This window comes from Bicyclus anynana, chromosome 25, assembly GCF_947172395.1.
Source record: "Bicyclus anynana chromosome 25, ilBicAnyn1.1, whole genome shotgun sequence".
In the NCBI taxonomy this organism is placed as follows: Eukaryota; Metazoa; Arthropoda; class Insecta; order Lepidoptera; family Nymphalidae; genus Bicyclus; species Bicyclus anynana.
The window spans coordinates 10805246-10936427 of NC_069107.1; the positions used below are offsets into that span (position 1 = coordinate 10805246).

The window sequence follows — 131182 nt, forward strand, 5'->3', positions numbered from 1 at the left end:
AAGCGATATTACAACAAAAAACACACTTTTGGAACATTTTACCTTCTAAATTAAGTAATTCTTTGAAAGATTGAATGATTGTGATAATTATATTGAATTAATATATATATGGGGGTTCATTATAAGTTTTAAATTCTGATTTATATGAAATAAATAAATATAGATACCGTAAATATCTGTATTCATTAGGTACTTATTTAGAGGATTAGGATCAGTAAATACAGTTTAAAATCAGGTGACATAATATTTTGCGTGTTCGAGGCGTCGAGACTTGCAATGTGTTCGTCGTAATGATGAATATGCATTAAGCACGACTGTAACCATTACACATTTGTTGAGTTAGAATTCATTAAACAAGGTAAAACATATGGGCTTGTTGCTTACCTACCTACTCTTAAATAAATTAAAACAATAGGTATTCTTAATTTAAACATTTAAATATTAATTAAAGAATTCTAAACATCAAAGTCAAGTTTACAATGTTTTGAATATTTGCAATTTAACTGGAGTAAGTTAACTTTACAAACGTTGTGTTCATTAATCAAAAGTTTGGCGCAGACCTGTCGCGCCTGCCTTCTCCACCCACTCTCTAGTCTGGTAATATTGCTATGTATGTCTATATTTAGGAAATAATATTCACTAAACTTTGGGTCTCTCATAATTCTCACATTTTCAGAAAATATCTGGCAACATTGACTTGCCACAGACAAATTAAAAATACATTATTATTCTTTGACAAATGGCCGACCTGTCACTTTTCATGGACAGACAGAGAATAAACATCGTGGATGGGTTTATTTAAAAACATAAATTTAATTTTATTCTTGTGATATTTTTTAGAAAATGGACGATATTTGTCGTCTCTGCTGTTCCACAAAGTTCGTTAATAACTATATATTTGACGATGAGAACGCTCTGTTTATAAAAATGTCTCTGTACTTGCCAATTAAGGTAAGAAGAGTTTCGTATTCAAAACATTAATTAACGTGTGATATTTCGTTTAATGGTTGGTTTTCGGCAGGTATTCAAGAACGACCAGCTTCCCCAGAAGATTTGCGACCGGTGCAGCTGCAAAGTGAATGATTTTTACCAGTTCTGTAACGAAACTATTGAAGTTCAAAACAGGTACCGCTTCGCGCGTGATTTATTGCATTAAACATGATAATATATTTCATACATTCATAGAAACAACAAACTGATACATACACAGCTTTGTTGGCAGTGTTATCTTCAACAGAATTAGTTTTTTATTTGCTGTAATAACATTACTTGTGTATGGTTAATGGTTAGATACAAATGTATTCTTAGTATAACATTATGAAAAGTATCTCCACTACATGAAGATAATTATATGATAATACAGGTTTAATATTAATGAGGTATAATTATGCAGCCAAATATTGAAATTGAATGCAATCATGTATTCATATGGAAATGTATGCTGAATTAGTACAATAAATGTATAAGGTAAACTAAAGTCAAGGTAAAATTGTAAACTTTGATCATATTTTTTTACTTTGATAATATTGATTTATTCATTCATTTAAGTAAAATTTCTGTTACATGAAAAATACATGTCATAAATTTAATACTGATTTGAACAGTTATTATATAATTATTACAATAGAACCCAGTTTTTAATTAATTTGTGCTAACTTTAAGTGGCTATTGCTTTTGATTTAATTTCTTTTTAACTGTAACTGATTTTGTATAGATAAATTCTTAAGCTAAAGATAAAGACAAGCAAGACTTTTGAAAGGGTTGTTGTCAACTGAAATTGAGAGTTAATTGGCAGTAACATCAGTTCTCACAGTATCAGCTTTTTACTATTATCATATAATACGTTGGTTATACAGTTACATCCATTTTACTTGTCAAAATCTTTCATTGTCTGGGTGTTTTAATAGGGAGAGAATCTTATTGTTTTTCTTCTAGGAATTTGTTTGGAGTATGTTTGCTTTTTCCTATTAGAAACTTTTGAATGGTGTAACAAATACATTTAAATTACTTGTTTCTGTGATATGTTTGGGTATGCATCGTCATCATTATTGTCATCATTATCAGGTTTCCAAAGCTACTGTAGGATCTTTCCAAATTTGCTTGGCAGGGTGTCAAGGAATTCTTTAAACCTACATCTGTCCATTGGTCACAAGGTCCAGGGCTCTGGTCGGTGACTCCATGGAATGCTTAGATAATAATTTATTATGAAGCACGCTAATATCACGTGAGTTTTAGCTGTGTTTCATAATCAATTAATATTATGAAGCACAGCTAAGACTCACGTAATGCAATGTCGGAGTATGCCCAACTAGTTTGGCAGACTATAAACCCTTAGTCATGAGCTGGTTCTTGCAACATGGCACAATCCAAACTGACTAAGGCTAATACTAAGTTGTAGCACGTAAGTTTTAGCTGTATTTCATAAAAAATTAATATGAATAACACTCAAAATAGTTTAAATTCTTAAAATAATAAATATTCATCTCTCTCTTATACTATGGTTGAACAATCAGTTATGGTAATGACTAGGAGCTATGGCTTAACATGTTTTCGGAGGCCCAACACCACCAACTTGTGACTCTATCCTTTTAATTATAAATAACTTCCTGATTCCTGCAGTTTCACTGCAAGCTTCCCATTTCCCTGAAAATATGGGGATAAAATGTATAGCTTTCTAGTGGCAAAAGATTTTTCAAAATCAGTGTAGTAGATCCAAAGACTACAATTATTTAAAACTTTACCTCTTTATAATATTTTACGTCCTTTGTGGCGCAGTGGTGTGTGCGGTAGATTTACAAGCTATGGAGGTCCTGAGTTCGATTGTACACCCTGCGGAATCGGAGGCAGAGGTCATATCCACTGGGCTACTATGGCTCTCTAATAGATAAAGTACTGTTGATAATTTAGTTCTATTTGTTTCTGTTTCAGATTAAAGACGCTATTATTAGGAAACATTCCTGTCAACAACTCAGTAGATCTGACAGTCATTAAGCAAGACACGGACTCAGAGTTGCTGACACCACACTACTTACAGCAGGAGAAGAGTACACAGACAGACAGCACAGCGAGAGAGATCAAACACGAACCGGAGAGTTTTCCCGTACACAGTGTGATAAAGAAAGAGGATTACGATTCTGATGATTTTGCTTCACAAGATTTGCCTTCAGGTTATTGATTTATATATTTACTAGCTCTATTCAACCGACTTAAAAAAAAAAGAGGAGGTTCTCAATTTGACGCGTGTTTTTTTTAATGTTTGTTCATTTCGTCATTTTTTAACCAAATTAAAAAATTTGTTTTTGTTTGATTTAAATTTTAAATTATTTAATTTTCATGAAAATCGGTTCAGTAATTTTGTGTTAAAATGAGAATAACGTAATTGCCCGTACTGTGGCGCTTTCGTTACTTATGCTAGAACATCAAAAACAGAAAAATATAATTTAGAGCACAAAACCAAAATTCAACCAACTTCAAAAACTCAAGCCGTTTGAATCATGAATATTTAGGATTTTCAAACAGTTATTTCCGGTTCTTTCAGAAACGGCTTTAATTATTACGCCATTGGCTTGGCACCGCCTTCAAAGTGATAAGAAGGTAGCATATTATTTTTCATGAACATGACATTGAGTGGTATTTACTATTGCTACTATGGAACAACAATTTTCCATCCTACCAACATTGGGCAACCTAGTAAATTGCCGAATTATGCTTAACTGTATTCCTTGGCCTAGGGTCATAATATTTATTAATGACATGAATTAACTGTTTAGGACTGGTGGCAGGTAAGAGACCTAGAGCAATGGATCAAGATCACTGCACTGTCACTTGTCGTTACCCAGTGAGGTCCCAGGTCTTTGTTTGAACTAATTAGTAGGTAGTTTATGTGATGTTTGCACAAAATCGGTCAAGCGGTTCGTCATTTATCACATTTTTTGTAACAAATGAATTCAGGGCTAGGTAGGGGTAGGGTAGAAGTAGGGTAGTGTAAAGTAAGGATAGGGAAGAAGTGCACAGAAGTCAAGGCGAAGTCCTTGGGTCCTTGAGTGTTGTTATAGAACCAAAAACATTTGACCTATGTTTTACTGTTGAAAATTATCTTCCACAAAAGAACGCCTATGTGGTTTCTGATGAAAAATGTTTCACTTTTCAGAAAACAGTGAAGATGAGTTGCTCATCGAATTAAAAAAAAAGAAAAGAACAAAAAAGCCTGATGCAAGGAATGGGGACGTCAAACAGAAGAAGAGCAGGAAGAAGAAAGAACAGCATGTCAACTGGGACCTGGGAGCTGATGTATGTATTACTAGCAAACGCCTCCGACTTTGTGTACAAACCCTTGGTTACCATAAAAAATAAAAAAGTGTGTGTCAGCTCCGACGCACGGATGAAGTTTACTCTTTCAGATCGACTGTCTAAGTAGGTGTATGTTGCTCCGCAGCATACACTATGTACGTCTCAATACCTACGCGTACTCAGTGAAAGGTGCGCAACCGAGGAGCAGCAGGCCGCGACGTACGCAGCGCACGGTGAAAGGCGCGCAGAATAGGTTGCGCACAAAAAACGTAACGTTGTCATTCATTCAACGAATTTTACTGCCCATATTTTTTTCTCGATTCTTATGGATTAAACTCCAAAAAGATAATAATGAGTCAATCCTAAAAGATAATCGTATTCTCTTGCTAAACTCTTAAAGAGGAATAGGTCATACAAAATTTTTGTGTAACTTCAACCATTTAAAATTAAAATAAAATAAATGCATTGGAGATGAGAGTGTTGAAGAGTATGAATGGACTAAGATTGTTTTAAATCAAAGATAAAACTTAAAAAAAAAACTTATTCTAGTATTTGCGATTTGCTTATTTTCTGTTGATCTCTTTGCCAATCGGCATTTTCGGAAATTAATATTTTTTCTTTCAATCGGAAAATAATATTGTTTCTTTCCAAAAATAAAGATAACACTTTAAGATTTCGCTAAAGAATAGAAACTCGGCGGCATAAATAATAATGCGGTAGTATTTGACAAAGAACTCTTCTGTTATTGACTGACTGGTGGACTCTCTTTAGGTTGACTTTAATAGTTTTGGAAATTATTAGCTTGCACTAAAAAAAGAATGTTTTCAAAACGCCTTCACCTGAGTGAATCCACTTGTGAGCGCCTAATGAAGGCTGTGGTGGTGATCACGTGAAAGAAGCGATGGTAAAGTGCGAGGGAGAGTCGGAGTTCTTCCCCCCTGGACTGATTCCCCCCTGGCTGCAGCGGCGGGCGCGGCGAGCGTAGTGTGCGCGCGGCTGGAGGCGGCGCGCGCGGCCGATAGGTGTTTATTCAGTAAACAGTGCCCTGTCATTAGGTCTGTTATGATTGCAGGACATCAAGAACGTGCTGGCCAGCAACGGCTTCAAGGAAGTGCTGGTGAAGCAGGAGGCGGAGGAGCTGGACGCGCGGCGCCTGGCGCAGGACTACTGCTGCTGCATGTGCTTCGAGGAGTGCGACTCGCGCGCCGCGCTGCTGCTGCACTACCAGTACGTGCACTGTGTACTGAAGACAAACTATGTTTATCAACAAACATATTAAAATAAAAACTAACTATATCCCAAAAATAAACTAAAACGCAAAAAATAACACCATATGTGCTTCTGATCACTTTGAAGGCGGTGCCAAGCCAGTGGCGCATTAATTAAAGCCGTTTTTGAAAGAATCACGGAAAAGAACTGTCTGAAAATCCTAAAACTTAATGATTTAAACGGTTTGTTAGGTCATATGTTTATTAATTTTTATACTGTGGTCCTTCGGAATGATAGTCTCCCACGGCACAGTAAGCTCTACTATACGCTTAGTTTGTTTGAAAATAATTTATGTGGGACAATTGGGTTTAATCGACGGTTTATTAAAGCTGAATACTAAGAAGTAGTGTAAAAGCTCGCTCGCCCGTCGTGCAGTCAATCCCCAACGTGTTGCAGGACGCACGCGCGCAAGGCGGAGGCGGCCGAGCTGGCGCCGCCGCCCGCGCTCGGGGAGCCGCCGCGCTGTCTGCGCTGCCAGAAGGTATACACTAGTTGACACTTTTTTTTAGATGGTCTTAAATAATTCATTCATCAGCGTTTAGCAGAAAGTTGGTATGTTTAAAGCAGGTATGTATATCCTTTATGTAAAGTACAAAGAGTAGGGGACCTAGAGCCCTGTGGCACGCCAGATGTTACGTATACACAGTTAGACTTAAACCCATTCGCAACATTCGTTGCCTTCTGCATGTGACATATGATGCAAACCACCGTAGGCGATTTCCCCAAATTCCGTTATAGGGGATCTTTTGCATTAGGAGTACGTGATCTACATTGTCGAAGGCTTTACAAAAGTCAGTGTATATGGCACCCACTTGTATACTCCTGTCGAGGGTAGTGAAAAGCAGTAGGTTAACTATGAGCCTTATAAGAAGGCTCAGAGTTACATAGCGGGTGATATAACGAGCTATGCTCCGAGTATCTGCGTGATCGAATCGGATATGAAGAGATCTGCAGTAAATCCAAAGTCACCCACATAGCTCAACGAGTCGCCGCTGGATGCGGCTTAAGATCGTGATGTTTGGAAATGTCTACAAAAGGCCTATGTCCTGCAGTGGACGTCCATCGGCTGATATGATGATGAATAGTCTTGATACTTCTTTGCTGGGAATTCTGCTGCTTTAAAGTGGGTTAGGGTTTAGGTGTCGCTCAATTATGATGAGGTGTGTGACGCAGGTGGTGCCCGCGTCGCAGTGGGCGGAGCACTGGCGGCGGCATTTCGCGCGCGACGTGCGCCCCTACCACTGCGCCGTGTGCTTCCGCGCCTTCCGCGACCACCACCAGATCCTCAAGCACGGTCAGTGTAGTGTGATGTAGTGTCACACTAAATCTCATGTCATACTTCATTCTATTTAGCTAGTGGGCTGCTGTTTAAATTGGGGTGTGCCTAGAGGACGTCTATCTGCTCTTGCTTTAAAGACGCCGGTACGTAGCAGAAAATTAGCTTGACGCTATACTTGGGTTTCTCTCTTTTGTGTACATCGTAATTTAGCCATTGCAATGAAACATTATAAGCAAATGACGTCTTGATAAGGATGTGTTTGCCATAAATTGCCCATTCACTCACTTCTTTGAAAGCAAGACATCCTTGACGCTTGTAGACATCTCAGCTCAGTGGTGCCGGTGTTGCAGGGCTGACGCACTCGGCGGAGGAGCTGCGCGCGGAGGCGGAGGGCGCGGAGGAGGCGGGATCGGGCGCGGGCGCAGACGCGCAGAAGCGCTTCGCCTGCGACGTGTGCCCCGAGGGATTCGTGTACATGCGGTGAGTGAGAGTACCGACTTATTTAGTACAGGGGCCAAACCCAAACGTGCTTTTTTTAATATTGATTTGTGCAAATGCTTTACTCAAATCACGCTGGTAAGCAATAATGTCACCATCATTAATAGGCGATGGACGTCCATTGCTGGACAAAGACCTCTTGCATGGACTTTCAAACAAAACCATCTCGAGCCTCCAGCAAGCAATGATGTAGCCTATGGTGAATCAATGGTGGCACTTGCCTAGAAAATATTCTGTTGTCTTGAAAGTAATCATGTTGTAGGTGGAAGGGAAACCCTAATCCCATTTCCAACGACATTCCATATCTGTGCAAAACGAAATCGCTTAGTGCGCGTCTAACGGTTATCTACAACGTAACGGTATAGATTACTGCGATGCCTGGCAGTTCTATTATAGAAAGGTGAAAAAGGAATTAGATCAAATGATTCTTTCTTCATGGAGAAGGCAGGCGTCTTTATTATGAAACAATTATGGTGCCAATGATCTTTGGTATTGTCATTGTTAATTGAGCCAAATGTCTCGTCACTTACTGTTGACTCGCACTACAAATTGTTCTCGAGATTCATCAAGAATAGTCTTGCTTATACTTTTACTTAACTTATAGTTTCATTTTCAATTTATCAGCCTCCCTAGCAAGTCTAACGCTGTAAAAGCTCTGTATGGTACCATATAGACAAAGAGGTTGAGCTCTGAGTCTGAAGGTGTTAATAGACTTGAGCATTCATTTGTAATAGAACATCAAGCATTCGTCGTTTTTATATTTGTCGAACTAAACAACGAGGCGAGCCAAGTATTGTTTCGAACATCTTGATAATTCTAGCGAACGATGTCAGGCAGTGCTGAAAATCTACTCGCTAGAATGCTCGACAGAATGGTTACTAAAATGTTCTCGTATTTTTCTGTGATGTAACATTCGCACGACTGCTCATCACAAGCGAACGCTCAAGTGTGTCAGCACGTTCAGAGGCCGTTTGTTGTGCAGCTGCCTGCTGTCGCACCGCACGCGCGCGCACCCCGAGGCGGCGGCGCGCGCGCTGCGGCTGCGCTGCGCGCTGTGCCAGCGCTCGTTCGCGCACGCCAACTCGCTGCGGCGCCACCTGCGCGTGCACTCGGGCGAGCGCAACTTCCTGTGCAGCGTGTGCGGCAAGGTGCACCCTTATCACACCCTTATAGAGTTCATTTTCATATACGAGTATTGCAATTAGTGTTCCTAAAGACTTGAGCCCTTTGCCTTGATGTTTAGGACTCGGATTTTTTTTTAGAGCTCGGCGAATGGAATGGCCTTTTAAAAAGACTCGGGTCGTAAAAAAGTCTCGAGCCCTTTTTTAGACTCGAGTTGGGGCTTAATGATTTGTAGGCGTAGTTAATTAAGACTAGCCTTTTATTTCTATTGAAACGAAGTTCTTGCAGTTTACATTGAATTAGCAAAATTCGCCATTAACGCACGTGTTTGACATGCGGGTAAGTTGTTGTTAAACAAAGGCCATTTTGAAATATCTTATTCCTGCACAGATTTCGTTCAAAATTGATATTTGGACATGGCATGAATGGCGATTCTAAAGTAAGAATTAAACAAAGACCGCCATTTTGAAATTTCCTATTCCTGCACCGATTTCTTTAAAATCGATTTCTAAGCATTGCATGAATGGCGAACAGTAACCATACATCGTCAACGATGATGTCCGCAGGCGCTGTCGTCGCGCGAGCACCTGAAGTTCCACCTGCGCATCCACTCGGGCTACAAGCCGCACGAGTGCCGCACGTGCGGGAAGGGCTTCGTGAAGAAGTGCAACCTCACGCTGCACGAGCGCGTGCACTCGGGCGAGAAGCCGCACGTGTGCTCGCACTGCGGCAAGGCCTTCTCGCAGCGCTCCACGCTCGTCATCCACGAGAGGTGACCAACTCGCACAGCTCCCAGGACTTGGGACTTGGGTGTAGGCTTAAGGCAAACTTTATTAACTGTGAGCCGGTAAATTTCATACTCCTCCTTCGTGACCCCTTCGTTTTTGGACCCATAATATCTACAATTCGCCCGTTGAGCGATTATTATTGTAAACGTAAATAAAATCGACCATCTTCTAGTACTTTTTTTAAGTCTCCTCTAGCATTGCCTCCATAATGTTGCGATCCGGTATTTTTTTTTGGTAATGGGAAACACTGGTTTAAGGGATTTCTTTAGAATGTATTGGAGAACATGTCGGGCAGGGGAGGTCAGTGTTACACCTGCCCTGCCCCACATGTTCTCTGTACCCACATTAAACAATTTATGATCATTAATTACAACACAAAACATTATTACACGCGACTAGCAGCGTGACGGTGTTTACACTGTTTTCCATGAGGACTACACCATTCCACACACGACTTAGTGACTCGGCAAATGCTTTGTGAGCTTGGTGGGAAAGTTTTGATGCATTTATCATATAGATTACCACCTTTTTCTTGCATTGCAGAAATTTCTTAGTGAAAAAAGAATTTGCATCGAAAGCAGACTAAGAAAATCCACCATTAGAGTCTTTTGCCAGTAGGGACCAAGACTTATGAAAGAGACATTGTAAAGCTACCCTTAAAACGCCAACAGATTAAGGAACCATGTTAAAGAAAGTCTTAAAAATGGATTATTTTTTTCCCAACCTATTATTTATTTTGAAGACATTGGTTTTCGCATATATTTTTGGTCCTTCGAGCCGGATGTTGATGTTGTGTGTGCGGCAGGTACCACAGCGGCGCGCGGCCCTACTCGTGCGGGCTGTGCGGGCGCGGGTTCGTGGCCAAGGGGCTGCTGTCCATGCACCTCAAGACGGCGTGCGTGTCGCTGCCGCCGCCGCCGCCGCCGCCGCCGCCGCTCGTGCGCGCACACAGGTGCACTACACATATTATATTTGTACTAGCTGACGCCGCGCGGTTTCGCCTGCGTGATTCCTGTTCCTGTAGGAATACTGGTATAATATATAGCCTATAGCCTTCCTCGATAAATGTGCCATCTAACACTGAAATGATTTTTCAAATCGGACCAGTAGTTCCTGATATTAGCGCGTACAAGCAAACAAACAAACTCTTCAGCTTTATAATATTAGTATAGATTGCTCAGTCGTGGGTTGAAAATAACAACAGCCATGTGGACAAAATTATAATTCACAACTATTATCAGGACAATTTATTAACAAATTCATCAAAATGAAACCAAAATTAAACAAGCTCTAAAATAAACACTGAATTTAAATCACGAGAAATAGCACTGAACACTGACGGTTAGGTAACGAATGTTCTAGCTTGTACCGCGATCGCAGTTTTATTATTTTTTAAATGACATAAATAATACAATTATAAATATTATTCATTGGTTGACAGTAAATAATCTAATTATAAATCTTGACAAGACTAAAATAATGACATTTGGAAATAAATATAATAAATTGACATTGAATATAAATTACTTGGGGGAAAATATAGCAGAGACTACAAGCACAAAGTTTTTAGGTCTTTATATAGATGACTGCCTGAATTGGAGTACCCATATTGAAGACTTGTGTACAAAATTGAATAGATTTTCATTTGCTCTGTATATGCTCTCAAAAGTAGTGAATCAGTCAGCTGTGTTAATTGTTTTTAATGCATATGTTACAGCAAATATACGCTACGGTATCATATTCTGGGGAAATTCATTTGACCGTGATAAAGTTTTCAAGGCACAAAAGAAGTGTATTAGATCCATTTGTCATTTAAGTCCTACAGTTTCATGTAAACCATATTTTGAAAAATTTAAAATTATGACTTGCCCATGCCTATATATTATTGAGGTACTAGTTTTTATGAAAACGAATAGTCAATTGTTTCAATATTCAGATAGTGAACGTAGGAAAAATAAAATCTGTTATACATGGCATAAAACATCATTATATAATAATAGCATATTTCACATGGCACCTAAATTGTACAATAAACTGCCTCCAGCGTTAGCCGACAGAAACTTGAGTGCTGCCGTATTTAAGAATAAAATCAAAGAATTACTGCTCAAGAAATGTTACTATTCTATAAAAGATTATTTAATTGACATTTTTTAATAACTTTGACATAATTCATTGACACTTTAGAGAATAAGACATTTGGAATTATATAAATACTGCGCATAAGATATTGTTAAAAACTAATTTAAATTTTATTATACTTATTTTGTCTGTAGTGTTTTTATTTTGTGTGTAGTGTTTTAAGAAATTTGCATGCCAGTATATGGCGAATTGTATAATGCATCTACTTCAACATTTATTGTATACCAGCTAATGTACCTAACTATACAATTGCAAATAAATAAATTGACTTGAATTGAATTGAATTATATAGAAGCCGAGAACATCTAACTGCACGAATTATGGAGAGTTATTTGTTCAAATACCCTCTAACCTAAGGATATAGTAACTAGCTGACGCCGCGTGGTTCCCTTTCCTGTAGGAGGAATACGGAGATAATATATAGCCTATAACCTTCCTTGATAAATGGGCTATCTAACACTGAAAGAATCATTTTCTTCCTGAATCCTAATCCTTGAATTCCTAATCGGAATAACTAGTTCCTGAGATTGGCGCGTTCAAACAAACTCTTTATTATAATATTAGTATAGATTACAAAACTATAACTAGCGGACTAAGGTAGCTAGCTGAGCTTTGACTTTGCGCACTGATTCCCTACTCCTACCCTACACTGCCCTGACGTCACTCAATAGGGTAGTTCACACTTTTTTTTTAAATGGTCTTAAATTGTTCATTAGCATTCTACTAGATTGTTCAATCGATATCGCAATTTTTTTTAGAATATTCCTTAAAGAACGAGGATGGTTTTTACGGAGAGAAACACGTTTAGACGTTTACAGAGCTTGAAAACGTCTAAAAATAATTTCTACACTACTATTATTACTAATTTTATATCATAGGTGCTTCGATAGACTACGTGTTTGTGGTTTATCACCATTTTAGTGGAATATTTTAGGGGATAGAGTATCTAGACAAAAAGATATGTTAATATTTTTGGAGATAAACATATGATTTTATGTAATTTCAGACTCAGTTCGCGGTAACAGCGCGTGACGTCACCGCACAGCCACGTCACAAGTGTCACACGTCACAACACGCCTGTCACACGTCACTTCTGGATGTCACACTGTCAACACGGGAACGACTTCGAGTAGACGTTAAGTGATTCACACTGTACTCGAATTTATTGCGCACGAAATGTTATATAAAAGTGATTATTTAAATAAAATTTAATAAAATAGGCTACTGAATTTCAGTCTTGTCGAGGTGTTTCCTCTACCGCAAAATGATGGTACAATCACTGTTTCTGCTACCCGTCACGTTAAAATACGCCTCGTGATCGTAGCAGACTCGAAACTTCGCATACTTTAAATCATGTGCTACCCAGGAGTGATCTAAACGTCATATTGTATTATATTCGCAGTAAGAAATCATGGCGAACTGCTGACGTTAGAGTACCCGACACCTGTCACGTAATACCATAAAGTAGCTGATAATTGAAGTGCCTCAACTTGTGATACATTTTGTTTGTATTTATTGTGTCGGCAAACGGAGCCGCGAGTAGCTCCATAGTGTTTGTGTATAAATCATTGAAGACTTGACGTACCACCACGATGCTACGGTTCATGCTATCGCGGTTATATTTACGATTACTTCTAACTGCTCCTTTAACTATTTAAGAAATTTAAATTATCGAAAGTTTATTCATATTATTTTATAAAACACAGCTAAAACTCACGTGTTGCAACGTCGGAGTATACCTGACTAGTTTCGAACCCTTCGTCATGAGCTGGTTCTTACAACGCAGCACGATCAGTTGTATCACGTGAGTTTTAGCCGTGTTTTACAATAAATTAATATAATCGTTAAACGTTTTCGTAGTAAAACGTGTGATTTGTTTAAAAAGAAAAATTAGGAAGCGCTCGATAGAACTCCATAATTATTAGCTCGGACTAATTACATATGGACCTCGCTAGACGTTATTTTTCTGTCAAAGTATATGATCAACGATCTAATGCGATTATAAAAACTGTCTCTATAGTATCGAAGTTTCATAGTTGTTATCGTGTTCGTCGGTTAAAGAGTTCCGTAAAACGTAAAAATTCCTTTTTGTGTAGTGTAAAAAATGGTTAAAGCGAAGCTCGTTTTCTTTTAAAAATGTCAATTTTTGTTCGTGAATTTGGGTGCGAGACTGGTCCATATGTAATTAGTCTGAGCTCTTTTATGATTTATACATCAAACGCAAAATGTAATGCAAATAATAAAATATATTATGTTTTATCGATAATTGTAAATATATTAAAATAATTGAATAATAATTTTACTTTGTGGAAGAATGAATTATTATAACTTATTTAAGTAAATATCTGGTTTTGAAGTGAAACGCAGGTGTTTTGTCGTGTCGGTTTATACTCAAAATAAATGAATGATTCTTTGTTCATATCAAAGTAAACACTGTTCCCGACGACTTCAAGAGTCTTGTGCTACACCTGAACAAACTAAATAGTAATTTATTCAATAATATGATTTAAGGTATACATGTTGCAACCATCGGGTTGAAATCACCAGCTAATAGATCGCCTAGGCCGTTTATTAAACCCCGGCATAGAATGAAAGTGTAGGCCGAAAGTAAATTGAACTAGAATCGTTTAACGACCTGGCTTATCGAAAGTCAACCTTTTGAAGATGACAGATCAGAGCTAAGGTCTAACAATCCTATTTTCTTGTGTGTCATTTATAAACTCATGGTAACCCTCATTAAACGTCAAAATTCATAAATAACCACATATAATTAACCGACTTCAAAAATGAGGAGGTTTTCAATTTGATCGGTATTTTTTTATGCATGTACACATGATTACTCGAAGACGCCGAGTTGTAGTTATGTTAATTTAAGTCGTTTTTGACGAGACCACATGAAACAGCACTGTCTGCAAAATCTAAAACTTTGTGATATTCACTGCTTGGCACCACCTTCAAACTGATCAGCAGGTAGAACATAATAATATTATCATGTTAATTTTCACTTTCGTTTAGTGGGTACGTTTGTAGGCTTTGAGATCGGTTGTATTTTTTTTATTAAAATTTTATTTTTCATATACCATGGGTATAGTGACAGTCGCCAGTATGACGTTCATAATAAGCACTAATAACGTGAATCGCGGCCAACTTTCAAGAGTGAAAGGAACTGTCACCCGCACCATCCTACACGAAACGAACTGTAGTGATATTCAGCCATGTTGTTAAACGGTACGATTGGTGTTTTAACTTGTATTTTTGCAATATTATTGAATTACGGCGTTTAATAAACGGCCCGGGCGCCATGTTGGCTGGCCAATACAACCCGATATGCGACATACACACACTTTACAGTGACAAGCACACAACAATGTAGCAAATGTGTTGAGCGATGGGGCAGTGTATGCGGGACTTGTGTTAAATTGTTAAATAAACCAATTTTGAAAGTGTCGGTGCAGTTTCTCTTCATTATCCCTCAATATATCTACTATATAAGAATAAGTCGGGTTTTCCTTCCTAACTCCAGAACGCACGAACCGATTTTCACGGTTTTGCATTCATTGGAAAGGTCTCGGGCTCCGTGAGGTTTATAGCAAAAAAAAATCAGGAAAAATTTCAACGTAGGGTAGGGGTAGGGTAGGGGTAGTTGAAAGTTTACATCGAGTTTCACGCAAAAGAAGTCGCGAGCGTCTGCTAGTAATTATATAATAATATAATTACTAACAAACCTCGTGGTTTCACCCGCGTAGTTCCCATTCCTGGGGGAATACGGGGATAAACATTAAATATAGCCTAAATGTTACTCCTTCGTCACACAACTCGACATTGTAAACAATATTTATGTATTATTTGTTTAAATAAGTTTCGTAGTTTAATAAGCGACTAAATGAAATTAAGACAATAAATCATGTACATTGGTTCGGCTCAGTTTTAGTGTCCTATCTTTAGTATAAAATATCGTTGACTTTGATACTAAAAGTGCAGAGTAATTGTATCGCCATGTGTAGTGATGTGACCCTGTGTAGTGTGTACTTATGTAGTTGTACTCCGTACTTGCATACGATAGATAGCTTTGATTCGCGACGTAATCACAACACTTTTCTTTAGTAATAACATTCGAACATAACAAAGTTTATCTTTTGTTTATCTTTCTAGTAAAATGAAAACATGATTTATTGAAATTCTCAGAATTAATTATACAAAACCCTAGATATATCTTAAACAACACTAGCAGACCTCGCGGTTTCATCCACGTATTTAGTTTCCATTCCCGTGGTAATACGGAGTCAAAACGTGGTATATGTTACTCGCTGATATATAGCAATTCATTGATGTAATTATAAAAGCGGTTCAGTATTTTCGGAAGTTATTCATAACATACTAACAAATAAAATGTTTTTAACAAAAACACTTAACTTCAAAATGACAAAACTATAAAAAGCGACAAATAACATCATATGTGCTACATAACTTAGAAGGCGGTGCCAAGCCAGTAATGTATTAATGAAAGCCGAAAGAACCACAGGAAAAAACTGTCTTTGGATCTTTATGATTTAATCGGCTTAACTTGCACCACTGTAGACCACTGTGTAGGCACCGCCTTCAAAGTGATCAGAATATAGCGATAACGATGTTATTTTTCGCTTTTTAGTTTTGTGATTTTGAAGTCGGATTAATGTTTTTGTTAAAAAGATTTTATTTTTCTGTTTTTAGTGTGTCCTAGCATAGTGAACGATAGTGCCACCGAACGGCTTGACAGTCAATAAAACTGATCGTGTGTTGGTCGCGATCATGTGATGTGCATGACATCATGCCGATCGCGACCAACACACGATCAGTTTTATCAGACGTCAAACTGCTGCAAGCTTGTAGTTGTAGGCTTGTCGGATGGTGAGTAGCTAAGAATAACTTTAAACATTACCCCAGAGGTTATACCCCAGTGGATATAACCTCTGCCTCCAATTCCAGAGGGCGTGGGTTCGAAAAGTTGAAGGCTCAAACTTTTCAGTTGTGTGCATTTTAATTCAAATTCAAATTCAAAATTCATTTATTTCAAGTAGGCTCAGTTTACAAGCACTTTTGACACGTCAGTTGACTATTTGTAAAGATTCTACCACCGGTTCGGGAGGCAGGTTCTGCTGAGAAGATACCGGCAAGAAACTCAACAGTTGCTCTTTTGAAAAAAGTCATACAGTATTACAATTTACATTTGATAACAATTAAATTACAATTTCTTATAGTTTTATTTCCTGTGTGAAGGTGGAAGCTGATCCAATGGCCTCCAAGCACCTTTGTCGTTAAGGAACTCATCAATAGTGTAGTAACCTCGACTAAGTAAATGTTTTTTAACACATTGCTTAAAGTTGTGCATTGGCAAGTCCATCACAGTCTTGGGGATCTTGTTATAGAAGAGTACACCCAAACCCACAAAAGATTTTTTAACTCTTTGGAGACGATATGCAGAAATAACTAACTTATGCCCGTGTCTAGTAAGACGTGGGTTTAGATCTCCTTTTCGTTTGTACAAATTAATATTTTGTCTTACATAAACTATACTGTTATATATATACTGACAGGCTACTGTTAAAATGCCTATTTCTTTAAACTTTTGACGAAGGGACTCGCGTGATTTTAGTTGATATATTGCTCGAATTGCTCTTTTTTGAAGTACAAATATAGAATGTATATCAGCAGCCTTGCCCCACAACAAAATACCGTAAGACATTACGCTGTGAAAGTACGCAAAATAAACAAGTCTAGCTGTATCAACATCAGTAAACTGTCTTATTTTTCTCACTGCAAAAGCAGCTGAGCTGAGTTTACCTGACAGTTTTTCTATATGAGCACCCCACTGAAGTTTAGAATCCAAGGTCACTCCCAGGAAAACTGTGGAATTCTCTATTTCTAGTGTTTCACCATTGATCATTATAGACTTATCTAATTTTATAACATTTGGTAATGAAAACTCAATACATTTAGTTTTCTTTGCATTTAAAAGTAAGTTGTTAACAGTGAACCAATGCGATATGGCACGGTTTACATCGTCGGAATTATCTTTACTTCTGTCACTCTTAAAAATTAAATATCACGTGTCTCAAACGGTGAAGGAAAACATCGTGAGGAAACCTGCAAATCCGAGAATTTTCTTAATTCTCTGCGTGTGTGAAGTTTGCCAATCCGCACTGGGCCAGCGTGGTGGAATATTGGCCTAATCCCTCTCATTTTATGAGGAGACTCGAGCTCAGCAGTGAGCCAAATATGGATTGATAACTTGATAATGATGATGATGGCTTACGAATTACTATTTGTAATAGTATTTAATTAGTGTAGGTACATATTTAACCATATGTGGAGCGACCCCGTGTGTGACGTCAATGAACTCGCCAGTCGCCTCGTGACGTCACAGTGATTTCGGCTCCGGTAACATCACGAGACACATCTCGTGATGATGATAAACGGTTTATATTGCTGATTGCCAGTTAATATAACAGTAGCGAAGGCTAATATTTTCTATTAGGTAACCAGTTCATGTGTTTTTAAATCTGATTCGTCAGGCGAGTATACGTTTATGTTCATAGAGCTATTCATATGTATTGCTTTTTAGTTGCGCGAAGGCGTTTATTGTACAGATTGTAGAAATGATGTTGGAATATTAAATATCTATTTCGTATTCCGTATAAAATACATTATAATAATGAATAAGTATGTATGGATTTTTATAAGGTAACCCGGTAGGAATCGTGTTGTTAGAACCCATCGCCCCTAGAACATAATACTTCTAACATGTTACTATATACATACATATCTCGTGAAGAGTTTTTTTACGTTAACCATTACCCGTCTCCAAAAAATCGACCATAATATAAATATCACGCACCAGCAGATATAGTTTAATACCTGAGTAATTCCCGTTCCGTATTGTAATACTGGTTTAAAATATAGTCTATGCTTCTCGAATTCGAAGAGTCGAATTAGTTCGAGTTATCGAGTATGTAGAGTGAAAGAGTTTGTAAAGTTGGTCGAGTAGTCCTTGAGTTAACGTAACAAACATTTACCTAAACGAAAAATCATAAATATTAGTTATGATTGAGCAGCCTCACTCATCTTGATGATTGTTACTCGCTTGCAAGAGTGCTACTGTATATTTGGGCACCCGGCAGTGGCGGCTTGAATGACTGATTTAATCGCGGGTGTGGCGCCAGGCCTCCACTCAGCTGATTACCATTGGGCCAACCGTTGGTGGAACGCATTAGCTAGACGTTGGGCCAGTTGTTGGTGGAGCGATTTGGTTCAACATTGGCCCAACGTTTGTGTGTCAAGGGCTATCAATGGCGTACAGTCGACTCGCAGCGGCCGCCGGCTGTAGATACGCTTCGTATTTCAGACTTCAGTCTTAATACATAATAGTCTTCAGTCTTCAGTCACCAGATCAGTGTACGCGTAAACGTCGTCGAAGCAGCACGTGTTTGTTTCGCTCGTGTTCTGAAGTTTATGTTGATTTGTTGTGCGACTTTGTGCCACTTGAAACCATGTGAGTAGTTATTTAAATATTTGTTTTTAGGAAAACAGCAGATGAATATACAGAAATAGTCGTCGAACTGGAAAATGTAGCGTGGCCTGTATTTATGAGTAGCTGGAGAAAGTTTTATTGGAAAATTCTTACTTTTCACTTTAGTCAATGAAGAACAGTATAAACAAAGTAATTTTAATATTAATATTTTTATATTATGGTATATTTTTCAAGAAGCTGAAAGTTTTTTTTTCTCCTGCCGATAAGTATATGTATTTAATAACGAACATATAGATACTCGTAATAATATGTTGGCATTATATTAAGTATATTTTTTTTAAAAAGTATATAATTAGTAAGTATAATATAAGTGTCGTGATAGCCCAGTGGATATGACCTCTGCCTTCGATTTAGAGGGCGTAGATTCGAATCCGGTCCGGGGCATGCACCTCCAACTTTTCAGTTGTGTGCATTTAAAAAAATCAATATCACGTGTCTCTAAACGGTAAAGGAAAAACATCGCGAGGAAACTAGCAACCCAAAGAGCCCAAACCTTAAAATAAGGAACTGATTTTCACGCGTTTTTCAAAAATTCATAAACCAAATTCCACGCGAACAGAGTACCGGGTTTGTAAATACAAATAGTCTAGTAAATATTAGCGATGTTGACAAAAAATCTCAGAAACTACTGGTCCGATCTAAAAACAATTCTTTCAGTGTTAGATAGCCCATTTATCAAGGTAGGCTATAGGCTATATAGTATCATGCTAAGACTAATAGGAGCACCAATGAAGAATGTTTCAAAATCATGTATGACAGAATTGTTCCCCTTTAAAAGTTCTAAAAAAATTCACTACAGTTCCTGCGGGATTTGTGATAAACTGAAATCCACGCGGACGAAGTCGCGGGCGTCCGCTAGTAATAATATGAAGCAAGTTTAGAGTAAATTGACATGGAAATTGCGCGTTTAAAGAAGACACATGCACCATAGAGTGAGCTATACGTAGTCGACTTATACCTCGCGGACTACGTAACTAAACAGCCATTTAAAAAAGCAATAAATTAGCATCAACATGTAGTCGGCATTCCGACGCGGTCGCTTGTACGTTGTATCGGCCAATATTTGTAGAGGCGCGGCTGCGGGATGTACTGTGAGTGTAATAACATTCTGATCATTTGTCTGTGCGTATAATTAATATTTGAATTAATATTATAGCTTGGCAAATTCATACGTAAGACTACTGCGGGTTGCGGGAGGCGAGTAGCGATGACAGATAAACCCACAACTGATGCTTCCCGCTTCCAGCTTCTGCCCCGCGCGCACGATTTCACACTCGCGCTGTCATCATGGGAATGTCAACGAACTTGCTAAACTATACTAATAGAGGTTTTTGTGACAGAGCCAGGGAAATATAACCTAGCAATCAAGTAGTATTGCAGTTCCAGCCTGAAGCATGGTTATCGTTGAGATTATTTGTAGGTACTCAGACGAATTAGATCGGGACCTGTAAGATCAACGATCTTTATAAAAACTGTTTCTATAGAATCGATGTTTCATTGTTGTAATCGTTTTCGTCGTATAAAGAGATTTCCGTTCAATTCCATTCCTCTTCAATTAGTTGTGAAAACGACAATATTTAGCGTACGCACTTCGAACCCATGACCTCTCGGCGTGAATCCGACCCTTTACCGTTGAGCTACTGAGGGTTGAAGCTTCAGCTCTATGCGCTTTCTCCACTGACAGACAAATGAGATTAAGTTTCTATATATTTACGCGAATTGATAGACGTAATATCTAAAGTATTGGTAATAGTATCGTTGTCTGTTGTCAACAGTGTATGCTAATCGCTGTCGTAATGTCAGCTAAGATAATTTATACATAAAACCTGTTTTATATTTAGCTAAAATATGTACGAAGTTATGTTTACTACTTATATGTTACACAGAAATAACACATAGAACCGAGCTGAATGTGTGTGTGTGCTTGTCATTTATTATACATGCAACGACATTACATTGTATTGTATATACGAGTATGTACAAGAGAGTAAGAAAGAAAGAAAGAAAAGAAAGAAAGAAAATAAATTTATTCAAATTTAAAAGTTACAAACAGTATCCTTAACTAAAAACAGCATGTCTGTCTGTAACCCTTAAAAAAGAAAGGGTGTACAGCTCAGCATATGCCGTGTACTATATACAAGCATAACACACGGCGCTGATTTTCAGCTGAGACCCGTGTGACGCCACAGCTAACATAAGAAAATAAAAATGAGAACAAATTCAAGTGAATTAAATTCAATTAGAAGCAGCAAATATGTTTAAAAATAATAATTAAGTACCAATTAAACTACAGATGTAAAGATATATAGTGTGATTTATATATGAATTTATAATGTGAAGTGTATTTATTACTAAATGTATAAAATATATATGTACCTATAATAAATAAAAAATCAAGATAAAGAACTAAATTAATAACTATTGTATCAAAATTTCAAAGTATCACCTAATTATCGTGTTTTCCTCTATAAAATTGATATTTCAACCGCACAATCCTCAAATTCCTTTTGTCGATCCATTAAATATTTTTTTAATTTTCTACAAAAAGCAAATTTGCTTTTGGAATCACGAATAGGCGGAGGAATATTATTCCAGCAGCGAGTGGCGGCATATTTAAAACTACCCCTAAAAGCAGCTGAACAATGTCGAGGGACACTCAGAGGCTTACGAGCGAATCTAAATGACTCTCTGTCCGGGTACATCCTGTTAAGCTTCTGACTTATGTGTAATGGCTTACCATCCTTTATTACACCAAAAACTATACTAGCGAGATGTACTTTCCTCCTAGACCTCATCTTTAGCAAATTGTGCTTATTCAAAAACGGAGTGACATGAGCTCGAGGAGGAATGCTGAAACTGTATCGTGCACACGCATTTTGAACCCGCTGTATGAGCTTATTGGTTCTGGCCAAGATACGAGGCCCGTAAACTACATCTGCATAATTTAATTTGGATAGTATGAGGCTTTCCACCAGGTGAATACGTACTTCTTGACTGATGTAATTACGAATTTTGTACAAGATCTTTAACCGGTAAAAGCAATTACGTACTACCGCAGCTATATAGTTATCGTATCTTAGCCCAGAATCCATAAGCAGCCCTAAATTCCGAGCTTCAAATACACGATCCAATTTCACTCCCTTCAGAGTCACACTATCAGTTTCAAAATGAATCTTCTCTAACTGTGCTTTATTACCAAAAAATATAAGCTTCGATTTACAGGGATTGAGGACTAACGAATGTTTATTAGACCAATCTGCTATCCGTTGAAGATCCTCATTTACTCTCTGAACCGCCAATTTGTATTCATGTGGCTCAAAAGAATAATAGATCTGCAAATCGTCAGCATATATATGGTACTTACAATTCTTAATATTATCAGTAATATCTGCACAGTATAAGATAAATAAAAGTGGACCTAAAATAGACCCTTGAGGAACACCCCTACTAACATTTTTAGTTAGTAAAAACTCTGTTTTTCGCAAACAGCTTTATTTCGATTGGTTGGTTGCGTAACTATAAATCAAAGCTTGATTGGGTTTGTTAGTCACAACTTATATCATATTGGGCTCCCTCCCTAAATGTAGTTGAAAACTTGAAACCCACCACGTTGCCCCAATGCGGATTTGCGGGGTTAGGGTGACTATTCGAAAATTTAACGATCTAGCCTCCTTGCCTCGAAGAGCACGTTAAAACCCCTAAAGTGCTCACCAAGGCACGGAGGCAAACACCACCGATTTATTAAATAGGGGTTGAACATTGTGAAAACTTCTTATTAGAAAGAATAGCATATATTTACAGTATTTTTAACCCTTGACGCAAAAAGAGAGGTGTTAAAAGTTTAAAGTTGATGTCTGTCTGTGTGTCTCAGACTGCGGCATCGTAGCTCTCCAACGGATGGGCTGATTTCGATGCAATCTTTTCATTTGAAAGCCAGTAAGCGAACTTAAATCCAGCTTACATATAGCAACACTATTTAATTTTTTTTATTATGATGGTAATAATTTCTGGCATTAAAAATCGTTATTCTACTTTATATCATGACTTTCAGAGGTTTTAATTTTTTTAGTCGTGATAGCCCAGTGGATATGACCTCTGCCTCCAATACCTGAGAGTGTGGGTTCGAATCCGGTCCTGGATTTAGTTGTGTGCATCTTAAGAAATTAAATATCACGTGTCAAACGATGAAGAAAAAGATCGTGAGGAAATCTGCATACCAGAAAATTTTCTTAATTCTCTGCGTGTCTGCCAATCCACATTGGGCCAGCGTGGTGGACTATTGGTTTAACCCCTCTCATTCTGAGAGGAGACTCGAGCTCAGTAGTGAGCCGAATATGGGTTGATAGCGACACTTGTACATATTTTAGATTTATTTCTACTAGTCTAGTACAGACAATTAGTGAGCAGTTAATTGAGCAGATCTTGGTCGACGCGTGTCGTTGCAGCTATTTCATTAATTGACGCCACGTGACTACTTACTCGTACATGCTCGGTGGAGTATGTGTGTGTCTGTCGTTTGTATTGTACGATAGATAATAATATGTACTTTACTTATTAAAAGACAATTGAATAAACGAATAAACAAACTAGAAAAGATCGCATTGTAGAGAACATCAGCTATAATAATATATTTATGTTATAAATATTTAATAGTGTTTTTTAATATATTTTATATCAATAACAATGTTGAAATTTAAAAAAAAGGAAAAATAAATAAATGGAAGATAATAATATTTTTTCACATAATACTATTGTATAAGTATATTATATACTAGCGGACGCCCGCGACTTCGTCCGCGTGAAAGTCGTTGTAAACTTTCAACTACCCCTATCCTACCACTACCCTACCCCTACCCTACCCTACCCCTGCCCTACCCCTACCCTACCCCTACCCTACACTACCCCTACCCTACCCTACTCATTAAGGCTGCACTTCTTTATTTATCCCCCCCCCCCCCGCGAGTTGCGCGGCAACCTTTACACAAAAATAATCCATATAGCATGAATTAGTATTCACGCGCGATGGTTTAGCGTATTACTTGCATAACTTTGGTGTTTCTTTACCGATTTTTATGATTCTTTTTTTATTGAATAGGTAATAATGTTAATTTTTTTAGTTAGGGATGAGTGATGAGTATTATAAACATAAGAGTAGACAAATATAATTAGAAAGCTCCGGACTGCTAAGCTATCGGGAGTTACACGTGTTATTGTGAGTCAACCATAAAAGTTAGACATATATATGCTGTTGTGTTTTTATAGATAATTTTAAGGAGAACATTTCCGTCATACATGATTTCTATGTAGCTTTAACCATTAAGGCTGTACATGCGACGGAAGCTTAAAAAATTGAGTAACTTCTCCCGTTTTCTCAACATTTCTCTTCACTGCTCTGCTCCTATTGATTGTAGCGTAATGAAAAGTATACTATAACCTGCCCAGGAGTATGTTGAATAATTGTACCAAGTTTCGTTAAAATCCGTCCAGTAGTTTTTGTTTCTATAAAGAACATACAGACAGACAGACAGACAGACAGACAGACAGACAGACAGACAGACAAAAATTTTACTGATTGCATTTTTGGCATCAGTATCGATCACTAATCACCCCCTGATAGTTATTTTGGAAATATATTTCATGTACAGAATTGACCTCTCTACAGATTTATTATAAGTATAGATCATTAACACTGATTGTACTTTCTTCAGCTTGCCTTCGGGCATAGGCCTCCTCCAGACACTTCCATTCCATAGTTCCCTATCTCTTGCTTAGTTTCTCCATGTGTCTCCTGCTGTCTGTCTGAGGTCATCCTCTTCTCTTACAGAGTAACAAACATCCAACAAACATCCATACAAACTTTCGCGTTTATTATATTAGTAGGAAGTATGATAGCAAATTGAATTCATCGTGTTATGGCAGGCAAGGATATTTATTAGCCGATGTGCCACGAGTGCCCTGGTGTGCCCAGGTATGCTCTGGCTGACAGCGTATCATGGGCGCCGCAGAGGCACTCACTGGTGTCTCTGCTTGACAGAGACTTCTCGCTGTCGAGCGATGTCGACTCCATGCTCGACGGCGAAGAAGGTTGGTCTCACGTTGCCTCCTTTTATGACAGTCTTGTCGGCTTAAAGAAGGCATCGGAGCAGCAGAGAGACCCGCACCGCAGAATAAGGACTGGTGGTCGAAAGCGCCGATACGCGCACCTCCTCCCACCCTTAAAGACACCACTGAAACTGAACGACGACTACGTCAGGGTGTGAAAGTACCTGCTTTAGCGATCTTTTCACATCCCAAATAGGATGCAGGTGGCTCCGCTGCGTTTTAGTGGGTATTTTGGTGTCAGCGAGTGCCACGTTCCCGGCCGTAGACTGCGCAGTTCTGTCTGCTGTCTGTGCATTCTGCGGCCCAGATGCGTAAAAGCATTTCCCAGCGAAAAAGTGTATTGATATTGATGCATTGTCATTGGGGGCACTCCCGTCTGAGACTGCATCTCGCTTGACGCGGGAGGATGCTGTAAGTGGAGGCGGATGCGGACAATTCGTTGCGTCCTCAAACGCGCAAGTGATTTATACTTAGGTATCCCTCCTGATACGTTGCAAGTAGACGGTAGACCTGCCTTTGAGTAGGGAACTACGCAGTTTACAGAATGAGCAATACGCTACTTCCACTTGTTTGGAATACTTATACATGCCCTGCTTTGTGCTCATCAGTTCTCGGGTGTGGGTGTGGTTGCCGGTGTGATTACAGGCATATGAGTCTTAATATCTATACTGTGCCGTCTGCAGTCGATAGAAGCCTTTCAGCAAAAATAGCACGCTATGACGACGGACGCGGCTGATAGAAGCAGGACTGCATAAGTGTGACCACAACCGTTCAGCCAAACGCGAACAGAGCTGAATAAGCGTAATAAGTCCCGTATGCACAGAGTCATGACGCAGGAACATATAGCGACGCAGTCGGATGTTTTCGTGAAAAAAATGTAATATTTAATCTAATACCTAATTATTTATCTTTAGGCTTATTCTATGATAAGTGTACGATAATGGAGGAAAAATGTCGAAATTGGGTCTCCTTATTAAAATAATCATTACATTGCATACTGATATGTAGATATACGAGTAGGCATACGCAATTTCGTCTGCGAAAAATTGGTGTACCTACTTAAGTTTAGCCTCCTACATCTGGCCCATACTTCTGTAAGAATGTGAAGCCTGGACTATACAAGAGATCGTCAGGAAACGTAAAGAAGCGTTCGAGATCTGGACAATGGGCATGTAGACGCGTGTTGGCCATTATCTGGCCTCATGAAGTCACCAACGTGAAAGTTCTGCGTCGCGTGCCCCGGGTATGTGACCTGAGGAAGCCCGCATATCCAGGGTTTGTGAGATATGAGCTCATCTTAACGGGACATGTTGTCTGCAGCAGAGGCGTTGTTCGCAGAAAGAAGTCTTGGTTGAGGAATATCGGGAAGTGGGCCAGCATGAGTGCCGCATAAAGCGCGTCACTAAAAGATAATAAAGAAGAGTTTACGAAGCTATCTGCTATTTCGCTAGTCTCGGAGAAGAAAAAGCTAGCCGTAAAAATGTTCATTGAACTAGCAGTCAGAACGAGTTCCTCTTGTTTGGTTTTGGTCCTGATTGGTCTCTCCCTCTTCATTAGCTCATCCAGAGTTTGTCCAAGTTGTCAGGTTATCGATAAAACCTGACCTGCTGCATTATCTACTGAGCTAAACGCGAGGCGATAGTGTGGCGCCGTTTCACAAAAACAACTTTAATCCGATTCTAACCGATGTGAGTCGCTTATTGCATTGTATACACAAAAAACAAAAAACTGTTTTAAACAATCTACGTTATTTAAACGGTAGGTATAGGGGAACAGAGGGTAATGAGAGCCAGAGGGTAATTGGAGCGGTGCGACTAGAGACAAAACTAGGCATCGTATTCACTCGGTAGTCACTCGGGCACCTTCGGCATGCTGCGTTCGCGTTTCTCTACTGTTCTAGACTCGCCAGTGCCACGCGTTGTGTGACCACGGACGCTTGTCGATTTTTTGCTCCGCGCTTATAAAAAATACGAAATTTCACCGGCCAGGTAAGTGTGAAGTTATGCACTTGTTACAATCAAATCTATTTTATTTTAAAGATAATGATATTAATTTTGGGTATCTGGGCGTATAATTTCATTACAAGCTAGATCCAATAAATGATTTTATTTTATTTCGAAATGGTGGTAGTCGGGTAATCAGAGCTTATTAGGCTCTGATTACCCTTAGTAGCTCCAATTGCCCCATATACATTATAATATGTTTTTGCAGATGTCAAAAAAAACCCTGATATTGACCATGCTGTAAGTCCATCTATACTAAGTGAGCTACTAGTGGAAGCATCTACAACAAATAGTACACAAAACATGTCGCCAAACACAATCCCTTATAAAATCCCGTTTATGTCGAATGATAAAATACTCCTGGAGCTAGCTAATGTCAAATTTTCTATGACCTCGTCCACAATAAACGACGTTCAAGAACAATCACTTTACACAGAACCAATTTTATCAAATGATACACAACAACAGTCTAAAATTCTACAATCAGTTACTTTAATCTTTAATGTGAAAATTAGGTTTGAGAAAGTTCAGTTTCTTGGTGTGCTAGATAATATTATTATTCAGTAATATTATCTAGCACACCAATGAAAACAGCATTTGAAAACAAGGAGAAGAAACGTTTAGAGATATAAAACTAAAATCATTGCAAAGGAGAAGGGAGCAACCAGCAACAAAGAAAGAAAAAGGCCCGCAGCGAAAGGCGGATGGAACAAGCATGGCAGCCAACAAGAAAGAAAAAATAAAAAAGAGTAAAAATGAAACTTTTTGAGGATGAAACTGATATGTCAGATGAAGAAAACTTTGAGAATCTTTGCGACGATGAGGCAGAATATTCAGAAGAAGAGACATTGTGTGCTATTAGCTAGCGACATTGGAAAAAATAACGAAATGTGGTCCCGTTGTAGAGGTTGCGGAAAACGGGCTCATAAAGAATGTTCTGGTTCTGACAGTCCGGTTGATTACATTTGTGTTTTTTGTTTGGATCGTTAAACCTAATTGTTGTACGTTTACGTTTATATCAAAATGTATATGAATATGTGACATTTCAAAATAACATAAACATTTTTGAGACTGATTTAATAATTAAGTAGCTCCCATTACACTTATGGAAATTTATAGGCTCTTATTTCCCGCTAAGTCGGGTAATGGGAGCGATTCTCTTTTTTTGTTTAAAGTTTATTTGTGGCCAAATGTCTAATAATCTAACGTTAACGCTGTGATTAATAGATAGCCAAATAAGTAAGGATCTAGTTTCTAATAGAAAAATCCTAAAATATCCATAAATTTGCCTTTTATTCAACTTTTTCCTTAGTAGGCTCCAATTTCCCCCGTCTCCCCTACAAGTATTCTGGTAATATAATATGCATATTCCACACCGTAACAACTAAAATGGGAAACTTCTTTCATGCCTTTTGCAGTAGGTGGATTTTGTCTCTCAAACTAGGAGTAGAGTCAGAAAGATAAATTAAGATTTTATTTTTAAGACTATATTTTTGATCCAAAGAGCTTGTAAATTAGGTAAAATAGTGCCTAAGTACGTGAAATATACGATTTTGAATGTGAAATTGAATGTGAAATTTTGTTTTATAAATACTATGTAGAAGTAAATGTTATCGCTTTTAATAACGTAGGTATTATTTCGTTCCAATATTTTTGTTGTGGACATAGACACGGTTCCTAACTAAACTTTGTCCTATAAGAAGACCGGTCTTTTATATTATAGCAAATTATTATTTGTTCAATTGATCTGGTTTTCAAACGAATTCTCACTCATTGAGAATCAGTTATTAAGAAATAAAATAATAATTAAACGTTAAGTTTGTATGCCTGTAGTGACTCTATAATCAAACATTTGCTATTTTTAGAGAGGGTATTATTAGATTGGTACTTGAACTTCTTACTACAAAATTCATCCAGAATCTTTGTCATTAAGAACTTCGCGTGTGTGTGTGTGAAATAACATAGTTTAAAGTTGGATTGTCTAAAACTGCCTGAGGAGGCAAGCACACTTGAACCATTCTTGTGTAAACATTCTCTTGCATGTAAAAACCTACTAGAAAATAGGTACTTACATATAAATATATGACGCGGGCGGGTCAGGGGTCACGGGCGTAACGTGACGTCACAGTAAACAGACTGAATGTGCAGTTAGAAGTAATTTGCTGAGTGCATGGTGTGGCATGGCTGTTTGTGTGGGGAGGCAGGGGCGGCGTGGGATAGGTCGACTTGGTCGATAGGAAGTTGTTATTCAGCCCTGAATAGCACGGTAAGTGTATCTAAGAAGTCTTAATGATATTTGTGGTTACCTGATGTATTCTATTGTATTTTAATTAGCATCCGCTGTGTTTGGTAACCTTGAGATATGAAATCAGATTAGGTTTTGTTCCGAAAGGGAAATGAGTGCTACATTGGTTATCATTTCTTTCTTTTTGATTGCCGAAAAAGGAGATTATATTGAAAGATAGCATGTTAGTCGCCTGTATGACGTTTATAATACGTCATACTGTTATCGTGAATCGAAACTTTCACGAAAACGTAAAAAAGTGAAACGAACTGTTACCCGCACCATGCTACATGAAACGAACTGTAATTTTGATCGCGCTCTACAACATAACTCGTTAGACGTATCGCAAGGAAGGAGATAGTGGCAGGATAGCATCAGTTGGTTTATTTAGTACACTAACACTATAGAAAAGAGGAATTACAAAGAGACCGTGCTCACAGATTGAAAGTGACCTCCCATGGCCCCTCCAAAATCACAGTTATTCGGGTCATTGCGCGGCGAACCTGGTTGGTTCTTCCCCGAGCCACTTTCTTGACTCCTTACTAGCTATTTACCCGTCATCTTTGTCACATTCTGTATACTATATTCTCCCCCTTCTGAAAGTGACATGAGAACCAGGATGAGCGTAATGAGGAGTGGAGGATGTTTGTGTGTGTGTGTGTGTGTGTGGACACTGCGTTGTGTCCTTGACGGCTGATGCATTCGTCCGGTCACTAGTCACTGGTCACTGGACAGGCCGGCCCCTCGCCCGTCCGTCTTCAATCAACTGTTCTATAAAAGAATTCTATATGCGTTTTATTTTTTTCTTCATCGTCTATAAATAGGCCTGTTGAGTTTTCAAAAGCCTTTGACAGCTTAATTTCAGCCACGGTCAACTGTTGGACTAATCCGAAAGGCCATGGGTTGGATCCTCTTCGTTAAACTATTCATAGTCAATCCTGACACAATTAGAGGAGGCAAAGGTCATTCGGTCCTCTTTGAATTTGGAATCAAAAAAAGATTTTCGCAGAATGCCTTATCTTATTTTTAGCCTCGTTAAAAAGCTTCTTGCTTGATTAAACTTTTATGTTTATTGTCTGCACTTGCTCTTATTTAGTAAAATAAAAATAGTTTATTTCGGTAACATTAATCGGTAATAATTATTATTAAAGGCTGGAGCCTTTTTTCAAGAGTTGTAATACCTGTCATACCTTCGAACGCTCCTCCCAGAATATGATTTAGTTAGTACATTGAATAAGTACCTATAGGGTAGCACTCAGAAAACTTTATTTAAATAATGTGCTATTGTGAACATCGCAGGATATTTGCAATTCTTTGAATAGTCCGATTATAGATTTTCCAATTTTAGAAGGAGGTTTACAATATATTAGCCAAAAACTGATAAAAAAAACTAACAGAGTAAATTATACAAAGTATTTATTTACGCATGAACAACGTTTAGCAATTAACTAACGCCTATTGTTTTGTTCTAAAACTACTATCCAGCAGAGTATCTAATGAACGTACAGAATGGAGAAGCCATGTTCGTCTCTGATGTATGACTTCTGATTGAAGCGAGCGACGGCGGCGACGACCTCCTACAGACCTTAGTACAGTACCTACTCGTACTTTGTAGGCCTTAGTCTAAATTATTAGGTACAGTATTATAGAGGTAAGATTTCAGTTTCCATTTATTTGATACTAGCGGACGCCCGCGACTTCGTCCGCGTGAAGTTCAGTTTTTCACACACTCACATACACACACACACTTTCACACATTCACAAATTCCACGGGAACCATGGATTTTTTCGGGATGAAAAGTATGATGTGTGGATGTGTTAATCCAGAGTAAAATCTATTTCCATTTAAAATTTCAGCCAAATCGGTTCAGTAGCCGCAGCACAAAGACGATCCTCCATCATCCCTTATTTTGTACTTATTAGTACAGTACCTACTTAGTGAGAAGAAAACGAATGTAAAAACTGTAACAGTTTAGACTAATCTAAACTGTTACAGTGTTATAGATAGAGAGTAAGATTTCATTTTTCATTTGTTTGTTATGATTTAACTCAAAAAGCAATCGACCGATTTTAAAAATTTTTTCACCATTGTAAAACTATATCTTCACTTAGTACCTATTAAATGTATTATTTTATTCCCACATTCGCACTGCGGATCTCCTCATTTCTGATTCGATCACGCAGAAAAACTCCGAGCATAGCTCGTTCCATCGAATTCCAGGGATTCGCTGGATGCAGGCGGCTCAGTATCGTGATGTTTGGAAGTCCACACAAAAGGCCCATGTCCTGCAGTGGACGTCCATCGGCTGATATGATGATGATGATTCCCACTGGAGGTAAACGGGTGAACTACTGCGTGACATCGGGTAGTCCTTGGTTTGCTTCTTTTGCTGGATTTTTACTTATTATAATGTTTTAATGAAATCGATTTAGTCAAACGTGTTTCGATTATAAATTTTGAATACATAATTTATAACATTTCGAGGTTTGCCAGCTCTAAACATAATTATGTAAAGTATGTGGTAGAGCAAGTGTTTTACTAGGACCACTTTTAGGATCCGTTTTTTTCTGATTCATATATATTTTTTTTTCATACATGTACACAATAAGAGTAGATCGTTGATAAAACATTGGGAAGTCAGGGCTAAGCCTGTCACAATAGTCGAAGATGAAATAGTAGATTGTTAACCGAGGGTGGAAAGAAGCAATTCCCGAGGTATTTAGACGCACGAGCGTAGCGAGTGCGGCTATGGTCCGAGTAGGAATTGATTCTTTTACCCGTGTTAAACACTCTACTTTTCATTTCGAATATGAGGAAATTTCATTTCGATTACGAGGAAATTTTAATTATTGTCTATTTATTGGACCCGCTCTTGGAACGTTGGTAAAGCAGTCGTCAAATTGGACGACTGCTTTACCGACGTTGTGACTACTCCCCGCTAGGCGGCTCTCTCTAAGGAGAATGACTTACGTAAAAATCTCGTTACATCCTACTCGAAGAACCACTAATGTTATAGAATTCACTTTTCCTTTGGTGGAATACCTATATTGCTTATTGCAAGATAAAATTACTGGTTCACATTTATATGATTTTTAAAATAAGCCTTCAGATTGCATTATGCACCTTGAAAACGTCTTGTCTACTCCACCCCACCGTCTTGGGGAAAGAGAAAGAGAGAAAGCGCGAGAAGAAATGAGATGGCAAATAGCCGTTCGGAAATAAATATAACTTTAGACAAAATTCAGTTTAGATTTTTTAAATACTATATAATATTTAAAATTAATTGTCATTATATTTTTTCATCAGTATCTATTTTTTTTAAACTCCGTCACTGATAAATAACAGATTAGTATCCCGCCAATTTATGTCGACTTTTCAAATTTTATTTAGAGAACTCAACACGGTATAGTTGCGGCTTATTCCGATTAAGAAGTTTGCGCTAAATTTACACTGGCTGTTTAGAAACTCACATGGCCGTAGCATTTTTTTTATAATTACTTTACTTTTTACTTCATTGACGTCTGAACAGGCTGTATGTTCAACGATCTTTGCCTGTCCCCGAATTTAGTTGGGGACAAATTAAAAAAAAAAAACATAACACTCTTCACAGCTAATGACAGCAGTTCTATTTTTAAAGTTCATTCCGGCCCTTAGGTGGGAAGTAATTTGTATGAGTTATTCCCTCCCTGTGTAGGGAAGCAGCATTTTCCACCCAACACTCAGATCAAAACAACACTACTTTCCGAGTATGAGAAATGAAAATGTACTTTAAATGACATCAATACAAATATTATATTTTTTATTTTACAAAAATAATAATGAGCATGTGGTAATTAGGCGCCAGTAAGTTTAATGGTTACGTGGTCACCTCAACACTTTGCGGTTACAGGTTCGATTCCTTCTTCCTTCAAAAAATTGTGTTTTTTTTTTCTTAAACTTCCCTCTTTTCACCACTGTATACTGTACTGCATATACATATCTACACATGTATTTGCAATGATTGATTGATTGCCGAGGATTCCAAACTCGATACAATACTAACAAAGTGCTCAGTCATCGCAGACTGCTCGGTGTTTGTGTAGAACGCAATAATTCTGCCATAAAACAGCTCGGAGCCCTCTGACCTCCGAGGGCGAGGGTCCGTATCGCCTGTCACTCTATCAGGGAGCAAGCTGCATGTCAACAATTATGCAACTATCAACTCGACACTTAAGTACTTTACGACTGTAAATAAATCGTAAACGGTATTTATTGCAGTTACACGCGCAAGATATCACTTTATGTCACTAATTAATTATATTGCCGCCATTTTAAGCGATTTATAATAAAAATGTAATTATTATAAAGTAGGATAATTATGATAATATTCATTAATTATGTAATGCGAGGAATTGCCAAATAAGATCGTTTTGAGTCATGCAGACTATGCAATAACAAATCGGGAATGCACTTTAGTACCTCAATAAAAAGTCGGAAAGCTTTAACAGACTGTTCACTAAAAGTAGAAGGGAATGTAGGTAGGAATGTAGATTTTCTCATAACCTATATTTTGATAGTTGACGGAGCAAGCAGATGATTTACCTACCTACATAAAGTTACCTACTTAGCCTGAAATACAAGATCCTATACTACAATGTGAGTTGGTTTGGGCCTAAGTTGACGACACGTCAAGTCTATGGCGTGCACCTTATTTATGCAAAAAATAAACTTACTCGTATGCTAACCTGACCCGAGGATTCATTACGAACCTGTCGGAGGAATTTTACAATTTGATTGTACTTACCCTAGTCAAATACCTTGCTAATGGTATGCATTTAATATTTTAATATTTTTTTTAATGGTCAACAAGTACGCTCTCGAATGCGACATCTCACACCTGATGTTAAGTGACGATGTACTCCAATATGGAAGCAGGCTTATCTACCGATCCCTCTGACGGACGCGGTATTGGACCGGAATGCTAAATCACGCGGCGGTACGTAGCCGTAGGGTGGAAAGGGTGACCAGCCACAACCGACGCTTCAAATAAAATCCTATACGGACCCGAGCTGGGAATGGAAATTTAGGACTTCTCTGTTGAGAATCACACCACTACCAACTGCGTCACAGAGGTCGTCGTTGCATCAACGTTGAAGGCGCGGTTGTGTTTATTTTTCAATGGCGTCGGGCGCCGCGCTGTCGCTCGAAATAAAACGTTTGTATTTATATCTGTTGGTGTACTGTTACCGCGGTCGAAATATGTCACCGTAAAATCGTAAAGATTTATACCGGCAGATTATAATCTATCTCACGAGATTGTAAACTGGCGATAGATTGTGAACCGCGACATACTGCTTACAGTTTAACGTGTTATTCGGTAGATTGTAAGGAGGAACGTACTTCAAATAAAAAAATCATAACCTAACCTAACCATTGGTTTCTGAGCCACTCAATTAACGGTTCTTAGGAGTATGTATGGAGTCCACAATCTATCGACAGTTTTCAATCTGGCGATAGATTATAGTCTAACGGTGATTATAATTTTACGGTGACATACAAATCATTACGTGGACTATCTGAGCTGCGGACGGTTCGACTAGTCATTTGCTTTACTAACGGATGTGCGTTTCCTAAAAAAAGTTATTTTCATTTATTTATAGTTTCCGTTAGTTTTGGCTATGTATTGTATCGGAAAACTTTTCTTTAATTCTGCTGATCACTATTTTTGTTATTTCACCGGGATTGCGTCAACCTTTTCCCGTGGATCAAATAGGTATATTGTTACACAAATGATTTTGTTAGGTAGGTACAGGTAGGTACCTACCTACCTGTACCTACTTACTGTAATCCTGGGCTGAGAACTTTCACTGAACATTTCTTCGAAGAATGAATACTCAGTATCTCATAGTCCGACCCAGAATCGAACCCAGGACCTCGTGCTCCTGAACCACGTAATTGCTGCTCTTACGAGGCAGTCGATGCAACAACCGTCTTGCTCAGTAGCTACTTTATTACCTCCTTTGACATGACCCTACCAATGTACCTTACTAGTGGTGGTAACTAGCCACGGCCGGAGCCTCCCACTAGCCAGACCTAGACCAATTAAGAAAACCTCAATCGGCCCAGCCGGGGATCGAACCCAGGACCTCCGTCTTGTAAATCCACCGCGCTTACCACTGCGCCACGGAGGCCGTCCAAAAGTTTACTGATAGTAAACAGTGAGCCAGTGAAGCAACCGCGCGATTGCGACATTGACCGTCGCTGCAGATGTCGCCCCCGCGCACCCCGCACCCGCACCCCGCACCCGCCTTATCAGCGGAGGTCACTCGCTATCAGGAGGCGCGACCCGCCAGATAACAGCAAAGCCATACAAATACATCGTCATTAGTTTTGACAACCATGTCTTGCTGCGAGCGAAGACTGTTTGTTTTGTCTACGTATCGTCTTGTACGAGGCACAGGCGATTTACTAATTGATGTGACGTCACATTATTCTTCGCAGTGTTCGCAGTCCACCATAATTTAATGCTGCTTCGAAGACCTTGAAAATTTTCATTCATTTTGACAAACATCGTTGATCGCGAGTTTCTCTGTTTACAGTTTTTCTTTGATCATTTTACTCATATTGGGCTCACTGCTGAGCTGTCACTCTTAAAAAGAGAGCTTGGCTAATAGTCCACCATACTAGCCCAATTGGCAGACTTCAAACACGTAGAGAATTAAAAAAAATCTCTGGTATGCAGGTTTCCTCACGATGATTTTCCTTCACCGTCTGAGACACGTGATATTTTATTTCTTAAAATGCGCACGACTGAAAATTTGGAGGTGAATGCCGCGGACCGGATTCGAACCCACGCCCTCGAAATCGAAGATAGAGGTCTTATCTACACGGCTATCACTGCACGTTTTCTTTAAAACGTCGTATTGATTATCTGAGGCTGAGTTTGTTGTGGGCGCTTTGGAACCCTCGTAACTTTAACTTTAATTTTAAGTTTTTTATTATCTTAAGTTAAATATTATTACCTGACGTTTCGAAAGAGCTTGTAAACTCAGCCTATTTGAAATAAATGAATTCTGACTTTGACTTTGACTAACTTATTAAAAAATCAACGGTAACTTTGTTAAAGAAGTCTTTACCTAGTTTTTGTAATATACATTTCATTTTAAACAAACAAGCCGTTTCCTCATTTCGTGTCATATACTTGTTTCTATTATACATATTGCTTATCTATTATAGACGATGTATTTCCATTTGTCATAAAATAGGCCAACTTCCTCTTCCGATCTGAGTCAACCAGTAAAAGGATTTTCAGTCTAATTTATACTTACTTCAAGACCTTGTCAGGTGGTAACCGGATACTCCTCACATGTCAGTAGAGTATCTGATATATCGTAACCACAACACGCCGACAACTGCTCGGGTTGTCGTCAGCTGAACGAGTTACCTTCGCCTAATATCTACATACTTATCTACTGTTAATATGTTTTTTATACAGACTATTTGTCAAGTAAATTGAATTTTATTGTGTTAAAAGTATAAATATGTAATATTAGCGGACGACTGTGACTTCGTCTGCCCTTTTACCTCCTTAATCCGGACATATCGCAAAATCCGTTCTTATTACACATCTACTAATTATAAACTACCTCCCTGCCTTTCATATTTGTACGTCAAACGGTTTTAGAAATTTCGTGATGAATGTCCTTTCGCATATTTTATATATTAAAATTTGTACAATATAAAAAATGGCTTCCATTTCAAATTCTCAACATCATTCGGTTTAATTTATTGGTTTTTTATTCACGTGGACAAATTTAAAGTGGAAAAGTACACCCGATGATAATAATTTTGAAAAGACACCATAAATGTCCTAATAATGAGTATTCCTGTGAGTAAAAAGTATCAAAATAATTGGACCCCGCTCATGAGATTACCGCCATGTGGAATGTTGAGGCAACTATTATTGTTCCGATAGTCGTTTTAGTCAATGGTCTGATAGCGAAAAGCTTTGACCAACACCTTAAGAAGCTTTCAATTAACTGTTGGATCAAGAGTCGGATACAGAAGGCAGTGATTCTTGAGACGGCGCGTATTGTGAGGAGGTTCCTCGCTCTGAAACTCTGACCACCCTTTTGTGATTGGGCACTCTAATGTCAGACATTTTTTCAAATTATATTTCCAACAAATTTACTTTCGCTGTCAGCGGTTTCTTCAAAGGTAATAAGAAAATTTCCTTTTAACTATAAATATATTCAATGGTAGATTAGGTGATATACTCGAGTAAATAATTAGCATTGTATGAAGTTGATTGTTTTATTGTTTCTCCGCTAAGCCGTCGTAAAGTAGATGATAGTGCACGAGTGTGTAATTAGTATGCCGCACTGTTCCTGAGACTGTACTCACTTGTGTGTACTCACATCGCTGCGCATTAGTTTGCGCGATCTGCGTTGTCACGAATGCACTAAAACTAACGCAAATAGTCTCTCATAGAACCATAATAATCTTAGTTTATGTACTTGACACTTGCACATATTTGTGGTTATAGGACACGTGGGCATCATTTGTATAGTTATTAGGATAAGTTGTAGTATTTCTCAATAAAAAAAAAGCTTTACTCAGGATTTGTGAAGTCCTTATTGATACTGTTTTTTTTTGTTCGTTAGAATTATATTTTGTTATAAAGGTGCACTTAGCTATTACGCTGCAATTAGTTGCGCTTTCTAATCTACTTTCTCTAAGCCCCAATCTGATGTTTGACTAACAACTGCCAGTATACCCTGGACTCGCAAACCCGTATTGGAATAGAGAAGTCTTTCTTATAAGAATGGAGGTCCATTCAAATGAAATTTATAAGAATCGAACCCAGGTCCTCTGGAGGAATATTAGGAATATAAGATCTATCTTCCTCGATGTTCCACTGTAGGCCAACACACCAACCGATAACACAGCATATACGACCAAATCGTGGGAGAGCGAGCCGCTTGAATAGTAGAAGATCAAAATTAGAAACGACCTTTACCCATCTGTTTAATGAATGAAAAATGTTTGATATCAAAAAGGACGTAGATAAAGTAAATAAAATAGCCTAATAACCTTTTGGCCAAATTTTTTATTGATACTTTTTTCTTTTCGGCTTTAATCAGATTATCGTCATTTGGAATATCAACAATTATTGCACGACGCACTGACCGATCGACTAGCACTATAGCAGGTCTATTACCTGGCCACATTATTGTTATTATTAACCATTACTAACTATCTTTATTCTTAGTTTGTCCAGGAGTTCTTGAGGCAACCTACTCGCAACATATTTTTTAACATACTAATTATGAAAAATACTTGTAATTATGAAAAATACTTGTATCAACAAGTAAAATATTTTCATCCACTAAACAGATGGGTGAAAGTCGTTTCAAACTCGGATCTTGGATTAGTAGGCCAGTGTGCGCCACATCTCAGCCGGCGTGGAGGCGCGCCGCCCTACGTCACCGCCCGCCCACACTCGGCTGCTATTTATACGCGCCTCGTCGGAACATCGGGGACCAGTTCACTGCTCGTCGAAGTATAATAAAACAGAATATGCAGCGAGACTCACTCGCGGAATGTGTGTTCCTTACAACAATTAGTATTTTATGAGATTGGGAATAGAAAATTTTCGGGTAAATGGAAAATAAGTGATAAGTTTCGTTTATTAGCAAATATCAAGCTCAAAACCTTGTTATAAATGTTTACGTAAACTTCTCCGCCGATGATGAATTTAGCTCAGTTTTGCTTTATATTAACGACTTTTATGTCCGTCGTGACTACCAAAATTATGTAAATATCATAATTTGCAAATATTTACATTTCAAATGTTAGTTACATTAGTTAGTATATTTTGTTGAAACATGAATCTGAAATTAAAGGCCACCTCCATCTTCTTCCATAACTTCTTTGGACTTCCAACATTGTTTTCCTCTATTGCACCTTTCCATCGTTGGACAAAAAGATACCGCGAGTCTTCTTATGAGGCTCATTAGCACGTTTATATTTAGACAGCATGCTATATTGTCCGCAGAAGCAGCGGAGCGAGCGTCGCAGCATGTCAGCCGCGGTAGAGAACATCCCCTCGGTGGAGGTGCTGGCCAACGGCCACGCGTACCACAACGGCGCCAACGGCGTCGGCAACGGCGTCGGCGGTGACGTCAGCAACGGCGTCGGCAGCGTCGGCAGCGCGCGGGCGTGGGAGCAGCAGTTCCTGCCGCCGCCGCTGGTGCTGGAGGACAGGCCGCGCGCGCTCAAGGTAACTACAGTCTGACTTGGAAACATTGTAGTCATACCAGTATACGTCATATTTAACGGCCTAGAAAGCCAAGCCTTCTTCCGTGTAGAAGAGGGGATATTTAGCTTGGACCCATCACACTGCTCCGATGCGAGTTGGCGGGCTCAGGGTGATAATGCAGCTGATGTTAATATCGGACCGATGGCTTAACGTGCTCTTTGAGTTTTCCCAGGATTCGAACCCAAGACTTCATGACCAGAAAACACACCGGACTAACGAGGCAGATACCAGTGTCAATAATACTAAAGCAGAAAATCAACTCACGTGTTTATTGACGAAGTATTTTATGTCGTTGCAAGAACAAGGTCATGACTAAAATTAATTAATGAAGTTATATTGGATGGGATTCGTATGTGGAACTACCACAGATGATTTTCATTCATTGTAAATAATGAAAACATTTACATAGGTAATCAATGGCACTTACTGAAGGACTTTCCTAATTTTGATAAAACGATTATAATAATCATAGATTACACAACTACTTGCGCACATCAGTCGCACGCACACTCGCACACACGCACACGCAATTGTAATAAATTAATGTTGACTTTCTTGGAAGAGAAGTGTTAGCCCAGTGGACATGACCTCTGCCTCCAATTTCGGAGGGTGTGTTCGAATCCGGTCCGGAAAATGCACCTCCAACGATTCAGTTGTGTGAAATTTAAGAAATTAAATATCACGTGTCTCAAACGGTGAAGGAAAACATCGTGAGGAAACCTGCATACCTGAGAGTTTTCTTAGTTCTCTGCGTGTGTGAAGTCTGTCAATCCGCATTGGGCCAGCGTGGTGGACTAGTGGCCTAACCGCTCTCATTCTGAGAGGAGACTCGAGCTCAGCAGTGAGGGGTTATGGGTTGATAATGATAAGGAGGGTGGCCCAGACATGGGTTACTATATGCTGATAATGATGATTCAGATATCGCAGCACCCAAATTCATTTTAATATCACTGTAATCATATCACGATGTCGAAGTAGTGACCTCGAGTGACAGTCATGACAGTGTCGAGTGTAGCGGGTTCACTGACGGGTGACCCCGAGTAACCCCATCTTTTTATATTTGGATCATTATCACAGTCGGCGGCAGGTGAGGGGTCACGTGAGCTATGTGGAATGTTTGGGTATTTACTGATAACAGGTGCTTATCAGTTCGTAGGTGCAGTCGCGCTTATTAATTTTGCAATAATTATATTATAAGTGGCTAATTAATTATTTTATTAACTTCATAAAAAAAGCATAATTAAAGCAGAATATATGCCTACAATAGTTTGTACAACATAGTAAGTAATTACATACTTAATTGCCGCGAAACCGTATCGGTATAAATTACATAATTACAGGCAAAGCTCAAGTGCTTGGACGAGTACTTTTGGTCCTAACCGACAGTAGATTCGTTACTTATTGCTAGTTGACTGACTTGACTTTTTGCGAAGACAGCGTTGAAATACCTATTTGGCTAGGATATAATTTTAGGAACTATGTAGGAATATGATAGGTAATTAATGAAAAGGTTTAAGTAATATCTATTAAAAAAATTTCACATCTTTTCGAATTGATAGTAGCCAAAGTTAAATAAATTCTTTAAATATTTATTTAAAACTCTTTTTACTTGAAGCAGGAAAACTTGGACTTTAATTATTTTAACATTAAGACATTTTTTATGAATTTGTTAAAAGTAGTAAGGTCAAAGGCACGGTCCTCTTGTATATAAGGACCATAGAAAATGTTAATTAATACCGTGATTTATTACCCGACTAACAAGAAGGGTATTTAAAATTCATGTGAATTTCAAATAGGAAACATTTACTAAACGTAACAATTATATTCTTATTCACCATCTTTCTCGTAACTAAAAAGTGTACAAGAAATAAATAAATTAAAGAAAAAGAAAAAGAACAAAAAACTAGTTCTAACCAGTCGGGTGTTTTGTATTTTTTTTCATTATTCATACACTAGCGGACGACGACTTCGTCCGCGTGGAATTCAGTTTTTCAAAAATCCCGCGGGAACCATTGATTTTTCTGGTATGAAAAATTAGCCTATGCGTTAATACAGAGTAAAATCTATTTCTATTCTAAATTTCAATCAAATCGGTTTGCAAGCCGCATCGTAAAGGAGGAACAAACATAACACACATACACATACAACTTCGACTTTATAATATTAGTGTGATTTACGGACTCACAGACTCTCGGAAACATTAATATCTGTCTTAAAAATATATAAATCTTGTCTCTGATTGTCTCTGCCCTGCGCGTGCGGCTCCGGCGCAGTCAATTCGCTGCAATTGTGACAAATTGCAGTTTGATTGACGAGAACCGATGCAACTAATCAAACGGACCATTTTAAACATTATTTCTTATACCTCGAGTGTAAGGGGGAGGCCACACTTTGCGTTGCTCGTTTGGCGACCTGTGGCAGTCACAGGCCTAGAAAGAAAAGTAAAGACAGTCGACCGAAAGCGGCTGAACCGAAAATGTCGCTCTCTCTCTTTAGTTGCAGTGGGATGAGAGAGAGAGAGAGCTTTATTTTTGATCCGCCGCTATTGGTTGACAGTAAGTCATAGTCTTCACTTCATATGTCGTGCCCTGCACCGGCCTACAGGCTCATCCAGGCTTACTTTGATTAGGTGATATATGAATTATCTGTAAAACAATATTATTATCAATAATACTGTTTTTCTGCGCACAGCGATTCGTATTTGTATATCGGTGTATTTTCGGTCACTAACAAAACAACAATCAATAGTTTCAGGCAAAGTTACCGGATTTTAATGTATTGATATACCTATAACGCTTAGATTTATTAATCAAAATAAAAAATATATTATACATATACAATTAAACATTTTTATGCAATAAAAAAACAATAAAAAATATAGATATAAAATATTAAATAAAAAATAAAGAGTACAATAATTAATTAATGCGTCGACTCATTATAGAAACGAGATAATGCGATTCAATGTTTATAATTATTTATTGACTCTATTTAAAAAAAAAATCATAAATAAAAAATAAAACTTAATTATAAATACACACAAGTAAGTGTACCTACCTATAACTTGCGTTACATGTAACACGGTGTTACTTAGATAGTTAATTTGATCATATTGCACTGAAAGTACCTACATACATACTACATATAAATATTTATACTTATAGTATAACTAGCGGACGCCCGCGAATTCGTCCGCGTGCAAAAGAATGTAAGCTTTCAACCCCTATTTCACTCCCTTCTATTTTTATTTTAGGGTCAAAAAGTACCCTATATTTTGCTCCAAGGTTCCATTTATCATCATACCAAAATTCATCTTGAGCGGTTCAAGTGACTGTTGGTGACTATTTACTTCTCTGTGTACGCGAATAACCCTAAACAATGTACAGTCAGAGTTTTGCTTATCATTGTGAAGTGTTAAGTTCCTGTCGCAGTCGAGGGGTCAGTCGTTGCGTTCACCGAGTGGTCACAAATAGCCGCGACCACTGACAGGTCACACGGCTCCGTCAGAGTACATAAGTATACTGTGGCTCAGTCCTTCCGGCGATTGTGCTGTGGGCTGAGCTAGGGGCTTACAGCCAGTGGTGTGCACTTACAGATGTAAAAATGCACTGTCTATCCTAAGGACTCAATACAAACCTATGTTGGACCACAGAATACATAGTTAGACAAGGAATTTTCCAATTTTAACTTATAGTGCATCATCATCTCCTTACCCTTATCCCACTTAAGTGGGCTCGGAAAAATATGTCAATCTTTTCCATTCGTCTCTATTACTCGTCAACTCATCATCCACTCCTTTTACACACATGTCCTCCTTCACACAATGTAACCATTTCTTTTTTGGCCTTCCTCTCCTCTTATGACCTTCCACTTGCACATTCAACATTTTTCTAGTAATATGACTTTTAACTTATAGTGCATACTATAGTTAAAAATCTTGTGCACGCCACTGCTTACAACCAATATGGCACGACCGGTGGGACATCAGGTGCAGGACCGACAGCTTTACGTGCTCACCGCACCAACACTGCCAACTCCCCAACTCCAGAAGAGAAATCCCAATTACTTCTTTTTTTTTGGGGTTTTGAACTCATTGTCCGTTAACTGAACCAGATTTTTTAAGAAATTAAACATCACGTGTCTCAAACGGTGGAGGAAAAACATCGTAAGGAAATCTACATACCTGAGTTCTTTTTTTAATTCTCTTCTTATGTACAATCTGCCAATCCGCATTGAGCGAAATATTGGCTTAACCCCACACATTCTGAGATAAGACTCGTGCCAAAAATTGTGCCCAATATATGATTGATAATGATGATGGCTTGCTTGTCACTTCTCCTGCATATAAGAGAAGCTGCAAGAGCTTACCTAATATTAGAAATAGACGCTTTCCTCGATACTTATAAATGAGCCAAAATAGCCGTCCGTACTATCGTATCAACGTACGCAGCTCGCTAGCTGCGGTCAAGTGCACGGAGCTCCGAGAATACACGCAAACGATACAGACTCAATTATTAGCATTCGAATGAAATGGTGCGGTTTGAATTAGCTTATTTGTGCATGCAGTTAGTTCTCATTTCTCCTATTGGTGAATGAAGTGAAGTATAGATGCATTTGGAAAGCAATGGAGAAGGGTCCAATCCAAAGACAGGGCCTCTAATGTCGTCCAACTTTTAAATCACAAGTTACCATCATCATTAATAGGTATAGACCTTTTGTGAATACTTTCGGACAACCCATTTGATGTCGTGAACCTTAGTTAGGGGTCGACCAACAGTGCCTTCTTTAAGGGGTCACCACTTTAGCACCATGGGACCTAAGCAAACGAAATCCAGTCAATCTTGTATGCATTCTAATATGGTAATCACGAAAATTTTTTTCTGTCTAGAGAAGCCAAGGTCACGCGTTTAGGAGATTTTAAATTATTATCGTTCCGTTCTAAAGCAGTAGTGTAACAGGTTTTCAATCATAACAAACGGAGCCGGCCTTGGACAGTATGTACCTAGTGTAGAAAGTGCGTGTTTGTTGCTGTTTTTCACCGCCGTGTGTTCTAATCAGTTGATTAGCAATTTATGGCATCGTTGACGTCACGCTCTGCTACAATAATTCCCAGCTACTACAACGATGAATGATTACAAATCAGCCTTATTTAATTACCAATTAACAAAAGAAAATTACAATTATTAGTTATGTACCAGTAAAGTATTTATAATAACTTGTAAAGAATATTTCTTGAAATCAAAAGGTATTTGGGAAACACAATCAATGATTTACTATCAATGTATATTTTTGTTCAAAGAAGTTTATAAAGAAGTTTTTTTAACAGTTTTCTCGATTTAAAAAAAGGTTGTTAACGCAGATCCAAAGCTTCCTTTAGTTAGATAGGTATAAAATCACATACTGCACTTAAAAGTAACTAAATATTTTCGCGTCTTTACCGCGCAGTTCTTTAACCACTCTTCTTCTTCTTCTTAAGGTGCCTCTCCAACTAGCGAAGGTTGGCAGTCAGTTTCTTGAACTCGTCTCAATCCTTCGCGAGGCGAAATAATTGTGCGGCGCTCGCGATCCCGGTCCACTCTCTGAGACTTTTCCTTACTGACGACTAGGGAAAATAGTGCAGTGGTTTCCCGTTGCCTTAACCACTCTGCCCGACCGCAATCCGCTGTATAACGAACTTAATCAGCGTTTCAGGAAGTGAGTAGTGTCGTTACGTAAGAGTATTTCTATTCAATATGTAAAAGTGTTTGCGATTGTTTTGTATTTGTCCATAGTACCTATTCAAAAACGCGGTCAATTAACATTTCCTTAATACTAGCAGAAACCCGGGTTTTACCTGCGTAGTTGCCATTCCTGTGGGAATACGACGTTAAAATATGGCTGGTTACTCATTGATAGCTTTTGGTGAAGTAATTTTTCAAATCGGTTCAATAGTTTCAGAGACTTTCAATGCAATCAACGGGACGGATTTCTTGCTTTGGGTTCGACCTTTTAAGGTTCTTTGGCGAAAGGTTGTTAGGAATCTAAGGACGAGGAAGGAGCTTTGACGATTGGAGACGCGATACCTCAGGATGTCCCGTAAAAAATATCATAAAACTACGCAGTTATTAGTAACATCCCCGCCGCACTATAGTTTGACAAATTCGTTTGTAACACTCCCGATGTTCCGCAAGGGCTGGGGGGCGTGTAGGGATGAATGAAACACGCGCCGTCTTTCCCCCCGTCGGCCGCACATCATGGGAGTGTCATTAACGAACTTGCCAGACTATAATCACTGCCGCGACCGACAGGCGCCGCGACCCGCGACTCGCCCTCTGATTGAATAATTACCGTGCACTACACCGCTGCATGCCACCAATTAATTTAAACATTTTGCGAGATAACACAACAACATAATTCCTCAATTAAAAATATTATCACAGTTTTTTATATTATAAAGCTGAAGAGTTTGTTCTTAAGAACTGTTCGAATTAACAAAAATCAAGATGATATTGCAACGCCAAAGTCTGTCCTCCGATTTTGTTTCGTTTTTTGGTTTGACACTCAATTAAAGAAATTAATTTTTCACGCCAAAAATTCAGGTCTAAAAATCTAGTTATATTTTTACGTGCAAGGTTTAACCGCAGTGTCAACACAATTATATCTTCAATTAACTTCCACGCATCGGTGGCTGCGACGAGTGCGCAGTTCCGTTTGTTATTATTTAGATTATCGATAAATGTCCTATTGATGGAAAATTATCGTAACCTACGCGATTGTGGTCAAATGCCAAACGATTTGTCGCGGCCGAGATAATGCGATAATCGCAGTAAACTGTACCATCGCTAATTAAACGGGAATGCAACGTAGTATCGAGAAATTAAATTGCTGAAAGATAACTACGTGTAATAGATTACAAGCCCTTGGAAAAAGTTCATCTGTTAAATGAACCAACGTGAATAACGCTTAGAAGGCTGTTACTGTATAATAAAATAACCCTGAGCACTATGCCGTAATTTCTGAGCGGTACCCTTTATTGTGATTATTATACTTTAATGCTTTGTCAGCAAATCTGTGGAATGCAAAACGACTGCGGCCTCCGATGGTCAAAAACTGAAATATTCAATATCTGTACATATTGATATTCCGTCGACAAATATATCTGGAGATTATCTGCTAGCTGAAGAGTTTGTTCATTTGTTTGCTTTAACGCGCTAATCTCAGGAACTTCTAGTCCGATTTGAAATATACTTTCAGTGTTAGATAGCCCACTAATCGAGGAAGGCTACATATTATCCCCGTATTCTTACGGGAATGGGAACCGGGTGAAATCGGGTGAAATCGCGCGACGTCGGCTAGGAGATGTAAAAAGATCCAAAAATAAAGTACCGTATCATGTCAATAACTTCTATTTATTCACATTTCCGGCTCCACTCGGAGTTATCACTTATCAGTAACGAGCAAGTGTCCACACTCCACTCTGTTGACAACTCTACCTCGATTATCGTAGTATTTTGGTAGATGATTATTATTTGTATGGTGAGCTTTTTTATGTATGTTATGTGTATTTTAACACCTACATTTTTATAACACCAAACTTCAAGTCAAACCCTTTCGTGATTAATTATTTATTTCTACTTTAAATGATCACAAAAACCGTTGTCATTTAAAATAGCAAAATTATAACCTGTTATATTTATAGAGGATTTGGTCACATTATAAATGTCAATAAAAATTACAACAAGTATTCGAATAAATTCTTCTTAGTGAGGGGATTAATTAAAAAGTACCTACTTACCTCCAATAGAAAAGATCTTTCAACTACTTGAGATCGATCGGTGAGTAGGTCGTGGAATACTTTTCTCATTGGAGTGCAATAAATGTCTAAATGATGGATGATCTTCGCTCATCGCTGTCCCATCACTCATAATCGATCCCCGGTGCGCTCTGTGTTTTCTATTTATACCTACTCCGTCTCCGTTAACTGACGCGGCATGAGTAGGTCTCTGCACAGAGTCCTCACTACTCAGTATATGTATAACATGGCTCCCTGCCATGGAGGAAGGAGTATGCCATGGACTTTTTTACTTTGAATGAATGATTTGGTTCTAGATTGAGAGTCGGCTGTCGAGTCTCGTGTTGTGTGGCGCCACCTTGCGGCGCGTGGGCGAGGTGTTCCAGCGCGAGATCGAGAGCGGGCTGCGGGAGCGCCCCTCCAGCCTGCAGATGGAGAACACGTACGTGCCCGAGCTGCCCGACGGCACAGGTGGGTGTGGGTGCGAGCTGTGCACAGCACAGGTGGCGAGGTGTTCCAGCGCGAGATCGAGAGCGGGCTGCGGGAGCGCTCCTCCAGCCTGCAGATGGAGAACACGTACGTGCCCGAGCTGCCCGACGGCACAGGTGGGTGTGGGTGCGAGCTGTGCACAGCACAGGTGGCGAGGTGTTCCAGCGCGAGATCGAGAGCGGGCTGCGGGAGCGCCCCTCTAGCCTGCAGATGGAGAACACGTACGTGCCCGAGCTGCCCGACGGCACAGGTGGGTGTGGGTGCGAGCTGTGCACAGCACAGGTGGCGAGGTGTTCATTAAGTATCCTTAATTGTTAATTTTATTCAAGCGAAGGTTTCACAACAATAAATGTTCGCATACGTGTTTCAGAGGAAGGCGTGTTCCTGGCGCTGGACCTGGGCGGCACCAACTTCCGCGTGCTGCTGCTGGAGCTGCGGGCCGGCCAGCTGGTGCGCGAGGACGTCAAGCACTACCACATCAGGTAGATACTACCACATCAGATCGGGTCGGTTTAGCCTCATCTCTCCTAATGATGACTTGTTGATGCAGTGACGAATTGAGACTGGGCTCCGGCGCCGATCTGTTCAACTTCCTGGCAGACTGCGTGCAGGACTTCGTGCGCGCTGAGGGCTTGGAGCACGAGGAGATGTCCCTGGGTACGTGCCACATTTACTCAATCAACTTTCATTATCACAGGGGAGACACCGTCAACGTTGACTATAATTTTCTGGAGAAGACCATAACATTGGACACAGTGCAAGGCTTCGTAGAATTCCTTCGTGACCTACAAATAGTTGGTCTGCTTATAGATGATGATTTTGGTCACATCTGCTTGATCCGTCAATTATTTCTACAAAAAACTGCAGATAGTCTGAGTTTGTTCGGTTCATCATCAACATAAATTTTCTCAAGAGGGATAAGGAGGTCGAGAGTAGGGAATGAAGAAGACGGTCCGCAGACGCTAAGAGCAAGAATCTGTTTTGCCTTTTAACCTTTTTGACCCATGTGATCGTGAGGGTTATGGAAGATGCATCAATGATTTAATCTTAAAAGCAATTTGCTTAATTTCCCAGGGTTCACTTTCTCGTTCCCGATGAAGCAGCACTCGATTTCGTCGGGCGAGCTGATCACGTGGACCAAGAGCTTCAAGTGCAGCGGCATGGCGGGCGTGGACGTGGCGGCGCTGCTGCAGCGCTGCCTGCGCGAGCGCGGCCTGCGCGTCACCGTGCAGGTGCTGCTCAACGACACCACCGGCACGCTGGTCGCCGGCGCGCACAAGGACCCCGAAGTCGCGGTACGTATCACTATTCTTGTACTACTCGAATGAATGTACTAAAGTATTTTAGTAGAAAACAGATCTTTAGAAGAATATTAAAGTTCTGCCATATTCTTACATCTGAGAAGATTGATATCTAAGAGATATAGTTATTGAAAATCGTTGCACCAATGATTTTTACTAGTATCAGTACCTGCATATGTACCGGGCAACACGATTGTGAGCCGTGAAGTGACGGTTCCAGATCGGCGTGATCCTGGGCACGGGCTCCAACGGCTGCTACATGGAGCGCGCCGAGCGCGTGCAGCACTGGGAGGCGCGCCACGCGCGGGTGCGCGACGTGGTGGTGGACATCGAGTGGGGCGCCTTCGGGGACAACGGCTGCCTCGCCTTCCTGCGCTCCGCCTTCGACTCGGAGGTGGACGACCACTCGCTGCTGCCGGCGTCCTTCACGTGAGTGGACGCAGCGTACGTCGCTAATCAGCTGATGGCCGTCTAACGCTGGACAAGGGACTTTACAATTTAGTTCGTCCATTTGCCATTCTACCACAGAACAGCGAGACGCCGCGCCGTGAACAATGGCCTCCCTTTGTTTTCAATAATAATTAAAATTGCTAAAATGTGGAATGCCCTTCCGGCGTCTGTGTTTCTAGGGACCTCCGATTTCATAGATTCAGTGCGTTTAATAACTAGCGGCTCTGCGACACTACACTTTAAATAAACGCGTAATTGTACACTGACGCACATACCGACACTGCCACAGCGAAGGGCAGCGAGCAACCGCAGTCTGCCCATTGGACATCTTATTGACATTACAGAGCCACAGAGCTTCAGTCCTAAAAGAACACAACCGAGGGAGAAATTTCCCGCGCGCCTTAGCCGGGTCAGGCCCCCTGAGATTATCTCTACTGGACTCAGAGTTGAGCAACACTGTGTCGTGTCACAGGTTCGAGAAGTACATCGGCGGCAAGTACCTGGGCGAGCTGCTGTGCGCGGCGCTGCGCGGGCTGGCGCGCGACGCGCTGTTCCCCGCGCCGCCCGCCTGGGGCGCGCTCGACTCCGCGCACCTCAGCCTGTTCGAGCAGTGAGTCTTCAGTTTACTTCTGGCACTATAGAGCTAGGCGTCCCTACTTATAGGATACTAGCGAAACTTCGCGGTTCAACCAGCGCAGATCCCATTCACGTGGGAGTACTAGGACAATATATATAGCCTATGTTACTCCCTGGCACGGTGACATTGTTTGACTCTGTAATGATCGCTATCAAAATTCTTTTAAGAAGTTCTAAACTAAATATTGCGCTATAGACTTTGATTTTTAAAAGTTCCATTATAATAAAGAAGTAGATCCTTTTACGAAGGGAAAGTGTTGAAAGAAAAACTGCGTTACCATCATCACTATAATAATATATAAGAATAACCAAACATCACGGCATTAAGTTCTCTGTTCGGTGTTGGTCTCCAACTCAACTAATATCGACATTGTCGTTGTTTGTCAGAGAGAACTTGTCGGGCGCGTGGTCGCAGACGTCGGACGCGCTGCGGACGGCGTGCGGCGCGCCGGTGTCGCGCGACGACGCGTTAGTCGCGCAGCACGTCGCGCGCATCCTGTCCAACCGCGCCGCGCAACTCGTCTCCGTCTGTGAGTGTTTGTGCTGATGCATCCTCTAATTTTTGCGGGTTTATTTTGATATAAGTACAGATTTCGATATCACAGCCTCCCCCCACTTTTCCTTTAGGTACACTATAAACAATTTTACTACTACATGCAAAGCTAAACTGTCTTGTGAAAAATCATAAAATATACATACACATGAAAATAAATATTCAACATATGAAAATAAAACGGCGCCATCTAGTTATAAAAAAGAAAAAAATAATCTGTGAATAGATGGCGCTGTTTCAATTCCATACAAATAAAGTTTCAATTGCATAAAAGTAAACTTGTTACTATTACAATCGTACGTACGCAAACACAAGGTGAGAAGCCCTCGGTGTTGACCGTGAGTGTGTCCGCAGGTATAGCCACGATCCTGCGGCGCATGGGGCGCGCGCACGCGGCGGTCGCGGTGGACGGCTCGGTGTTCAAGAAGCACCCGCGCATCCGCTCGCTCATGGACAAGTACATCGCGCTGCTCGCCCCGCACCACCGGGTGAGTGACCACCATTATACACGTGGCCAAAGTTATGGAAGGAAAATATTTCAATTTTGCACCACGACAACGCGCCATGGCATAAGGCCGTCATTTTTACTAAAACTTGTCTAATACGTCGAATTTGTTGGACAGTCAGCTGAATTTTTGTTTTTCTAAACGACTTTTTTTTGAAAAGCATCTTCATTTGTTTTTGTAGAAGAACTATAGATTTGACTAAAACTACGTAGTCGTATTGCAGACAAAATAAAACAAAACGAATGAATGAAGATAATATATAGGTTATTTTTTCTTTTCCAGTTTACTCTTCAGGGGGCAGAGGACGGCAGCGGCAAAGGCAGTGCGCTCACAGCCGCCATAGCCGCGCGCGTCGCGGCGCGGTCCCCCTAAGGACGTTGCGATTGTCGCCATAAGACGTGCCGCGACTGTCGCAACTCACCGGTCAGCGTGTCATCGCCGGTGACTCATCAGTGAATCAAAAATTGTCCATATAAGTTTCACCGACCACCGTAGTAGGTAGATACGTGAATCAAGAATGTATTTGGAGATCTTGGTAGGCAGGTCTGGAATCCCTACAATCAATTGATTGGCGCTGAGCTTTAAAATTAACTGTAAAAGTATAAAGCAAAATAAATAATCCTATTAGTCCTGTATAGCAATTATATACGAAATGCTGCTATCACAGTTCTTTTAATGTAGTAGGTAAGGTAGGAGTATTTCCTATAAATTTGGGGTTACAATCGCTACCGAAATTTAATTAAAAAAAATGTTCAACGAACTGTGTTCGGAAATTAATATTTTTGGGGTAAATATTATTTCTTTTGTAAATAGATCTTAAAATTTGTCCCCTAAACGCATCCTTATAATTATGAAGTAGCCAAGTTTTACATATTAGAAATTACAATTCAGAATGTAAATATATTTATAGGCGAGTGTTAGATGGATAGTCGGAATTATTTGAACTACTTTGTATAAAAACATGAAAAGGTTTTATTTTTTAATTAAAAAAGTATTGGCTATGCAGTTCGGCTCCTATAAGAGGACTCGTCAACACCTTGAAGTTATGGGAAATACTCCCAAGCAACCTGTATACTAAATAAAAAAAAATTTAGATCATGACGTAATGTTCAAGACTCGCTGGCACGGGTTATATTGTTCTTAAAGTTTAAGAAACATTTTGTTGTTAGAAACTTTGCGGTTAGCATTCCAGGTTTGTTGTTAAAGTTAATTTTATTGTTGTATTTATTTTTCTTAAAATGCACACAACTGAAAAGTTGGAGGTGCATGCCCGGGACCGGATTCGAACCCACACCCTCCGGAATCGGAGGCAGAGGTCATATCCACTAGGCTATCACTGCTCCATGCATGCACCTCCAACTTTTCAGTTGTGTGCATTTTAAGAAATTAAATATCACGTGTCTCAATCGGTGAAGGAAAACATCGTGAGGAAACCTGCATACCAGAGAATTATCTTCATTCTCTGCGTGTGTGAAGTCTGCCAATCCGCATTGGGCCAGCGTGGTGGACTATTGGCCTAACCCCTCTCATTCTGAGAGGAGACTCGAGCTCAGCAGTGAGCCGAATATGGGTTGATGACGACGATTTATTTTTATGATATTCTGTAAAAAGCATTTGTTAGAAAATGTGGTTTTGACATTTTTGCATTTTTATATTATGAACATCCACAATATATTTTATACTACTTATTTAGTTTTATATATAGGTGGATACATTACATTCATAAATATTATTAATAGTACAGCCACTAATTACAGTTCGTGTATTGGACAATCGTGAGATATGAGTATAAAGCAATTAATTTATTTTTGAAATATAATTAAATTTAAAAGACGGGATTCACGTTCGTAACTGTAATACATGTGGTGTTTTTGTCATTTTCAGTTCGTAGATCATATCGTGTCAATGCAGATGCAATCTGTCTGCAAATATTAAGGCTGTTCGTGTAAATGACTGAAAGCGTGTATTAATTATGATTAGAGATTAGCTAAATGTAGATATGTAGATATAAATCGTAGATAGGTATGTAGGTGTATGAGTGGACTAGTAGTGACATTCTCAATCTTCATCGCAATGAACAAAACTGAGTCGGAGAGTAACTCAATATCGCGTTATTTTTAATTTGTTGCTCACTGAAGCAACTGGGGAAAATAATGAGTACGACTTTGACAATCCTGAAGTTACCGATTTCCCCGCTGTTCTTTTGAGTAACGTAACCCTAACTTTATTTTGAAGACGCCCTATGTCCAAGCAAAACATATTCCACTCATAATGAATAAGATGAATTGTAATACTTCTGAATCAAAACATTTGCATGGCATAAGAAACAAAATGCTATGTCGGATCGGAATCTTTACAACCTATTATTTAAAAAATATTTGTTTTAAATTACCTTCTAAAAATTTCACATTTGTCTCAAACTCAAGTCCGCAGCATACTTTGACGAACATAAAAAAATATTACAAATATTTACTGACAGATTCTATAAGTATACAACAACTCGTCTACAACTGCAGATGATAGCTCATCTGATATACTATAGTGGTAGTAAACATAGGGCTATTTTTGAAAAATTCTAGCGAGAGTTGCAAAGTCTTGTTGCACAAAATATTTCAGTTTATCGGCTATTACAAGGGTTCTCTGTAAAGTACCTATAGTAGGTAGTGATAGGTAGCCCACAGGCCACATGTCAGACAATTGCTACCTTGGTACAGAGTGTAAAGGCCTCGTCAAAGTGATGCGTCGCGACACGACACGTCAGACAAAAATAATTGCGCCGTTTCACCAGCGATTGCGTAAAAGTATACTTGCATCTGAATTATATTGAATTGGTGCCACCAACTCACAAATTGTGTTTCTTTTCAACTAGATAGCTCAGTTTAAACATTTATATTTTTACTGAAAGACAACTAACGCCATCTAGTTACAAAAATAGACAACGTTATCCGCGATTAGATGGCGCTGTTTCAATTGCATACAAATAAAGTTTACTTTTACGCGATCGAAAAAGTGCAAGTTCACTCATTTTTACCTGTGCTTGTACATAGGTAGATAGTTAGTTAGTAGGAAAACATTATTATTCGTGCCATACTCAGTAGCTGTAGAGAGGTATGCGCCTAGCGTATGATATATTGACGACGTTTCAGACGTTTTGTCTACTAGCACGAGATTTAGGTTCATGGATTTTTTTGTCAAAGGCCATTAGGAATATATAGCGACAACCTATTGCGTTAATTTATAAATTAACTGTTTATAAAATTAATTCATCAAAAACTTGATAATTGAACACCATCTTAGAATATACGATTTATTTCGGTGTGGAATTTTATTGGAAATTGTGATCACTATATGTGTAGTATAGTATATGTGATACTATATCAGCCGTTATCTTGCTATCTTCATTCGGCTTTGATATATCGGGCGACTGCTAGCGTAGGCAATTTGCGTTTGCACAGATATGTAGATAACCACGAAGTGGCCTTGAATCGTCAATAAGTATTTAAAAAAAATACCGTGTTAGACATTCGGATACTGAACTATTAGCACAGTAAACATTATAATAATACTGTTTACTGTGCTAATAGTGTCGGAAGTGCCAGGCGTGTCGTCGCACTTAAAATAATAGCTGAATAGTTCTATCATAGACGCATGAGCTCATGTGAGAGCGTCTAAGGCTGCTTGTCCACCGGACTAATGCGGAGTTGTATACTGTGTCTGTCCACCGGAGCGAGGCTGCGGAGCGAAGTGAGAAAGTAATGCGGAGTGGAGTTGCAGACGTGATTCCCTGCTCCGTTTCCCCGCTGCACTTAGCGGTTTTGTATGATTTTTTAAACTAGCTCGCAAGTCCTAATTATAGACCGATGTCAAGTTAGTGCAATACTATTGGTAAATATTTCTTCGTTTCTCGGCTCTGCTGCCTGGCTCCGCTTTGGTGGACTGCAGCCTTAATGAGAAAATAGTTAAGATAAACTGTTGCGAGGTCTCCTCAGATCTTCTCAGCGGGCCTCCATACCTCATGGACGCGTGGAGTCTTATCTCACTCAGCTCCCTTCGGTTCTAAATCCGTAGATCTTTGTGTCTCACACAAGATCTTCTTATAGAGACGTTTCGTCTCCCAATTTTTCTTTGCTCCGATTTTTCTGCCCGAGTGTCTGCGCTAACCTAAATTATCCCAGTGACTCAACCAGTAAGAAGTTTATAGCAAATATACAATGAGAAAATAAGGGTTTTCTACACTATCTATCTTCGTGTTAGTCGGCAAACGTATGAATCTATAGGATATAGGAACTATTTTAATTATTATTATTTATCAACTCATGTAATTTTATGAAAATGTTATATTAATTAGCATAAGTAACAAATAAAAAGACTTGGACGGCAACTTTTATATATTTAAATAAAATATTTTTATTATCAAGAGCCACGTGCTGGGTAACTTTTTGAAATACAGAATATTTTATTGTTTCCATATAATATTAGAAATATAGACTTATTCATAAGATCTAAATGTTATTGTTGAATTTATGGATTAATTATGTGTTATTGATATTTAATTGAAGGTAAGAATTGTTTGCAAGACAATTAATTTGTGGCCTTGTGGTCTGTGGACTTGTGAAGTCCCGAGTTCGATGTCCAGCCCAGCCCCTGTAGCCAAGTGCTCTGAACTGCCGTCCAAGGGTGAATGTATCTCCAGCTTGATATCAAGTTCATTTTGACAGTTAAAAAACTCGAGAATTTACATAGGTACTCATTATAGAAATAAGAAGTAATTAGGAACATTAAAAGTTAATTTATTATAATAAATTTATTTATTTACAAAAATAAAATAAAAATATCGTCTTATATTGAAACGTTAGGTACATCACAATTTATGCTACACAATGAAGGTACAAAGTACATTTATAAGTAAAACATAATAATTATATTACAATTGTTAAAGATTGGAAAAATAGATAAAAAAATTATTTTCTTAATTTAAAATTTTACAAATTGTAAATTGTTTTTAATAATTATAAGTTATATTTACTCTATTGTTTTATAATTTTAGAAATAGTTGTCAAATAAATGAGTTTTTTTTATAAAATATCTTATTTTCATTCTGATCCTTATCCTGAGCCTTAACTATCAATATAATACTTATTTAAGTATAATTTTGACCTCAACACAAAAATCGTATTGACGACGATGATCATCCTAAAAGATATTCAACAAGTGAATCCAGTCGTAGCTTGTAACACACAATCGTATAGAAAGCGAAAGGCAGACAGACATAGGGTGTCAGGACAAATGACGTAACGCTTTTCAAGAACGTAACGATTCCTTTCGGTTTATCCTACTGAACGCCACGAGAAGGAAAGCCAAAAATATCGCATCAACTAATTTATTGTCATCTCAAGCACATACAGCGCACCCCGGCACTGCAATCCTACAATATATTAACTAATAAAGTATTACAATTAAATATAGTATTAAATATATAACTTAAATTTAATTAACAATATTATGATATTAGTATTTATATGTCCAGTTCAATCACTTCAAAAATGACTACGCTACGCTAATAGAGCTTCATTCACAAATTACAGAGGGGTACAGAGGGGTAACGTCTTGCGGGTCGGGTCCTGATGTATAATCATCAGGACCCGACCCGCTAGACGTTACCCCTCTGTTGAAGTATGAGAGCAAAGATCTAACGCGTTTATAAACATTACACAGTCGATGTAGCACTGTTGTAATCATTTTCATCGTGTAAGTCCCTAAAATCCTGATCTGTGTAGTTGAATGGTGTACAAAACTGCCTACAACTTTTAATTTACTAAAAAAGTAAATTACGTTTAATTTGTAAATATTCCTAACTCTTCCATATCGTAATAAAAATAATATCTTGAAAGAATCGATTTTTCAGTCGGAAGAGCAAAACATCGGTCAAGTGAACGAATATTCTCTGTAGCGAGACTAAACTATGTGTTTGTCAAAGTTGTATTACTGTGTGTAAAAAAAAACACTTGTGCGATTTAAATTTACAGTTGTGTGTAGTATAAGGACACAGAGCAATATTTTTATAGGTGTTTAATAGTTTCGATGTGTGACTTTACCTTTCCCATCAAAAAACGACACAATATGTTGGAGAATTTGAGTGCGATTCAACTCCGTAAATTACAGATTTAAAATAGGTTTCATATAAAAATCGGCAACATTTAACTATTTTATTTCGTGTCAAACAATGTATAGTATCTCCATAGCTAATTATTCTATGCATACGGTAGTTTTCTCTGTAGGGCGCCGCTCGTTGCCCGCAGCTAGCAGCGCGAGGAGTGGGTCTGCGAGCCCGCCACGCTCACGACACCTCCACCTTCTCCCGCAGCCGCCGCAGTATGCTGGCCAGCTCCGAGGCCGACGTGGTCTTGTACTGCGCGGAGAAACGCCCGCGGGGAAAGTGGTTATCAGTTAGATAGCTTCATTGGTTCAATGAAATGGGAACCGTAGCGAAAACGTTCTGTCTCCAATGTAAGCGTTTGTATCGATCGTAAACGTAGGTAAACTTGAATGTATGCATTGGAATAGCATTAATCACGGTTTGGTAATATCTTGTAAATATTTGCAGTTTCAATTCGACCAATTCGATATTTAAGTTTAGTATTCGATATATAAGTTTGTTTTTACGCCATCTACATACTAGTTACACTATACTATGACAATATCTAATATCAAAGTCCGTCAATAGATGGCGCTAAATTTCAAATTCCATACACATAAAGTCAAGTTTACTTTTACGCAATCCAATAAATACAAAATGTTGTAACAAACGTTAAGCACTAGTTGCCCCGAAATTGATCGTCATCATTTACGATGATAGTCAGTGTGGTCATGAGAGTTATTACTAAGTTTTTCTTTCGTCCAAGAAATTCTCAGTAATAACTCTCAACAGTTGGGAAGGTGGCGTTACACCTTCGTGCCTCGGAGCGCACAACGTGAGTCACACAAACAACGTAATGATGATGATGGTGATGAAGGTGACGTGTAAGGCTCACCCCGGAGATGTTCCGCTGCACCAGCACCTGGCTGTACAGGCGCTTGCCCTCGTCGGCGCCCAGCACGCGCTCCAGCTGCGAGCGCGACAGTGCGAACAGCTGGTGCCCCGACAGCCGCAGCTGCTTCTGCGCCGTGCCGCTGAAGCCCTTCGCCTCCAGCCACTCCACCACCTCGTCGGGGTTCGACTTCTGCACACGGCAAGCAGACGACGGAACGTCAGATCGTCATCATCGAGTCATCACGTATTATTCTGTATCATGTATTACTCTGAGAATCATTCTGGTTATTGAAGATCAAATATTAACAAAAAGCAAATCTTATAATAATTAAGCTGTCTTATAGTCACTCACTAGCGATGGAGCGGTTCATACTCGGAATATCTCTGTGTAATCGAACTAGAAATTAGGAGAGAACCTAACCTAACCGTGGCAGCTCAACAAGTCACAATCATGAATCATGAGGAGCGGGGAAGACAGTTCAAAAAGACTATCCGATGCGGGGTCGTCATTCCAGCGAGTGTTGGTCGACCAGACACTTGGACAGCCCAACATCAAGCGGATTGCAGGCCGCTGAAAGTGACGGTTCAAGACCGAATTGTGTTTAGATGTCCTCGCAAGAGGCCAGCTTTCATAGGCGTCTGACGATGAAAGCTGGCCGAAGAAGAAAGATGACGAAGAGCTCACCTCGTGTATGTAGATGTCGGGCGTCTTCTTGATCTCGAGCCGGCGCTGGATCTGCGGCAGCACCGTCTTCAGTTCCTCGTGCAGCGAGCTCTGGCTGATCGCAGACTTCGTAGACTTGGTGGCTGCAACGAGCAATTATTATTAGTTGGTATTTTTCGAAATATAGGCCTCTGTAGGAGTAAAAGCCTCCTCCAACCGCTTCCACTCCTGTCTGTCGCCGCCATCCCGTCTTTTTCCTGCTATTTGGGTAATGTCATCAGTCCAATGTTCCAGAGGTTTACCAGCTCTCCTTTTTCCTTGCAGACCTAGTCATTTAGGGATTGTAAGTGTCCATCTGTCGTCAAGCGAGAAAAATGTCCTGCTCATTACCGCTTTAGTTTTAGAGCATGTTCAGACTTTCCAAGGCATCTGTAATTTTGGTTCGTTCCCTGATGGTTTAATGTCTGACTTTAACCTACGTAAGAGTATACCTAGATATAAATAATTAAATTCCCCATACAGGCACTCACATTTCAAAGTATCCGACTTGACCGGCAGCACCACAGGCTCGGGCGGCGGCGGAGGCGGCGGCGGCGGCGGGGGCGGCGGCGACTTCTCCGCGCGGCGCGGCGGCTCTGCAACACTCCCCTCATGATAAATACTGATGACATGCACGGACTGGGTGACGGGGTGACTGGCTGCGGACAGGGAGCACGGTGAGACCGCTTCACGGCTCTTCTACACTACGATAGAAGAGGAAGAACAATGGAAACTTCTCTACAACGGAAGAGGAAGAAAAGAAAAGAGAGTGAAAGTTAAGACAGGACTAGCGGCTCAGGTGTGTAGGGTTTATTGTGGAATGGCCGTTTATTGTGATAATATGTGTTAGAGCCACGCCATGACTACAAAGTGATTCTTTCTGAAAAAGAATACAATAAGAGAAATAGCTGTACAAAACATATCCTCTAGGAATGGTGGCAAGAACTTTCACTTTATTTTTAAATTCGTGACAAAATCTTCGAATGCAACAAATTGGAAAGAAAATTAAAATTTCTCGGGACAATAGAAGATGACAAAAAGAAACAGATGGAGATGAAATAGGATCGACTACAAGTTAAAATGTAATGTAATGAAGTAAGAAGTAAAAAGTGGGTAGTTCTACTGGCATAATGAGACCATTTTATAAAAATATTAAGTGAATTTCGCCTGAAATTACAGAATGCAAATAGGTCAAACATAACATACGTTACACACAAAACAAAAAAATAAAGTAAGCACTTACCGCAGCACACGACACGACACGACACGACACGACATCGCCAGCACGTCGCAGACACAAAGCAAAGCACACACACGATTAAGCTTATTTTGTCCATGACCACAGAGGAAAATATTAATTTAAACAGTAGAAGATCCGAACTAAAAACAACACTCGCCCATATATTTATGGATGCAAATGTATTTAATCATAGTTAAATCAGAGGCACAAATATCTGCTTCTTTAATATGAAGCGAGTATATTAAAGTGGGCGGATAATTGTGGGCGGATAATTAACTAAACTTCAAAGTTTTGAAGCCTATCTTACAGTTCATAAACTCAAAGGTGTAAATGTTTAGTGGGAGAGTAAAGAATAGACGTTCGAGTGTACTTTTATAGAAAATTTATTTTAAAGTATAAAATGTGTAATATAAACATGATACGTGTACGGACGGACAACCGTTACGACTATATTATATCAATCGGTTTTAGCTGCCATCTCAACACATTCGCACTGTGCACAACTGACCTTGAAGAAAAAAAGAGTCTTGAGTTCATTTACATTAAAATTACAAAGAGTTAAGATTCGTTTGTTTGTTTGAGCGAAAAGGCTCAAAAACTACTAGATCGAATTTAGAAATTCTTTCTTCAATGGAACGCTACACTATTAGCAAGTAAAACAGCGTTTTTTTTTATCCCCGTAATGGCACGGGAACGTGGTATGATTGATACGGATTCAAGGGTTTGTTAGCTATTAGACAATACACGAGTAGCTGATAATTTACACTGACAACTTTACAGCCTTTATTTTTGGTACTTTCAGTCATACTGTGCCGACATATTGTAGAAAAGATTTCTGTTTTTTTAAATTAAATATGATTGCATTTTGTTGAATTATTTTTAAGCACAATTTCTTAGTGTTGAGGTGTCAACTAAAATAGTTCAGATATACTGCTGTACACAACTACAGATACGAGTAACGTTACGTTTGTGTTAGTGACAATATGTACACACACGCACTCACACACACACGCGCTGTCACCTACACGTCAACTATAAGTTAAACCGAAGTATAAATAGACTCTATCTGCTACAACAAAGTTTACAGAAATACATTAATCTCATGTCGATATGCTAAAGTGTCCCAGTGCGGTACATTGTAAATAGTCACATTTGTTACGTTTGTGAAGTCATACAGAAGAGAACATACGTAAACACAGACATAATGCTGGCGCTACACGATGGGCCGTCGCCAACCATTGGATGTGTATTTAAGAATTTTAATATTCACACTATTATGTATTATACGAGAAAAAATTATTAATAAAAAATAACATAAAAAATTTTGAATGTTATTAATTAAGTTGATTTTTACATAAAAATTAAACAGTGGACCACTTACAAAACGCATCGCAGTCGCTGGCCCACACTGACCTTTGTCCGAAACGTGTCAGTCTCTAACCAATTGAACGCGCCATCTGTACGATGGGCCATCGTGTAATGCCAGCATAACATAAAATCAATATTTCAGACAGAAGTCAAGACCCAAACCTCGCGCTCGGGAAGTCATTTTCGAATTTAAGCAACACAAAAGCAACTCTCACCCAGTGTTCCATGACGTCACAAATACACGCGCAATTTGTGACGTCACATTTGTAACAATCTATCAAGAGTGACGTCACAAACCACAGACACGACTTGAATTGCGGATCTCAGTTTAGTCATTTAAATAGCTAGCAAATCGCAGCGAAACAATACTACACAAATATCAGAAATTTTTATATGATGTCATATATTACCTAGTATCTAAACTACTACATACAAAGATTCACAATAGTTAGTAGTGTGAATCTGTGTATGTAGTAGCTTCTCGCGCGACATCGTCCCAGCGACACACACACACACACGCACGCACACGCGGGCGCGTTCCGGTACTGCTAGCGCCATCTAGTGGACGGCCGTGACTATTGGACTGTGGAGGGTAGATGTTAGGAGAACCTTTGTTCTATCGAAAGGCCACGGTAAGTCGATGTCAGAGCGGCGGCGGCGGGCGCTAGAAGTAGCGGAACTCGCCCTTCTTGCCCAGGCGCTCGCGGCGCACCCAGTCGGCGCCCCTACCCGTGGGCGAGGAGCCGGAGCGCGCGTACAGCGGGTTGGGGTACAGCAGCGGCGAGGCGGGCGGCGAGCCGGCGGGCGCCACGATGGTGTGCGGCACGTGCGCCGTGACCCCGCGCCGGTTGCGCGCGCGCCACCACTTGCGCGAGTCGTCCAGCAGCTCCAGGTACTCGCCGCGCGCCACGCTCAGCTCCTTGTCGTTGTTGGCCGTGCGCGGGTACGTCACGCGCACCACGCGCCCGCCGCGCGCCGCCACGCCGCGCGCCCACGCCTCGCCCAGGTCGTCTGCGGGGCATTCGTGAGTGTCTCAGTAGCTGGCAGTGGCCTAGCGACGACGCGGCGTTCGAGAGCCAAATACCTCTCCTACAACGTCGAAAGGCTGGCCCCGTAATGGGCTATTATAAATATGAAAAATTGATCTTAAATCAGCATTTTCTGCTGTTAAGTACCACCCGAAAAATATTAACGCAAACTGATCAAGCTGAATGGGGGGATCCCCACAGCAAATGATAGCACTGATTTACGTATCATTAAATAGTCGACCATATCATGAAATTATTATCATTGTAAGAGCTAATCACAACATATCCACCACCAGTCATTGGCAAAAAGTAGTAAATTGTTCAAAAACCCTCTTCATTTGGAATCTCTCTTTCGTCCCGGTCATGACTAAGGATCGTGGTCACATTGGCATACAGGCATCTTTCGATAGACCATGGTCATTTTTCGCTGGACATTTGAACGGCACTGTAAAAGTGTTTCCTTCAGTAGAGCCGACCACCGAGATCTACCTCGTGGCCGTTTGCCTTCTACATCAATTTGAATGCACTCTGCCAATTAGGACATAAATAAGGATGCCCATTTTCAAAACTAACTGAGATATCTGTACGAATAGTCTAGTAATAGAAGAGGCGGGACCGGTGTACTACCAGGATCTCGTTAGCTCGGCGGTCAACTTCGGCAAGCTACGGGAGTTCGCGCATCGGTGGCACGCGAGGCGGAGCGCTCTGGACCGTTGACCACCGGTCGAAGGTGATGCATGGACCGCGGCGGGCAAGCGGATCTCAACGTCGTGTGTCGTCCAGCCCCAGAAGGGGGAGAGTAAGTATCAAGGGACAAGGAGCGAAAAGAGAAAATAACTTGTAGGGAGTCAAGTAGGCGTCCCGGGAACACGCAAAGAGCAAGTACCGGGTTCGCCCTCCCTCGATTCGGCCCAAATTACCGAGAGGTTGAAAGGGCCATGGGAGGTGGTGGGTTGTACGAATAGTCTAAGGAGGTAAAGTATGCGAGGTCACTACAAGAGTAATGTCTGATTTTGAAAATTCTTTTACCAATATAAATCCATGTTATTTGTGAGTGTCTAAGGCTAAATTTTACACCCGTATTCTCATGGATGCGAAACTACACGAATGAAACTATGATATAGCTAGTTAAGATCTGTAAGCGAGCAGTCCAGGCGCTAAGTCTCACCGTCGTCCCGGTCGCTGCGGTAGGTGTCCGCGGGCTCCCTGTCGGGCGAGGAGGCCGCCGAGCCGGAGTCCTCGCGCGTCAGAGGCCGAGCGTTCCTGAAATGCATCCACAGATAATAAATACCTGCTTCTCAATCCTTAAACTTAAATGAATTTGTCATGAACCTATCGTTAAGAATCTGGAGTTCTTGACAATATTCTTATTACTGATGTCAATATTTGACGGTCTCTGTGGCGCAGAAGTATGCGCGGTGGACTTACAAGATGAAGACCTGGGTTCGATTCATGGCTGGGCTGATTGAGATTGTCTTAATTTGTCCAGGTTTGGCTGGTGGGAGGCCACCGACAAGCGATTTAGCGTATCGGTGCGATGTCGTGTAGAAACCAATAGGGGTTTGGATTTTCATCTTACTTTTAACGAGTTGGCTCGCTTCCATCTTAGACTGCATCATCACTTACCATCAGGTGAGATTGTAGTCAAGGGCTTACTTGTAGAGAACAAAAAAAAACAACGATGTTTCTGGCGTAATTATGTCTATATTAAACTTAATAAATGCCAATGCCATAGATTGGCAGGCAAAGTGCTGCAAGGCTGGCAAGTGGTCGCACGACGTGTTCCATCGTGTGCCTCAAGGGGGTACTCCACTTGAAAACTCCAGACTCTCAAAATTTCGTAATCCTCAAAAATCCTCGTACTTTTTTGGAACCGAAGACAATGATGAGCCTTCGCTTGCAACAAAAAAACATACAAAGAGGTAGGAGAGGAGACGACATCGGCAACTCAGCGCCTGCTGAGCTCTTTGCCGGTGAAGAATGTTCCGATTTTTTGGAGAGGGTTATCTATCAAGAATGAGGAGATTCGCAGGCGAGCCAAAGTCACTGACATAGCCTAGCGAGTCGCGAAGCTGAAGTGGCAATGGACAGCTCACATAGTTTGAAGAGCCGATGGACGTTGGGGTCCCAGGTGCTGGAATGGCTACCCCGCACCGGAAACTACTGGATGCTGGCGGCTCGAGACCGTTGTGCTTGGAGGTCCATGCAAGAGGCCTATGTCCAGCAGTGGACGTCCATCGGCTGATAAGGCAAGGCATATCTGTCTCCTCCCTCAGTCCACAAGCACTGCCACTGCAGCACACAACTCCACGACCAGTAGCAGCAAGCTGCGCTTACCTGGCGTAGGGCGCGTACTGCTCGCCGTACGCGTCGGGCTCGTCGCGCTCGAAGTACCCCTCCCCGCGCTCCACCTCGCCGCGCCCCTCCGCGCGCTCCGCCTCGCCCCCGCCGCCCCCGCCGCCGCCCGCGCGCGACGCGTCGCTGCGCCGCGGGGACGCCCTTCGCACGCACACACATCAACACACGGACGACACATGCACACAGTATGACATTAGGGAGCCCATTAGATCTAATGAATCTAATTCAAAGCAAACATTAACTTTAAAACAAACTTCACCCAAAAACAGTATTTTTTTGGTATATTGTATTGACTAATTTATGTTTATCAACTCAAAGAGCAAGCAGACGAAGCGTACACAAACAGGTGCACAGGCACAGCCCAAGCGACGTGCCGCGCACTCACCGAGTCAGCGGCTGGTCGTCCACCTGGTAGTCCGGCGACCAGCCGTCCATGAACACGGGCTGGTACGGCGGGATGGCCGTCTTCCACTGCTCCCTGCCAGCGCAACACAAACTATTAGCACAACACGTCGAAACGTTACGTTTTGTTACGTATTCTTGCTCTCAGCAGATGCCACCAGTGCTGTCTGTGACAACACAAGCTAACTCAACTAATAGCCTGTATGTGAATCTATACTAATATAATCTATACTAATATATCTATACTAAAGAGTTTATTTCTTTGTTTGAACGCGCTAATCTCGGGAACTACTGTTTTGAAAATCCACAAAAAAAATAGTTGAAGCCACAATTTCAACGTTTCAGGGCTGACATCTTAGATGACAATCTGACTTCTTGGTTATCTACGTTTAGGAAATGAGTCATGTTCGAAAAACATTTTCTTTTTAAATAAGATAACAAATTCTATAATCATAACTATTTTAGGTACGCAACAAGTACCTCGATAAGTAAATGTTGTACCTAACACTTATTTAGGTATATGGAATATAATCAGCTGGAATGTTATATTACTCATCATATTGAAGATATACCTCCTACAACTATGTTTTTGTTGTAGATGGGGAACTGGAAGTGACTTGATTTCAGAATATTGCATTGAAAACGCAGATCATCTTTAAACACTTACACGAAGATGGTTTACATTTGACTCGTGATTCAAATTTATGGCGATTCGTTACGTAAAGCAGAATACAGCGGCAGCAGATGGAGGGGAAACTGTAGAAATCCCTCAGAAGTAGGTATCCTTCTGGTATTGTAACTACATCTTTATGTTACTGGTCAACCCCGAAGTTAGGAGTTCAGAATATAGTTCGCCTGGGCCAAACACGACGACTGGCTCAAACTGGTTTATACTGGTTACGGTTAGGGTAAACCAGTTGGAGTTGGTTTATCCTGGTAAGAATTTATATGTTTTATGATAAACTGGTACGTCGTAGTCTAAACTGTTGAATGAGCCGCTCATTCGCACGGCAGCGCTACAAGGCACTCACCGCGGCACGAGCCAGGCGTCGCCCAGCGAGTGCCACAGCTCGGTCTCCTTGCTGGTGACGCAGTTGGCCAGCAGGTTGAGCGCGTCGCGCGTCAGCAGCGGCTGCACCACGCGCGCGGGCAGGCGCCCGTCCGCCGCGTCCTGCGCCGCGTCCACGATGAGCGCCAGCGGCGTGAACAGGAAGTGCACCAGCTCGGGCGCGTTGGGGTCGTGGATGTGCGCGCGCAGCCGCGCCAGCAGGTTGAAGGACAGCTTGAACTTCTGCAGCACGTCCACGAAGTCGCGCTCGGGCGGCGGGCGCGTGCGCAGCGCCAGCATGCCCTCGCCCGCGCCCGCGCGCTTGCCGCCCCGCGAGCGCCGCCGCCGCTCCAGCTCGCGCGACGCCGCCGCCGCGTGCTGCAGGCGCGCGATGAACTTCTCGATGTCGTCGAAGCAGCGGTTGAGGATGGCGATGTCCTGCTCGTACAGCCGGTCCGAGCCCGTGGACGACGCGTCGTCGCCGCGCTCGCCGCGCCCCAGCTGCGCCGACATTTGCTGCAAGCACGCGAGAGACGTCGTGTAAGTACGCGTGACCTTGTCGCCGCGAGATTCGCACCACAGTCACTCGACCCTTCTGTACAGTGCCACAAACTTATTTAGCCCGCAAGAATATCGCTGTTGTCGCTGTTTCAGTATAATGTTTTGCAAACTGTCAGACAAGTTTGTGGCACTCTACAACCGTGCAGACTTTGTCAACGTTACGTCAAACGCTTACAGTCGATATCATTACAATGCCCTTGAAAAATACACATACAATAAGTATTGGCACGTACAATATGCTAGTAGGTGAATGCTGTTGATGAGGTAACGAGACTTTGGACTTTATCGAAACTAATTATTCATTCCCGAGAGACGATAAGGCGATATTGATTGCGGACTGCCGTATTGATTTGTGCCTCACGCTGCATTCCTGAACGAAGGTAGTACTTATGACTATTTTCATGCCTAAACATAATTTATTTGAATTGGACTAAGAAAGTTGAATTTAATCACTGATCACACTCATTAGTATTCGCTATGAGCATTACTAGAGCGTAAGTCATGATAACCGAGTGGATATGACCTCTGCATTTGATTCGGATGGCGTAGGTTCGAAACCGGTCCATGGCATACATCTCCCAACTTTTCAGTAATGTACATTTTAAGAAATTAAATAATACGTGTGCATTGGGTCAGCGTGGTGGACTATTAGCCTAACCCCTCTCATTTTGAGAGGAGACTCATGCTCAACAGTGAGCCGCATATGGGTTGTTAATGATGATTACTAGAGCGTGTCTTATAGAGTCAACGGTCCTCAACAAGCGTACTTGTAAAAGGCACTCCACGCTTTTGGCAACTTATAGACGAAACTCGGAAAACTAGTCGAATGTAACTTTCAACCGTAACACGCTTAACGATGTTATGGACATACGAGCAAAATAAGAAATTCCTTTATACAAGTACACGTTTGAGAGTCTAAGTTATTCGGTTGACATTTGACCCTGACCACAGAAGATGGATAGAGTTAACTGGTGCAAAATCGTTTATTAGAGAACGTTAACAATGTTTGGGAGTCTACGTTTTCGGTATCTCTGACCACGAAACATTGTTTTTAATGTTTACAAGTTAGCATTTGACTACAATTTCATCTTATGGTAAGCGATGATGCAATCTAAGATGGAAGCTTGTAAAGAGTTGGATGAAAATCCACACCCCTTACAGTTTGTCCACGACATCGCATCGGAATGCTAAATCGCTTGGCGGTACGTCTTTGCCGGTAAGGTCGTATCTAACCACGGCCGAAGCCTCCCACCGGCTAATAAAATAAATAAAATAAAGTTTAGCTACTGCATTTGAGGTCCTCACAGTTTACAACCAGTGGAATGCGAATGTTGGATTTGACCCTACCTGTGAGAGATCTTACGGATGTTGGTTTGTTTATTTGTTTTTGCTTTCATGCACGAGTTACATAGTTCAGATATAAAATAATTATGAAAGTTCTATATGTCAAAAAGAAAAGGGCCATTCTCATCCTTAAAAAAATAAGTAAAAGAGTGTACATTTTGCTAAACAATTTTTAAAAAATCCCTTTTAAAATTGTTTAGCAAAATGTACATTAGGTATAGAGCCCGGCAAGTAAGTTGAACCAAAGTTAAAGTTGGTTGCGAAGGTACAGTTATAAACAAAAGTGTTAAACGCATATTCCGTGGTTGATTACATTAAACATGTCAAATAATGGATCATTTCGTACGAGACTGTACTGGCGTCCTCGTGTTTCCATAGCGACTCGATTCGAGCGTGTGTCGCTAACACCCGAGAATATGTCACTGCGCATAGTTCAACTTATAGGCCGCGTACTATACACTGTAATAGCTCGACAAGTGTGCACTCACAGTGAGCACCGCCTCCCATTGCTTGCGCGTCAGCGTGTGGTACAGCGGCGCCATGCGGGCGCGGCGCGGCGTGGTGGGCGCGCTACTGAGCGGCGGCGCGGCGCGGCGGGCGCGCGCGCTATCACTGATAAGGAGCCGGACTCCATAATCGCGCTTATCTTTTTTTACTATTTCAATTGCAATATTTTTCGGATAACTAATATAGATGTACAGTAAATAAATATTATGACCTAACGAATTAACTATAAAGCTATAGATGGCTATGTAGTTAGTCTGTACGTCGCAGAAGTAGGTGCGAGAGGATTACCAGCAAAATCTCTCTATAACTTGCTTAAAGACCTTGGCCTCTCTAGAACTGCAGTAAGTTCTATATTAGAACGGGTATCCAAAGCTACTCTAATGGGATATTGGGATCTTACCAAATTTGGCTAGGCAGGGAGAACAACACGAGCAGAGAAGGGGAGTGTTGATCGATCGTCAAGGAATTCCTTAACCCTACATCCAGATCACAAAGACTTTGCTCAGAGTTGTTCTCTCTACCACCCGATGGACCCGGCAACCGCACGGTGAATCTATGATATTCGTGTCTTATAAGTACATTACAAGATTCGACTTCAATAGATTAACATAGGTTATCATCCTGGTTTTCTGGCTCGATAATAATAAGTGTCAGGACTTCGCGCATTACTTAACTTAACCGGCGGCTTAGATGATGATGTGTGCGCAATCACAGAAATAACTAAAGTCACCGACATAGCTCAACGAGTCGCGAAGCTGAAGTGGCAATGGGCGGGGCACTTAATTCGAAGAGCCGATGGACGTTGGGGTCCCAAAAAAGAATGGCAAACTACCTATACTAGAAAGCGCAGTGTTGGTCGACTCCCACCAGGTGGACTGATGACATCAAGCGAGTCGCAGGTATTCGCTGGATGCAGGCGGCTCAGTATCGTGATGTTTGAAAGTCCCTACAAAAGGCCTATGTCCTGCAGTGGACGTCCATCGGTTGATATGATGATGATGATGATGATGACTATGTCCAATAATAGGTTTTAGAAAAGTATATTAAAAGTACTTTGTTTATTACCAATCAATGTATTGGTACGAGAGCCGGCATACGAAAGATTACCCTCGAACCCTCATCTGTTATTTAATTGTTATAAGAATTAAATAGTAGAAAATGTTTACATTGATATGTTGCACATAGGTTGTCTAGTTAAACTGCGGCCGAGCAGATCATACTTTAAATCTCCTTCTCTCATTGGTTATTAAAAAAAGCGTACACTAGTTAATAGAATATACCAAAAAGAATTGAAAAAGTAAAAGCTGCTTGTTTTTACACAGCAACTGTGGGGTTGCTAGATATTATAAACAGTTAAGTAATAAGAGTAAATATCTAATATGTCAAACGAAAGCTTATTTCATGTTTACTTTATACTGTATTAGGTTGTCTTTGATCTAGTCTATGGTAAATTGAGCAAACTTAATCATAGTTGTTGCTAACAATGATGACGTGAGGTTGAAGGTCGACCACAAAATATCTGTTCGCTTGCGAATGCATTTAATTGATAGACGGCTAGCAGGAAACAAACACCGGAAGGGCTTTCCACAGTTTACCTGTTTGGTTTAGAAATGTAGAAACTTGTTTCAAGGAAACCTTTTACAGGGTTGTGCCAAATGTAACAGAGTGGTGTTTTGTGCTTCTACTACTACTTGCTAAAAATATTTAATTTTAAATTAATATAAGTGACAATGTAGTCTAAGATGGAAACGGCTAACTCAGAAGAGCTCCAAGTTCATTCTACCCATATAATGGTTTCTAGTTTCTACGCGACATCGTACTTGAACGTTAAATCGTTTGGCAGTTCCTTTTTCCTGTAGTGTAGTAACTAGCCAGGGTCGACCAAACTAGACCAAATCCGAACCAATTTAGAAAACATAGAATCCTAATCTGGCAATCACAAGCACGCCGACTGTGCAGAACTGTGAAGTTGTGACATAAACAACTGAGCGGTGCCGCTCCGACGTCGCGACGCATTCACCCCTCACCTCGTCTCGGTGGTTGCAAATCTAATCCGGATAATGATTCACGCCAAATAGTTAAACAGCAAAAGCTGATTCAGCCGCAACATTGTGCAACGGAGACGACGCATCGTAGCGACGGCGACGTGCGAACAATGCGCGACCAAGTTGACGAGGAACAATGGCTTACAACTTTCTATTTATCTAATAATGTAATGTTGTTTAATTTGATTCTAATGACTAAGACTTTAATATGACGGCAGATTGACGCAGTGAGTAATAGAGTTGTCAACTGCATCCAAGGGCTGTCGATTTCCACACAAGTAATTCATACATGTATAAGATCAAAACATACGGTTTTTTATCAGGATGTGAAGTTTAGTTTTTCACATATCCCGCAGGAGTCAATGATTTTTCTGGGATAAAAATGACCTATATGTTGCTCTATGGCTTCCTTTATCTTGTAATGGAAGTCCCATTAAAATTCGTCCACCCGTTCCAGAGGTTAGCCCAGACAGATAGACAAATATTTTAAAAAGCTTTGTTTAGGTATCGTATAAATAGCATTTATAGTAATTTTCACAGACAGAAACTTAAATTTTATTGATATGGTTTATTATACAATCTACTGTAATGTATATTGTAGAAGTGTTTGCAGTTTGTCTTCATTTAGTGAAACTGTTTGTTACTAAATCAAATGTCCGAGCCAAGGTTACAACACTGGAAAAATTACATGTAATTACAATATACGTTAAATACTGCTACTCGGAAATCGTTACAGCCAATAACAGTCGCAAACATTGGTCCTCATCCGCGCAATAAACTAATCACCAATCAAATTGTTACTTTTGGAATTTAATCAATTTGTGTACGCAATAACAGCTATCGATTGTTGGCGCTTATCAGTCGATAGCTCTCCAGCTGATAGCGAGCTGGACTCTGTGCCTGAGGCCCTACCACGTGACGATGCTCTTCATAGTGAGGTTTTTCCACTGGAGCGCATTGAGCAACTGAGCATCAGCAGGGTTATTATGTAACTCGGTGTACTATTCAAATAATAAGTCACTACGTCTTTTTCACCGTTTTTTCGTAAATTGTGATCGCCCAAAATAGTTATTTCAACAAAATTAAGTAAATACCTACCAGTTTTTTTGCTAAAATCACGTCTATAATCGCTAGTTCCATTACTATACTAATGTAAAATGTCGATAATTGTGTAATTTCGTTGAAAAAGTAATGGTAGATATTTACAAAAACGAAAATACGATGAAAAACGATGTAGTGACTACGAGTATATGAATGCTTATATAAATGGTACACCGAGATTCATAATATACATACATTATATTGAGATACATAATAACCCTGCCGGTCGGTCGTTGGGCCGAGCGATACCAATCGAACATGTTTGAGAAACTTTCGACTTTTTCATTAAGTCATAGTTAAAAAACGCTTCAAACAAAGCCGCAGACGATCAAATTGTTTGCCAAACATTATTTGACGAAAAGTGTAATCGTTTACACCAAATAACGAAGGCCGGAAGCTATGTGACAGTGTTGAATGGCCTTCCCCTAAATCCAACCAGGGTTATTGTAGTGACGACCTCGCGCGCAAGGTCATGCACTCAAGACTGTGGGACAAAAAAATTGTAAATCCCTACAAAATATTCATCGTTTTCATTTAGCGATTCTTTTGATATTTTAAATTAAAGATCGAAGGTTTTCCAATAGGTTCGCACTTGTCTGTCACTCCTGATGAAAATCAATGAAGTATTCTTAGAAAATGCTTTTATAATACTAGTTTGCGCGGTTACACCCGTGTGGTTCCCGTTCAAGGAGGAATATGGGGATAATATATAGCCTATGGCCTTCCTTGATTAATGGGCTATCTAACACCGAAAGACACTTTTCAAATCGGGCCAGTAGTTCCTGAGATTAGCGCGATCAAGCAAACAAACAAACTCTTCAGCTTGATAATATTAGTATTGATAAATTGTAGATTTCAGAAAATGAGATATGGAACTCTTCTATAAATTGACATGGGACAATTTTAATACCATTTCCATTCTCTAATTTACCAGCAATTTTAGGTACCTTAGTAGGCTTGAATCACGCATCCTAAAGAGATATATTGTCGACCAATAGCGAATATACGTATAGAGACGGCGATATTTACGATTCCGCTGCGAATATTTGTTTTTCGCTCGTCACGTTTTTGACGCGTCCTAGGTGTACTGGGGTTACATATAGACGACCGATGAACCGCATCCCCATCTGTCGGCTGTAGAAGTGCCAACAATGGCGTCCACAGCTCACCTGTCTCCGCGGCCGCTCCTCAGCGTCCCGCTCGCGCTCCCGCTCGCGCTCGATGACGAAGTCCCGCCCGCCCTCCGAGCCGCCGCTGCCTACGCCCCTGTACAGAACAGAACACGCATTGCTTTATAGGAACTGCAGATGACAAAACAATATCTTAGCTCGTATAGATGAGAAAAGCTCTTGAGATTCAGATTCAGAATATAAGTTGGCACAAGTAAAAATCATGATGAACTTCCGCAAAGTAACGCCTGCTTCTATCCAATATTTACAAGTAAAAAGTTGTGCGTGTTTGGGACGCTCAACAGAAGTGATAACTTAACTTGCTGCCGTACTATGCGTGAGAGAAAAAGAAGCCAGACAGAGTGGCGCCGTAACGTGTTATACTACGAAACGGTTTACCCTCCATTAAAGAGTTATCCCGGCCGTGATAGCCCAGTCGATATGTCCTCTGCCTCCGATTCGGGGGGTATGTGTATATATGTATATCGAATCGTTGTGTGCATTTTAAGAAATTAAATATCACGTGTCTCAGACGGTGAAGTAGTAAGTAGAAGTCCCTATTAAAGACTCACTTGAGGGCATTGAGCTCCTCGACGAGCGTCTGCGCGCCCACGTCGTGGCACTGGAAGATGTGCAGCTCGCGGCGCGCGGGCGCAGCCGTGGGCGCGGCGGGCGTGGGCGGCTCGGGGGCGCCCACGACGAAGGCCAGCACGTTGTTGTACAACTCGGCGGGCTCGGGCGACGTGAAGGCCGTGGGGGAGTGCACCCACGACGCGGGGAAGCGCTCCATGATCGACTGCAACGAAACAGCATGTCAGGAATATGCACAGCTGTTTTATGCAAGACTAGGAGACGCCTGCGACTACCCGCGTGGATTTCAGTTTTTCACAAATCTTGGGAGCAATTCGTGTTATTAAATTAACTATGCATAATTTTTTCGTTTACGTTCTCGCAGCGTAAGTTCCTAATAGAAAAAAAACCCCCGATATCGAAACATTCTTCATTGGTGCTCAGCTCTTATTAGTATTAGCGTAATAATATATAACCTATAGCCTTCCTCGGTAAATGAGTGCTAGACTATCTAACACTAAAGGATTTTTTCAAATCAGACCAGTAGTTCCTGAGATTAACACATTCAAGCAAACAAAGAAACAAATAAACTCTTCACCTTAGATAGGCTCTCATTTGAGCATGATCGCACCTGATGATAAAAGTAGATATTGTCTAGGATGGTACACGCTTGCCTAAAAGATTCGCTCTTTTTGTAAAGATACCCAAGTTATAAAAATCAGGAAACACATACTTGGGAAGGGTTAAGGGTATTCCAAACCTAGACATGCGTTTAGTCATGAGAAAAGAAGATGTAAAGCGTTTTGTACGAGTCCTAGGAACATCAACAACATTGGGATGAAAACCACCCGAGGTTTAAATCTTAATCCATGTTTATAAATATGGCTGTAGAGAGTAAAAAAGTTAAGTTTAATAACACGTTTTAAACTACGACGTACACTCACCCCGGTCTCGTAGTCCATCACCAGCACCCACTGGTCCTCTAAACAAAGTTGCATTTTTTGGCTCCATATTCCTGGAACAGAAGAAATGGCATAATTGAGTGCTTCTTTTTAGCATACCGTCAGATAAGTTAATTTTAGTTGCTTGCGGTGAATCAAGAAAATGAATGGTTACTTCTACATTATTCTAGAACTGAGTACGTATTTACTGTGCATTAGCTTTTAAACACTGCTTAATAATAAATTCCAATTCAACTTTGTGCTGTTGGGTTGGATGGATCGCTGCGATAGTGTCGACGATCTCTAGCAAAGAGGCAGCGGCGACCAGCACTGCTTGTGGTAGAGGAAACATTGATACCTACAGTGTCACGGTGAAGGTGGCCAGGTGCTCCAGCACGCAGGCGGCTAGTGTCAGCCACGTACCGTTAGTCTTCTCGAGCTGCAGCAGGCGCCGCATGCCGTCGGCGGGGTACACGATGCCGGTCTCGCGCGTCACGGTGAAGGTGGCCAGGTGCTCCAGCACGCAGGCGGCTAGTGTTAGCCACGTACCGTTAGTCTTCTCGAGCTGCAGCAGGCGCCGCATGCCGTCGGCGGGGTACACGATGCCGGTCTCGCGCGTCACGGTGAAGGTGGCCAGGTGCTCCAGCACGTAGGCGCTGCGGCGCAGGCCCGCCAGCGCGTCGAACTCGTCGAGCGCGCGCGCCGCCGCCGCGTCCGCGCGCCGCGCCATGGCGCCTCACCGGGCGGGCATCGCGCGGCGTCGGGCTCGTGCGCTGCGGACAGTGCGGCGCAGCGTGACAATACTGTAGTATGTACCGCCAACATGGCAATGTCAGCATAAATAATAGCAATAAATAATGTCTATGTTACGAACGCTGATACCTTCAGTAGGTTACAACGCCAGCGATGCTCCAGTGCTCCGCTTTCCGCGGCCTATGCTCGCTCAGCACTCTAGATACATCGATGCCTATCTGCCTGGAGTCACATATGACGTCTATCACACCACTATAAAGATTAAAGCGTTCGGCATCGATACCTAATCAATTCAGATCGATCTCCGATCTCAATTCATTCTTTAAGTAGTCATAATTTTGTAATGATTATCTTATTGTAAAATTTCGTATTAAATAAGTATTACCTATATCATACGCGTTTTGTATTCTTCAACCCCTAGCTGCACTCAAAATGTACGAGAAGTTCTTTGCAAATAATAATGATGAGCGAGATAGATAGACATCAGTGTTCGATCACTACGAGTACTAGGGTACAATTTAGTGAAACACACAGAACAATTACACTACAAAAATATTAACACTATCAACAAAGAACTAATCCCAATTCACTAAACACCCTCTTATTCTGCTGCAGCTGTCACAATAAATTTTTTATATACCTCATTTTATTACGTTGTTCGTCGGGTATGTTCTTTATACCTTGTATCTTCCACTGACCGGATAACACAAGTATTCTTAAATAGATGAAGTTAAAAAAAACAACACAACGACTGAAATGCTATAGATTAACTTTTTTTTACAAAATTATAGTCTTTATCTTTAAAATATGCGCGGGCTAACATACATACACTAAATGAATTTATTCTGGAATAGACTAACATTTATAAAAAAATATAGGCTTTTTGAATTGGTTAAAAATGACATGCGGAACTGGATAAGAAATTGGATTTCATCGTACTTTGTCACTGATAGATCGTTAAGTTTTGATAATTTTCCTTTCTTGATGACCGAAGTCACTGACTGAATGAATGTAGCGTTGGATGATAATGACTAAGTAATTAAGTATATTACTAGTTCTTATGGAAAAAACTAGTCATATGGAAATCTCTAGAACTACAGAGTACTAGTAGAGAGAGAAGTACAAAGTACAGGGGTGCGATTCCGTTATCTTAACTTTTTGCCTATAACTCCCATTGATACCACCTATAACATGTCTTTTCCGAATTTGGGCTTTGTTTATAGAATGCCAAAATAGTTTTTTCGTCGCTAACAACGAAGTTGCCATGGAAACGAGCGAAGTTACAACGCTGAACTTTACAAAGTCCACGTCCCTACCGAGGCGAGGTACCTACCGCAGTGCACGAAAGTTATGGCTGGTTATGACGTGTGAGGTGCGAACCTCAATCTAATCGTGTGAACTTGAGTCCGCAGCCGGCGGCGCGAGGAGGTGCAGAGCGAGACGGCGGCATAGCGAAGTCGCGCGTGCGAACGAGCGCGCGCTACGCGTTACCGTTGCGAAGGGCGCGCGTTAGGTGCAGCGCAATTGAATATGGAAATAGAACACTAAAATATTGAAGTCAATCGAAAAGTATAGAAATATAGGTTTGCGTGCCTTAGACGTATCAAAATTATTTAGGGGGCCCAAATTAAGGTTAACAAAAGAAACAAAAATGCTCGTTTAAATTAATAATATATAAAAAAAATATGTAGAATATTTTCAACTTTTGGGTGCACTTTTAAGCGGGGAAGAAACGGTTTTTTTTCTTTTGTATTTTCTGAAGTAAAAACTGCTTTTTTCCCTGGGAAGCACCAGATTAAGTGAGATTGTATAGTATCAGTTTACTAATTTTTGCTTTCACACTCAAGGGTTTGTAGTCCGGGGGCCCCGTATCATTACGGCCGATACGCTACGCCCCTGATCTACACACATGAGCACGAGTACATGCAGCGCGCGACCCGCCACTCGCGTTCGCGGCGGGGCGGCGAGAGTTCGCTCGACACTTTCCCCGCTGACACACAACAGAGCCCCGGCCGTGTGCTGCCGCGAGAGCGCGTAATGAGTTGTATGTGGAGCACATGACGCAGGGCCGCACTTTCGGCTTTCTTGCATCCAATTTTATAGTTGGAAGAACATAAGAAAACAAATGAGACGTTAAAAGGTATTCTCAAGAACAGGGGCCGATCTAACAATTTTGCCGCCCTTTACATACACCAAAAATACCCCCCACCCCTGAATCGGGCCAGATGGTCGCCGGTCCTGAATGAACAAGAATGGCGAGAGACAAAGAAAAGTGGAGATCGATAGGGGGATATCATGATGTTTTTCCTTCATTGTTCAAGAAATGAAAAGTTGAAGGTGTCATGCCCCGGGACGGAAAAAATGCATAGATCCCGCGAGATTTCTGAAAACCTGAATACAACGCGGACGACGAGGGCGTCCGCCTGTAGGAGATAGACGAATGTATGTATTACATGTACACGTACCTACCCTACGAGGCAACGAGAGCAATCCGATCACAAAGCACGCACACTAGCCACAGGCAGTATCTCGGTGTCTGTACCAGTAGTCTCGTGCAGTGAGACTCAGCTGGCGCCGCGCGGCCGACTGACTGACTGGCTGACTGCGGAGCGGCAGTGAGTCAGTGAGTCAGCGGGCGCCCACGCGGTTCTTATCAGCTGTTATCACGGCGCCGTTCCCGGGGAACGCACTGTGATATATGCAATGTGTATTACATTCTATTTTGGTTTTGTATTATACATGATTCGCGGACGCCCGCGACTCCTTATGCTTTTTTTATTATGTTTTTACAAATTCTGCGGGAATATAGTTTTCCAGGATAAAAAGTATCTATGTTCTGCTCCAAGCCGTGAGAAGGGAACACACAGACTGATATATTTACTTTCGCATTGATTATATTAGTGTACTAATAAATGGTGTATTTTTTTGGTTATTAGGCTGCTATACCACTAATGGCTCCTTAGATTGAAGGTACTAATGTAAGTTAACACAAATATAGAATTGTACCGACTCTACTCACCTAATCCATTTGAGATAAAGAAAACAATGCTTTGGTAGACGGGTAACACGCGGGTGATGTAGCGTGCATCTGTATATGAAACCCAAGCGGCCTTAGGTTCGAATCCGCCTTTTGAATTGTCGCACCTCATACTTCTACCATAGATGAGTACCGTAACCAACTATGGAGTTTGCACCGCGGAGGCTTTGGTAAATAGCAGGTTTCAAGGATCTAGACTCTCAACCACCCATGCATAAAGTTGTATTTTTATCGGCATAATATAAGAAATGGTATTCCCATTCGGCAGGCACTTGGCTTCATGGCAACCCTTCGCTAGAGATCCTGTAAATTTCATATTAAATAGTGTTTTTCGAAGGGTTATCGCGAAGCTAAGTGACTGGCGACTGGGAATACAATTACTCACATGAAGCCGAGGAAAACATAAAAAAATTCTTCCTTAAAACCTGTTACCTCCCAAAGCCACCACAGTCCAAACTCCATAATTAGCTACTGTATTTAATTATAGTAGGAGAATGAGCTAACAAACTTACAGCTTTTATAAAGTGATGAAGGTCTGGGGTTTACACTATAAACATTCACATTGTCTTGCCTGTTCTCTGTAACAGCTATCACTTGGTAGGTGCTTATGTCTACTGTCACTGTCGACTGACCTTTAGGATTTCAGAGATAAAATAAGATCAAAGATCCGATAATTAAAAACTAGTTTGATAGAAATAAAACTTAATATAGCTCGCCTTCAAAATTAATTTAATCCAATGTGACTTTAAATTCCAATATTAATAACATTTTTTGTAATGTAAGTTACGGTATTTATATTTATTTGCAATAATTATTTTGTATTATTTTAGTATTATTTACTTTTTTTTTCATACTAAAATAAATAATGTGAGTAAACCGGGATGCGCAGTCGTTGATGTCTTTTGTATGAGCCGCGCGCTCCCCCGCTCCCGACGCGCGCTGTTTGGCGATACGATTGATCATACACGTACAAATTGGTTCATTTTTTCCCGAAATATCAAATTCAATTTGAACCAATTCAGACAGATTTAGCGAAATCTCAAAAATAAGAATAAAACATTTTTTTGGAAGTTTGGGTACCTACTCAGAGATCTTCTAAACGACGACGCGACTTTTTGGAATATAAATTTAGTATTCAAAATTAACGGAAAGTAGTAAGTAGTTGTAAAAATAACCAAGTTGTAGATTTTTCTGTTTGTTTTTTATAACAACTATTTTGTTGTAAGATGATAGGTCAGGGTCGCTAGTGGAAGGCGTAGTACGAGCTACCGGAACCCTTCCCCCCCTTCGTCTCCTCACCGCGCTCGAGGCCGTCGCCAGCCCACTATTGAAACCGCCGATGATACAATCGCAGGACTATGCATTATTATAAAATGAATATCAGAAATACGCAAGCAATAAGAAATTTCGTCAAATGCAAATTGTCTTTGAAGGAATTCTAAAAAATAGTGACAAGCGTAGGAATTCTAAAAAACCCGTTCGCTAAAACTTTGAATGATTTGTATGATAAATCGCAGTCGAATTTCAGGTTTAACGTCGCACAAGATCGAGACGCGTATAAAACGAACATTAACGCGCGTGCGTCACCGAGCAAGCGCGCCGGGAATGCGCCGGAGGCTGTGCGGGGAGATCTCGCGAGAGGCGCTACAGCTATACTAATAGCATTAACAACTGAGTCTTAGGGCCATAAATCATTTCTCTATATCTATCTCGCTTGCACTTATGGGTCTTATGGAGCCGTCTAGTGAAGGGTGTAACAATGAAAGACATATTATCGATAAGTAAAGTTTATTATCGTATCTTGTTCACAAAATTAAAAAAATTAACAATATTTGATTTAATATAATACATATTTCATATTATATAATTATTAACTAAATAAAATTAATCTTCATCTGAGTCTTCATCATCAGAATCTTCGTCTTCTGCCAAATTTATTATATATTAGTATCCATAGTGCGCAACGAGTAACACATGAATGTATTTATTTAATTGCAGTAAACACATTTATAGCAAAAAAAATACGCAATGCAATTACATTAGAAACCGACCAATCAGAATCGTCCAAATCATTATTGACTCATCATTAGCACGTGCGCAGGTAGCCGTTTATCGATAATTAGGGTGCGCAGGTAGGCGCGCTGCACATTCCTATCTTTTTTGACTTTTATGACCGGACGACTCAGATGATAATGCGCATACTATAGTACGACTAGTGTAGTGTTCGAAAAGTCAAAATAGAAGACATTTTTTTTCGTGACAAAGTGTCTCAGCCCTACTAGGACTATAATAGCACTATACTAAAATATTTAACCTCACTATGTTAGAAGTTTTTTTATGCAATATGGGCTTGCGCTTGACCAATAATGCGGTCTAAGTAGAAGCACTCTTACCTGGATGATTCCTATTCAATAAAGCTGTTTAAACTTTAAGTATCAGAAAACACAAACGCCGAAAGGGCATTTCATATTTATGCTATGCGAATTAAACATGTGGATGCAGTGGGTACAGAGTATAGATACAGAAGTCCTGCTCACATTACATTACTAATACGTCTACACTTTGTTACAGTCTTCCTGTAACAATCATAGGAGACACTTCTTGTGACAAAATTTCTCTTATTGTAAGAGAGTGAGGGTCCCTCTGAGAACATATTTGACCGTTGACTCCGGTAGCGTCGTCTACATCTGAACAACATTATTACCAGTCGAAGCTCGTTGGAATACCCAATGGTCTAAAGGTATGGTTGATCGGTTTAAACCAATTTCCTTGGATCGGATCTCTCTCTCCTTGGATCCTTGGATTTCAACCTTGGAACGAAATAAATTATATATTAGCTTAATTAAGTTAACTAATTAATCAGAAAAACATGACTGTAATATCAATAGGACAGTGTTGGTACTTTAAATAAGTAAAGAATATACCCAATGTGTCACAATCGCGACCTAATTACTAATAGTTATTAATTAGATATCACTTCAACGACTATATTAGACGATAGACGATTACGTTCTTCGCTTGTGGTGCAATAGAACTATCGGACTTACGAGTGCTGTTATCAGTTAGCTATCATTATCTATACACCTACTCGTACTAGAATACCTATATATTGTAGATACTGGCTGACCCAGCAAACGTTGTTTTGCCTTGTAAATTTTTTGGCTGGATCACCCTTAAATCATTTAGGGGTATGAAATTTAAGAAGTTTTGTGACAAATGCCGCGATAATATATTGGATTATAAAAATATTTTATTAAAAAAAATAAAACAAATACATTTCTACGCGTATTCCTGTCGCCAAGACCCAAGAGGTAGGTATAGGTAAACTTCTGTCTGTTTAATGCAGCGACGAACGGATTTTGTTGCCGATTTCACTGTTTTGCAGTTTGAACATGTTTCCACACACGGTAATGAGGTCACAAACGAAACAAACAATGTCTAACGGACCGAAGTATTGTCTACGTACGATCAAACGGACACAGTCGACAGCGCGAACTAGTGCAATACATAGAGCATTACAAACCAGTTTATTAAATCTGTCATAACTTTATTAGTAGGTCATGTCATCGCATTGGAATGTCGACTGGTCGAACAGGTCATTAGTTCTTATTGCGACACGGTAAGGCTCAAAATCGCGCCACGCTCCGACCCAGCAGAATTAGGTACTCACAGGTAGATAAGCGGCGGTATGCGGGTACGCTATCTTATCACTGAGCTCCGTGATCTAGTTGTGGCTCCAGCGGGACTCTTTGAGAACCTGTCCTACAGATAAAATGCTTGTATTCACGAATTTGAGATCTTGCTCCTGCATTTTGTAAAGCAATAGCGATGACATTTTAATTTTGACATCATCCTTCCTAATATTACAAACGTAACGTACACGAAAGTATGTATGAATGTTTGTTACTCTTTAATGCCGCTACTACTGAAGCGATTGCAGTTTTAAAAGATTTGAAACCTGTACAAGAGTACATGCAGTCTGCCGCAGAGACCGGTTCCTAGCGCGCATATTCGTGTTAGAGAACCAGCCACTAATGGTAGCCAGCCACGGTCCGATATATCCACATTTTTGACGGCCTCCGTGGTGCAGTGGTGTGCGCGGTGAATTTACAAGACGGAGGTTCTCGATTCCTGGCTGGTCCGATTGAGGTTTTCTTAATTCGTCCAGGTCCTGCTGGTGGGAGGCTTCGGCTGTGGCTAATTACCACCCTACCGGCAAAGACGTACCGCCGATGTCGTGTAGACACCGAAAAGGGTGTGGATTTTCATCCTCCTCCTAACAAGTTAGCCCGATGCCATCTTAGATTGCATCCTCACTTACCATCAGGTGAGATTGTTGTCAAGGACCAACTTGCATGACGTCCGGTTTAAACTCATAGTGTCGGTCGCGATGGTTGCTTCAAGTCCAGCCGTCATGCGCATTGCGACCAACACACGATGAGTTGTACCGGCTGTCATGCCGGCAGCGCTACAGGCACGTGGGTATGTCGGACCGTGGGTGGCCAGCACTATTACAGCGTGCTCATACATTGCGACATCATACATTATCGGAGTGAAGTATTTGTTAACGAGGTTGTTTATCGACATTGTGGACTGACAGCCTGCAGTAGCCACATATTCTTCATCGTGTGAGGCAGATTGATTATAAAATTTGATTAAGAAACACGCTCCTACCGTAGGAGTACGCAGTGCCGGATTCAGGTATCTCCTACCCTTAAGTCATGACGCTGATCGAACGTTAACGTCAATTTAAAATATTCGGTCTTCGAAATTGCTTTAATTTTCGTGTGCTTTTTTTTTCTCGGTCATCTCTGAGCTTCCTTAGGCCGGATGCCCAGAGCAATTGCTTAAATAGCTCAAAATGTAATCCAGGAATCGGAGTATGTTAGCCTATAATATACAGTTCGAACTCCATAAATAGCTACCGAACCAAACTTTCACCATGCATAAAACGAGGAAGGTCTGGCTCTCACAGTCACTCGTGTTATTGCGTCGATATGACTGCCGGATAGCTGCTAACGTGTGCGGCGATTACTAAACGTGTTTGTCGATGTGCTGTCGAAACCGCCGCTCGCCCCGCGCCGCATCGCACCGCACCGCATCGCGCGTCCTCCGCAGCGTCACCGAAAGTGTGCCAGCTCTTCCACGCACATTTTCACACAGTCACACAGAGGTTTCTCTCGACCCGTCCGAATAATAGCTACCTAAGGATGCTTGACGAAATCATTTACAACCCATTTTTACGACCTCCTACTAGGCCAGTAAATTTACGACCTCCTACTAGGCCATTTTTAACGAAAGGGTAAATTGAATTTTACCCTTTCGTTTAAAATGAGCTTGAACCCAACACGCTCCGTTGCCATTCGTAGTTATGCGAGCAGGTGATAATTTTAAAAAGATAATTATAAGGTACCTTACGCAGTGGCGTGCACAAGGTTTTTAACTAGGGTATGCACTACATGTACGAATTGTACAAAATGGAAAATTCCTTCTCCAATACAGGTTCATAATAAAACAAACACACCATAACGGAAATATGCACCCTGTCATACAATGTAGCCCGCTGTGGGATGCACGCCACGGGAACAACCTGTGACCGTAACTTTGCATTGTTTTTCATTTCCAACCAGGAGCGAGAGAGACGTGAAGGAATGCGACAGGTACATTAAATCAATGGAGGATTGCGATTGGTATGACGATAGTGATCTTCGCGGGGAATTTCACTTGATTCACGTACACTCTAGGCCATATGTACATGTTACCGGTAATCTGGATAGTTCAGGTGTTCTATACAATTCCTATAATGTATATAATATCGAGAGCGTGTTGGCAATGTATGAAGTGTTTTTAAATCACTGACGGTTTTGGGTTCTAGCTTGGTTCAACAGCAACTTAAATTAACATGCCACAGAATATTAACATAGAATCAGTCATTCTTTCAAGATGTGTGTTTTTAAATGTGGCTAAGGCAGAAGAATCGTTAAATTTAGCTTTAACTTCTTCACCGTGGTTTTGCTATAGAGGTTGCCGGCTCGCTTCGCTTGGCATACGCTTCCTCTTCGCTCTATTCGGCCGGCAAATTGCTTCATTCAGGAGCTCCTTCACGAGCTTCTGGCTCAGCGCTTTACAAAACACTTTAGGGGACACAGACAAGACTGCGTGAAGTAGAAACTACAAAAAAGCGAAGATTACTCATAGATCTCATTACACACTACGTGAGTTCTCTCTTCACTCTTTTATAGAATATATGGAATGGACACTCATATTCCTAATATATTCTTGAGCCTTTGCTATTTTGTTCTATCTACTCGTATACATTGCCTAGGCATTGCATAGAATACTGGATTATACAGATGGCCGGTAACATACACACCACGACAGATGATGTACCTGTTCAGGTTTAATTCACGGCACACATCGACGAAGTATGTCGCACACATGTGTACTTGTGTGGTGACAGCGGCTGAAGGTCGCGGATGTGGTACAATTGACACAAAACCATTTGTTAGCAGATTTCCAATGATTTGCTGACTTGTCACGACTTTGTGCATGTGATGTTGTTGTGCTACAGTTTATAATGATGATGTAAAGAAGAATATTTTATGTACAGACAACGTCGAGAGTCATGTGTTCCATTCCCGTCATTCATTTTTACCCGACTGCAAGAAGGGTTATGTTTGTCGCTCGTATCTTTTTGTATGTATGTCTTTATGAGGTCTTTGTTACCTCTTAACTTCCAAACCGCTGAACGGATTTACGTAATTAAGATATCGTTAGATTTGTCCCAAGTGTGTCCAAGATAGGTGAAATTAAACAAAATACCAACACGACTACTGTGAGACGCTATAGACTCGAGGTGAATCAAAAATATATTTTTCGAATATTGCGACATGAGTATCCAATTCAAGGGCTCATCAAGAGGATTTCAAAATAGTATATCATGGTCATATTAAAAAAACCTATTACAAAAATGTTATTTATTAATCGCCATATAAAATACAGCATCCGAGCAGATTAAGCAGTCTGGATTTTTTTGATTTATTTAATTATTGATATGTTACAATTAATTATACGCAAAGATCTACTTTGCGTATAATTAATTAAATTTTTTATAATTTTTATAATTAATTAAATTTAAGGTTTAAAAAAATAGATGTGGGAGTGGGAGTGGGAGAAAAACATGTGCGTCTCGGGCCGCTCGACTAAAGTGATTACTTAAACTATTTGCTTTAATTAATTGTCTTTTAATAAGAATCCTCTATTGTCGGAGAGGTGTGAAGAACATTTTGACATTTACGAGTAAAAGGTATGGTCGTAAAATCAGTCCGAAGTTTGCTCTGTCAAGTCAAATGTGCGAACGTCAGCTGTGACGCGTTACAAATCAAGCGGTTTACCATCTCATAAGAAGTTATCACTACAATAATCAAAACAACTTACTTTTTAGATCAAACAGCAACAATTTTCAGAAGAAAGTTTACACCAAGACTGACACTGAATAACTCCTTGACATGATGAAATTTGAAAAGATTCTTAGACGTTAACGTAAGTATTCTAAGTAATAGTTCTGAAGGTTGGTAAATGACTGCTATTTATAAATAGTTGCTGATTCTTCAGAATCAATGTGGCACAGTGACTTCAGTCAATCCCATTTAATCCCTCTCTACATGCAATGAAGATATTTATGAATGTATCAATCAGCAAACATGTTTATGGATTACAGAAAAATATTGAGAATCTTTGCGAGCATAAATCCTTAAGTCCCACGTCGACAGAAGATGTATTTGGTAAGTTTGGAGTCGTTTTAATTTATGCAGATTCGTCAGCATCTGACAGCAATCGATCATGTGGAGGCGCGAGTGGAGGCGCACCGTCAGTGTTGCGGTGAATCATTCGCAGGCCAAGGCCTCGCTGGGACTCTTTGGTTGGTGCGTTATTTACTATCACAACAGACAGTTCGTTTTCAGGCGATTCACTCGCCTAAGTCTCATCTTTAAATGCAATAATTATCTCGGTTCTAATGGTTTCTGTACTGATACTTTTGTAGAGTAGTCTTTTTCTGTCTTATAAAGTCACCCCTAGTGTAAAAATAAGATTATACAAAAATTAACTGAGAAGATTCAGCGGTTGTCACAATTATACAGTTCATGTCAACCAACACAGGTACATGCAAACAAATGAGTGGCTTAGAAAACGGAACAAGGTCTAAGATGTCTTGTAAAGAAGGGCGAATCTAAAATGGCACTATGCGGGACATGTAGCCTGAAAACTGATTTGTGTGAAGACCACGTATTGCCAAAACGGTATAAAATGACTGATGAAGAAAAAAAAGAAGTCCCTGTAAATTAGTGTGATCTCCTACACAAAAATAATGACTTTGTAATCGTCTCATTCACTGTCTTCAATATTTCAGATGTTGTTTCTGTTGGAAAGGTCTTTCTGTAGTTTTTTGCAGCTCTCGTCCACGGCCGACGGGTATGTGTCTCAGAGCGTATCATCATCGGTTCTTTATGTAAATCATGTGCTAGTGCAAGTTGTGGCCGCTAATTGCCCGATGTCGGTGATAAGCGCTATCTTATCGCAGATTAACATTTCCACGATGCTCGAGCTGCCCGCCGTGAGCCGTCACTCCACTCGCAGGAATTTGTAATAGCTCTGAACATTCTCGACGACGATTGTCTTGATTCACGCCTCACACATTTTATTCGAGTTCTAGCCGTGAAAGCAATGACAGGGCTCGTTTAGATCTATGAGGGGGATGTTAGACCTAAACTAGATGCTAAGATCAACCCTCGACGAAACCATGTTCGAAGGTTGATTCAGTTGATCCATCATGGCGTGCTGTTCGTCAAATATGGGACCAGTCTTGAAATGTCATCAGTGCTCCCTTTCCTTTTCAATTATAGCAGAATTCTGTGTTAGAAACGATATGACAATAGTCCAGCGATTGGGGATTGAAGCTCGCTTGGATTTAAGTGTGGCGGCTACCGAGGCTATTGAGGCTCAACGAAGGCATCGTACGGTACAATGTCAGGATGCGTGAACAGTTACTCGTAACGAGCTCCAGCCCGTCGGCCGCTTCCTGCCGGCGCCGACGTGCCGGCCGGCGCGCCTGCCGCTGCCCGACCTGCGCCCGGCGGGCGGCGGCTGCAGGCGGTGTGAACTGAATAGTAATTAGCGTTCCTCTCCTCGCCGTGCTCCGGCCGCGCGCGTTCAACGACCGGCCGGCGACATCTAGCGGCGCCTCCGCACTCCGGCACCGTTCCAGTGAACGTGTCGAGAGGCAGAGGGCCCGCTCGCCGCCGGCGGACGTGAGACCGCTTTTACAGCCACTTTCTTAACTTTCCTTCGTGTACTTACAGGTGAATGGGTGTAGTTTCCGCGGCAGCGCGGCCGAAGGTCTCGGGGTGCTCAGGTCGCTCGTCGTGTCACCGGTCGGCGCGGGGCTCCGGGCTCGTGTCTCGCGCTGGCACTCACTGCACTACGCGACGCGCGCTCTGCGGCGACTCGGCTGGCACTGTGGCGCGGCCTGGCGCGGCGCGGCGGGCGGGGCGGCGGGGGGAGCGGCGCGCGCGCTCGCCGGCCGCCCGCTCGGCGCACAGTCGCAGCGATGGCCGCGAACGGGTCGGCGGCCGACACGCGGCTCTGCCACGTGCGGAAGGTGGCCACGTTCGATGGGTACGGGTTCAACCTGCACGCAGAGAAGGGCAAGCCCGGCCAGTACATCGGCAAGGTGGACGCGGGGTCGCCGGCCGAGGCGGCGGGGCTGCGGCGCGGCGACCGCATCGTGGAGGTGAACGGGCACGGCATCGCGGGCGAGTCGCACAAGCAGGTGGTGGCGCGCATCAAGCAGCGGCCCGACGAGGCCGAGCTGCTGGTGGCGGCGCCGGCGCCCGGCGACCCGCTGCCCGACCTGGACGCGCCGGAGCCGGCCGAGCCGACGCCGACGCCCGACGCGCCCGCGCCGGCGCCCGACGCGCCCGACGCGCCCGCGCCGCGCCTCAAGCTGCCCATGACGGCGGCCGAGATGCGCGCGCAGCTGCAGGCCAAGAAGCGCGTGGACCCCAAGAAGGTGCCCATGGACCTCAAGTCCAAGTTCGACATCGTGAAGAAGCTGTGAAGTGACGTCACGCGAGGCCGGCGCCTCCCGTTGTTGCCATTGAATGTTGTACATAGTTGTAGGTACTCACGTCGTTAAGGAATTTATTGCAATTTAATTTAATTTTTATTATTATACATATATTTATACGATGCAGCGGTCGACTATTATGAGATGATTATCTAAATGTGTAGTTAGATTTTATTATACATAAATAAGTGCAATTATTGTTGAGTGATCAATAAAACATTATTTTAATTTGATGTGTTGTTGTTCTGTCGGCGTCGAGTGATGTGTGGGCGGCGGGGGTTGAGGCGAGGGGCGGGGGGGAGAGTTACCTTGTCGCAATACAACTTTTCATATGCGTGTGATATTCACGTTAACTACAAAACAATAAGATAAATTAGCTACACAGTGATGCTGTGACAGGTAACAATCCGATACTTATTATGCCTAACCTTCAGCCGCCAGGTGTCAAATGATGCCGTCCTTATCTGGTTACCTACTTGACGAAAGGGATAGTGATAATGAGAAGGCAGTACAACTCGAGAGCATGCGGTGATGTGGTCTCTTGAAGGTGTACCTGATGTTTTCATTACACTGAAGTGGTAAACAACCGTTGGTTTTCACTTTGATTTTTAAAATGCAACTCCTATATACGTTCAACTTTTAATTTGAAATCGTTTCAATGTAAGCAAGTTATCAGCATTGATAACGCAATTGGTATTTACTTTTATATTAACATAATAATTAATTTACATATAATTAGTTAAATAATTAGTTAAATAATTACTTATTATTAGGTAAGCGCATAAACACGTTGTCCCGTAATTAATGGATAAAACGCAGACAGCAGATACGCTACCTAATTATCTAAAATTAATGTTGACATTAATTAACATTTGAATAGTTTTGAAAAAAACCCTAAGGTGACTAACTCATACATTTTTTTCGAATTTTTCAAAGTCTTCTATCTTGAATCATTTTTTCAATGCTGTAGCTACTTTATATTAATATAAAGCTTGTATATTTTTTGTAGTTACAAAGTGGCTAGTAAAAGTGTATGGGTGGTAATCTTTTTCTACGAAACAAATAAAACATTTATTTATAAAAATAGTAGGTATTATAGTGATAATTTATTCGTTAATGTTTAACAAATATCAGATCTGTAAAATCGTACTTACCAACTGCTAAAATTTTTAAAAACTGATTCAAATCAAATTTAAAAAGTCCGAAAAAAAATATAATTCGGTCACCCTAGGCATTTTTTCAAACTATTCAAATTAGTTTTAGATAATTAGGTGCAGAATCTGCCATTTGCGTTTTATCCATTAATTACGGGACACCCTGTATAATTAATTTGTTGTATCTACTAGTTTTCCAATAACAAGTTTAGCTTGGTGTAGCTACATTATTAAAACCACAATTGGGTATTTACATTTCACATTATTGTAAGGCCTTCGTCGCCCATATCAGGACAACAGAAAATTATAGAGACACGCGTTTCTAGACAATTAGTGCCACCGGCCACGTCATTCTTGGATTTTCCCGCCGTAAGTTGTAGTAATAGATAGTTGGATTGTCTGGGATGGATGGTCCAGAAACACATTGGTTTCTGAAATGTCGAAATTATCAATTTATTTAGCTATGCGTGCTATTGTTTGGTTATACTCGTCAAAGCATCCTGAAAGCAAACGTACGCTCCGAGTAGGAGACTTTTAATACAATAACCACAGTGTTCCCTGAGAGGCTAAAAAAAAGCTAAGCTTAATAATAAGCTTTCCTAGCTAAGCTTTCCCAAATTATCTAACTATTTATTAGTAAAATCCTCATCGATAAAGTCAGATTAACTTAACACCAACTTAACACGTCAGGCGAACACGAATGACGTGGCCGGAGGTAATAATTGTATAGAAACGTCTGTTTTTATAATTTTCCGTTTTCCTGATATGGGCGAGGAAGACCCAATTTAAAGTGTAATCATTAATGTAAAACCCAATTAGTGGTTTTGATAATGCAGCTAGCTAGTCAATACGTATCTACCAATAGGCATTAGTACACTCAGTATGTACACTGTGCTTGTGTGGTGTTTACGCAGCGCAAGCGAGAATCACTGAAAAGCGACAACAAACAAATTACACTAGCGGATGCCCGCGACTTCGTCCGTGTGAAAATCGATGTAAACTTTCAACTCCTATTTCACCCCCTTCTGATTATATTTTCGCTACAAAAAATATCTAATGCTGTTCCTATTATGGTCGCAAATCGTGCTTTGTTTCAGCGTGATACCGGTCAACAAAAAGACGATCAGACAGACAAAAAATAAAATTTTGGCTTTGACACATAACTGCCTCAACGATCTATTCTCGCGGATGTCCTTTGAGGTATCCAGAGTTTCAGAGCAGATGTCGCGTTATTGAATTTGTATTTCTTCCAAGAAATCTTTAGTGTTACAACTATATCTTCACGACCACGTTAAGACAACAATTCACACCTTCTTTTTTTATTCTTTACAAGTTAACCCTTGACTATAATCTCACCTGATGGTAAGTGGTGATGTAATCTAAGATAGAAGCAGGCTAACTTATTAGGAGGAGGATTAAAATCCACACCCCTTTCGGTTTCTACACGGCATTGTACCGGAACGCTAAAACGCTTCGCGGCACGTCTTTTTTAGGGTGGTAACTAGCCACGGCCGAAGCCTCCCACCAGCTAGACCCCCATCCTCAGCACGCCCATATTGTAAATCCACCGCGCATACCACTGCGCCACGGAGGACGACAAAAACCGTCTCTATAACATTTGATACTAATCGTTACCGAGCCAAAACTATCACCCTAAGACTGTCAACCGTCAACCTGCTCTGGTGCGGCGTGGTGGGAAGCAGCAATCCCCTCTCCTACAAACTAATAGCAACGATGACATCACTAAGTGCGAGTGGGTGATGTCGCTACGTGTCAGTGCACAGTTGTAATGGCTCGTCACTATCGCTATCGCAATCAGCATCAACTCGAGCCGGTGATAAGCGGAGTGGAGTGGGCACACACACAGTCGCGCACTGGCGGGAGTTTCCACTGTCATTCCTGTTTATTGCTGACTAGCATAATCCCACGGTTTCATCTGCTTAGTTCCCGTTCCTGTGGGAATATTAATAAAAAGTAAATAAAAAAATGTATATAAAAAAATTAAAAGCCTTTATTAACCGACTTCAAAAAAGCAGGAGATTCTCAATTCAACGAGTATATTTTTTTAACGTTTGTTACCTCATAACTTCGTAATTTCTTAACCAATTTAGAAAATTCTTTTTTGTTTCAAAAAGTATACTTTCAGATTGTTCCCATTTAATTTTCACGAAAATCGGTTCTGTAATTTTGTGTTAAAATAAAAATAACGAAATTGCCTGTACTGTGGCGCTTTCGTTACTTGTGCTAGGACACACTAAAACGGAAAATAAAATATTTTTAACAAAACATTGATCAGATTTCAAAATCACAAAAATAAACTGAAATTATTCATCACTTACCATCAGGTGAGATTGTAGTCAAGGGCTAACTTGTAAAGAATAAACTAAAATGCGAAAAATGACATCGTATGTACTGCCTTCTGATCACTTTGGAGGCGGTGCCAAAACAGTGATACATTGACTAAAGCCGTTTAAACCATGAAGTTTTAGGACTTTCCCGTGGTTCTTTCAGACACGGTTTTAATTAATACGATGTCATTTTTCGCCTTTTAGTTTATTTTTGTAATTTTGAAGTCGAATGTTTGTGTTGAAAAGACTTTTTTCTTGCATACATTTTCAATACTTGGTACGAATATTATTTATCTAAGTTAATGTAGTTAGTTAAACGTTAATGTACAGTGAATTAGTAAGATGTAAACTTTCAACCCCTATTTTACCCTCTTCTATTTATATGTTCGCATATCTTATATACAGTGTATCCCGTAATTAATGGATAAAAGTCAAAAAATAGCTACACCCTACATAATATTTAAAACTAATTTGAATAGTTTTGAAAGAATCCTAGGGTGAACAAGTTACATTTTTTTTATCAAATTTTCTTACCTGGAATCAGTTTTTTCAATGCTGTAGCTGCTGTAATTAAAATTTCAACGATCTGAGTTTAGTCAAACATTATGGATTATATTACTGTGACACTATTTTTATAAATAATATTTTATTTTTCTTTCATTAAAATTACCTGTTTAAAAAAATGTCCTGTAAAAAATGTATGAATAATATTAAAAACTTGTACTCTTATTTAGGTTTGTAAATTAATATAAAATTTGTGTCTCCTTTTTTTACAAACTTGTTACAAAGTTGCTGGTAAATTCCAACTTCAAAATGTATTACAAAATCTGCCTACTTGCCTAAAACTAATGCAGTCATTTGTACTGACTGACATGGCAGAGGGAAACTACAAAATTATAAGCCTATAGATTTTAGTAGTCTGGTATCCCTCTGCCTCTTTTTCCTTGTGGGCTTCCAGAAAATGACTTCAAAAGTCCACCTTCGATAGTTGAGCCTAGCGACGTGCGCTGCCCACTTCCATTTCAGTTTCAGTGCACAGCTCACAGCGACAGGTGCTCTCGTTCACCCCGCGTGCCTCTGTGCTATACAGTTCAAGTGAGGGCTCTTAGAAGATTCCTCAGTTTTTAGAAGAAGATTCCAGTATTTGAGTTTTAAAAAGACATTTAAACATACCTTTTGTATGCCATTAGTATTTTTAATTCATCTCTACTGCTATTATAAAGCTGAAGAGTTTGTTTGTTTGTTTGAACACGCTAATTTCAGGAACTACTGATTCGATTTGTACAATTCAGTGTTAGATAGCCCATTAATCGAGGAAGGCTGTAGGCTATATATTATCTCCGTATTCCTACGGGAACAGGAACCTCGCAGGTGAAACCGCGCGTCGTCAGCTAGTTTCATAATAAAACTGTAATTTAAAACCGAAGGTCTGATAAACAACAGCTAAGGACAAAGATAAACGGAATTCCCGTATTGTAGTGGCTGTAACATACAAATCAATGAAATTCGTTGAACTGCTTGTAGCTTCATTTGCATGTATTTAGAAAACGCACGAAGTCGCGGGCCGGCGCCGAGTCGGGGCAGGTTACGGCGACGTGTGTGTGTGTGTGTACACAAGTCCAGTGTGTGTGTAGTAATGAGGTTGTATGCATTCCGCGGACCGGTCGTACTGCCGCCCGGTACTACTACGACGTGTTCTTCGATTCAAACTATTCGTTTCTTCCACTTGATTTGACGTTAAAATATATAAATGGCGGCCGAGTGGCGCACCGACCTGCTGCACACAAGCACACAATCGGCCGGTATGATTCCATTCCCACACGTGGAAGAATATTTGTGATGAGCATAGATGTTCTCCTGTGTCTGTGTCTGGGTTGTATGTGTCTGTATTAGTATTCTTACGTATACATGTTGTATTACTTTATTACCGACTAGCTGACACCGCGTGGTTTCTCCCGCGTGATTCCCATACCCGCCTTCCTGATAAATGGTATACTGTATAAATGGGCTATCTATCGCTGAAAGAATTTTTCAAATCGGACCAGTTAGTAGTTCCCGAGAATAGCTCGTTCAAGCAAACAAACAAACTCTTCAGATTTATAATATTAGTAAAGATAAACGATGAACCAAGTATAGATTATACTGAAATTTCATGCGAAAGTGAATTTGTATGTATTTAACACGTTTCTATGCTACAAGTATACGATCAATATAAATATTTCACAATAAATTCGAAACTCTAAAAACATTAAATGTTCTTAAACTGAAATGACAAATCATTCAATCATTTCATTTATAGTGTAGTGGCATTAATATAGTTTAGAAGTACCTGTGAGATATTTTACCGAGAAACCGTTAATTGACGTAATTTCGTTTAATTAAATAGTCATGTTAATGATGGTAAAAACGAAAAATCACTGCCACCTAATGTATAAAATGATATTGTCAATGTCATTTCGTTGATATAGCCATGGTATGTAGTCGACCATTGAATCATAGACCGAGATACATAATTGCCATAAACGGTGCTTGCGTGGTTGTCATGGCAACCCCCTATTTATTTACTGTGCCAAACTTTCTAATCCGAACAGCTGACGTCTGTTTATCCTGCACCAACAATTGAATACCTTCAAGGTAAGAGTGATCTGGCACTGTCTGTGTACTAGGCAAGCAAGCGCGTCCTATCTTAGACCAGCTCGTCTGTCCAAATGTGGCATGATTGTAATTTGTAATCAATTGCAAGCCAATCTTAACTAATATTATAAAGCGGTAAGAATTCGTTTTGTAACCGCCGACGCAAAAACAGGGGTGTTATGGGTTTGACGTCTGCCTGTCTGTCTATCAGTGACACTATAGCTCCCGAATTGATGAAGCTATTTAATTTCAATTTACTTTGTTTTGTATGAAAGGTGATTTATGTGCGAGTGTTCTTAGACATGTTTGATGATAATAGGTTGAGCCGTTTAATAGTTGTGGAGGGTGAAAGTGGGGAAGAACAACCGAATGAAGGTGATGCAACTTACGCCGATTAAATCATAAAGTTTTAGAATTTAAAGAGAGTTCTTTCCTGTGGTTCGTTCAGAAACGGCTTTGATTAATACGTCACTGGCTTGGCACCGCCTTCAAAATTGATCAGAAGGTAGCATATACGATGTAATTTTTCGTTTTTTAGTTTTGTGATTTTGAAGTCGGTTAATTTTTTTTTGTTAAAACGATTTTGTCCGCCTCAGTTTCGTCTCGCTGGACATGTCTATAGTACAAAATCTTTGGCGGGTTCTATGTAGCCGGCAGGTACGGCGTGGTGTAGGTATTGGTATAGTAGATGCGATCGTTCCGTGCGAACGTCGCTGAAGGCTAACAATGCACACTATTGTAGCGCTGCAACCTGTTCACGATAACTTATTATGAATAAAGTACTTATTTAGTTTCCTTAATAGCTTTGGTTAATATATAGAAAAACCTAAGTACTAAAGTCATAGAATATTTCCTAGTACAAAGAATACTAAATGTTAATGAACAAGCTAAAGTCAAAGTGATTTAATTTACTAACGACTGAAACGTTAATTTTGAATCAGCAAGAAAAAGAAATAACTAGTACGTACATAACGTATGTTTTTTTTATTTGTTAGTAGACCTTTCATGTTTTTAAAAATCTATCCTACGATAGTATCCCACACTATGACAGGTAAGTACACGAGTAAAAAAATATATCCATGTAGGGACCATATAAAAAAATTTTGTTTCCAGATTTTAATTTTTTTTTACAATATTGACGACATTTATGACACACATGCAATTTTTTTTTTAGTAATAATAGTCTCTGAGCTAAACCGCATTTATATAGTTCTGTGGGGGAGATTCCCCCGGGGAGTGATTTTAGTGGACTGTATTTTACGTAACGAATGTAGGTGCTGGTGGAAGGAGTTTATTCGAAGGTTTCCTTCATTCTAATGGGCAGGCTCCTATCACCGATACGAAGGGTAATTCTAACAAACCACCTACCTTTCGATGATCTTCTGCTGCCCAGCTGCTGGAGTCCAGCTCCCACGCCAACACGTGGGTGACGCGCACACGCACTTGGCCGCGGCCTTTTTACACCGTGTCTTTTTATCACGATATCGAACGTCAAATCATAAATAAAAAGGATTATTGACACCCGAATTGATCGCCCGTTCCGAATAAACGGGCAGCGAATACGAAACGAAAAAATGTCCGACGAATAGGCGAAAGATCGACAATACAATTCGCGAGCGACTGACGACAGGGCGCTCACAGCTCCGAGCGCGGTGAGGCAGTCTGTCGAATACCCTCAAAATCGGCGACAAAAGTACCCACCCAAATTGAGGAATTTTCGAACTCCGAATTAATCGAATATTTACGAACACCGCCCACCGTTAAAATGGAATTTTAACCCAGCTTAATAATGAATGAAATTGGAAAAAGAGAAAAAAAAATGAAAATGATTATATAAAAATAGAAACTGAGTTATATAAGAAAACGAAATAAGAACGAATAAGAATATAAAACTATGAAGCTAAATAAAGTAAACTAATGGAATTAATCTGAATCTGATATAGGTAACGGAGACAACCTATGAACTGGTCGTTTCAAGAAACCGTATTCAGTTTTAACAGTGACGGAACGAATGACACCATCTTTAGAAGGGTTCACTTCATGAACCCGGCCTAACTTCCATTGCAATGGAGGTACGTTCGGATCGTTTATGAGGACTAGTGTACCGATTTGATTATTCTCTATGTTCTTAGTCCATTTACTTCGCTGCTGCAACGTATGCAAGTATTGGATGTGCCTTTGCTTCCAGTGAATTTGAATTAAATTTTGAATAAACTGCCAACGCGACAACCTCTGTGGTCCGAACCACCACAGTTTGTAAATTTTAATTTCCGACGCAAAATCCGCTGGGTTATCAAATGAACGAACGTGTCTCCATTTATCTGGGCAGACTATATTAAGAATCGAAACGACGCGATTTGCTACATATGTAGACCAGTTATGGGGAGCAGCCCGTAACGAACATAAAACGAAACTTGAATCGGTCCAAGCTACCTCCCGAACGATTGGCACCTTGGACTTTATCGACTTACGAATAAATTTAAACAACGAAGGTAAGAAATTTGCAGCGCATAGTTCGAATCTAGGCAAAGATAATCTTTTCAAAGGAGCTACACGAGATTTGCCTGCTAAAATATGAACAGATACATTTTGATCTGGATGTACAACTCTAATATATATAACTGCTGCGTAAGCAGCTTCTGAGCTATCACAAAATCCATGAAGCTCAACACAACAATCAGTCGAGGATGGAACGAAACGAGGAATGTGGATGGTGGATAGTTTTGGAAATTCTGAAACTATACGAAGCCACTTACGTTGAATGTGAATTGGAACCTCTGCATCCCAGTCAACGCCGGCTAACCAAAGTTCTTGAATAAGAATCTTGGCAGCAACAATGACTGGACTTAGCAACCCGATAGGATCAAAAATGCAAGCAATTTCGGACAAAATTACACGTTTTGTTACTTTGTCGTGCAGAGGCTCAACGTGATATACAAACACATCCTTCAGGGGCTGCCACGCTAGGCCTAAAACTTTAATCGAACTGTCTTCATCAAGGGAGACTGTTGAAGACTCCACCTCCTTTACTTCATCAGAAAGACGTTGTAAAAACAAGGGGCTGTTCGAGCACCACTTACGAAGTTCAAATCCACCTTTTTTTAGAAGTTCAAAAAGTTGATTTTGGAGATGAATAGCGGATTCCACCGAATCAGAACCACTTAAAACATCGTCCATATAAGTAGAGTGACGAATAACTTCAGCAGCTTCCGGAAATTCGGATTGATGATCGATAGCTAGTTGCTGAAGAACACGAATCGCTAAAAACGGTGATGACGAGAGCCCGTAAGTCACTGTTTTCAGTCTAAAAACTTGAGGCTCAACGGAAGGGTCTATACGCCATAATATTAGCTGATAATTTTGATGTTTTTCATCTACGAGAATTTGTCTATACATTTGACGTATATCAGCAGTAAAGGCGACTTGATGAAAACGAAATCCACAAAGCAGTTCTCCAACATCGTTCTGCAACTTCGGACCTATAAGTTGAGTATCATTTAACGATCCTTGGTGAGTCGCAGCCGATGCATCGAAAACAACCCTCAGTTTAGTGGTTGAGCTAGAAGGCCTTACAACTCCATGGTGAGGTATGAAGTAGTGGGGCTGTCGAATATCACTTTGAATAAGTTCCATATGACCAGATTTAAGATAATCTGCCATAAAATCGAAATATAAATTACGAAACTGATCATCTCGAGCAAAACGACGCTCCATCGAAAGTAAGCGTTTCATTGCTATCGAACGCGAATCACCAAGTGATGGTTCCCCTTCCCGAAATGGAAGTGATACGATGAACCTACCACATGTCAAGCGCTTGTGAGACTGAACGAATATTTCTTCACATCGCTGATCATCAGGCGATAGGACTACTTGTTCTGGAACAGACTCTATTTCCCAGAATTTACGAATTAAATTATCAAGACTGTTTTCTTGATCTGAGACGACGAAAGACGAAATCATTTTATGCGAATCATGATTACGAACGAATTTAAGGTCGACTTTTCCGATAAGAAGCCAACCAAGCGAACTAGAAATGGCTATTGGTGTACCAATAGGCCCACGAATAATTTCTCCGACGAAAATATCATCATAGACATCTCCTCCGAGCAAGATGTCTACAGATGAAGGCAAATTGAAATTTGGATCCGCTAAATGTAAATGTTTTATATGAGACCACGATTTTGTCTCAATAAAGTTTGACGGTTTAGCGGATGTTATATTTTTTAGAATTAATCCGCGAAGAGTAAATTCTAATCCTGAAGCCGTGTGTGATTTAACTACGGTCGTTACGAATCCCTTTGAACAAGTAGTCAAATCACCGATTCCTTGAATAGGTGTACCTAACTTACGACGAGTTAAACCAAGACGAGTAACCAGATCTTCAGTAATAAAAGAAGCTTGAGAACCTGGATCGACAAGAGCTCGAGCACGAATAAATTTGCCTGATGAATCGCGAATTAAAATTACAGCAGTTGAAATTAAGACCATACTGTGATTTGAAGTGACATCTGTCGAATACAAAGAGACGACATTCGTTGACTCATTTGAGGGTAGTTTCGATTTCGATAGATCTTCGGATGTAGTTTTTGAATTATTTGCGAAATGTAACATGGAACAATGATGAGAAGCATCACACACTGAACAACGAATTTTTGCGCATGTGTCTATAAGATCATGCATGGGCTTAAGACATTTCAAACAGAGACCATTTTCTTTTGCGAATCTAAAACGGTCGTAGGGTTTTTTCTGCTTAAACGAATAACACGAAAATAAAGAATGCGAACCACGTTTACACAGCACGCATGTCGAATTTGACTGGACCGAATTACCAGATTTTGATTTAAAATTATTTGAAGTATTAGATTCCGGAGAAGTGACAAATGAGGACTTAGCACGAGTTGTATCTTGATTTTTTGAAAAACGCGTTGAATCAAAACGTGATGTTGAACGTAATGTTGACCTTGAACTTTCCCAAGCGATTATTTCGCGATTTAAAAATTCTTGGAGTTCACTAAAGCGAGGCACTTGATTTGTTGCAATAGATTTATCAAAATTAAGTCGCGTATCTTGATCCAACTTTCTATACAACATGTGAAATAACACGAAGTCCCACTCCTCAATAGGGAAACCCATAGAATCTAAGGCACCGATGTTTTCTAAGAACCCACTAAGAATAGTGCGTAGTCCGGAGGCGGACGGTGAATTTAAATTTGGAAGTTTATATAAAGCGTCCATATGTTGCATTGCTATTAATCGTTCATTTTTACAATTATATTCTAAAATGCTCCATGCTTTACTATAATTACTACTGGTAATCGACATTCCTTTTAACAATTTACTAGCATCACCACGAACATATGACAATAAATATTGAAATTTAGCTACATCTGAAAGATCTTTATTGCGATCGATTAATGATAAGAACAAATCACTAAAAGAATTCCACTCTTTGTAATCACCGGAAAAAGGTGGTACCGATAAAGGCGGTAATTTTACTGCAGTATGATTTGAATTTAAATATTGATTTACTTCCGGTTTTGGTTCGGAAGTAGATTCCTCTAAACCGAATTTAATACTCATAATTTCTCTAATTAAGTCATTAAAAGTCGAACGAATATTGCTGTGTTCAGGTTTCAAAACCTTTGTACTTTCCAACTCCAAAGTTTCAATAGACGATTGAATTTGTTCAAATTGGTCCTGTATACGGACGAGTCCCATACAAGAAACCATAAATTTTCGATAAGAATTCACGTCTGAGTTTACCTCCATACCTAACTCAATTATAGTATTCAATTCGCGCTCGATGCAACCTCTGCGATGCATTAAAGCAGCGTGCTCAGTTGATTCCGTCATATTGTAAAATAATTAATAAACTATAAATAAAAAAAAAAAAAAAAATAAAAATATTTTTTATTGACCGAACTTGGCGTATTCACTGCCGTGCCCACTTCGGCTTACTACACGAAAACATAAAAACTCAAATATAAAAAAAAAACAAAATTAAAAAATTAACATAAATTTTCGAACAATGTCGTGAGTCGTAATCGTATCGTATGGTATAAATGCTACATTAATCCGATCGAACTTACTTCACTCAACGTAATTTCAAAACTAAAACGAACTAAAATGAACTAATTCAATACACCTCGAGTAGGTATAAAGATCAATTGCAAACAATTACGATATATTTAAGATAAAATAATACGAACGAAACGAATAAAATAACTGGCGAAACTAACGAAAATTAGTAAGGTAGGTAGGTACCTCACTTCGTAATCAAAATTATCACTTTTACGAAAACTTAGATTATTACTTACGAATGAATTAATATTTATGAATTATGGGTTACGAAACTTACGCGGCACTAATTATTATTATTATATTATGCAGTTTTTAACGAAATAAATGGATCATCTAGAACTTGACCTATATAATTTAACTTTGAATGCGAAGAACGAACAAAGAATGAAACAGTAGGTATGGCGTCATTCGAATTCCGATTATAATGATTTTAGGTTATAAAATATAAGAAAATACGTGTATGGCGGGGTGTTTCGAATAGAATAGAATAAAGAAAACTAATATCTGGCTACGAAGGCCAATAAATGTGGGGGAGATTCCCCCGGGGAGTGATTTTAGTGGACTGTATTTTACGTAACGAATGTAGGTGCTGGTGGAAGGAGTTTATTCGAAGGTTTCCTTCATTCTAATGGGCAGGCTCCTATCACCGATACGAAGGGTAATTCTAACAAACCACCTACCTTTCGATGATCTTCTGCTGCCCAGCTGCTGGAGTCCAGCTCCCACGCCAACACGTGGGTGACGCGCACACGCACTTGGCCGCGGCCTTTTTACACCGTGTCTTTTTATCACGATATCGAACGTCAAATCATAAATAAAAAGGATTATTGACACCCGAATTGATCGCCCGTTCCGAATAAACGGGCAGCGAATACGAAACGAAAAAATGTCCGACGAATAGGCGAAAGATCGACAATACAATTCGCGAGCGACTGACGACAGGGCGCTCACAGCTCCGAGCGCGGTGAGGCAGTCTGTCGAATACCCTCAAAATCGGCGACAAAAGTACCCACCCAAATTGAGGAATTTTCGAACTCCGAATTAATCGAATATTTACGAACAAGTTCGTATAATCGTAATCGTAAGTATGAAAATAAAAAAAATAAATTTGATATTTATATTATAATAAAAACCTATAAGGTTCTGTTTTTCCTTTTGAGGTACGGAATCCTAAAAACATGATATAAAATTCTAAACTAGCTAAAGCTATAAGTTAAACAAACAACTTAAAAATAAATTATTACTACCTAGATTTATTTCTATAACAATTTTCACACACATAAATTATTCTGACAACAAGAATAGTTATATTGTTTGTACAACACAAGGACAAGGCAAATTATCTTTACTCTGCGAATACGAGTATTTAAGTCATTAATCACTTTTAACCGAGAACTGAATTAGGATAATAGAAACTCTTAGTAGTTATATCATAACTAGCGGACGCCCGCGACTTCATCCGCATAGAAATTAGTTGACACCAGCAGAATTCAAAAATTTTTTGAATTGCATAATACTTATTTCTTATTTTTTTATGATTTATGAACAAAGTTTTATAACTGTAAGGAACTCTAAAAATGTAGGACTTTCCATACTAATTTTCAACCCCTAGTTTGCCCCTCCTATTTTTATTTTAGGGTCAAAAAGTACCCCATGTTTTGCTCCAAGGTCCCATTTACTGTTATACCAAATTTCATCTTGATCGGTTCAGCCGTTTAGCCGTGAAATGGTAACAGACAGACTTACTTTCGCATTTATATTATTAGTATAGAAGTAAGTATAGATTGCTGAATAAATATAATATGTAGCTAGGTATGCAAAAACCTAGTAGACATTACGACCAGCCACAACCACAAAACGCCGCTACCGGCATATTTCCTGTAGTTTTCATACATTTTATATGAACTCGCCACACACGGTTGTCGCCGGTGGCCGCCACACGCTACAATCGTGGCTGCCCGCTTCTTGTGGCCCGCACCGGCCACTAAACGTCGCCACACGCCACTCGCGCGATTCCGCACTCTCTCTTATCTCAGTAAACCTGTTAGAGTCGAAAAGTAGCAGCCACCGACCACAAGCGTCGACCACCGGCCACAAGTGGCTGTCGCGCGCTTCATCTATTTTTGTGGCCCCTTCTTGCTGCTTGTGGCCCGTGTGTGGCGACACTCTTACATTATGATCACTTAGTGATAATGTGATTGATCAATGATAATGTAATCGTTATTATCGAGCGAGTGTGATACAGAGCCACCAGTCACCATGCAGCTCTGTAAGGCTATTTTCTAACGATGATTTGTATAACTCGCAAGTGTGAGTTTTAAATTCACCGCTATCTTTCTCATTCCATTATATCGTGTTAAACAAAGAGAGATAGAGGTGAATTCGAAACTCGCACTTGCGAGTAATACAAATATCGTTACAGACTAGGTGGTCTCCGAGGCACGGGGAACACAACTACCTTCCAACTCCAGGTTGAGAAATCGCACTGAAAGTTTCTTGATAAGAAAACCTCGGTTTTTCATCGCTCGACCTAGGTCTCGAACCCAGGATCCCAAGGACCAACCACTGGACAAAGAGGCGGTTAGGTAATATAGTAAATTACATAATAGTTTGAAACGGACTTCATTGTATGTTTAAACTACATTGCGCCTTATGTTCGAGAACTTACGGTGTGTGCCGATGTATAACAAGACATGTATACTCGCTACGTAGTCCGCAGTGAACACGACATCTAAAATCCTTCGGCCATTCGGTCTCTTTAGTTTGGAATGGAATATGCCTTTTCCATGAAGATTTCTGTTGTCTCGTGTACATATATTACAGAACGATAAATAAAAAACCAGTGTTCTGTGGCCTCAGAGGAACTTCGATATTTTTACACTAAACATCAAAATCAAATTAAATCAAAAATAATTTATTTCAAGTAGGGTTAGTTTACAAGCACTTTTGACACGTCAGTTGACTATTTGTAAAGATTCTACCACCGGATCGGAAGGCAGGTTCTGCTGAGAAGATACCGGCAAGAAACTCAACAGTTGCTCTTTTGAAATGAAAAAGTCATACAGTATTATAATTTACAATTGATAACAATTACAATTTCTTATAGTTTTACTTCCTGTGTGAAGGTGGAAGCTGATCCAACGGCCTCCAAGCATCTTTATTATTAAGGAACTCATCAATGTTGTAGTAACCTCGACTAAGTAAATGTTTTTTAACACATTGCTTAAAGCTATGCATTGGCAGGTCCATCACAGTCTTGGGGATCTTATTATAGAAGAGTACACCCAAACCTACAAAAGATTTTCGATGTGAAAATATCGAATTAGTCCATCATAAAATTATGTGAAACATAGATATTTTCCGACTAAAAATCAATATGCGAACATCGATATTTTCCCACTAAACATCGAAACTTTTTCACTATACGAGTACATCGATGATCATCGTATCGGCCGAGGCTGGCGCCGGTAGCGCGGTGTCACAGCCGTGGTGACTGCTGTTGACAAGTAGACGCTAAGTGCTGCCGACAGACGGCCTTGCGATGAGAAGGGCATGCCGCCTGCGCCTCCCTGCGGCCTTGCGTCGTGCGTCGTGCGTCTCGCGCCGTGCCTTGTGCGCCTGTGAATGACAACATTACGTAAGCTCAACATTTATAGCTCGTATCTCACGTTATTGTATACCTACAGTATGTTTACTACTTCATAACTTAGTTTGTCAAATATAACATTGTGTTGCACCTGACCACCATCATTGATGACGTCATACCTTCGTTTTGTTGCTAACATTGAGCTGAGACGTGCCCCACGCTGCTCATTAACGATAGCGTGCTTTGGATAAGGCCAATCGTGACAGCGCTGTGGAAATGACCTCTGCTTTCGATTCGGTGGGCGTAGGTTCGAATCCGGTCTGGGGCATGCACGTCCAACTTTTCAGTTATGTGCATGAAATTATTTATCGTGTATGAAACAGTGAAGGAAAAATGTCGTGAGGAAAAATGCATGCTTAAAAATTTTCTTTTCTGTCTACTAACCCGCGATAAGTCAGTGTTCTGGGCGTTTAGCCTAACCCATTCTGAGGGGAGACTCGTCCCCAAAAGTGAGCCGAACATGGGTAGTCAATAATGCTAAAATATCATTAGCGATACGTACATATCACTACTCGTATCACACACTAAACACACACACCGTAAAAACTCAAGTATATATTTGCTATAGGATACACGAGAAATAAATCATTCTCACTTTACATGTAGGGAAGGAATCCTGACAAAGTTTTTTGTTTTTTTCATATTTTCTTTTAACATTTTATAGGCGTGATTAATCTATACTATCTATACTAATATTATAAAGCTGAAGAGTTTGTTTGTTTGATTGAAAACGCTCATCTCAGGAACTACTGGTCCGATTTAAAAATTCTTTCAGTGTTAGATAACCCATTTATCGAAGGAGGCTATAGGCTATATAATATTATCGCCGTATTCTTACGGGAACGGGAACCACGCACGCGGGTGAAACCGCGCGGCGTCAGCTATTATAATAAATACCCATGTCGCAGTCCCTGGAGCTAAGCTAAGCCCTGAGGCCGCCCCAAAAAGCGCTGGCTTGACTTGCGAGCCAACAAACTTCAGAGGAGTCGGATGCCCAAGATTGGGCAAAATAGGCGAGATTATGCCGGAAGGTCCGCCTTCGCCTCACAGTGGGACCATGCTACGAGTAGAAAGAAGAATTAACCCATACCAAATTTCAGCTTTAATCTACAAGAAATACCTTTAAATTGATTTAATAAATGTTGAATGAACAATTTGCGGTATCCGAGGTAAGCGTATGTTTCCGCTTTGCCGAGCGTCAACCGGTCGGTGTAATCATTGGAAAATATTGTACAAGGATAAAGTGCTCAACAACTGATTAGCTAGCTGTTGGCACGTGACGACATACTGCTGCTGCAGCGCTTGCGATCGTAGAACGAGCATCGACGTGCCACTTGGCTAATAGCCCCTGGTGTATGCTCACTAGGCAATTAACCGCGACCTGACATGTGCATCAACCTACTACTTAGGTAAATAAGTAATTCTAGAATATGTTTGTGCCGCAAATAAAGTAGAGGGAATCAGTTGTACAAAACTTTTGAAATGATAAAAACTTCTTTTGAGAGTTACCTCATCGTAACGTAACGCGTTACGGCGCCATTCAGTCTGGCATCTTTTTCTCTCACGAATTCAACAGCAGGCTTAAGTTATCACTTCTGTTTGACTTTTGTCGAACGTTCCGCACACGTTTCCTTTTTAACCGATTTAATAAAAGACCTTCACCGGGTTAGGTAAGTGGTGCCCACCCTAGAATGGAAAGGCCTGTGTCCTGCAGTGGACGTCCATCAGATAATATGATGATGATGATGATGATGAAGTAACAAATATTTAATTACTACTTGTTACTGAAGTAACAATTATTTATTTAAGTAATTTAATTACGAACTTTGTAAACAATATAGGGTTGTCTGTGACTAAGTCAGTTTTTTTTACTATTAATTGACATATTTAATTAATTCACAGAACAGACAGCGCTAAAAGCTAACTTTTCTATATCTGTGAATTAATTTGATATATTAAAAATCTTTTCATCCATTATCGAAGGTCGCTGTATACAGGGATCATATTCTATTAAGTAGTTTAATACCTAACTAGAAATACTGAGGTCAGAAGAATAATGTTCAGTTCAAATCCATGGAAGTTTCCTTCTAGCAAACAAATCAAATCAAATCAAATCAAATCAAAAATCATTTATTTCAAGTAGGCTCAGTTTACAAGCACTTTTGACACGTCAGTTGACTATTTGTAAAGATTCTACCACCGGTTCGGAAGGCAGGTTCTGCTGAGAAGATACCGGCAAGAAACTCAACAGTTGCTCTTTTGAAAAAGTCATACAGTATTATAATTTACAATTGATAACAATTACAATTTCTTATAGTTTTATTTCCTGTGTGAAGGTGGAAGCTGATCCAATGGCCTCCAAGCGCTTTTATCTTTAAGAAACTCATCAATGTTGTAGTAACCTCGACTAAGTAAATGTTTTTTAACACATTGCTTAAAGCTATGCATTGGCAGGTCCATCACAGTCTTGGGGATCTTGTTATAGAAGAGTACACCCAAACCTACAAAAGATTTTTTTACTCTTTGGAGACGATATGCAGAAATAACTAACTTATGCCCGTGTCTAGTAAGACGTGGGTTTAAATCTCCTTTTCGTTTGTACAAATTAATATTTTGTCTTACATAGACTATACTGTTATATATATATTGACAGGCTACTGTTAGTATACCTATTTCTTTAAACTTTTGACGAAGGGACTCGCGTGATTTTAATTGATATATTGCTCGAATTGCTCTTTTTTGAAGTACAAATATAGATTGTATATCGGCAGCCTTGCCCCACAATAAAATACCGTAAGACATTACGCTGTGAAAGTACGCAAAATAAACTAGCCTAGCTGTATCAATATCAGTGAACTGTCTTATTTTTCTCACTGCAAATGCCGCTGAGCTGAGTTTACCAGACAGTTTTTCTAAATGAGCACCCCACTGAAGTTTACAATCCAAGGTCACTCCCAGGAAAACTGTGGAACTCTCCATTTCCAGTGTTTCACCATCTATCATTATAGACTTTTCTAATTTTATTACATTTGGCAATGAAAACTCAATACATTTAGTTTTCTTGGCATTTAAAAGTAGATTATTTGCAGTGAACCAATGCGACACATGCGACATGGCACGGTTTACGTCGTCAGAGTTATCTTTATTTCTGTCCGTCTTAAAAATTAAGGATGTGTCATCAGCAAACAGTACAATCTCACATATGCCACTGACATGGAATGGTAAATCGTTTATGTACACTAAGAATAGAAAAGGACCCAGAATTGAACCCTGTGGGACGCCCATTTTGGTAGTGGAACCGTGCGACTTTATATCATTTATGCATACCTTTTGTGTTCTATCACTGAGATAAGAGGCAATGAGATCAAGCGCAACACTTTTGATGCCATAGTGGCTTAACTTGAGTAAAAGAGTGTTATGGTCAACACAATCGAACGCCTTGGACAGATCACAGAACACACCAATAGCATTCTTAGAACTTTCCCATGCTTCATAAATATGTTTTAAAAGTTTAGCCCCTGCATCAGTTGTATTGCGACCTTTTGTAAAACCATACTGTTCAGGATGAAACAAGTTATTTAAATTAAAATGACATAAAAGTTGATTTAATATGATTTTTTCAAAGACCTTGCTAAGTGTTGGCAATATTGTAATCGGTCTATAATTATTAGGATCTGATTTGTCTCCTGATTTAAAAAGTGGTATCAATTTGCCATGCTTCATTAGGTTCGGAAAAATACCTAAGTCCACACATTCATTAAAAATAATGGCTAAGTGGGGAGCAATGACATCAATTATATTAGATATTACTTTCATTGACATGCCCCACAGATCTCCAGTTCTTTTTAATTTTAACAAATTGAAAGATTTTTTAATGTCAGATACAGTTATATGGTGAAATTCAAAAAGATCGTTGCACTCTTTAACATTGCCTCTTAATAGTCTCTGGGCTTCCGTAGCAGACGAAACCAGTGAATCTGTTAACAAGATAGGAACATTCTGGAAAAAATCTTCAAAGGCATTAACAACCTCGTTATCAGTGTTTATCTTTTTGTCATTGACAATTAATTCAAAACTTGTATCACGCGGTTTGATTTTTCCTGATTCTCTATTAATTATATTCCAGGTGGTTTGTATCTTGTTCTCAGACTCACTTATTTTCTGTTTGATGTGTAACGATTTCGCAAGAATACAAACACGTTTGAAAATTTTTGAGTAGCTTTTTACATAATCTAAATAAGTTCGCGTTTGAGTATATTGTTTTTCTTCGTACAACTCGTACAATTTATCTCTACTTTTATAGATACCTACAGTAGCCCATTCGCTAAACTTTAATTTTTGGCTAGCATTAATGCGTTTGAAGTTAAAAATTTTACTAAACTCTCTGTCTATTGTCTTGAAAAGTGTACCAAAGAGCAAGTCTGGATGACTATTTTCAAATGCAAGACTTGGAATTTTAGAAATAATTGTGTTTTTGAATCGCTCTAATTTACCTTCAGTTATTGGCCTATACTTTACCCATTGATTGTTATTGGTTTTATTATTTAAAATAGTAATTATTTGACCACTATGATCAGAGCTTAATTTATTTATTATCTTCTTTCTCTCAAGCACACAATTATAAAATATATTATCTAGACAGGTACCTGAAGTTGCGGTTATCCTAGTAGGTTCGTTAAAAGCATGTGTCAAATCAAAACATTTGAATAAGTTAAGAAATCTAACAGACTTTGAGTTTTCTGTTAGAATATCAACATTAAAATCGCCGCAAATCAGTATTTGTTTGGAAGATGTGCACAATCGCCTCATTACATCTTCCATTACCTCTTCAAATTGATCAAAGTCAGCCGGAGGGGGTCTGTACACGCATACTATAACAATTTGTTCCAACTCCACACAGGATAGTTCAACAATGCATTCTACAGAAAGGCTAACTATATCTTTTCGATCCTTACATTTTATGTTATTATGTAAAAAAATTAAGGAGCCACCATGACCAGCCCTTCTGAAGAACACACTTGACAATGAATAATTATTAATATTAAGTACTGACAGCTGTGAGTTAGTGAGCCAATGCTCCGTAATACATAAGATGTACAAGATGTACAAGGTAAAGGTTCGTTCGTTTCATTGTAATATCGGCATAAAGTAGGTATTTCGGAATCGCTCGGTGAAATCATTTTCATGTTTTTTGCTAAATTCAATCGAAATCAAAGTTATTTGGACATTTTTTGTGCAGTTGTCGGCGCGTACTCGTAGCGCGGTCTGTTATTGTGAATTCTCTTGCGATTGTCTCTGTGAAGTCTAGATATTTCAATGATTTTAAATATTTCAACTTTACTATTTCCTTGTTCCATTGGAAAATGAGATTTTCTTGAAAGAAGGAAAAGTTATGCTTTAATTGACATAATCTGACTGTGGTAACTGCAAAGCATTCACAACCGTGTTTTACTTATTCAATGAGTTCGGAATGAAGCCGCGCTGAGCAAACATTGTGCCGATGACGTCATGCGAGGCCTTATCTCGCTCAGCAGTTAACTTTGCTATCGCGCGGTTACCTGCACTACTGAGTACACATACGAGTAGGTACACAGTATGCGACCTTCGGTACACTAACTTAGGTAGTAATGTTAACTACAAACGTTACCTAAGCAATATCCAATTTATCTCTATACAAATTTTTTTTTATTAATTTGTCTCGCATGTTTAAGTAGTTAATTTAGTCAGTTTTACATAATGTAAATAGTTATAAATGATTATTTTAAAAATTTAAATTTAAAAGCCTACGTTTTTATACCAGAGTTCATCCTAATCGGTTCAGTTCAGACTTACCTTCGCATTTATAACATGAGTACGAATTTGACTCATCATTATGACATGAGCGATCTATTAGTCCTGCATTATTTGAACATTATCTGCTAAAAGTTCTGCGAAATTCAGAAAGCGAGGAGAAAACAAATCTAAACCTGGATCTCACTCCAATACCCAACAACATATAAGCAATGCCAGCGCGCGAACGTCTTCGTCGGCAAGGTGGTAACTAGCCACGGCCGAAGCCTCCCACCAGCCAGACCTGGACTAATAGTTAAGAAAACCTCAATGGGCCTACCCGGGGATCGAACCCAGGACCTCCGTCTTGTAAATCCACAGCGTAAGCCACTGCGCCAAGGAGGCTGCGCCTTGCTTGCTTGAAACTTGCTGGCGTTCAAGTATTTCATTTATTTCTGAACGCAAGCTCCGAATTTCTGTCATGAAAGACTAGCGGTATTTATGTGGATGTTGGTGAAGGATTTCGTCACGCAGTTTTACGTCTCACATTTGGTTCTATGGGAGTATTGCTATTATCTACTATAGGGCGCTTCACAACATAAGCATAGTTCGTCTTAGTTTACGTACTCTGAATTGTATAATTGACTCAGATTGAGTGACCCAAATAAATAAATTGCAGGCGTCAATGATTGTAAGACTCCAGTATAGTTTCGCTTTCAGAAATCCTGATAATATATTGACGAACTCGCTGATGCGCGCAACTCCTATTTTTCTAGGTCAGGCTTTGTATGCCTTGTGACGTAGCTTTCGTGACGTATCTTTCGACGTTCAGTGACGACAAGAATTTACTAGAACTCGCTAGTTTGAATTTCATAATTTTTAACTTTTGAACTACTTCGACTTAATAACGAAAAAATTTCGGACTCACCTCAAGCAAAAAGAGTCTTTGGATATGGTCAAAAATTTCAAATCAATAATTAAAAACTTCAAACTAGCGTATTCTGAGAGCGCGGATATACGTAACATTCAATGCAAACCCATATTCAAAGACTCATTTTGCATAAGGTGAGTTTGAATTTTTTTAGAAGCTAAATCGAAGAAGTTCGAAAGTCGAAAATTATGAAATTCAAACTAGCGTATTCTGAGAGCGCGGATATACGTAACTTTCAATGCCAAACCATATTCAAAGACTCTTTTTGCATAAGGCGAGTTTGAATTTTTTTAGAAACTAAGTCGAAGTAGTTCGAAAGTCGAAAATTATGAAATTCAAACGAGCGTATTCTGAGAGCGCGGATATACGTAACTTTCAATGCCAAACCATATTCAAAGACTCTTTTTGCATAAGGCGAGTTTGAATTTTTTTAGAAACTAAGTCGAAGTAGTTCGAAAGTCGAAAATTATGAAATTCAAACGAGCGTATTCTGAGAGCGCGGATATACGTAACTTTCAATGCCAAACCATATTCAAAGACTCTTTTTGCATAAGGCGAGTTTGAATTTTTTTAGAAACTAAGTCGAAGTAGTTCGAAAGTCGAAAATTATGAAATTCAAAATAGCGTATTCTGAGAGCGCGGATATACGTAACTTTCAATGCCAAACCATATTCAAAGACTCTTTTTGCATAAGGTGAGTTTGAATTTTTTAGAAACTAAGTCGAAGTAGTTTGAAAGTCGAAAATTATGATATTCAAACTAGCGTATTCTGAGAGCGTAGATATACGTAGCTTGCAATGCCAACCATATTCAAAGACTCTTTTTGCATAAGGTGAGTTTGAATTTTTTTAGAAACTAAATCGAAGTAGTTCGAAAGTCGAAAATTATGAAATTCAAACTAGCGTATTCTGAGAGCGCGGATATACGTAACTTTCAATGCCAAACCATATTCAAAGACTCTTTTTGCATAAGGTGAGTTTGAATTTTTTAGAAACTAAGTTGAAGTAGCTCGACAGTTGAAAATTATGGAATTCAAAATAGCGTATTCTGAGAGCGCGGATATACGTAACTTTCAATGCCAAACCATATTCAAAGACTCTTTTTGCATAAGGTGAGTTTGAATTTTTTTAGAAACTAAGTCGAAGTAGTTCGAAAGTCCAAAATTATGAAATTCAAACTAGCGTATTCTGAGAGCGCGGATATACGTAACTTTCAATGCCAAACCATATTCAAAGACTCTTTTTGCTTAAGGTGAGTTTGAATTTTTTTAGAAACTAAGTCGAAGTAGTTCGAAAGTCGAAAATTATGAAATTCAAACTAGCGTATTCTGAGAGCGCGGATATACGTAACTTTCAATGCCAAACCATATTCAAAGACTCTTTTTGCATAAGGCGAGTTTGAATTTTTTTAGAAACTAAGTCGAAGTAGTTCGAAAGTCGAAAATTATGAAATTCAAACTAGCGTATTCTGAGAGGGCGGATATACGTAACTTTCAATGCCAAACCATATTCAAAGACTCTTTTTGCATAAGGTGAGTTTGAATTTTTTTAGAAACTAAGTCGAAGTAGCTCGAAAGTTGAAAATTATGGAATTCAAAATAGCGTATTCTGAGAGCGCGGATATACGTAACTTTCAATGCCAAACCATATTCAAAGACTCTTTTTGCATAAGGTGAGTTTGAATTTTTTAGAAACTAAGTCGAAGTAGTTTGAAAGTCGAAAATTATGAAATTCAAACTAGCGTATTCTGAGAGCGCGGATATACGTAACTTTCAATGCCAAACCATATTCAAAGACTCTTTTTGCATAAGGCGAGTTTGAATTTTTTTAGAAACTAAGTCGAGGAAGTTCGAAAGTCGAAAATTATGAAATTCAAACTAGCGTATTCTGAGAGCGCGGATATACGTAACTTTCAATGCCAAACCATATTCAAAGACTCTTTTTGCTTAAGGTGAGTTTGAATTTTTTTAGAAACTAAGTCGAAGTAGTTCGAAAGTCGAAAATTATGATATTCAAACTAGCGTATTGTGAGAGCGTAGATATACGTAGCTTGCAATGCCAAACCATATTCAAAGACTCTTTTTGCATAAGGTGAGTTTGAATTTTTTTAGAAACTAAGTCGAAGTAGTTCGAAAGTCGAAAATTATGAAATTCAAACTAGCGTATTCTGAGAGCGTAGATATACGTAACTTTCAATGCCAAACCATATTCAAAGACTCTTTTTGCATAAGGCGAGTTTGAATTTTTTTAGAAACTAAGTCGAAGTAGTTCGAAAGTCGAAAATTATGAAATTCAAACTAGCGTATTCTGAGAGCGTAGATATATGTAGCTTGCAATGCCAAACCATATTCAAAGACTCTTTTTGCTTAAGGTGAGTTTGAATGTTTTTAGAAACTAAGTCGAAGTAGTTCGAAAGTCGAAAATTATGAAATTCAAACTAGCGTATTCTGAGAGCGCGGATATACGTAACTTTCAATGCCAAACCATATTCAAAGACTCTTTTTGCATAAGGTGAGTTTGAATTTTTTTAGAAACTAAGTCGAAGTAGTTCGAAAGTCCAAAATTATGAAATTCAAACTAGCGTATTCTGAGAGCGTAGATATACGTAGCTTGCAATGCCAAACCATATTCAAAGACTCTTTTTGCATAAGGCGAGTTTGAATTTTTTTAGAAACTAAGTCGAAGTAGTTCGAAAGTCGAAAATTATGAAATTCAAACTAGCGTATTCTGAGAGCGCGGATATACGTAACTTTCAATGCCAAACCATATTCAAAGACTCTTTTTGCATAAGGCGAGTTTGAATTTTTTTAGAAACTAAGTCGAAGTAGTTCGAAAGTCGAAAATTATGAAATTCAAACTAGCGTATTCTGAGAGCGCGGATATACGTAACTTTCAATGCCAAACCATATTCAAAGACTCTTTTTGCTTAAGGTGAGTTTGAATTTTTTTAGAAACTAAGTCGAAGTAGTTCGAAAGTCGAAAATTATGATATTCAAACTAGCGTATTCTGAGAGCGTAGATATATGTAGCTTGCAATGCCAAACCATATTCAAAGACTCTTTTTGCTTAAGGTGAGTTTGAATTTTTTTAGAAACTAAGTCGAAGTAGTTCGAAAGTCGAAAATTATGAAATTCAAACTAGCGTATTCTGAGAGCGCGGATATACGTAACTTTCAATGCCAAACCATATTCAAAGACTCTTTTTGCATAAGGCGAGTTTGAATTTTTTTAGAAACTAAGTCGAGGAAGTTCGAAAGTCGAAAATTATGAAATTCAAACTAGCGTATTCTGAGAGGGCGGATATACGTAACTTTCAATGCCAAACCATATTCAAAGACTCTTTTTGCATAAGGTGAGTTTGAATTTTTTTAGAAACTAAGTCGAAGTAGCTCGAAAGTTGAAAATTATGGAATTCAAAATAGCGTATTCTGAGAGCGCGGATATACGTAACTTTCAATGCCAAACCATATTCAAAGACTCTTTTTGCATAAGGTGAGTTTGAATTTTTTTAGAAACTAAGTCGAAGTAGCTCGAAAGTTGAAAATTATGGAATTCAAAATAGCGTATTCTGAGAGCGCGGATATACGTAACTTTCAATGCCAAACCATTTTCAAAGACTCTTTTTGCATAAGGTGAGTTTGAATTTTTTTAGAAACTAAGTCGAAGTAGTTCGAAAGTCCAAAATTATGAAATTCAAACTAGCGTATTCTGAGAGCGTAGATATACGTAGCTTGCAATGCCAAACCATATTCAAAGACTCTTTTTGCATAAGGTGAGTTTGAATTTTTTTAGAAACTAAGTCGAAGTAGTTCGAAAGTCGAAAATTATGAAATTCAAACTAGCGTATTCTGAGAGCGCGGATATACGTAACTTTCAATGCCAAACCATATTCAAAGACTCTTTTTGCATAAGGCGAGTTTGAATTTTTTTAGAAACTAAGTCGAAGTAGTTCGAAAGTCGAAAATTATGAAATTCAAACTAGCGTATTCTGAGAGCGCGGATATACGTAACTTTCAATGCCAAACCATATTCAAAGACTCTTTTTGCATAAGGTGAGTTTGAATTTTTTTAGAAACTAAGTCGAAGTAGTTCGAAAGTCGAAAATTATGAAATTCAAAGTAGCGTATTCTGAGAGCGTAGATATACGTAGCTTGCAATGCCAAACCATATTCAAAGACTCTTTTTGCATAAGGTGAGTTTGAATTTTTTTAGAAACTAAGTCGAAGTAGTTCGAAAGTCGAAAATTATGAAATTCAAACTAGCGTATTCTGAGAGCGCGGATATACGTAACTTTCAATGCCAAACCATATTCAAAGACTCTTTTTGCATAAGGCGAGTTTGAATTTTTTTAGAAACTAAGTCGAAGTAGTTCGAAAGTCGAAAATTATGATATTCAAACTAGCGTATTCTGAGAGCGTAGATATACGTAGCTTGCAATGCCAAACCATATTCAAAGACTCTTTTTGCATAAGGTGAGTTTGAATTTTTTTAGAAACTAAGTCGAAGTAGTTCGAAAGTCGAAAATTATGAAATTCAAACTAGCGTATTCTGAGAGCGCGGATATACGTAACTTTCAATGCCAAACCATATTCAAAGACTCTTTTTGCATAAGGCGAGTTTGAATTTTTTTAGAAACTAAGTCGAAGTAGTTCGAAAGTCGAAAATTATGAAATTCAAACTAGCGTATTCTGAGAGCGTAGATATACGTAACTTTCAATGCCAAACCATATTCAAAGACTCTTTTTGCATAAGGCGAGTTTGAATTTTTTTAGAAACTAAGTCGAAGTAGTTCGAAAGTCGAAAATTATGAAATTCAAACTAGCGTATTCTGAGAGCGCGGATATACGTAACTTTCAATGCCAAAACATATTCAAAGACTCTTTTTGCTTAAGGTGAGTTTGAATTTTTTTAGAAACTAAGTCGAAGTAGTTCGAAAGTCGAAAATTATGATATTCAAACTAGCGTATTCTGAGAGCGTAGATATACGTAGCTTGCAATGCCAAACCATATTCAAAGACTCTTTTTGCATAAGGTGAGTTTGAATTTTTTTAGAAACTAAGTCGAAGTAGCTCGAAAGTTGAAAATTATGGAATTCAAAATAGCGTATTCTGAGAGCGCGGATATACGTAACTTTCAATGCCAAACCATATTCAAAGACTCTTTTTGCATAAGGTGAGTTTGAATTTTTTTAGAAACTAAGTCGAAGTAGCTCGAAAGTTGAAAATTATGGAATTCAAAATAGCGTATTCTGAGAGCGCGGATATACGTAACTTTCAATGCCAAACCATATTCAAAGACTCTTTTTGCATAAGGTGAGTTTGAATTTTTTTAGAAACTAAGTCGAAGTAGTTCGAAAGTCCAAAATTATGAAATTCAAACTAGCGTATTCTGAGAGCGTAGATATACGTAGCTTGCAATGCCAAACCATATTCAAAGACTCTTTTTGCATAAGGTGAGTTTGAATTTTTTTAGAAACTAAGTCGAAGTAGTTCGAAAGTCGAAAATTATGAAATTCAAACTAGCGTATTCTGAGAGCGTAGATATACGTAGCTTGCAATGCCAAACCATATTCAAAGACTCTTTTTGCATAAGGTGAGTTTGAATTTTTTTAGAAACTAAGTCGAAGTAGTTCGAAAGTCGAAAATTATGAAATTCAAACTAGCGTATTCTGAGAGCGCGGATATACGTAACTTTCAATGCCAAACCATATTCAAAGACTCTTTTTGCATAAGGCGAGTTTGAATTTTTTTAGAAACTAAGTCGAAGTAGTTCGAAAGTCGAAAATTATGAAATTCAAACTAGCGTATTCTGAGAGCGCGGATATACGTAACTTTCAATGCCAAAACATATTCAAAGACTCTTTTTGCATAAGGTGAGTTTGAATTTTTTTAGAAACTAAGTCGAAGTAGTTCGCAAGTCGAAAATTATGAAATTCAAACTAGCGTATTCTGAGAGCGCGGATATACGTAACTTTCAATGCCAAACCATATTCAAAGACTCTTTTTGCATAAGGCGAGTTTGAATTTTTTTAGAAACTAAGTCGAAGTAGTTCGAAAGTCGAAAATTATGAAATTCAAACTAGCGTATTCTGAGAGCGCGGATATACGTAACTTTCAATGCCAAACCATATTCAAAGACTCTTTTTGCATAAGGTGAGTTTGAATTTTTTTAGAAACCAAGTCGAAGAAGTTCGAAAGTCGAAAATTATGAAATTCAAACTAGCGTATTCTGAAAGCGCGGATATACGTTACTTTCAATGTCAAACAATATTCAAAGACTCTTTTTGCATAAGGTGTGTTTGAATTTTTTTAGAAACTAATTCATAGTAGTTCGAAAGTCGAAAATTATGAAATTCAAACTAGCGTATTCTGAGAGCGCGGATATACGTAACTTTCAATGCCAAACCATATTCAAAGACTCTTTTTGCATAAGGCGAGTGTGAATTTTTTTAGAAACTAAGTCGAAGTAGTTCGAAAGTCGAAAATTATGATATTCAAACTAGCGTATTCTGAGAGCGTAGATATACGTAGCTTGCAATGCCAAACCATATTCAAAGACTCTTTTTGCATAAGGTGAGTTTGAATTTTTTTAGAAACTAAGTCGAAGTAGTTCGAAAGTCGAAAATTATGAAATTCAAACTAGCGTATTCTGAGAGCGCGGATATACGTAACTTTCAATGCCAAACCATATTCAAAGACTCTTTTTGCATAAGGCGAGTTTGAATTTTTTTAGAAACTAAGTCGAAGTAGTTCGAAAGTCGAAAATTATGAAATTCAAACTAGCGTATTCTGAGAGCGTAGATATACGTAGCTTGCAATGCCAAACCATATTCAAAGACTCTTTTTGCATAAGGTGAGTTTGAATTTTTTTAGAAACTAAGTCGAAGTAGTTCGAAAGTCGAAAATTATGAAATTCAAACTAGCGTATTCTGAGAGGGCGGATATACGTAACTTTCAATGCCAAACCATATTTTTTAAATAACATGGTAAATAAAAGTCCTAACAACACAAGTGGCAACATAGTTATGGTATCCTTTAACTGTAAATCCTTAAAGAGGTCCATAGATCAAATACGTACCTTATGTATTGATTCAGATATAATTTGCCTGCAAGAAACCTGGATTCTACCCCATGACCTTAACCTAGTAGACACCGTTCATGACGACTTCGGATGTACAGCAAAGTCATCGGTTGATACATCGAAAGGGATCCTGAGAGGGCGACCTTATGGTGGTGTTGCCATACTATGGCGAAAATCCAAATTGCGTAATGTGTCTGTTATTGAATGTTCGAGCGATAGAATAGCTGCGATACGTGTTAATCTCGATAATAATGAATTTGCAGTGTTTACGGTATATATGCCTACGGATAGTGAGGAAAATTTACCTAATTTTACAGACTGTCTAGCAAATATAAGTGCTACCATAGAAGTAAATAATTTGACAAAGGTATACATTTTAGGGGATCTCAACGCCCATCCTGCCACGAAATTTGACTCGGAGTTAGTGTCGTTTTGTACCGAGCAGGAATTAATATGCGTTGATTACGAACTATTAGACAGAAACTCAGATACCTATACATATGTGAGTGATATCAATGGTAGTCGTAGGTGGTTGGACCACTGTATCTCAACAAAGTCAGCGTGGAGCACGGTAGAATCAGTGGAGGTGTTGTACGGGGTTTATCTGTCTGATCACATACCGTTACGTATGAAGTGCAACTTTGGCTGCTCTCACGTTGGTTCACCCGTCTATAATGATAATCGTCTAGTAATAACGACGCCAGGTTCCAACTCATTTGATAAAATTAAGTGGAACAACCGCGACCCTAGTCAAATTGAATTTTACTCCAATTATTGTAGTTCGAAATTAGAGATTTTAAAGGATTTTTATTGTTTTAAATGTAAGAATAATCAGCACTGTGATAATATTACCCAACACTGTGATTTTATTAGTAATTTGTACACAAGTATAACTAATATACTTCAAACGGGTGCTATAATAACTTCTAATTTGCGTTCCGGTGGACGTCATCGTTTACATAAGCCAATTATCGGTTGGAACTGTCATGTCAACGAATATCACAAAAACGCAAAGTTTTACTATAACAGTTGGTTCTTAGCGGGCAAGCCTTCGTCTGGAAGTACATATGACAAAATGATTGAAAGTCGAAAAGCTTTCAAAAATAAATTAAGTTGGTGTCAGCGAAATGAGGAAAAAATTAAATTAGATATTCTTGCAACACATAAAAAGAAAAAAACTTTGCTAAATTTTGGAATGCAACTAAAAACTTTAACGGTAAACAGAAATTGCCCTTAACTGTCGAAAATTTACAGGAGCCTAAGGAGATTGCTGATCTTTTTGCAAAAAAATTTAAATTAGAGCCTTTAAATACAGAAGCACCTAAAGATGGAACGCCCTCGTCCAAAAACCTTTCTAGAAATTATGTACAGCTTACACCAGTCGACATAAAAAATGCAGTAAATAAAATTAAACGAGGTAAGTCACCAGGTCACGACAATTTGAGTATTGAGCACATAGTGTGTGCAGGTAATGTTCTATACTCAAAGCTATGTTCTTTATTTAATTTGTGTCTAAGATATTCATATTTACCAACTGACCTTATGAAAACGATTGTTATACCTATTGTTAAGAATAAAACGGGTAATTTGAGCGCTACTAGTAACTACCGGCCTATCTCCTTAGGTACTGTAATAGGAAAGATTTTGGAGCGAGTTGTGCATCCCGAACTGCAGAAATTTATTAATATTGATGATTCGCAGTTTGGCTTCCGACCCGGTGTATCAACAGATTCTGCTATTTTCAGCCTAAAACATATAGTGCAGTATTATACCCAACGGGACACATCCGTGTATGCATGCTTTCTAGACCTGAGTCGCGCATTTGACCTGGTAAACTATAGTCTACTATGGAACAAATTGCATGCGGCCCAGGTGCCAAGCGAAATAGTAGATCTGTTGAGATACTGGTATGGTGGCCAGATTAACCATGTAAGGTGGGGTGAAACACTGTCTAGTGGGTTTAGACTAGACTGTGGTGTTCGCCAAGGTGGCTTAACCTCCCCGGATCTCTTCAATGTGTACATAAACGATCTGATAGGAGAGCTCAGAAGCACTAAGATTGGTTGCCATCTCGAAAACGTTTGTGTAAACAATCTTAGCTATGCAGACGACATGGTGCTTCTGAGTCCTTCAATCAGAGGGCTAAGAAAACTCCTTTCAATCTGCGGTCGTTATGCTAACGACCATGGGTTGAAATACAATGTTCTTAAATCTGAAATGATGGTCTTTAGATCTGGAAGAGGTCCGGAGAGAGTGCCTCAGGTTTATTTGAATGGTTCTGCAGTTCGGGAAGTGAAGCAATTTAAATATTTGGGTCATGTCCTCACGGGTGATCTTGAGGATGACTTAGACATAGAAAGAGAGAGAAGGGCGCTTTCGGTTCGGTGCAACATGCTCGCTCGTAGATTTTCCAAATGTAGTGTGGACGTGAAATTAACGCTATTTCGTGCATATTGCCAATGTTTTTATACATGTCAACTATGGACGAAATACAAAAGATCATCCATGAGCACCATTAGGGTGCAATATAATGATGCATACCGCATCCTAATGCGACTCCCTAGGTACTGCAGTGCGTCGAGCATGTTTGCTGAGGCGAAGGTTCCCGACTTTTTTGCGATTATACGAAATCGCATAGCCTCTTTCTGGGAAAGACTCAGACAATCAAACAACGTCATCCTCAAGGTCATCGGTGAGCACATGTCTGGCCCGATATTTGACCATTGGCGACGTGAGTCGAAAATTATGAAATTCAAACTAGCGTATTCTGAGAGCGTAGATATACGTAGCTTGCAATGCCAAACCATATTCAAAGACTCTTTTTGCATAAGGTGAGTTTGAATTTTTTTAGAAACTAAGTCGAAGTAGTTCGAAAGTCGAAAATTATGAAATTCAAACTAGCGTATTCTGAGAGCGCGGATATACGTAACTTTCAATGCCAAACCATATTCAAAGACTCTTTTTGCATAAGGCGAGTTTGAATTTTTTTAGAAACTAAGTCGAAGTAGTTCGAAAGTCGAAAATTATGAAATTCAAACTAGCGTATTCTGAGAGCGCGGATATACGTAACTTTCAATGCCAAACCATAGTCAAAGACTCTTTTTGCATAAGGCGAGTTTGAATTTTTTAGAAACTAAGTCGAAGTAGTTCGAAAGTCGAAAATTATGAAATTCAAACTAGCGTATTCTGAGAGCGTAGATATACGTAGCTTGCAATGCCAAACCATATTCAAAGACTCTTTTTGCATAAGGTGAGTTTGAATTTTTTTAGAAACTAAGTCGAAGTAGTTCGAAAGTCGAAAATTATGAAATTCAAACTAGCGTATTCTGAGAGCGCGGATATACGTAACTTTCAATGCCAAACCATATTCAAAGACTCTTTTTGCATAAGGCGAGTTTGAATTTTTTTAGAAACTAAGTCGAAGTAGTTCGAAAGTCGAAAATTATGAAATTCAAACTAGCGTATTCTGAGAGCGTAGATATACGTAACTTTCAATGCCAAACCATATTCAAAGACTCTTTTTGCATAAGGCGAGTTTGAATTTTTTTAGAAACTAAGTCGAAGTAGTTCGAAAGTCGAAAATTATGAAATTCAAACTAGCGTATTCTGAGAGCGTAGATATACGTAACTTTCAATGCCAAACCATATTCAAAGACTCTTTTTGCATAAGGCGAGTTTGAATTTTTTTAGAAACTAAGTCAAAGTAGTTCGAAAGTCGAAAATTATGAAATTCAAACTAGCGTATTCTGAGAGCGCGGATATACGTAACTTTCAATGCCAAACCATATTCAAAGACTCGTTTTGCTTAAGGTGAGTTTGAATTTTTTTAGAAACTAAGTCGAAGTAGTTCGAAAGTCGAAAATTATGATATTCAAACTAGCGTATTCTGAGAGCGCGGATATACGTAACTTTCAATGCCAAACCATATTCAAAGACTCTTTTTGCATAAGGTGAGTTTGAATTTTTTTAGAAACCAAGTCGAAGAAGTTCGAAAGTCGAAAATTATGAAATTCAAACTAGCGTATTCTGAAAGCGCGGATATACGTTACTGTAAGGTTCAGGCCAGTGTCGAAGTAAAACGTCGTAATGCACAATAACAAATTCACTATTTATTCACTTTTCTTAACTTAATAACACTTTTTAGTAATCACTCCAAAATCTCAAGACTGAATGCCCGACTCGACCGCAGTCGTCGTACCCCCCCTACCGACCTTTTCCCCCAGTTGGTCGGCCGTGATTGGTCGACGTCTGCGATTGCTCGAGCTCCCTGATTGGTCGACATCAATTGACCATCTTTTTATTAAATAAGAATCAAAAAGAACACTTTTAAAATTGAAATTACATATAACAGTTAATTAGTAGACATATAATTCTACGGAAACCTAACAGCTCGGCCATCCTACACTAAGCGAGTCCCTTCGCTTGGTTTTAATACATTAATTTCAATATAATCACTAATATTTATTTGTAAGTTACACTTAAGTTACAAAATAAAGTGTATATATATAAATATATATAACCCATTTTTTTCTTTTACAATTTTTTTTTTTTATTTAATTCATAGGTGATTTTTAACAATAATCAAGAAATTAAACTACGCGAATAAAATTAATGCATTCGTCGAATAAAGTTTTGAAATTACATTTATCATCTTGTAAGTCCTAATTAATGAATATTATAGCTAATAAAAAAAAATAATTAAGTGAATAAATACATTTCTTAATCAATCTTTTATTAGTATCAAAAATGAATAAGCAAATAAAATTAATGAGAAACATAAATACTTATAATTACGCTTGTTAAGTTTAACATAATGTATAATGGTTTATAATATTAAGTAATTTCTGTTCGAAGACACAACCAGACATTTACATTAATCTTCTTTTTCAGTATTAGATTCAGATTCATAATTTCTACAGTAATTCATCCATGGCTGGATTTTATCAACAGACACGACGGGTTCGTATTTCCGGCCATGTTTTCGTGTCAAAGGTGTGTCTTCAATCAGAAATCTGTCGTTATTGAGCATTTTTACCATGATGCGGTAGGGACCTTGATAGTTTGATACAAGTTTTTGTGAGTTATCATTGTGAGTTACTTGCCTTTCGACTCTAACTAAATTACCTTCTTTATATTGTGTTGCCGCCTTTCTATGTTTATTGTAGTTAACTGCGTCTCTTACCTGTTGCTCTTTTATTTTCTCTCCTGTCTCTTTCCTAAGCACATCTAATTCTTCTACCGGAATCCTATTAATTGTATCGTTAATTATACCACTTAACTTACCTTCTGTCTTGCTGGTAACATTAAAGCCGAATAATAATTCAGAGGGGCTCTTTTGTGTGGTTTTGTTTTTAGTTGTGTTTATACCGACCTGTATATCTTCAACATGATCATCCCAGCACTTCTCGTCTTCGCCATGACTGCATGTGCACTTGACCGTTTGCCCTAGGAGTCGCAACAGCATTTTTAATATGATTAATGCCGTATGATTTAACGAAGTCCTGGAATGTTTTGCTGGTAAAGCTCGTTCCCCTATCTTGTTTTAACAGCTGTAATACTTCTTCCAGTCTCTGTAAACCTTCCTCGAAGTTCTTTGATGGAATCAATATATCGTCCATGTAAACAATGGCATACTTAATTTAGGCTTCCAACAGTATCTTATTTATGGTCCTCTGCCAATAGGTCCAGCTGGTCTTCTACTCGAGGCATCGGATAGTGATCTTTTTTTGTTTTTCTATTCAAAGCCCTATAGTCAACGCATAAACGTTTATCACCTGTTTTCTTCTGTACTATGATGATAGGGCTTGCATACGGCGATGACGAATCTCTTACTATTTGGTTGTCTAACATTTCCTTAATCATATTACTTACCATTAGTCTTTCAGCCTGCGACATGCGATAAGGGCGATATACAACGGGATCGCCATCAGTTACTTCTATGGTCATTTCATGTACCTTTGTAAAACCCAAATCATGTAATCCACTAGAAAAACAGTCACTAAATCTCGCCAATAACTCTTTCAAAGCTTGCCGCTGTCTAAATCTTACCTTGGATTATAAGTCACAGAGGTATCCATTGTTGTTTTATTGAAAACAACACTGAATGAATTTTTAATATTATCTGCTGAAACCTTGTTTTGTTCTACAGATCTAGTCAAAAGCGTGCCTGCAACTATACTTAAGGGTTTAGGTGGTGTAATATTATGAATAAGAATAGCCCCACGACCAAGCTTGATTTCGTACTGTCCCGGGAGTAAATAATACTCTTTACCGTCTGGGCCGCATAACGTACCTTTTACATATACTACACAATTTAGCATAGGACAACCAGTGGAAATTTGCACTGCGCGCATTGTATTGCTAGGGATTTCACAATCATGATTAGCCACTAACGAAATTTTATTTGGGACGATCCTTTGAAATTTAATTTCCTCTGGGGTCTTAATTATCAAGATGTCTGGTCTTTCAGTGAAGGAATGGCCTAAAAGAACAGGGTGCATTAGTACATAATTCTCTACAACATAAAGATCTATTGTCGCGGCTACGCCTTGAACTTCAACCGTGGCGACCACTACTCCAAGAGGGCTAACTAGGTTGCCTCCTATACCCCTAAGGGTGGGTAATTTATCCCGCGGTGTCATTTGGAGATTCAAGCATTTGACCTCACTTTCCCTAATAAGTGAACACTGACTACCCATGTCTATATGGCTACTCACCGTAGATCCGTTGACAGTGATGTCCATGACGTATTTATTAATTCCAACATCTTCAGTCATCACTTCTGAGATCTGCTTGTGATTAAGATCGTTACCCGAAGTAGCCGTAGTCTTAGTCTCAATTGTAGATCTTCCCACGTTCTTGTAACAGTTCGAAGTAAGGTGACCAAATCGATTGCACGTCGTGCACCTGGAGGGAGGTTTTTCGCACTTAAAGCTGCGGTGACCTACCTCGTCGCAATTATGGCATTTACCCGATGATGAAGCTTTATCACACTTTAAGCTTGGATGTCCAAGTTCGTTACAATTAATACACCGAATTAACTGATTAAAAGAATTACCTGATTTAGAAGAATCTGCTTCATTTGTGTTTACTGCGTATCTACCTTTCCGCATGTTGTCATGATCCCTGCTTATACCTAATTTAACGGTTTTAAAATATTTAAGTACCTGTTCTGGTTCCCGAAATTGAGCTGCTTGTGCGCCTACTTTTATAGCTCGATCCTCTACACCATGTAACAGACAATCTACTGCCTGTTTTCCGGATATTTTGCACCTATTTAGCAAATTGACCTTTGCGTAGTAATAATGTTCTAACGACTCACCATATTTTACCCTTTTAGACAACATTTCGGTTAAGAGCTCGGCATAATCCTCTTTACATGGGAAAGATTCTATTAATTTCTTTTTCCATTCCGGCCACGTATGTAGTATCGAAGTTAAACCCTGATACCATGTTCTGGCTACGCCGGTTAATTTAGGCAATGAGTAGTGTATGATTTCCCTTTCTTCCCAACCATATATTTCGGCACACTCCTCCACTTTATTGATCCATGTTAAAATAGATTGGTCTTTCGACAAAGGGTCGAACTCCGGTACTACATTCGTGTTAAACGTTATTTTAGGTTTATCCGAACTCTTAACTTTTTTTAAAATAGCTAAAAATTTATCCATCATATCTTCATCTTTACGTTTCGACGTTTTCGACCTTTTTGTGGGCGGCGACTCGCCGACTGAACTCAAAGAATCGCTTGTTTCATTGTTTTTAGTTTCAGCGTGACGTCGCTTTGACCGTGATTTTCTATTCCTGTTCGTATGTAATTCCTCTTCAGTATCGGAGGACACAGAATGGTGCTTCTTCCGTCCCTGTGACCGCAATGTTCGGCTTCGTTTATATAAACGTTGCGGTTGATCAGTTAACCTTCTACTAGTTTCTTTCCTTGACTCTCCTACACAACTATCCGTATCCGAATCAGCCATATTTCCTCCTCCACTTACACGTTCCGGTTCTTTTCTAAACTGTAACCTCAACCCCCCACCTGGGATTGAGTTCCTTAGATGAGACCCCCCACCTGGGGCCTCACCCCTCCTTAGATGAGACTCCCCACCTGGAGCCTCACCCCTCCTTAGATGAGACTCCCCACCTGGAGCCTCACCCCTCCTTAGATGAGACTCCCCACCTGGAGCCTCACCCCTCCTTAGATGAGACCCCCCACCTGGAGCCTCACCCCTCCTTAGATGAGACCCCCCACCTGGGGCCTCACCCCTTACTTGCATATATGACCCATCACCTAGGGTATCCTTCCTTGACATCATCCCTCCACCTAGGGATTCTGTCCTTTGCCTTAACTCCCCACCTGGAGTTTTTTTCCTTTTAGACCCTTTACCTTGGGTATACTCTGTATCATTTTCATCATTTTCCATTATCTGAAACTTCCAAGAACACAGCTTAGAATTTTATATTTTATATTTAATATAAAATTCGTAATATTTTAAAAGTTCTGACACCTATGTTCGATTATCTATAAGTTTCAATAAATACGGTTAGTAATCATTATTTTTATTTTAACACGTGGTAATCTTTCTTAGATATGTTAAAAGTGTAAACAGAAAAGGAAATATCCCATAAATAAAAAATAAAAAAAAAATAATGTATAAAACAAAAAAAAATATTAAAAAAAAAAACTAAAGTATCCACAAAAGAAAGAAAAATATATAAATAAATAAATAAATAAAAAAGGATCTCATTAACACCAAATCGAGTTTAATTTATTTTTTTGATTCATTCAATGATAATTTTATACTATAGACCCTACAAAATCACCGCAAAAAGTGATCCGATTAATACTACAACACTGCACAATCTTGTTTTTAATTCCCTTATACACTTATGTATATCTCACTTTTTGAATACACAACTTGACATTGTACGTATTTACACGGTATTTATAAATTATTTGTTTAAATAACGTTCATTGTTGACCACAACTAACATTGAATTGACTATAAATTTCCTCTTTTGAAAGCCTTATTTTTCATACTATTGCATTGGACTCATTACCTTCGAGTTACACTTAGTTTATTATTTTGCTTAGGTAGACAATCCTTTTATTTTTAAGTTTTAATTTAGAATGTAAGTACTTACGTTTTTCCGAGCGTGTGGACGTAGCAAGAAAATGTAAATTTCCTTGATTATCCCACTTCTGAACTGTAAGGTTCAGGCCAGTGTCGAAGTAAAACGTCGTAATGCACAATAACAAATTCACTATTTATTCACTTTTCTTAACTTAATAACACTTTTTAGTAATCACTCCAAAATCTCAAGACTGAATGCCCGACTCGACCGCAGTCGTCGTACCCCCCCTACCGACCTTTTCCCCCAGTTGGTCGGCCGTGATTGGTCGACGTCTGCGATTGCTCGAGCTCCCTGATTGGTCGACATCAATTGACCATCTTTTTATTAAATAAGAATCAAAAAGAACACTTTTAAAATTGAAATTACATATAACAGTTAATTAGTAGACATATAATTCTACGGAAACCTAACATTACTTTCAATGTCAAACAATATTCAAAGACTCTTTTTGCATAAGGTGTGTTTGAATTTTTTTAGAAACTGTAGGAGTTTTCGTTTAAGGTTCGCTGCTCAGGAGTTCAAGTGAAAGTCACGATTGTTTAATCGGAATGTAATAATTTTATTGAATCAATCTTAGTCTAAATATCTACATTTTTTGCTTCACAAATTATGAGACGCGCGCGAGTTATATCGGTATTGCCGCGCAACCATCGATGTACACAGACATGCAAATGGTTTACACACACATCTGCGGCAATACGCGCGGAGCGCCTCCCGCGGTCTCGGCACAGCCGTCGCCCGTCCCCGCAGTCACAGTCGGCGCGCGGCATCGAGTGGACGTTCAGTGCAGTGCAGATAGTGTGTTTCAAGAACATTCCACGAGCCACGAAGTCACGAAGATATAATATATTCGAGCCATCAACCATGCTATATATTTGAGCCATTAACCATGCTATATATTTGAGCCATCAACCATGCTATCGTGTAGACCCATCAACATGCATACGTAACCATGTAAGGCTCAGATACTTTCCAGTGCATAGTGTATTCTCTGACCAATGCAGGTACGTAACAATAACTATTATTACGTGTTTGCACGTCTTGCGTTTTATTTCTCTCTTGTTGATAATAAAGTGCTTTCCTTTTTCCTTTCCTGTGTTACTGTTTCCTTCTGTAATCGACGGGCAGGCGGACGGCGCCGTGACGTGATAGAACGAGTTTCACGCGGTCGTAAGTATGTAGGTAGGTAAGGTAAGTATAGGTGAGTATTACTAGCACCTATATGACCCCCTTTCAAGCGAAGCGTACAACTTTCTTTACGACACGTCCGCTTCTCGTGATGTAGCTGGTAGGTTCAGGTATAGGCGTAGGCGTAGGTGTAGGAACGAATCCAGGACCTTTTTTTATATTCTTTGTTATTGTAGATTTTACATTTTCTTTAGAGCCTTCCGCTGTTTTCGTGTTTCTCTCTCTATCTTCATCTTCATTTAGTAGATATGCAGGCTTTAGTCGATCCAATGATACAACTGTTGTTCGCAGCGGCAACTGTATTTTGTAGTACTTCTCGTGACGCTTCAATATTTCGAAAGGCCCGTCATACGGGCGTGTTAATGGTGCTCGTACAGTATCGTTCCGTACGAATACATGTGTACATGTTGCTAGGTCCTTGTGTACAAATGTTGCCCGTGTTTCTGGTGTTCGTTTTGTAGGTGTCAGCGATGCCATTGTCTCTGTAAGTCTTCGCACGTAGTCTGCGTCTTCAATTTTCGACTGTGTAGTGTAAGGTTCAGGCCAGTGTCGAAGTAAAACGTCGTAATGCACAATAACAAATTCACTATTTATTCACTTTTCTTAACTTAATAACACTTTTTAGTAATCACTCCAAAATCTCAAGACTGAATGCCCGACTCGACCGCAGTCGTCGTACCCCCCCTACCGACCTTTTCCCCCAGTTGGTCGGCCGTGATTGGTCGACGTCTGCGATTGCTCGAGCTCCCTGATTGGTCGACATCAATTGACCATCTTTTTATTAAATAAGAATCAAAAAGAACACTTTTAAAATTGAAATTACATATAACAGTTAATTAGTAGACATATAATTCTACGGAAACCTAACAGCTCGGCCATCCTACACTAAGCGAGTCCCTTCGCTTGGTTTTAATACATTAATTTCAATATAATCACTAATATTTATTTGTAAGTTACACTTAAGTTACAAAATAAAGTGTATATATATAAATATATATAACCCATTTTTTTCTTTTACAATTTTTTTTTTTTATTTAATTCATAGGTGATTTTTAACAATAATCAAGAAATTAAACTACGCGAATAAAATTAATGCATTCGTCGAATAAAGTTTTGAAATTACATTTATCATCTTGTAAGTCCTAATTAATGAATATTATAGCTAATAAAAAAAAATAATTAAGTGAATAAATACATTTCTTAATCAATCTTTTATTAGTATCAAAAATGAATAAGCAAATAAAATTAATGAGAAACATAAATACTTATAATTACGCTTGTTAAGTTTAACATAATGTATAATGGTTTATAATATTAAGTAATTTCTGTTCGAAGACACAACCAGACATTTACATTAATCTTCTTTTTCAGTATTAGATTCAGATTCATAATTTCTACAGTAATTCATCCATGGCTGGATTTTATCAACAGACACGACGGGTTCGTATTTCCGGCCATGTTTTCGTGTCAAAGGTGTGTCTTCAATCAGAAATCTGTCGTTATTGAGCATTTTTACCATGATGCGGTAGGGACCTTGATAGTTTGATACAAGTTTTTGTGAGTTATCATTGTGAGTTACTTGCCTTTCGACTCTAACTAAATTACCTTCTTTATATTGTGTTGCCGCCTTTCTATGTTTATTGTAGTTAACTGCGTCTCTTACCTGTTGCTCTTTTATTTTCTCTCCTGTCTCTTTCCTAAGCACATCTAATTCTTCTACCGGAATCCTATTAATTGTATCGTTAATTATACCACTTAACTTACCTTCTGTCTTGCTGGTAACATTAAAGCCGAATAATAATTCAGAGGGGCTCTTTTGTGTGGTTTTGTTTTTAGTTGTGTTTATACCGACCTGTATATCTTCAACATGATCATCCCAGCACTTCTCGTCTTCGCCATGACTGCATGTGCACTTGACCGTTTGCCCTAGGAGTCGCAACAGCATTTTTAATATGATTAATGCCGTATGATTTAACGAAGTCCTGGAATGTTTTGCTGGTAAAGCTCGTTCCCCTATCTTGTTTTAACAGCTGTAATACTTCTTCCAGTCTCTGTAAACCTTCCTCGAAGTTCTTTGATGGAATCAATATATCGTCCATGTAAACAATGGCATACTTAATTTAGGCTTCCAACAGTATCTTATTTATGGTCCTCTGCCAATAGGTCCAGCTGGTCTTCTACTCGAGGCATCGGATAGTGATCTTTTTTGTTTTTCTATTCAAAGCCCTATAGTCAACGCATAAACGTTTATCACCTGTTTTCTTCTGTACTATGATGATAGGGCTTGCATACGGCGATGACGAATCTCTTACTATTTGGTTGTCTAACATTTCCTTAATCATATTACTTACCATTAGTCTTTCAGCCTGCGACATGCGATAAGGGCGATATACAACGGGATCGCCATCAGTTACTTCTATGGTCATTTCATGTACCTTTGTAAAACCCAAATCATGTAATCCACTAGAAAAACAGTCACTAAATCTCGCCAATAACTCTTTCAAAGCTTGCCGCTGTCTAAATCTTACCTTGGATTATAAGT

The 131182-nt window shown here is 39.5% G+C and overlaps 4 protein-coding genes across 4 annotated transcripts; 3 read left to right on the top strand and 1 right to left on the bottom strand.

Moving 5' to 3' along the window:
• The first annotated feature begins 729 nt into the window (after window positions 1-729).
• Window positions 730-14831, top strand: LOC112047011 (zinc finger protein 79). Its single transcript, XM_024083906.2, has 12 exons — window positions 730-951; window positions 1022-1125; window positions 2929-3167; window positions 4151-4290; window positions 5363-5517; window positions 5956-6040; window positions 6733-6853; window positions 7189-7318; window positions 8319-8484; window positions 9025-9230; window positions 10052-10198; window positions 12392-14831. Exons 1-12 carry the CDS (start codon window positions 844-846, stop codon window positions 12405-12407), a joined length of 1617 nt encoding a protein of 538 aa, XP_023939674.2. The 5' UTR covers window positions 730-843; the 3' UTR covers window positions 12408-14831.
• Window positions 14832-18483: 3652 nt separating this feature from the next.
• LOC112047009 (hexokinase-2-like) lies at window positions 18484-56425 on the top strand. The gene is made up of 11 exons (XM_024083902.2): window positions 18484-18913; window positions 39379-39603; window positions 47731-47884; window positions 48273-48384; window positions 48453-48559; window positions 48977-49197; window positions 49424-49632; window positions 50126-50263; window positions 50677-50819; window positions 51197-51330; window positions 51631-56425. The coding sequence occupies exons 2-11, from the start codon at window positions 39403-39405 to the stop codon at window positions 51718-51720; spliced, it is 1509 nt and encodes a 502-aa protein (XP_023939670.2). The 5' UTR covers window positions 18484-18913; window positions 39379-39402; the 3' UTR covers window positions 51721-56425.
• A 602-nt stretch (window positions 56426-57027) lies between these two features.
• Window positions 57028-88054, bottom strand: LOC112047007 (epidermal growth factor receptor kinase substrate 8-like). Its single transcript, XM_052889396.1, has 15 exons — window positions 87911-88054; window positions 75187-75536; window positions 74767-74837; window positions 73825-74048; window positions 73253-73349; window positions 66509-67041; window positions 65461-65553; window positions 65055-65216; window positions 63886-63980; window positions 62419-62700; window positions 62224-62237; window positions 59573-59675; window positions 59064-59185; window positions 58380-58568; window positions 57028-57757 (listed from the first exon to the last, which is right to left on the bottom strand). The coding sequence occupies exons 2-15, from the start codon at window positions 75491-75493 to the stop codon at window positions 57686-57688; spliced, it is 2364 nt and encodes a 787-aa protein (XP_052745356.1). The 5' UTR covers window positions 75494-75536; window positions 87911-88054; the 3' UTR covers window positions 57028-57685.
• A 51-nt stretch (window positions 88055-88105) lies between these two features.
• Window positions 88106-88912, top strand: LOC112047015 (Na(+)/H(+) exchange regulatory cofactor NHE-RF1). The gene has a single exon (XM_024083910.2). The coding sequence runs from the start codon at window positions 88161-88163 to the stop codon at window positions 88668-88670; it is 510 nt and encodes a 169-aa protein (XP_023939678.2). The 5' UTR covers window positions 88106-88160; the 3' UTR covers window positions 88671-88912.
• The last annotated feature ends 42270 nt before the right edge of the window (window positions 88913-131182 follow it).

Excerpts from the sequence above, each read along its gene's own strand:
- LOC112047009 (XM_024083902.2), top strand. The coding sequence starts at position 39,403 with ATGTCAGCCGCGGTAGAGAACATCCCCTCGGTGGAGGTGCTGGCCAAC. Across the intron at positions 49,198-49,423 it reads ACAAGGACCCCGAAGTCGCG|ATCGGCGTGATCCTGGGCAC; the intron begins GTACGTATCACT and ends TGACGGTTCCAG. Across the intron at positions 51,331-51,630 it reads TGCTCGCCCCGCACCACCGG|TTTACTCTTCAGGGGGCAGA; the intron begins GTGAGTGACCAC and ends TTTCTTTTCCAG.
- LOC112047011 (XM_024083906.2), top strand. The coding sequence starts at position 844 with ATGGACGATATTTGTCGTCTCTGCTGTTCCACAAAGTTCGTTAATAAC. Across the intron at positions 1,126-2,928 it reads ACTATTGAAGTTCAAAACAG|ATTAAAGACGCTATTATTAG; the intron begins GTACCGCTTCGC and ends TTTCTGTTTCAG. Across the intron at positions 3,168-4,150 it reads TTCACAAGATTTGCCTTCAG|AAAACAGTGAAGATGAGTTG; the intron begins GTTATTGATTTA and ends TTCACTTTTCAG.
- LOC112047015 (XM_024083910.2), top strand. The coding sequence starts at position 88,161 with ATGGCCGCGAACGGGTCGGCGGCCGACACGCGGCTCTGCCACGTGCGG.
- LOC112047007 (XM_052889396.1), bottom strand. The coding sequence starts at position 75,493 with ATGGCGCGGCGCGCGGACGCGGCGGCGGCGCGCGCGCTCGACGAGTTC. Across the intron at positions 65,217-65,460 it reads GACGACCAGCCGCTGACTCG|GGCGTCCCCGCGGCGCAGCG; the intron begins GTGAGTGCGCGG and ends GTGCGTGCGAAG. Across the intron at positions 63,981-65,054 it reads CAGTACGCGCCCTACGCCAG|GAACGCTCGGCCTCTGACGC; the intron begins GTAAGCGCAGCT and ends GATGCATTTCAG.